The sequence below is a fragment of the Quercus robur genome, chromosome 8 (genome assembly GCF_932294415.1).
Source record: "Quercus robur chromosome 8, dhQueRobu3.1, whole genome shotgun sequence".
Classification (NCBI taxonomy): Eukaryota; Viridiplantae; Streptophyta; class Magnoliopsida; order Fagales; family Fagaceae; genus Quercus; species Quercus robur.
In genome coordinates this window covers 46116605-46260783 of record NC_065541.1, presented here as the reverse complement: position 1 = coordinate 46260783, position 144179 = coordinate 46116605, and the positions used below count along the sequence as shown (strand labels likewise).

At 35.7% G+C, this 144179-nt stretch overlaps 8 protein-coding genes and 2 long non-coding RNA genes across 11 annotated transcripts; 5 read left to right on the top strand and 5 right to left on the bottom strand.

The window, feature by feature from the left end:
• The first annotated feature begins 36545 nt into the window (after window positions 1-36545).
• On the top strand, window positions 36546-43258 carry LOC126696250 (ubiquinone biosynthesis O-methyltransferase, mitochondrial-like). Its single transcript, XM_050393020.1, has 9 exons — window positions 36546-36826; window positions 36975-37064; window positions 38365-38443; window positions 38842-38919; window positions 40033-40081; window positions 40331-40380; window positions 41686-41835; window positions 42775-42855; window positions 42974-43258. Exons 1-9 carry the CDS (start codon window positions 36579-36581, stop codon window positions 43100-43102), a joined length of 954 nt encoding a protein of 317 aa, XP_050248977.1. The 5' UTR covers window positions 36546-36578; the 3' UTR covers window positions 43103-43258.
• Window positions 43259-48857: 5599 nt separating this feature from the next.
• On the bottom strand, window positions 48858-50069 carry LOC126696370 (uncharacterized). The gene has a single exon (XM_050393126.1). The coding sequence runs from the start codon at window positions 50067-50069 to the stop codon at window positions 48858-48860; it is 1212 nt and encodes a 403-aa protein (XP_050249083.1).
• Window positions 50070-61034: 10965 nt separating this feature from the next.
• LOC126696234 (citrate synthase, glyoxysomal) lies at window positions 61035-68401 on the top strand. Its single transcript, XM_050393005.1, has 13 exons — window positions 61035-61351; window positions 61895-62075; window positions 62749-62834; window positions 62924-63028; window positions 64854-64916; window positions 65090-65199; window positions 65467-65586; window positions 65662-65737; window positions 65946-66019; window positions 66162-66282; window positions 67096-67193; window positions 67284-67407; window positions 67997-68401. Exons 1-13 carry the CDS (start codon window positions 61094-61096, stop codon window positions 68126-68128), a joined length of 1548 nt encoding a protein of 515 aa, XP_050248962.1. The 5' UTR covers window positions 61035-61093; the 3' UTR covers window positions 68129-68401.
• Window positions 68402-72307: 3906 nt separating this feature from the next.
• Window positions 72308-78166, top strand: LOC126696224 (V-type proton ATPase subunit D). Its single transcript, XM_050392996.1, has 2 exons — window positions 72308-72527; window positions 77115-78166. The coding sequence occupies exon 2, from the start codon at window positions 77133-77135 to the stop codon at window positions 77916-77918; it is 786 nt and encodes a 261-aa protein (XP_050248953.1). The 5' UTR covers window positions 72308-72527; window positions 77115-77132; the 3' UTR covers window positions 77919-78166.
• A 3555-nt stretch (window positions 78167-81721) lies between these two features.
• Window positions 81722-83314, top strand: LOC126696219 (uncharacterized). Its single transcript, XR_007646077.1, has 2 exons — window positions 81722-82078; window positions 82884-83314. It is a non-coding gene; the product is annotated as an uncharacterized LOC126696219 (long non-coding RNA).
• Window positions 83315-83770: 456 nt separating this feature from the next.
• On the bottom strand, window positions 83771-87464 carry LOC126696220 (uncharacterized). Of its 2 annotated transcripts, none has more exons than XR_007646079.1 (2): window positions 85409-87464; window positions 83771-84356 (listed from the first exon to the last, which is right to left on the bottom strand). It is a non-coding gene; the product is annotated as an uncharacterized LOC126696220 (long non-coding RNA). The 2 variants fall into 2 exon arrangements; XR_007646078.1 differs by having other exon boundaries at window positions 87181-87464.
• A 14201-nt stretch (window positions 87465-101665) lies between these two features.
• On the top strand, window positions 101666-106192 carry LOC126696217 (anthranilate phosphoribosyltransferase, chloroplastic-like). Its single transcript, XM_050392990.1, has 10 exons — window positions 101666-102163; window positions 102257-102400; window positions 102892-103053; window positions 103146-103229; window positions 103702-103890; window positions 104614-104704; window positions 105336-105395; window positions 105514-105632; window positions 105730-105864; window positions 105954-106192. Exons 1-10 carry the CDS (start codon window positions 101963-101965, stop codon window positions 105987-105989), a joined length of 1221 nt encoding a protein of 406 aa, XP_050248947.1. The 5' UTR covers window positions 101666-101962; the 3' UTR covers window positions 105990-106192.
• Window positions 106193-113251: 7059 nt separating this feature from the next.
• LOC126696218 (uncharacterized) lies at window positions 113252-117321 on the bottom strand. Its single transcript, XM_050392991.1, has 8 exons — window positions 117157-117321; window positions 116372-116585; window positions 116128-116265; window positions 115875-115953; window positions 114433-114504; window positions 114214-114289; window positions 113700-113762; window positions 113252-113603 (listed from the first exon to the last, which is right to left on the bottom strand). Exons 2-8 carry the CDS (start codon window positions 116558-116560, stop codon window positions 113510-113512), a joined length of 711 nt encoding a protein of 236 aa, XP_050248948.1. The 5' UTR covers window positions 116561-116585; window positions 117157-117321; the 3' UTR covers window positions 113252-113509.
• A 1509-nt stretch (window positions 117322-118830) lies between these two features.
• LOC126696216 (glutamyl-tRNA(Gln) amidotransferase subunit A, chloroplastic/mitochondrial) lies at window positions 118831-124566 on the bottom strand. Its single transcript, XM_050392989.1, has 10 exons — window positions 123910-124566; window positions 123124-123435; window positions 122508-122687; window positions 122291-122385; window positions 121590-121665; window positions 121325-121402; window positions 120846-120939; window positions 120714-120763; window positions 119705-119818; window positions 118831-119295 (listed from the first exon to the last, which is right to left on the bottom strand). The coding sequence occupies exons 1-10, from the start codon at window positions 124444-124446 to the stop codon at window positions 119203-119205; spliced, it is 1629 nt and encodes a 542-aa protein (XP_050248946.1). The 5' UTR covers window positions 124447-124566; the 3' UTR covers window positions 118831-119202.
• A 2555-nt stretch (window positions 124567-127121) lies between these two features.
• LOC126696211 (F-box protein At1g10780) lies at window positions 127122-131605 on the bottom strand. Its single transcript, XM_050392985.1, has 4 exons — window positions 131390-131605; window positions 128010-128757; window positions 127599-127879; window positions 127122-127506 (listed from the first exon to the last, which is right to left on the bottom strand). Exons 2-4 carry the CDS (start codon window positions 128752-128754, stop codon window positions 127270-127272), a joined length of 1263 nt encoding a protein of 420 aa, XP_050248942.1. The 5' UTR covers window positions 128755-128757; window positions 131390-131605; the 3' UTR covers window positions 127122-127269.
• Window positions 131606-144179: the final 12574 nt, after the last annotated feature.

Here is a 144179-nt window from a genome sequence, read left to right as displayed (position 1 = left end):
TGCCAGCCCTTATAGCGTGACCGACTGCCTGAAAAGCGCTGCTCAGAGGTTGATAACCCAGAACCAGATGGGCCGCACGCAACTGTCCGTCCTCGGCGACGTAAATCTCCGACCTAAGGAGATAGTTCAACGCTGTCACGTTCACAAAGTTTATCCGAGGAGCAACGTGAATTTTGTCTGCAAACAAACCAAGAAAAATGAGGTTAGACCATGAAATTTTCCAATTGCAAAGAAAGCAAGAAAAATAACCCCTCAACACTAAATCCTTTCCCAAAAAGGACCAATCCTAAAAGCGCCGCACCTGGGTTTCCTGCCCGAGTTGGACAATGAATACCGTCGAACCACTCCCTAGAAGCAATGAGGAAGTCATTCTTCACGGTCTTATTGGAAACTGGGAGACAAGAGATCAACCTAACGTCCTCGTTCCGGGATTTAAGATAATACCCATCATCCCCGAGGCGGTGACATTCGTACAGATAAGCCACATCGTGCTAAGTAAGGCCTAGATTCATCCGTTCGTCTAAGACATCTACACAGCCTAGTATCTTGAACATATTCGGGGCACACTGATACGGCGTCAACCTATGGTTGAACAGGTATTCCCTTGTGATCCTACGCATGGGAAGTGTCATCCCTCCCTCTATGAAAGCAATCATGGGGATAACGACTTCTCCCTCAACTCTATCTGTCAATACTCCTTCCAAAGGACAGTACCGCAGCCCAACCCCAGGGGGAATGTGGTATTTAGCCCTAAAGGCCTCCATAACGGCTGGAGTTTTTACTAATTTTTCGAATCTACCCATCTGAACTGAAAGGGGGAAATGAAAGTAGAGACCAAGAAGAAAAGCAAAGTCCGAGGAGGGAATTGAAACGGTGAGAAAAACGAAATGTACTGGTACCTTCACAAAACGCTCAATGGGACGCCTGGAAATCTCTCTTGGACGAAACGCTTCACAAAGACGGCTACGGCGGCGTAACGGACGCAAGTGTTCGTATATCTCTGGGATTCGATGGAGTTCTCTGGAGTCCTTTGAGGTTTGTGAAATGCAGATGAAAGAAGGAACTGAACCCCTCTGACGTCTTATATAGCCGGGAGGAGAGAGAAAAGATCATCCCTGCCTAAAAATACGGGAAGAAACGATGGCCGTTCGATCCATGCCAAGCCGTTGGATGAAGGGAACATAACGCCTCCAGAAGTTAATGGCCGCGCCTCGTAAATTGTAGCGCGTCAAAAGTAACGGTCCGCACGCGCGCCCCACGATCTCCTTATTTCCACCCTCTCGCAAACATCAAAACCCCGCTTTTCTCCTCGGAGGGAGGTAAAAACCGGAGTTTTGAGGGGCTATTGTGGGGCCCGGCCCAAAAACGATGGGCTAATCCAAACGCAGGCCCAGCCGAGGAGCGTCCTGGCCGAAAAGAAGCCTCATATGAAGCGTTACTCAATCCCAATAGCGCCGAGGAAACCTGTCCGAGGAGTAACTCCTCCTCGGACATCATGAAGCCCAGACGGGGAACTTTCCCCAACCATTTCAGCTCATCTTCACAACATATAAAAAGAATTAAATCCAAAATATCTCATGGAAGGCTACCACCACATTAATTGCGCCCCAACCACCCTCTTGGCCACATTAATGAGGAAAAGACACCTGAACAGTACCGCCTTGGCCTCTGCAACTCACGAAGGGACTGATAAGGGCGTCTGATGGGACAGGTGCTCAAGTGGATGCTTAGATGATCAACAGGTGTAAGGTTGAGATGAAAAGAAGGGAACTATATAATGTAGTGGAGTCCCTCAAAGAAAGGGGGGAGAACGGTATTAGAAACTGAAGAAATAGAATCAGAGGAAAAAGATCCATTCTTGTGTTTTTATTTCTTTTTGTATACAATACTGCCCATGTATTAGACTGAATAGGTTCACTGAAACTAAGTTCTTTGACCCATCCTCTACAAATTTTTATTGTGGGTTGCGCTTTGGGCCAAGGCCTGATCAACTGAAGTTGGGCCAGGAAAATCGTGCAACTACAATTATAATTTTTGTTTAGCTACTATCTTTCATATTAAATTGAATTTGTTTTGATAAAAAAAACTATAAAATTAAATAAGTCATATATTATTCAATAATTGAAATATCTATAAATTTTATATTAAAAAATTCAATTTAAATAAACTGTTTATATGTTATCTGTAATATGTTTTTAACTTATTATGAGATAATCTTTGCTTTGTTTAAACTTTAAACTTTTGAAGTTTTATTTCAAAAAGAAAAATTACCCGCAGCTCTACTGTACAATATACTTTAATAATATAAATAAATAAATTATATATATTATTTGACCCATAAGTAATAAAGAAATACATTAATAAAGAATTCAAAAAAAAAATATCATTCTAATCAATCTCTAAATTAAAAGAAAAAAAAATTGATTTTCTTTTCAACTGATATCTTATGTGACTTTTCACTCTTTCCTACACCAAAAATCAACAATATACTATAAAAATAAGAAAAATAACAAGAAATGGAAGAAAACAATATTTGGGTACTCAAGAAAATTATAAAAACTAAAAATATTAAACATATATTTCAAAGTGACATGCAAAACATAGAACTCCTGAGACAATATTTATTAAGCATACCAAATAATTATTTTATTTTGGATTTAACAATAAATTTTCTTTACTCACGTGCCTTAAATAAAGTTATATTAGAAACAGTTAAGAATTTTTATGCGTTATTCTCACAAAATATGGATTTTGAGGGGGAGCTTTTATAAAATTTGTTCAATCTATTTGTAATCTTGTTATTTTTTAATCGTATTAGAAACACTTATGAACTTTCATGTATTTTTTTTTCCCAAAAAAGTAATGAATTTGAATAGAACTTTTATAAAAAATTTATATTATATCTTTGTCTTGTTCTTTTATTTAAGGGGGGCAATTTGTATTTTTAGGGAAGTTAAATTATTAAAATTTTTAATTATGCAACATAAAAGTATAAATTAATAAAATTTTGTGGGCCTGGGGGGCCATGGCTGGGCAAAAAAGTAATCTAAGTTATGAATTCAAATTAGAACCAATAATAACTTATCACCTATGATTTATTGTGAAAATATTGTAGATGTAATACATCTCCTGTGTTTGTACTCTAACACTATTTGCAAAATTTGTTGCATATAATAATGTCTTACTATTGTATAGTTTTTCAAATTAATACTTATTTCTCTGTGTAATGCTTCACTCAACTAGATTGGGCCTTTTTCTTTTTCTTTTTGTTTGTTATGTAACAAATTCAAATGAAATTTGACCATCAATCTGAGAAGCATTCATGGACAAAGAAGAGAAAAAGGTTTTTAGTATTTAGCAAGATTTTTAAATTTTCCTTTGTAAGTGGTGCCTTATCCTTTGATGCATATGGATAGTTTTTTAAGTTGGTTGTTTTGTTTTGTTTTGTTTTTATAAATCTACATCGATACTTAAATCGTCGTCATGGAAATCAATGATCTATGTGACGAGCTCGAGCTCAATGACCTTTTCCTCAATTTCCCTAAGGCTTTTGGATTGACTGCAACCAAATTTTGATGAGATAGGCTAGCACAAGTGTGAATTTGTTTTGTTTTATTATTATTAATTTTTTTTTTTTTTTTTGATAGGATTGTTTTGTTTAGTTGAGATAACATAAGTGTCAATTTATAGTGAGGGAAGTGAATTAAATGAGGTTTATGCACATAGATAGAATATACAATCATACATACATATAAATAAATAAATAAAAATATATATATATATATATATATTTATATATAAATATTTATGTGATTTGGGGGCAATTCTACCGTACCCACCAAAAAAAGGGGGTACGGTTAGGGATGGCAATTTATATCCGACTCATGGATACCCAGCCCGGCCTGACCCAATAAATTATAGGGTCGGGTATGTGTTTAAAAAAAAACCCGAAGCGAGTCCGGGTCAGGTCCAGGTTTTTGCAAAAACCCGACCCGAACCCAGACCCGGATCTGACCCGTTTATATATAAGTTAAAAATACTAAAATACTCCCACATATATATATATATATATATAAGTTTTTAAAAAAAATTAAAAAAAAAAAAAAAAAAAAAAAAAACCCTAATCCCATTTCACACCACACAATCACTCAGCTACCTACTCACTTTCTCCTTTCCCACTCTCACTCATCCCCAACCTCAAACCCTAATTTTACTCCTCCAACCACCAAAATGCCGCTGCTTCGTCACCAGAGCCGGCATTTCCCTTTGAATTGCGCTTTGTTCCACATCCCCTCCATCACTTTCAATCGCGACCGCTCATTTCGCAAACCTATCATAGCCTTAGACCGCTCGATCAAGTTCAGCCTCCTCTAATTCCATTTCTTTCAATTACTTGTTTTTCTTATCTATTTGGTTACCAAGAAAGTGTAGGAAAAAAATAAAATAAAATTTACAATTTCCATTCACTTATGAAAATCAATCAAGCAAATTGGTTTTGGAAGCATCTTTTGCATGTTGCCTGATTTTCTTGTTTTGGCAGTTTAGATTGAAATGTCACAAATTGGTTATGTGATTTTGTATTGTTGTTTAAAGGAATGTTGATTCATTTATGCATTAGAGAGATGGTAATGGTTGAATCAAATTGGTTTTGGAATTTTGATTCAACCAACCCTCACCTAGTCATGGAGGAGCATAGGATTGTTAGATCAGATCTGAGAGAGATGAGATGATCGGAGGATGGGATTGTGTTTTCTATTTGTAATCTGTATTTTTTTTTTTTTTTTTTTGAGTAAAAAAATTGTATTAATAGAGAAGAGCCAAAGAAACAAGCTGATTTGTGTTTCTGTTTATGTTTGGGATTGTGATTTGTATTTTTTTTTTTTTTTTTTTGTTGGATGAGTTAAAAATCTATATTAACAAAGAAGAGCCAAAAAAAAAAAAAAAAAAAAAAAGCTGATTTATGTTTCCATATATGCTAGACAATCCAGTATAAGTATATGCATCATGGGTTCTTAATTATGCCATAGTGTAAGATTTTTCCTCTTTTTTTTTTTTTCCTCTTCATATTTTAAGCTAATTGGGCCTATTTTTGACATCTGGGCCTTAGAAAAAATAGATTGTGATTGGGCCATGATTTGGGCCGAGAATTAGGCCCAAATCTAGCCTAGCTAGACGGGGCCCGCAAGGCTCACGAGGCCCAACAAGGCGAATCTGGAGCTTGGATAACAAATCCGTTTATTAAACGGGCCGGTTTCAAGTCACGGGTTTCAACTTGCGGATCGGGTCCGGGGTATAGTAAAACCCGGCCCAAACTTGACCCGATGCCATTCCTAGGTATGGTACCCACTAGTAGGTAACCTACTTTACCAAATTACATTTTTCTCACATTTAACGATTCTATTCTCACATCATATAGCTCCAACATCATATGTGACAATTCTTTTGTCACATTTTGTGGTTCCTTTACTTTTTTATCATATTTGATGGTTTTATCCTCACATCGTGTAATTCCAACACCACATGTGACAGTTTTTTTGTCACATTCGGTAGCTCCCTTTTTTTTTCACATTTGACAATTTCATCCTCACATTGTGCAGTTCATATATCACATGCGACAGTTCTTTTGTCACATTTGGTGGTTCCCTTACTTTTTTCTCACATTTGACGGTTTCATTCTTACATTGTACAATTCCAACATCACATTCGGTAGCTCCCTTTTTTTTCTCACATTTGATGGTTTCATCCTCACATTGTGCAGTTCATATATCACATGTGACAATTCTTTTGTCACATTTCGTGGTTCCCTTACTTTTTTCTCACATTTGACGGTTTCATTCTTACATTATATAATTCCAACATTACATTCGGTAGCTCCCTTTTTTTTTCTCACATTTGACGGTTTCATCCTCACATTGTGCAATTCATATATCACATGTGACAATTCTTTTGTCACATTTCGTGATTCCTTTACTTTTTTTCTCATATTTGATGGTTCCATCTTCACATCGTGCAATTCCAACATCACATATGACAGTTTTTTTATCACATTTGGTAGCTCTTTTTTTTTTCCTCACATTTGACGGTTTCATCCTCACATTGTGCAGTTCATATATCACATATGACAGTTCTTTTGTCACATTTGATGGTTCCCTTACTTTTTTCTCACATTTGACGGTTTCATTCTTACATTGTGCAGTTTCAATATCACATATGACAATTCTTTGTTAACATTTGGTAGTTCCCTTATTTTTTTTCTCACATTTGACAATTCCATTCTCATATTGTGCAATTTCAACATCACATGTGATAGTTCTTTAGTCACATTCAGTGGTTTTTTTTTTTTTTTTCTCACATTTGACAGTTCCATCCTTATATTATGCAGTACCAACATCACATGTGACTGTTCTTTTGTCACATTTGATGGTTCTCTTATTTTTTTTTCTCACATTTGATGATTACATCTTCACATTGTGTAGTTCCACTATTACATTTGACAGTATTTTTGTCACATTTGGTGGTACCCTTTTTTTTTTCATATTTGATGGTTCCATCTTCACATTGTACAGTACAAACATTACATGTGACTGTTCTTTTATCATATTTGATTGTTCCCTTATTTTTTTCTCACAGTTGATGGTTCTATTGACACATTTAGCAATGCTAACATAACATTTGACAATACTTTTCTCACATTTGACAATACTTTTCTCACATTTGACGATTTCATTCTCAAATTGTGCAATACCTACATCACATGTGACTGTAATCTTATCATATTCGGTGGTTCCTTTATTTTTTTCTCACGTTGTGTAGTTCTACCATTACATTTAACAGTATTTTAGTCACATTTGGTGGTAGCCTTATTTTTTTTCTCACATTTGATGATTCTATCTTCACATTGTACAGTATAACATTACATGTGACTGTTCTTTTATCACATTTGATGGTTCCCTTTTTTTTTTTCTCACATTTAATGGTTCTATTGTCATATTTAGCAATGCTAACATAACATTTGACAGTACTTTTGTCATATTTAGTGGTTCCTTCTTTTTTCTCACATTTGACAATTTCATCCTCAAATTGTGCAATACTAACATCACATGTGATTGTAATCTTGTCATATTCGGTGGTTTCTTTATTTTTTTCTCATATTTGATAATTTCATTATCACATTAAGCAGTACCTATATCACATCTAACTATACTTTTGTCACATTTGGTGGAACTCTCATTTTTTTTTCTCACATTTGATAGTTTCATTGTCACATTGAATAGTATTAACATGCATCTAACCGTACTTTTGTCACATTCGATGGAACCATTATTTTTTTCTTTTTTTCATATTTGACAGTTCCATTATCATATTAAGTAGTACCAACATCACATGTGGTCGTATTTTTGTCACATTCAATGGTTCCTTTATTTTTTTTCTCACATTTGATGATTCCATTTTCACACAAAGTAGTACCAACATTATTTCAAATTGTATTTTTGTTAAATTCGTTGGTACCCTTATTGTTTACTCATATTTGACAATTCCATTCATGCAGTACCAACGTGAAATCTAACTGTACTTTTGTCCCATTTTGTGGCATCATTTTTTTTTTCTTCACACTATATGGTATCAACTAGGGACGGAGGGAGACTTGAATGTTGGGGGCTAATGACCCCCCATATTCTTTTTTTTTTTTTTTTTTTTAATATTATTATATACATAAGTACCAATTTTAGCAATTTTGTTCCATAAAATTACATTCCTTCCTCCTTAACAACACAATAAAAATTCAAATTATGAAGACTTACAAGTTACAACTTGGCACTTAATTTTTCATATAAAAATATTGTTTTAAATAAAATATATATATAGGTTTCAAGATTTTTTAAGTATAAAAATTAAAACTAATTACTACCATAGTTTAGGAAAAAGAAAAAAAATGTATCTGAATGCCTAAATCGTTAACTTTATAAAGTTATTTTTTTTTATTGGTTGTCTGTTTGCGATATTTTTTTAATACAAGCCTGCAAGCAGTGCCACTACTCTGAATGGTGCCACATAAAAGCCCCACAACAACTTTAATTTTCCAATTCTTCACAAATCTAATTTTCAACTACATTGCATGTGTGCATGCAACACATACATTTGTGATCATGAATGATAAAAATTCAGTCTCCCTTTCAATAAAAAAGACAGTTCACTAAATTGCATGCATGCACACAACACATACATATGCGATCATGAATGATTAAAATTTAGTCTCCCTTTCAATAAAATAAAAAATAATAATTAAAAAAAAAAGAGAATTTTTCACTAAATAGCTAAAGATAAACATTCAATCTCCCATTCATTAAAAAAAAATAAAAAAACAAAACAAAACAAAACAATTCACTAAATCATAAACTATTGTCTCAATCATCATTTTAGACAAATCTGTCATTCGAGTGGCCAAAAATAATCATGTAGTGGAATTTTCCAGCATTTTCTATCATTTTGGAACGTTGTTCATTTTCTGTTTAAAGCATTAGATTTTGATGCCAACTTGTATCACAAACGTTTTGACTAGTTCTCCTACAAAAATTAGACACTGTTTATAAAGAAGCAGGTTAAGCAAATACCGTACCAATTTTTTTTCTAGTTTTAATATAAAGTGCATTTTCAATATGGATGATGTGTAAACCTCTATTTTACACTCTTCAATCTCAATGTGCCACGTTAGCTTGTCACAATCTAAGAAATATAAAATGCCAAACACAATCATAGCTGAGCATTTCACAAACCCCATTGTCATTAGATGGTGTTATGGTGTAAATGTGGTGTTTTACACCCATTCCTAAATGAATTTAAACTCTATTCTGTCATCTTTGCTGAGTCTTTATTTGAATAATAACTTCTATTCTTCTTTCTTAACAAGAGCAGAAAATATGGCATCACTAATGAATGGCTTAAAGAAGGAACTCAAAACAGAATTTTTTTTATTGTGAAAAGGCACAAAAAAGGCCAAGCCTATATTGATGAGCAGAGGATGCATCACTGGGGGTAACAAATTGAATGTAAACATCTGGAAGGACCCTAGGGTGCCTTGAATTCCAAATTTTTAAAATTTCAAGTGACGTATCATTATGTGTATTCTTAGATTCGGGAAATAAATTTTTAAGTCAGCAAAATGGACTATGATGAAATGAAAAATATCAGTGAGTACGGGGGAGCAAATTTTTGGTGTATCATGCATGCATCACAAGGGCACATGCTACTTATTGAATATATATTTGATCATATAATTTTAAACATTTTACTACATCTAACATGGTAATATCAGGTTTGATAACTCCAAATTTCATACCTCATTGTAGTGAACCCTCAAACTGGAAATACACAAGTACAACGCAAACAGAAATATGATTATTACAAAGCAAGATAGATTAGGCCAAGAGGGAAAAGGACAAGGAAAGTATTCCAAACACAATATTAAGAAAAAACCCACTTAACTTAAAGCCCTTTACTAGCTCTGCAGCCCTTCCTAGTGCATCAATTCCACATTTTTCTTCTAGTACTGAAACCACAAATGCTAAATCCCAAACAACAGACAAGTAACTAAGGAAAACCACAGCTAGAATGAAAAATTATGGTTGCAGATAGAGTAATATGAACTGGAAAAATCAGCACCAAGGGAATGAGAGTTGCCCGTGTTAGGAAACTATAACCTAACTCGAACAAAGTTATGCAAAATCAGAATGAAGACATATATTTTTCATTCAAGAGATACTTACAAAGTGCTTGCAAACATCACATTTTGGGTGGTAATTCTCCTTGTAGCAAGATTTATGATATGGATAAGTCCCAGACGTACAAACAACCAAGCAAAAGAGATCAGGGAAAAGAAAGATTACAGGTAATTCAAACAGAACTATTAATAAAAGAACCACAGATGCCAAGACTCGAATCAGCAACAAACTAGAGTGATTTGGGGTCTGAGTAGGAATAAAAATTTGCACCTCATTATCAGAAATTGGTGAAGTTGGTGTTCTTTATCAAAAGTGTCTAATTAACTAAAACTATAAATCTATAATTGATGGTGAAATTGGTGTTCTTACTGCCAAGTTGGTTGAAAAAAATAATAATCTCTAAGTCCATAGGTTCATAGTATCGTGTCCCCCCACCCACCCAACCAAATCTAACCTCATCCCAACTTATGGATAAGGTTCCCACGTCTCTCTCAAGTTTCAAGTATGAACATCCCCAAACTCAAAAGTGTAAAGATTAAATTGTCACATATATAAGAACCGAAACTCAAACAAAACTACAACAGCATAAACCCACAAAGTTTAGAGAAATAATATAAACCCATATCAGCGTTAATCCTATGTAAAGAGAGAACCTGAAGATTGTGGGTGGCGCTGCCGAGTTGGATTGGAAGAGAAGAAGCGCCGCCGCTGAGTTGAGGTTGTGGGTGCGCGTGACGAGAGAATCGAAGAGAACGGCTGGAATTAAAATTTGTAACTCTTTTCTTCTCTTGTGGGTAGGGTTTTGTTTAGCAGCTGTCTGGGTTCTTGTGGTTTGATTGGAAGAGAAAAAGCTAGAGAGACAAACCTAGAAGATGATGAGACAGAGCGTAAAGCCGTAACCAGAAGAGAGAAGAGCGTAGATGATGATTGTTTTGTTATTTTCTCTTTATATATATATATATATATATATATCCTGCATAATCGGTAACCAGGAATTTTTTTTTTTTTTTTTTTTTTTTTTTTGGAGAAAGAAGACAAAGATGTTTTATTAAGGCAAGCCAGATAAATCTGCCTGGAAAACTGATACAAGGTCTGGTGGGATGTCACCCATCCAAACGGTCATAACAGGTAGACCTTTTGCCTTGCGAGCCAGGGAGTGGGCCAGCTTATTGCACTGGCGTCGTACCCAGGATACAGAAAAAGTTGTAAAAGAGGAACTGAGGAATAAAATATCATTTATAAGATGACCATGCTGTGCTAAACTTCTACCTCTGTTTTTCAAAGCTTTAAACAGAGGTTCATTGTCGCCTTCCAGAACGATGTCTTCTAGACCGAGTTCCAGTGCAAGCTCCGTCGCTCTCCGTGCTGCAAGTGCTTCGGTCTCGATCACAGTGGCTGGCAAAGGTATTTGTTGCGTCAGTGAGACCAGTGCGTGACCTTCACTATTCCGTATTACAATTCCCAGTCCAGCTGTATTGTCTTCAACGAATGTTGCCGCGTCATAGTTTATCTTGTATCGTTGAGCTTCCGGCGAAGACCAGGTCATCTGATGTTGACCCTGGTGCAGAGATGGATTCGCTGAAGGTGCGAGAGCTTTGAGTTGTCTTTCCCGAGCATGCTCTGTTATTTTGTCTAAGGGCAGAGCTGTTTTGCCGAGGCGAAGATTGTTGCGGCGATTCCATAGGTTCCATATGACAAGAGAGAATAGTTCCGGGTCCTTATTACCTGCAAAAACAAAACCCATAACGTCAGCGAAACTTTTGCTACCCTTGAGTGCTTCATGATTCCATATTGGAGTTTGATTCCATAAGGAACTCAGCACTGGGCAGCCATACAGAGCGTGGACCGTGTCTTCTTGGTGCACTCTGCAGATATCACGCAAACCATCAGAGGTGATTTTACGGCGAGCCAGGTTCACTTTAGTGGGTAAGGAATTTAAGCATGCACGCCAGATCAGGTTTTTAACCTTATTTGGCACCTCCAAACTCCATACTTTACTCCAGAGAGGTTTCATGGCTTCAGCATTCGAGGGTCCCGGCTGTTGGAGTGTGTTTGCTTCGAATAAGAACCTGTACCCCGATTTAACAGAGTATTCTCCGTCCGGATTAAAAGGCCAAATCAGGACATCTTCTTGAATGGAGCGACACAGAGGAATATTCTTAATGGTAGCTGCTTCAAAGTCATAGAAGAGCCGGTCAAGCATATCATCTTTCCACGTTCTGTTCAATGGATCAATCAAGTCACTCACCCAGACAGTACCATCCCCATCCGGTTTTGGTGTTAAAATTCTGGGTTTGTGTTTCACAGGGAGCCAATTATCTCCCCACACCCGTATTGAAGTTCCCGTACCTATTCTCCACACCGCTCCACGCTTTATTACCTCTGATGACGTCGAAAATCGTCACCAATGGGTCACACCGTACTCGCGACTCGAACCGAACCTGCACGACAAGAACAACCGACGGACGTCCTTCAGAGAACACCGGTGTGGTGCCGGCCAAAGGTTCTCCGACGGTCAAGTTAGAATTGTTCTGTTTTTACTTAGAGCGGTAGAGAGGGTCAATTAAAGCGTACCTCGATTTCTGTGGGTATTAGGCCTTTTATAGTGATAAAGGGTTGACTTTTCCTTTTTGGTTTCCATATCTTTTCAATGTGGGACTCTACTCCCAATTCTTCTAAGCGTGGTGAGCAAGGATCCCCATTTCCGGATCTTAGGGTTTTTCTGAACTATGGACGTTTCGGATCATGGGCCCTTTCGATGGGCCTTCAAAGCTAGGACCATCTTTACGTAGGCCCAAGAGACCCAGTCCGTCAGGCCCATTAAGGTAAGCCCGTCAGGCCCAGTATTTTGTCATCTTCAGTTGCCCCCTTCACCCCAATGGTCCGTCACCTTTTGGGTCAAAGGATCAATGGGGTGACGGTCCTTACGTATGGGTATGACGGTCAATTTTATAACGGATTCAGCCAAGATAGGACGACGGTTCCAGATGGATAAACCCGTCATAGTAAGATTCATCAAGTTGACGGTGTCATGACGGGTACAAGTCTGTTGGTACGTACTGACAGGTTGTCAGCATTTATTAAGCATGCCACGTGTCGCTCTCTGACTGGTCGTTGTATAGGATCGAAGCGTCGCTTCGTCTTCCGTGCACCTCCTATATATATAAGGCGCCTCACTCTTTCATTTTTTACTTTTCACTCAGAAAACATTTGTCAGAGCGAAGCCGTCAACCTTGTCAGAGTAACCCGTCGTGGACGACTATCTGTTGATTACACCAACCGTCACCTATCCTCTGATAAGTTCGGTAAGTGCTTCTAATTTACTATAGTCAAGTTACATTTCCGTCCATGCATTGTTGTTAGGCTTTCCGTACCCGTCAACACCTTCAAACCCGTCGGTCTTAGGTTTCATTGTCAATTGTAGGAAATGTCTAGTGCGTCAAGTAACCAGTCGGTGGTTCGTGATGGGACGGAATACGAGGATGTATACCCGTCCGGTCATAAAGACCAAGAGAGCCCCGGCGAAGATAGGAGTCCGTCTGCCTCTTCTTCATCCTCAACAAATGAGGATGTGGAGATTGTCGAAATAGAGGGTTCCGATGACGACGGGGATCAAGCACTGGAGTCCGTTGTAGGCGCTGATGGACTAAGGCAGTTCATCATGTTGCCAGAGTGGACGGTGCATAGGTTCACGTCCGTCATAAGGGAGAAACACTTCAGCACCTTCAGGACCAACTTCCAAATCCCGGACTATGTTTCCATCCGTCTACCATATGTGTCGGAGAAGTGTTACTATGAAGGGGTAGACGGTGTCGGAGTGTACGAGCAGGCATTGAAGGCTGGACTTCGATTCCCGCTTTCTACACTTCATAGGGAACTCTTACAGTATCTGGGGTTGTCCGTCACCCAGATATCCCCTAACGCCTGGAGGGTCTTCATAGCCATGGAGATTCTTTACGGTGCAATGTCAAACGAGGAAAGGAAATTGACGGTCCGTGAATTTCTTCACTGTTACCGTCCAGACGAGATTTCTGGATCAAGGGGGATGTACAGTTTTGCCAGTCGGAGCCCCTTGTTGAAGGTGATCTTTGAGACCCCAGACTCAAATAGAGACTGGAAGAGTCGGTACTTCTTCCTGGAGGGTGACAGATGGATGAACCATCCAGGGGAGACGGAGTACATGCCCGTCGACACAACTTGGGCAATTATAAATCAGACACGTATGCATCCGTCTCAATTTTGTACTGCTTTTCATATCCGTCCAGTTATATGTGTAAATCTTGATCATCATTCTTTGCAGGTAGACGGCGCCCACAAGTCAGCCTCGAGGAGTTTAGCTTCCTTGAAAAGGTTTGCAAGAAAACTACGCCGGAGGAAAGGACTTGGGCTAAGTTGGTGAACCCGAGGACCATTCATTGGTACTGCGACGGTCCTGAGCCCACCCAAAAAGCAATAAGATACGACGAACGAGTTCATAAACGTAAGCCCGTCAACTTTACTTTGTCATTTACCTTGCTTTATTTTGTTTTAATTTCATCCGTCATTATTTGCAGAGATGGATGACGCAAAGAAGAGAGCTTTGATCAAGTCCCAAGCCGTCAGGAAGAGGGAATCCGGCGAGGAGGTTCCTAAGGCGTCAGCTTCAGTTCCTAAAAGGAAACTGACGACAAAATCCGACCGTCCCTTTAAGCAACCAAAGGTCTCTCTTGAACCTGTGGTCGGCTTAATGGCTGAGGGTAACAAGGCCGTCACCCCAGCGAAGCAGGGGAAGGGTAAGGGATTGATGACGGTCCCAGACGGTAAGCAAGAGAGGCCTCCTTCCCTTCTTCGTGATGACTCCAAGTATGCATTGGAGAAGCTGTCGTCCATCATCACGGCAGAAGACTATGAAGACCTGGGAAACCATTCGACGGAGGCCATGGGGGAGACGGGCCTATTCGCCGTCGCTCAGGTTGGTTATGTTTGTCAAATAAGTTTTTATTTTTCTTTCTTCTTGTTACTTACATTATGTGACGGTCTCTTTTCTATTTGCAGTCCTTGGTCATGATGAAGGGACTACTTGACCAGTGTCTCAACCGTGAGAGTACCTTGGAACGGGTGCGGGCGAAGGCGCAGCAGACGGAGGAAGAGCTCGGACAACTTCATAAATGGAGGTCCAAGATGGAGAAGAAGCTGGAGCTTTCTGAGCAGGCGAGGAAGGTGCTGGAGGAGAAGACGGCCACTTCGATGACGGTCATAGAGAATAAAGAGGCTGAGATCAAACAACTCAAAGAAGAGCTCCGTCAGGCTAAAGTGGCAGCCGTCGAGGAGTACCGATGCTCGGAGTCCTGTTTGAGCGAGCTGTCGGACTCCTTCCTCCAAGGCTTCGATGATTCCCTCCGTCAAGTCAAGAAGGCTTATCCAGAGCTGGACTTGACAATGGTCAAACTTGAGGACCAAGCCCAAACTTCTGCCCTCCCCGTCGCCTCCGAAAATACGGAGGACCTTTTTGGCGACGGTGCTGCTCAAGGAGACGGAGAGTCCGCCCCGTCGAAGGATGTCCCAGTTGCTGAAGAAAAGAAAGATTGATGCCTATGTAATTTATTTTGTGAACAATCCGTCCTTCTTTTTTATTCATATTTTAAGACAATCCGTCCTTTTTAATTGTATTAAACATTTGCCTTTGGGGCTTTTGGCTTAAAGTTCACATATGCTTTTTATAATTGTTTGGTACTCTGTTTAAAGCTCCGTCTACCTTCTTGAGGAAGTATTTTTGTGAGAATATTTGTTAATCTGTGATGCTCCGTCCACATTGCAGACTTGTTATCTTGTGTTGATTAAGCATTTACATCGGTGAGGATTTTCCTTTTCCGTCTGTTTTGAGAGGTTTATTATGCGGACCGTCCACTTTGTGGCGTTGTTCATCACTTTTAAATATATCGCGTATTTAATGGACTTGTAGAAAATTTTAACGTAGCTAGTTTCCGTCCACTTTGCGAAAACGTCCATCTATTGTATCCGTTCACCTTGGGACTTTATTTCATGTAGGACAGTCCGTCCATCTCAAGGACTTTATTTCATGTATTTCAACATCTTAGTGATCTGTCCACTTTGTGGACTAATTACATCACCTTAGTGATCCGTCCACTTGGTGGACCTATGTCTCATCACCTTAGTGATCCATCCACTTGGTGGACTTATGTTTCATCACCTTAGTGATCCGTCCACTTTGTGGACTTATGTTTCATCACCTTAGTGATCCGTCCACTTGGTGGACTTATGCTTCATCACCTTAGTGATCCGTCCACTTCGTGGACTTAAGTTTCATCACCTTAGTGATCCGTCCACTTCGTGGACCTATGTCTCATCACCTTAGTGATCCGTCCACTTTGTGGACTTATGTTTCACCACCTTAGTGATCCGTCCACTTTGTGGACTTATGTTTCACCACCTTAGTGATCCGTCCACTTTGTGGACTCATGTCTCATCACCTTAGTGATCCGTCCACTTTGTGGACTCAGGGTGATCGTCCCTGTAGGACGATCCGTCCATCTTGTGGACTTCATATTGTATCCGTCCATCTTGTGGACTTATGCTTATCATCCCTGTAGGATGATCCGTCCACCTTGTGGACTTAGGGGGATCGTCCCTGTAGGATAATCCGTCCATCTTGTGGACTTCTATCGTTTCCGTTAACTTTGTGGACAATTGCAATGACATACATTCAAGTAGAAGATCAAAATTGCATCTGATTATAGAAATGCGTAAAGGAAAAGTGCCTGCCCCCTTGGGCTTAAAAAAGACACGACAATATTGTAGCAAAAATAGTTAAACAGTGCCAAAAAAAAAAAAGTTAATAACGCCAAAAAGTCTTAAAAGAGAAACTGGTTGTCGTGTCGCTATCACTGGTAGTATTTCCTCAAGTGCTCGGCATTCCACGGATGTGGTAGCTTTTCTCCGTCTATTGTCTCCAGGTGGTATGTCCCTTTCCTTTTCCACGACGTAACTCTGTAGGGTCCTTCCCAGTTGGGGCCGAGTTTTCCCTGTGTAGGGTCTCTAGTTGTACCCATGACCCTCCTGAGTACGAGGTCTCCTACTTGGAAGCTTCTTTGTCGGACCCGGGAGTTGAAATGTCTGGACATGCGATCCTGGTATCTAGCGATCCTCTGTTCTGCTGCCGACCTGACCTCATCTATAAGGTCCAGCTGTAGCCTCATGGATTCGTCATTCCTTCCCTCGTCGTGGTTGTGAACCCTGTAGCTTGTGAGCCCAACTTCCGCTGGGATGACTGCCTCGCTCCCGTATGCCAGTCGAAACGGTGTCTCTCCTGTCGGAGTCCTCGCCGTTGTCCTATATGCCCACAGTATGCTTGGCAATTCTTCTGGCCATATGCCCTTTGCCCCCTCGAGCCGAGTCTTGATAATCTTTAGCAGGGATCGGTTTGTGACCTCAACCTGACCGTTAGCCTGAGGATGGGCGGGGGATGAGTAGTGGTTTTTTATTCCTAGCTGTGAGCAGAAATCACGGAAGGGTCCGTTATCGAACTGCCTCCCGTTATCTGAGACAAGGACTCTAGGAATACCAAACCTACATACTATGTTCCGCCAGACAAAACTTCTAATGTTCTTTTCTGTAATGGTGGCCAAGGCTTCCGCTTCTACCCATTTCGTGAAGTAGTCAATGCCCACTACCAAGAACTTTAGCTGCCTTATCGCCGTTGGGAAAGGTCCCATGATGTCCAGTCCCCACTGAGCGAACGGCCATGGAGCCGTTATGGGGGTTAGCTCTTCAGCTGGCTGTCCGATAAAATTGCTGAACCTCTGGCATTTGTCGCATCTTTTAACATAGGACTCAGCATCCTTTTGCATGGTCGGCCAGTAATACCCAGCTCGTAACAGTTTGTGCACCAACGACCGCGATCCAGAATGGTTCCCGCATATTCCTTCGTGTACTTCCCTCATCACGTAGTCTGCCTCTTCAACCCCGAGACATCTTTGGTAAGGACGGGAGAAACCTCTCTTGTAAAGAATGTCTTTTATCAAGACGAACCTTGCCGCTCGGACTTTTAGCTTTCTCGCTGCCTCCTTCTCTTCAGGCAATATCCCGTCCTTTAAGTATGAAGCTATCGGCGTAGTCCAGTTTCTTTCGGAGCGTATCTCCTGCATGTTGTCGGGGTCTATTAGCGGAAAGATTTGAACAAATGGAAGTACATTACCCGGTGTTATCATATGTTCTGCTGAAGCGGCTTTGGCTAGCCGATCAGCGAGCTTATTGTCTCCCCTGGGGATCTGGACGAACGTTGCTTTTAGCCCGTCGACTCTCGCCCTCACTTGATCAAGATATCTCTTCAACCTTTCCCCTTTGCATTCATAATCTCCGTTTACTTGATTGGTGACGACTTGAGAGTCGCAATGCACGGCCACACTTTCAGCTCCGGCGGCTTTAGCTAGGTCGAGTCCTGCTGCTACCGCTTCGTATTCTGCTTCATTGTTGGTAATGGGGAAGTCGAGACGGACCATACATTCAATCTTGTCTCCTTCAGGTGACAGCAATACTATGCCGGCTCCTCCAACCCGCTTATTGGATGATCCGTCGGTGTAGATGTTCCACTGGGGGGGTTCTTCTGCCCCCTTGTCCGCGTCATGCGTAAACTCTGCTATGAAGTCGGCTACAGCTTGTCCTTTAATGGCCACGCGTGGACGGTACTTGATGTCAAACTCACTTAATTCTATTGCCCACAGCGTCAGTCGACCCGCGGCTTCAGGATTACTCAGTGCCCTTCGCAAGGGCTTGTCGGTCATCACGTTCACGGTATGGGCTTGAAAGTAGGGTTTGAGCTTGCGAGCCGCCGTGACCAGCGCAAAAGCGAGTTTCTCCATAGGTTGGTATCTTTCCTCGGCACCGCGGAGCGCCCGGCTGGCGTAGTACATGGGCTTCTGTGCCCTATCGTCCTCTCTGATTAAGGCCGCGCTGACGGCCGCCGTGGAGACAGCCAAATAGAGGAAGAGTTCTTCACCTGGTTGCGAGGGGCTCAGCAGAGGTGGTGAAGATAGATAGGTTTTTAACTCCTCGAAGGCTCGCTGACACTCGTCCGTCCACTCGAAAGACCTTTTCAATGTTCTAAAGAAGGGTAAACACTTGTCCGTCGCTCTCGACACGAATCTATTCAATGCCGCTACCTTGCCGTTAAGGCTCTGCACTTCCTTCACGTTTCTCGGGGGGGCCATCTCCATTATGGCTCGGATCTTGTCCGGGTTAGCTTCAATCCCCCTTTGAGATACCATGAATCCTAGGAATTTGCCCGCCGTTACACCGAATGCGCACTTTTCCGGATTGAGTTTCATGTTGTATGATCGAAGTGTGCCGAATGTTTCCTTGAGATCTTCCAAGTGGTCTTCCTCCTTCCGGCTCTTCACCAGCATGTCGTCGACATAGACTTGGACATTCCTCCCGATTTGCTGTGCGAACATCTTGTTCATTAGTCTCTGGTATGTTGCCCCTGCATTCTTCAGGCCGAATGGCATTACTCTGTAACAGAAGAGTCCTTGACTGGTTACAAACGAAGTCTTCTCCTGATCGTCCTCGTGCATGCGGATCTGGTTATAACCCGAGAAAGCATCCATGAAACTTAGCAACTGGTGTTGAGCCGTCGAGTCGACTAGGATGTCGACCCTTGGAAGGGGATAGCTATCTTTGGGGCATGCTTTGTTAAGATCTGTGAAGTCCACGCACATCCGCCATTTGCCGCTCGTTTTCTTCACCATTACCACATTCGCCAGCCAATCGGGGTAGTAGACCTCCCTAATGAAGCTTGCCTCTTGGAGTTTGCGGACCTCTTCCGCGATTGCTTGGTCTCGTTCCGGGGCGAATACTCTCTTCTTCTGTCGGACGGGTGGAAACGAGGGCAACACATTCAACTTATGTACCATGACCGAGGGATCGATTCCTGGCATATCGTCATGGCTCCAGGCGAACACATCCTTATTGCTTCTCAAGAAAGCTACGAGCTCTTGACGGATTGCGGGTTTGGCAAGCGTTCCGATCCTGGTGGTTCGGTCTGGATTGGAACTGTCGAGAGTTATTTCCTCTAGCTTTTCTGTAGGTTCTGCCGTCGTTCGGTGTTCTTCTATGTTCAAGGCCTGGATCTGGTCTTCCACCTCCATCATAGCTACGTAGCATTCTCGTGCGGCAATTTGACTTCCGCGTAGCTCTCCTACCCCATACTCCGTTGGGAACTTGATCATCAGGTGGTAAGTTGATGTTGCCGCCTTCCACGAGTTGAGCGTGGGTCGTCCAATAATAGCATTGTAGGCTGACGAGCAATCGACCACTAAGAATGTTACGTTCTTGGTGATTTGTTGAGGGTAATCTCCTACTGTCACCGATAACGTGACTGCGCCCAGAGGGAATATCCTACTCCCTCCGAAACCAACGAGCGGGGCATTTGTCGGTATCAGCAGCTCCCTATCAATCCTCATTTGTTGGAATGCCGGATAATACAAGATGTCGGCCGAACTACCGTTGTCGACCAACACTCGGTGGATGTTGTAGTCGCCTGCCCGCAAGGTGACGACGAGGGCATCGTCGTGTGGATGGTGTAGGCGTCTTGCATCCTCTTCCGAGAACCCGATTATAGGGCCTTCCCTTCTTGCCATCTTTGGCACTGTGCCTGCCAATTGGACATTCTGTACCATCCGAAGATATGTTTTGCGAGCCTTTTTTGACGATCCGGCCGCACCTGTTCCTCCAATTATCATCCTTATGTCCCCCAATGGGGGCCTTGGTCGCTCGTTCTCTCGGCGGGGGTGTTGTTCTTGTGGGGGTTGATCCGTTCTCTCCTTACTGACGAACTTCTTCAATTTCCCTTGACGGATAAGGGTTTCGATTTGTTGCTTCAAATCATAGCAGTCGGCCGTGTCGTGACCATGGTCACGGTGGAAGCGGCAATATTTGTCTCTGGACCTTTTGTTGGGATCACTCTTCAGCTTTCCCGGAAACGTCAGGGATCCTTCGTCCTTAATCTGCATTAGGACTTGGTCTATCGGGGCGGTCAACGGAGTGAAACTTGTGAACCTTCCGCCCATTGGTTTTGGGCGTCTCTCCTCCCTTCGATCTCCCATCCGTCCTCTCTTCCGCCCCTGGTCCTGTCGGGGGTCCTCTTGTCTGTCCCTTTTCTTGGGTCTGTCTTCTCGGGCTAACAGTGCGTCTTCAGCGTTCATGTACTTGGTGGCCCTGTAAAGCACCTCTGACATGGTCTTTGGGTCGTTTTTGTATAGGGAGAACAAAAACTTACCCCCCTTCAGCCCGTTCGTGAACGCTGCCACCAATATCTTGTCGTCGGCTTCGTCGATCGAGAGCGCTTCTTTATTGAAGCGTGATATGTAGGCCCGTAGCGTCTCCTCCTCTCTCTGCTTGATATTCATCAAACAAGCTGTTGATTTCTTGTACCGATGCCCTCCGATGAAGTGCGTAGTGAACTGAGCGCTCAGCTCCTTGAAGGTGCCGATGGAGTTTGGTGTTAGCCGGCTGAACCAAATCCTTGCTGCGCCCTTCAGGGTTGTAGGGAATGCCCTACACATAATTGCGTCCGCCACTCCCTGAAGGTGCATCAGGGTCTTGAAGGTCTCTAGGTGATCGAGAGGGTCCTTGATTCCGTCATAACTGTCCATACTCGGCATGCGGAACTTACTCGGCAGGGGGAAGGAATTGACGGACGCCGTAAATGGCGAGTAAGTCCGGTTGACAAGGTCGTCAAGATCGCTGGACACTCGCCCCTTGAGAGCGTTCATCAGTACTTCCATCTGTTCCTTCATCGCCTGCATCTCCGCGATGATGGGTTGTGGAGCTGTATCCGTCACTGAAGGGATGCTAGCGTCCCGTCGCACTTGTTTGCTCGGGGCGTTACTCTCCTGTGGTCCGTCATTATTTCTCCCTTCCTCACTGTTCCCTTCTTGATCTTCTCCTTGGCTATTCACCGCCGCACTCTTTTGATTCAGCTGCTCTATCAGGTCGTGGTTTTGTTTGGTGAGGCGTTCCACGGCCGCGGCTAGCGTCTTGACCTGTCTCTCGAGGGCAGTCGTAGGGGCTTCTTCTTGGACGTCATTTGTGGTTGCCATCGAGCGCGTGAGTACCATGTAACTCCTTTATCTAGGAAATGTTACCGTACCCGGTCGTCTCTTCCCACAGACGGCGCCAACTGATGACGTCGAAAATCGTCACCAATGGGTCACACCGTACTCGCGACTCGAACCGAACCTGCACGACAAGAACAACCGACGGACGTCCTTCAGAGAACACCGGTGTGGTGCCGGCCAAAGGTTCTCCGACGGTCAAGTTAGAATTGTTCTGTTTTTACTTAGAGCGGTAGAGAGGGTCAATTAAAGCGTACCTCGATTTCTGTGGGTATTAGGCCTTTTATAGTGATAAAGGGTTGACTTTTCCTTTTTGGTTTCCATATCTTTTCAATGTGGGACTCTACTCCCAATTCTTCTAAGCGTGGTGAGCAAGGATCCCCATTTCCGGATCTTAGGGTTTTTCTGAACTATGGACGTTTCGGATCATGGGCCCTTTCGATGGGCCTTCAAAGCTGGGACCATCTTTACGTAGGCCCAAGAGACCCAGTCTGTCAGGCCCATTAAGGTAAGCCCGTCAGGCCCAGTATTTTGTCATCTTCAACCTCCCTTCCTTTTAATATGCTTTTCCAAGCATATGAAGCATTACTTGGGGATCTTGCTTCCATCACAGAGGTATTGGGAAAAAACTTGGCTTTGAAAACCTTGTAGAACAATGATTGGGTGTCATGCAGAAGTCTCCACGTTTGTTTTGCCAAGAGTGCATCATTAAACATGGCTAAATCTTTGAAGCCCATGTCTCGTTGTGATTTAGGCTTACATAATTCCGACCATTTCACCCAATGAATCTTTCGATTATCACCTCTTTGACCCCAAAAAAATTTGCGAATTAAGGCATCAATCTCATTGCACAAAGTGAGTGGTAACTTAAAACAAGACATGGTGTAAGTGGGGAGAGCTTGTGTAATAGCTTTAATAAGAATTTCTCTACCCACTTGAGATAAGAGCTTCGACTCCCATCCTTGTAGTTTCTTCCAAATTTGTTGCTTTATGTGGGTGAAGCTCTCAGTCTTGTTTCTACCCACCAGGGATGGGAGACCCAAATACTTCTCATATTGTTGAACTACCGTTACTCCAAGCATATCCTTGATCCTATCTTGGATATCAGTATTGGTGGACTTGCTAAAAAAGAGTGTGGTTTTAGCTCGGTTTATTTGTTGACCAGAGGCACACTCGTATTTAGCAAGAATGTTCAACAAAGTTTGGCATTCATTCTCCGTAGCCCTACAAAAGATTAAGCTATCATCAGCAAAAAGTAAATGGGTAAGTTTAGGACCGTTACGACTAATTGATACTCCTGATACTTCGCGAATATCACCATGTGTTACTGCTTTATTTATCAATCTATGCAACCCCTCTGTGCACATGAGGAAAAGGTATGGGGATAAGGGATCCCCTTGTCTAAGACCCCTTGATGGTGTGATGTGACCGTGGGGTTCCCCATTTATCAACACCGAATATGAAGCCGTAGTGATGCATGCCATCATCAGTTTCACCCATCTCTCTTGGAAACCCATTTTCACCAAGACTTTCTCCATAAAAGACCACTCTACCCAGTCATATGCCTTACTCATATCGAGCTTCAAGGCCATAAATCTTGTCTTCCCTTTATTATAATTTCTTATGTAGTGCAGTGTTTCAAAGGCCACCAGAATGTTATCTGAAATCAAACGATTAGACATAAAAGCACTTTGGTGTTCTGAAATGAGATGAGGCATAATAATTTTCAATCTATTAGCCAGAACTTTTGAGAAAATTCTATAAAGCACATTACTTAAGCTTATTGGCCTAAATTGAGACACATATTCTGGATTCTTAACTTTCGGTATCAAAGTGATAAAAGAGTGGCAAAGTGATTGCGGGAGCACACCACTATTGAGATAGTGCAAAATGGAGTGAGTAACATCAGACCCAATCAAAGACCAATAGTTTTGGTAAAACAGAGGGGGCATACCATCGGGGCCGGGAGATTTAAGGGGAGCCATCTGCTTTATTGCCACCTCCACCTCTTCAATAGTAAACTCCCTGTCAAGCTGAACATTCATGTCGGGGGTAACCACATATGGGATAACGTCAATCACTTTGGTCAGGTCACTTGGCTCAGCGGATGAGAATAGATTCTGGTAGAAATCAAGAATAGTAGTATTCACTTGTTCTTGCCCACCACACCAGTTACCCGTGGCATCCTGTAACTTAGTAATGTAATTCCGTCGGCGACGTTGTGAAGCTTTGCTGTGAAAAAATTTTGTATTACGGTCACCATCTCTAAGCCACATTACTCTTGAGCGCTAGCCCCATATCTTTGCTTCCTTATCCAGCAACTGGTTAACTTCCCTTTCTAACAACTTCATACGGGTTGAGTTTCCAGTCCGAGCTGTCTCATTTTCTGCTTGCTTAAGTTGCTTACGCTTTTTTTCAAGGTCTCTTCTAACACTTCCAAAACATTTTTTACTCCACCGAGTCAGCTCCCTTCCGCACTTATCTATTTTATTGAGAACCCTGGTGTCCCACGGGTCTACTACTCTCTCCCTCCACACGGCCTCAACTGTAGTAGTGCACCCTTCATCCGTAAGCCACATTTGTTCAAATCTAAATGGTTTTTGGAAACTCGAATCCATCCCTTCCGGAGTTATCCACAACGGTTTGTGGTCAGAGGTTGTAACATCTAAATGGTGGATTTTTGTACCCGGGAATCTAGTGAACCAATCTGTGGTGGCTAAACCTCTGTCAAGTCTCTCAAAGACTGTATAATTTGTAAAGTGTTTATGCCAAGTGTACGGGAAACCCACGTATCCCAAATCCATGAAACTACAATCATCAAGAGCATCCCAAAAGAGTTGCATCTGTGAATGTGGCCGGGTTCTTCCCCCTAATTTTTCCGATTGCCGAGTGATCTCATTGAAATCTCCAACACATAACCACGGTGAAGTTCTCCTCATTTTCAAGTTCCTCAGCTTATCCCATGATTCATGTCTTTTTTGGGTGTCTGGTTCACCGTAGAAACCGGTGAATCTCCATTCCTCAGGTGTATTTTTATTAATTATGGTGTCTATATGGTTCTTGGAGAAAGTTTCAATATCCAGGTTGAAATCTTCCTTCCAAAATAGTGCCAGACCACCTACTTTATTTCTTCTTGGAACCTCAAACAGATTCTTGAATTGAATTCTTCTTTGCACTTGTTCTAGCCTAGCTTTATCTGTCCATGTTTCGGCTATAAACACAACAGAGGGATCTTTTGCCCACACCAATTCTGCAAGTTGATCAACTGTCAATGGGTTCCCAAGCCCACGACAGTTCCACACTAGGAGACTCATTGCTTCTGGCAGGGCTGTTGAACAGCCTCTGCCAATATCTGAACATTTTCCTTACCAAGTTGAGAAACCACCATTTTCTTGTTGGGTAACCCAGTATGGTCTGCATGGTTGTTTGCTGGCCTCTTTTGTCCCAGAATGTCAAGTGTGTCTGAGGGTGGTACCCTTCCATTTCTGAGTAAACGTTTCCAGGTTGTAAGGTTGGTTTTGTTTTGTGGAGTTACATTTAGGATGGAAGTATCAGAGAGAGGTTTGGGTGGTGTAAGTGTCGAGGTAGAATTTTTGGAAGGAGTGGCATGGTATTGTGTTGGTATGGTATCATGGGTTAACATGGGATTAGCTTTTTTTGGAGATATTGTCATGTTGGAGGCATCAAAGAGAGGTTTGGGTGGTGTAAGTGTCGTGGTAGAGTTTTTTGAGGGAATAGCATGGTACTGTGTAGTTATGGTATTATGGGTTAACGTGGGGTTAGCATTTTTGTGTGAAGGTACTGTCAGGTTGGAAATATCAGAGAAAGGGATAGGTGATGTTGGTGATGTGGTAGGACATTTGGGATGAGGGGTGGGGTAATGTAAGTCATGGGTATTTTGGAATGACGTAGTATGGATTTTGGTATGAGAGGTGGGGTCATTTGTTTTTGGGATATTATGGGGTGACGTGGGGTGGGTGATATTTTGGGTTGGGATATTATGGGAGTTATTTTCAGGCAGAGGCAAATAATATTTTCTTAGATCGCGGTCTATATCTTCAAGAACAGTCTGGAAATCATTCATGTGAGTAGAGTGCGGCATAAATTCCGGGTTTGATGGAGACAAGTTTGCAGTTGCCTTACCAGCAAGGGAAGTATCTTTTGCCTGCAGATTTGACGCCATTTCCGAGTCTGTACTTTACATCTCGGGCTGTGTTTCCTTTTCAGACCGGTATGACTTCTCAACCACTGGCGCGTGACGGGTGGGTCGCTGGGAATGTTCTCTGGTCTGCTTGGCTGCCTTCGACACGTAAAAGTCCGGGACTGAGAGCACCGATTTGCTCTTTCCATTAAACGGCGAAGCCTTGATCCATGATCCATACCGTTTCTCCGATTCAAGGAAAGTCCCTTCACTTTCGATCCATAGATCGCAGTCTTTATCACTGTGCGTCAAGCATCCGCACCAATAACACAAGTTAGGAAGTCGTTCGTATTTGAAAGTGACCCATTTTTCCCTACTGTCATCAAAGGCTATCACACGTCCCCTAGAATGCACGGACGCGGCTGGGAGGGCGCCGCACCAGAGTCCGACGCGGCGCGACGCGAGACGCGACGTCCGACGCGGTAGACCGCGCGTCGGTGCCGCGTCTGCTTTTTTTTTTTTTTTTTTTTTTTCTCAGATTCGCGCCGACTCGGCTCGATTCGCGCCGATGCGGCTCGATTCGGGCCGAATCGGCTTCAATTCGCGCCGAACCGGCCTGTTTCTGCCGATTTCGGCCTGTTTCGGCCATATCGGTACATATCGGCCGGCGACCGATACGGCCGATACGGCCGAAACAGGCCGAAATCGGCCGAAACAGGCCGAAATCGGCCTTGAAACTCGCCGGAGAGGCCGAATTTCAGACCTCAGGTGCGTTTCTTGCCTTATTCTTTCTTTGTTTTGTGAATCAAGTATATTAATGTGTTTTTTAAGAATATTTTAATAGTAAAAATATATAAAAAATATAAATAAAAATATTTTTAATCATTTTTTATTCGCCGAGTCCCGCCGCACCCGCACCCTATTTTTTCAAAAATTGCCGAGTCCCGCACCCGCACCCGCACCCGCACCCGAGTCTCGAAACGCACCCGTGCTTCATAGCACGTCCCCTGCACAGGGGCTGAGATATGTCCACTAACACCCAGACCCTTATAAAACTCCCCCCGTCCTCTATTGGAGCATTCTGCAAGTGGCACACCTGACCGGCTGTCTCACACAGCCCCTCTGCCACTTTGTTGTTCATGAACCTAACCGGAATCCCATGCACCTGAACCCAAAAATGGGTGAGGTTAAAGGACATATTTTCAACTTCAGAGTCCGCTTCGTACCGTTGCAGAACCATAAGATTTTTATCGTAGCTCCATGGTTCGTTTGCAAGGATATTTTCAACGTCAGTTTTACTCTCAAAAATGAATAGTACAATATGGTTTCCAAGATTTTTCAATCGGAAACCATTTTTGGATCGCCATAAAGGTTGAAAAGTAGCTGCAATGGCGTCCATATTTAAGGCTCTTTTCGTTAAGAATTTGGCTGCGATAATATACTCCGTCGTAGCCAAATCTGATCTCATCTGAAACTTGGGACCTTCCCATTGAGAAAGAGAGAGTCTGTTCCATTTTTTTTGTGAGTTAGTCCATGGAGGTAAAGTACAGTGTTTCCCAAAGACCCAAGAAAAAAACCAACAAACCTTAGTGTAAAATTGTTACTCTAAGGGACAGAGGCACCTCCAAAGAGGGACGACACTTCTACGGTCTAGGAGAAGTTAGAGTTTCTAACTTTCACTAGTAGCCGAGAAACATTTTTATGTGAAAAGACAAACATTGGTAACTAGGAATTTTTTTTTTTTTTTTTTTCTATTTGGCCTTAAATTTTTAACAATTTCGTTAGTGGTGATTTTTACAAAACAATGTAGAAAAATAACATCTCGAGTTTTTAAGACTCGAATTTCATGATCGAACTCTAGTCTTAAATACTCGAATTCTTGAGTTGGCAAACAAAAATTATCCACGTGGAATTCACACAGAACTCGAGTTTATCATACTCGAGTTCCTCCTCTGCACTTCTTCTTCCTCATCTGCTTCTGCAGAGTCTTCCTCCTCTATTTTTCAGTTCTGCTCCTATGTTTTTCAATTCTGCATTCTCCACCTCTGTTTTTCAATTTTGTGTTTTCCACTCCAAATCTCTGTTCAAATCGTTTTGCGTTCTTTGGATCTACGTTTTCCAATTGGGATCGTTCTTCGTTTTCTAGGTCCTTCTTCTTCCTTCAGATCTGGTTCTTTGGTTCTTCATATTGTCTTCATCTTCATCTCATTCTTCAGATACTTCTCGAGTTTGAGAAACTCGAGATCCACGTGGATAAATTACTCCACCTCAGCACTAGAACTCGAGTCTTTGAGGCTCGATTTTGTCACCGAACTCGAGCTTCAAAGACTCGAGATGCTAGTTTCCTACATGGTTTCAAAACCTTGCTAACTAACAATATTCTCTCCCAAACTTATGCTAGCCTGCAAATTACCTCCAGTAACCAGTATGGACTAAAATTAAATGAATGATTAAGATAAAAACAATATTAAATTAATAGTTCAGATTTAAGTGGGTATCGTACCCCCTAAAAAAAATAGGGGGTACGGAATGTCTTGTTAATAGGTGTCCTTAGAGCAATTGTTAAAAAACTATTTTAGGAAAGTTTTGACACTTCTTTTATGGGAAATAAAAAAGACTGTCAAAACATTAATTATTTTTTTTTCTCATAAAAACTTTCCTTAAATGTTTTATTAACAAATACCCTTAGGGCATCTATTAACATTTTTCATATTAATAAAACAGAGAGAGTACAAAAATAGCATAAAACTCACACAAACCAAACCCTAAATACACTAAAAAAAAAAAATACTCTCTCAAGACGACAAAGGTAAGAGAATTTTAATTTACTCTCTAAAAAAAGAAGTGGCTGACTTTTTATTTTTACTTTTTGATGAGTTAGCTATGAAAAATGTGGCGACTTCAACTCTATTGTTCGTGACAACTAAACAAAAAGTCACTAATTTACCCTAGAAGATAGAAAAAAAAAAAAAAAAAAAAAAAAAGGCAGCTGATTGTCCAAAGTTAAAGTTGTCAAAAGAAATTACAGCTAAATTCTATAAAGGTGTTAACAAGTATAACAACAACAAGTTTCTTTCCCAGAAAATGAAACTAAGGTTGGTTCCTTAGTCCTTCTTAGATGATTCTCCCCAAATACTCAATCGTTTTCCTCACCACCAAGTCTTCAGGTGCTATAAGGTTGGTTCCTTAATTTCCAGTGATTCAAGAGAATGCATATCTTTTTTTTTTTTTGGTAAACAAAAATAGGGGTTAACTAAGTTACGTCAGCCTCCGGGCAGAACGCTCGGGTTAAAGCCCATCCTTTTTGGATGCAGCCAATCTTTATGGATGCCCACTAACGGACTCCTGCTGACAGCAGGACCTGAACCTAGGTAGGTTAGACAAAGTGCCCGAGCCTAATCAGCTGAGCCAAGTCTCCATTGGCGAGGATACATATCTTTTGGAGAGCATTGATTATGTTCCTTTTTTGATACTCCTTTACACAGCTGTGTGTAATGGGCACATACCTTTTGCCATGGAGATGATGAGATTAAAGCCGTACATCTTTTGCTAGGAAGCCGAATCTAGAAGGGTTTAGCCCCATTCACCTTACTCTACAATATATGCACCCCATTCACCTTGCTCTACAATATAAGCATACCAAAATGGTGCGTCGGCTTCTACATGTCAATGGGACCTTGCTCATATCAAAGGAAGAGAGGGTATCCCTCCTTTGCATTATGCAGTAGCAGTAGATGATCAACTTGATCTATTGGCTGAATTTCAATCAATCTATCCCCATTCTATTAAAGATGTGATGATTCAAAACAAGATTTTTCTACATATTGCTCTAAAATATGACAACTTGGAGGCTTTTAAACTCTTGGTGAAATGGATTCGACAGAAAAGGTCTAAAAATTCCATATTTTGGGAGAGGAAAATCCTGAACTAGAAGAATGAGGAAAACAACACTGTGTTGCACGTTGCAGTATCCAAGAATCAACCCAAGGCAAGACTCCTCAATTCCTCAATTATTTATGTAGTAAAGAAACATCATAAAGCTTTATGTTGTGACCATCAAGGAATATGATCTTCTTCATTTCGATGGAAATTGAGAGAATTTATTTTACGGTTAAGATTTTATTTTTTTATATCAAACTATGTGTAGACTATTACATTATTTAAAATTTTAAATGACATGATAGTTTGCACACACTTAAATTAATTAGTGATATTTCTCTATTAAAAAAATAGTAATATTTAATTTGAATCATAAAATAGAGGGAATTTACTGCATGATTCGTAATTAAGAACTAAATGTCTAGAACATGTCGAAAATTCACTATCTTTTAATGATTCACTGGCTTTGCGAATGTTAGTAATTGAAAGATCATGCTCTCTTTTTTCTTCTTTCTTCATAATTTTAATTTTCTTTTATTTCAAAAAATAAGCTTATGCATTTGGATTTACAAAGGACGGGGTCAAGGCTCCATTAATTTACATTGATCAAATTATGTAGGCTGTAAGATTGTTATTAAAATCTGGTGTTGATATAAACGCCAAGGATTTAGAGGGTCATACAGCAAGAGAGATCTTGGCAGAACAAACACAAGTAGAGAGCAACAGTGAGATCAGGGACAGGGTTACGCTGGAGCTTTGTCAGCTAATTCATCTCTTCAATCCCCAACTTGCTACTTATAATTATTCACGTTATCTGTGTTCCATAGTCTCATCGAGAATGGAGGATGATATCAAAGGACAAGCGCATGCAATGCACTTCTGGTGGTTACTACACTGCTTGTAACTATGACCCATGAAGGAGTACTCAACTTTCCTGGGGGAATTTGGCATGAAGACTCCAGTTTACATGAAACCCAACCGAAGTTTCAACAAAAGTGCTCCTCTTCCTGAAAAGATTGCAGGGACTCCCATTGGCTTCTTCCTTTTTGGTTGTTCTTGGCTTCAAATTCTGTGACATTTATGTTCTCATACATAACAATTCTTCTTCTCATTCCATTCGATTATCAGGGTCGGCCCTAGGCCTGGGCCACTTAGGCCACCGCCTAGGGCCCCCTACTAAAGGAAGATCCCAAATTTTTGGGTAATATTTGATATATTAAAAAAAAAATTGGAGATACTGGAAAAAAAAATTAGTTTTATAATTTTCCTCTACTTTTAAGAAGTCTCAAAGTATTGAGTAATACTAGAGATAATACAACTTTAAATACATGAGTCTTACAAATAACGTAATGCTATAGTTTTACAAACTATTTTACAATATTTTTACAAACTGATGTTGTGGCCAAATTTTTACCGGTTCTTGTTTGGGCCCACTAATAACATCACTTTTTTATTTATCTATAATCATTCACCACATCATCAATTTGTAAAAGAATTTGTATCTCTAGCATTTTCCCTTACAAATATATGTGTCACTAATCGCAAGAAATAATTCAGATAGGAAAATGCTAGAAATATTATTAATTTTACTTGAAAAATTTACAAATTGATGTGACAATTAATATGATATGTGGACGTTAATAACCTATTAAATGCATTTTTGAATTATTTTTTATGATCAATGATACATTTTTGTAAGCCTCATATTGTAAAATTTATGGTATCTCTAATATCATTCATTCAAATACTTGTTTATTATCTTCTTGAAGTGTCACTAATCGCATTTATTTCTACATTGTTTGAAAGTTTTTTTTTAGTAAAATTTGTTATAGTTTTAGCATTTTTCCCAAAAAAAAAAAAAAAAAAAAAAAAAAAAAAAAAAAAAACATATTACAAAATAAAAGGAATAGATTTTTGTTATAAAAAAAATTATGATATTAAATACTAGTTAAGTATTATTTAAGTGATAACGAAAATGCCCCATTTAAATATATCGCCTTAGACCTCCAAATTTGTTGGGCCACCCTTGTCGATTATGATATACTCTGCATAGCCCTTTTCTTCCTCTCTTTTTGCTAAAGGGAGACGATTTCATACCGTACCGGCCGGTACAACCGAAATATCTCATTCTGGCGACCAAACCGGTACAGGTGACCCTCCCATTTCGTAACGGTTTTTATACCGTACTGTTTCGAGTGATTTCGGCTGTTTCGGTCATTCCAATTGAAATATTGATTTCCGGCCGAAATCATTTAAGAATAGGTATTACCTCTTTAAAACTAATTTTTGCTTGCAAAAACCCATAGATCCATGACACTGAGACAACGACGAAGTTCTGACAAAACCTACCTCTGCATCATGGCCTTGTTCTATTAATTTGCATCTCTCATTCCTAATTTTTTTTTTTTTTTTTTTTTTTTGTCTTCTCCTCTTCTTCGCTCATGAACACCAGAGACCAGACTTCTCGGTTCTAAGCATTTGGCTTCTCAGTGCATTTTCAAAACGTGTGGGATGTGTTTATTCTTTTTGAAAGTAACGTGTGGTTGTGGTAAAACTAAGACATTGAATTCTATTCAGAATTCACGTGAGAGTTACGTGGGATGTTTGACTTTTTACACTTGTTTGAAGTTTTTTTTTTAATTTTTAATTTTTAATATAATGATTAGATAATTTAGATTTATTTGTAATGGATTGGGCCATTGTAGAAGGATAAAGATAATGATGAATTGGGCCTAAATATACTTAAAGACATAGGATTTAAATTCAGCAAAAAAAAAAATATATATATATATATATATATATATAGGATTTTATATGTATAGCGGTAAATCTGAAACAGTACACCAGTATTGACCGGTACTCGAAATATATTCTACCGCTGGCCAAACCAATACAGTCTCCGGTACGATATTGACTTTCTTGATTTTGCTTCATTAACAATCATAGTCCCAAATCCTTTTTGCTTTTGTTTTCCTTTTATTTCTGTTAGCCCTCTTCTCATTTTCTTTCTATTATCTGCAATGATTAAGTCCATGCACTTAAAAAGCTAGCTGCATGGTTCAATGCTGATTCATTCATGGAAGAAGAATTGATGGAAAAATAAGGCAAGCTTGGAGCTGTATCCCGCATGCATCTGAAACACGTGTGTTAATTTTTGGTGCTTTGAATAGTTTAGGGAAGTGATGGTAGTCCTTGCCTAAGTTCTAAGTTGTTTCTTCTCCCATTAAGAAATTGTGTGTGTGTGCGCGCGCGCAAGTGTATATATAATGTAAATTGCAATAAAGTAGTTTGATTCCAATCACATTATTTGATTTTTGAATTTGTGATCCAAATGATTTTGTTTTTATGAACAATTCTAGTGATATAACCAATCTCATACCTAATTTTATGATTTGTTGATTTGTATGATTGTGAATGGTTAACATTTTTTGCCTTGTGTGACCCACCACTTTATGCTACCCACTTACAATCCCACAAGTCAATAAATTATAAAATTGGGAGTAAGAATGGTTGTATCCGTAGGTGAACTATATTTTTCTTGTTCAATGCCACTTGTACCCAACAATCTTCCCCTTTCTCTAGAAAATTTATACCTGTGTTCATTTATTTATTAAGTAATCAAGACTCAAAAAAAAAAAAAAAAAAAAAAAAAAAAAAAAAAAAAAAAACCATACTTCTCACCCCTCATTCATCCAATATTGCCTAATTCTCTTAACGGGATCAAGAAAAAAAAATTCTGCAAGCTTAAATAATTTGATATATATATTATCACAACACCCTTTAACAAATGTGCCAGAATTTTGTTTGTCTTTTAAAAATTAAAAATATTCTACAATGCTATAATATCATTTCTAAGGCTTTTTGAAAATAAACCAAATAGTTGAAAATAAAAGCAAAGGCAAAAGGAAGATGCAAGTATGGAGGCAAAATTCTTAACTTGGGGGCCTAACCTCCAAGACCAAAATAAAATTATATAAAATTCAAATCACATGCACGTATACACATATAAACACACACACATGCACACATACGCACAAGGTTGTACATAATTGTGTATGTGTTTACTATTCACCTAAAAATTTGAGCAAATTTTTCATTTTTTGTAAGAGAGAACTAAACTAAAATTATTGAGAAATTCTCTGTCTAATTTCTTCTTTTTAATTTCTATAATATCATATGTTTTTTTTAGATACTATCTTTCGTATTAGATTGTATAAGTTTTGATATTATATATATATATATATATATAATTGAATAGGTCATATATTGTTCAGTAATTGAAATATCTACAAAATTTATATAAAAAATTGAATTTAAATAAAGTATTTATATGTTATTTGTAATATATTTTTAATTTATTATGAGATAATTTTTGCTTTGCTTAAAATTTTGAAGTTTAATTTCAAAAAAAATAAATTTATTTAGCACTCACAATTCTACAAACTTGTAGAATATACTAAAGGATTAACACACTCTAAAAATTATATATATATATATATATATAATCAATTTTCTTTTCAACTGATATTTTATGTGACTTTGCACTCTTTCCTATCCCATAAATCAATTAAATACTATAAAAGTAAGAAACATAACAAGAAATTGAAGAAAACAAAATTTAAGTACTTAAGAAAATTATAAAAACTAAACACATTAAAAACATAATTCAAAGTGACAAAAAATAGAACTCTTTAGACAATATTTATTTATCATACCAAATAAGTATTTTATTTTGGATTAACAATACATTTTATTTACCCGCATGCCTTAAATAAAATTATATTATAATCACTTAATAATTTTCATGTATTATTTTCACAAAAGTAAGAAATTTGAGTGGGAGATTTATTAAAATTACCATCTATATGGGGTCAGAGAAGTACTAGACCGATGAGTAACTTGCATAGTCCAGGCCCAAAGGGGTAAATAAGCTTCGAGGACTCCGCCCACCTGAGGAGTAAAATAGAATCAAGATAGTTGGTATCCTGTGAAGGCCTAAGGAGAGGAGAAAGGACAATAATGGGGACATGGATGGTGGGAGGAAGTTTCTTGAAGGATATACATCTCACCTCCGCATTCAATGCTCTGCACCAACCTTATCAATTGCATTAATGTAGAAATGACCCCTGAACAATAACTCCACAACTAGCAACCCTTTCTATTGATTTCAGCAGAGTCTTGATGAGACAAATATCCAGGGAAGTGCCCCTTGTCATACAAGTGAAGGGCTGGGATGCCAGGAAAAGGGATATAAAAGGAAAGAAACCCCTCTAGAAGAAAGGGGGTGAACATTGGAGAGGCCATTAGAACAATAAAAAGAATAGTGAATAGTTTGATGTAAACTTGAACCATATTTAAATACAAAGAAACTGATCCTTGGACTTGCCTGAGGTGGACATTACTCTCAATTGTTGTTTCAATCACACCAATCTGTTACTTAGGCTCCATGGCCTTAAGCTTGGGCATAGTTTAGAATTGCACTTGGACTTGATTCTCACTCTCTCTAAAAATTATATTGTTTGGGCTTGATTAAAAGGATAAGGTATCACTAATCTAAGTGAGCTTAGACCTTTATTTTTTGAGTACTTACACCATCTATTTGTAATCTTGTTATTTTTAATTATATTAAAAACACTTCAAAATTTTCATACATTATTTAAAAATAATAATAATAATGAATTTGAATAGAGCTTTTTATGATAAAAAAATTTATATTCAATTTGTTTCTTGTTTTTTTTGGGGGGGGGGGGGGGGGGGGGGCGCATGGCTCCCGTTGGCCCTAATGTAACTCAGTCCCTGAAAGGCTGAAAGGGTGTTGAATGTTGTGGATTTTAATTTGTGTGGGAAGGGGTTGGTTTGATTTGGTTTTGATTTGGGTTCTCTTGGTTTAGTTGTAAAAATAGATAAAAGAGAGAGCTCTTTGGATGATGCATGAATTTAGAATAGAAAAATTATTGTATTCCCATATTTTGGTTGAAGAGTATAGTTATTGCAGGTGAATGGATTTCCATCTGGCTTTATGTTTGTATTCTAACACTATTTGCAAAACCTGTTGCATATAATAATGTCTCACTATTGTATAGTTTTTAAGACATTTATTCCTCTAACTAGGTTGGACCTTTTTTGGTGACAATTAATATGAGGAAAAGGTATTTAGTATTTTGGGAAAATTCTTAGGTACACCCAGAACACAGAAAAATTGTGCTCCTTACTCTCACATTTATAATAAACCCTAATAAACTTCACCATAAATGTGAGATGAGAGAGCACAATTCTCCATGTTCTGGGAGTACCTAAAAATTAATCAGTATTTAGATTATATCTAAGCTTTCTGGGTTTTAAACCTTAGGTGCTTTGGTATTTTATTTTTTCTTTTAAACTTTCCTTTGTAATTTTTTAGCATGATTTGTTGTATATTGTTGGTAGATTTTTTTTTTTTTTTTAAATTTGTTGTGTATTCTTTAATGCAAATAGATTTGATTTATGAACTTTACATAGAGAGATAAGGGATAGTTTTCATAAGATTCTTCAAGCAACTTTCACAATTTTACAAATACCATATTTAGATCTTTATTTTTCTAATTTTTTTGTTATAAATGTTTTTAATGCTGAATAAAAGCCTACCCTTTGTAATAATTTAGGCCCAGCCCAGCCCATGGCCATTCCTACTTGAGTTTTCTTCCCCAAAATTTATTTCTTGTTGTTTGTTTTGGTCATCAAGCTTCAAACATGGCTTCTAAGATCATCAGGCATAGCCATCTCCGAGCCCTATGCTCCTCCATCAACAACCACATTTGCTCTCCTCACTTCTCTAACACTAACCAAGCTCCCCTCAGCTATAGGCTCTTCTCCAATGCCTCTTCTTCTTCTTCTTCTTCTTCTTCCTCACGGAAAGACAAGCCTACTGGAGGATTCCAACGAACTTCCTCTTTGAAAGACCTCGAGCTCGCTAAATTCACCTCCATTGCTGAAACCTGGTCAGCCTTTTTATTTCCTCATTTTTTTTTATCCTTTGTTTGGTTAGTGAGAAAAAAAAAAAAAAAAAAAAAAAAAAAAAAGAAGAGGAAAATGAAAGAAATTTCAACTTGAAATTTTGAATTAACTTAGTTTCGGTGTTATGAATAGGTGGGATTCTGAAGGGCCATTTAAGCCATTGCATGTGATGAATCCTACAAGACTTGCTTTCATTCGCTCCACTCTTTGTCGACATTTCAGGTAAATTTTTCTGCTTTACATCACATTTATTATGTATAGAATTTTTTTTCTCCACCAATTTTCTGTTGGAAATATAAATTATTGGTTTTATATTGGGTTTTTTAGTTCATTGGGTACTCTTAGAGGTAGAGGAAGACTTAAAATCTAGGATGCATGGACACAGAATGGTACAATATGGTGACACGAGCAATTTTTGAAAAATTATAACATTATATGATAGATAGGACACCGTTACTTCATGGGTACGACACTCCAAATGAAGTGTTGGTAATCTAGCTTAAAATAACACTAGTAGAGGTAATATAAAAGGAACATGTTTATTAAGGAGGTTGTAGAAAGTATGATTTTTGATAGAATAGAATGGTGGAGATATATGTGGTCTACCCTGATTGGTCTATTGAGGATTTATTGCCGACACTAAAAGTTTTGGGACTAAGGTTTTGTTGTTGTAGTTCATTGGGTATTCCTTGCCTCTCTATTCTCATATTTAGGTAGGCTTAATGGATTAGGTTCATCAAGTACTTGTCTTGAATTGCTAGTTGTATGATTGCTTATTAAGCAGCAATTTAAATTTGGGTATGCAATGTGGTTACCCTGAAAATTGTTGTTTAAATGGTGACTGATGTGGGAGTTAAATTTATCTTATAAGTAAGGGGCAGAGGGTTTTAAAGATGTAGACAACATGTGTCATTGGGCTTTGGATAATTTACAATTTTAGTTAGAAACCTGGAGATACTGCATTAGTTCAATCGGCTCTTATTGTCTTTCTCTCTTCATCATGTCTTTGTTCTTTTCTGGCCCTTTTTTCACCCCTTCTTTTCGCAAATCTCTCACCTTCTTCTAATTAGACTAGGGTTTCTGAGAGAGGAATTTCGTTAATTCTTTTTTCTGTTTTAATTTTTCTATTATATCTCTATATTTTATTCTTAATTCCTATATTTGGATAATAATATAGTGACCCTTGTTAGGACTATATATGACTAGACTAGATAAAGTAAATGACCCTTATTAGGACATTTATAAAAAACCAGACCATAGAATCTGACGCTGATAGTTGTCATTTTAGCTTCATCTAGTATGTCAATTGCACTTATCCATGAGGATGCACTTTCACTGCAGCCTATAATAAAAGATTGTCCTTTAGCTTTTTATCTAGGGCTTTCATTGGAAATATGCTGTCCTCCACAGCTCTCTCTTTTATTCTTATGCATGTATGTAATGGTACAACAACAATGTCAAATCCACCTACCCCCCCCCCCCCCCCCAACTAATAAATTCTGATTAGTTTTCCTTGTTTCAGTAAGGATCCTAACAGTGCTAGGCCTTTTGAAGGGCTTAAAATAGTTGATGTTGGTTGTGGTGGTGGAATTCTCTCAGAGGTATGAGGCCTATTTAAAATAACCTTCTTCCGAGAGTTCGAGTTGGAATTTTACACTTTACTCCCTATAACAAAGCTTCAAATACCTAGTACTTGAAATTGGCTTGAAGAATCTTTCTTTTCCATGCACTCTATACCTAGGCCATCATGTTGTCCTTCAAATCATATGCCATCATGTTTCCATGCAACCTATATCTGGATGTATTCACCACTGCAATCAGAAAGTAGACACAATTGGAATGCAAATGTAATTGTACTAGTCGATGCATATTATGCTGCATTACATTACTTGCATTTGTATATAGTGACATTAGATTTCTGCTATATATATATATATATATATATTAAAATTAGATGTAGTCCTCATCTCATATTTACTCTCTTCTTTTGCTTGTTCAGCCATTAGCTCGAATGGGAGCTACTGTAACAGGAGTTGATGCTGTGGAGAAAAATATCAAGATTGCGCGCATTCATGCTGTATGGTCATTCTCTGATGTAAAATGTGATATCTTAGATTGGAATTGGATTTGAAAAGTATCAAAGCATTGAATATCAGTGTTTCCTCTCTGGGGATAGCTCTTTAGCATTCTCTTATGTTAGGACTTTTTTCAGATTCGTTTTGGATCTTTTTCCCTTTAAATCTTCCATCCAAATCGCCAAATGTTGGCTGATTTTCATGCCCATAGGTGGACATGAATTTGGAAAGCACCAAATCACTCTCTGATGCATTGGCATTTCATAATTGAGAGAGAGAGAGAGAGAATAGTTCACCTGTTAGAAACTAGTTGCCAGGGGCCTGTGGCAGGTAGTTACAGTAGAGTTAGATATTAAGTATTTAGCTAAATTGTGAATTTTTTAGGAGAGGCTACCTTTTTTCATTTTAGCTTCCAGAGTGGCAAGTTATCAGAGGTTTATTCCAGGACTTTTCTTTTCTGGAATTATTTGTGTATGGTATTTTTTTGACATCGCAATATGCACAAATTCTGAAAATATTTGATAATGTAAACATGGTTTCCAATTTTTGCAACAATCTCTTAATCCACTGTATTGATTTGTACTTATGTGGGCCAAAGATGACTAGTAAAGATTTTTTCAATTTTCTTAACCCTTAATTCCCAACTAATTGAGGTCAGCTTGTCATCCCAGATTCTAAATCTATATTTTCTTGAAGCTTATGGCCTTTTTTTTCTTTTTCTTTTTTTGTATTTTAAATGGTGTATGAAATTTTTTTAGTGGATTGAGAATATCTTGAATGTTTATTCTATAGCGTTCGGAACTATCTTTTGGTGCTACCCTCTCTCTCTCTCTCTCTCTTCGCTTCTTTTTTCTTGTTGTATATTCTTGAATTCTTCTGAGCAGAATATATTATGACAAAGTATTTCTGAATTATTTCCAATAATTTCCTGATTAATTCTTGGATTGCTAATTGCTAACAGAAATGACTTTTGGAGATCTTAACAACTTGGTTAAAATGAATCGTTCATCTATGAGCAAAATCTTAATAAATTGCAATTTCAGTTTTCAAGGATTACATTTCTTTTGTTCTTCTAGATTGTATAGACTTTAACGTGGAAATTTTTTAACACGCAGGATTTGGATCCAGTGACTTCAACTATTGAGTACTGTTGCACAACAGCTGGTATGTGCCAATCTTGTTTACTACCTCTGTAGGATAGGCTTTATGGTAATGTCATTCCCAGGGAGCATTCAAATTGCATTGCTTCTCTGTTGTAAGCTGTTGCATCTTTTACAATGGATGATTACATCCCTTTTCAAGTGGGACTAAGTGGCCATGTGAAAAAGACTAAGTAACATAATTGACATTGTTTTGTTGTGTCATATTATTGCAATCTGGTATAAAGTTTTTCTGAATTTGATTTTTGGACAGAAAAGCTGGTAGAGGAAGACAGGAAGTTTGATGCTGTGATTACTCTAGAAGTATGCTCTCTCTTTCTCTCTCTCATTCTTTCATATATATGTACACATGCTTGTATGTATAAATATTATTATGTAGTTCGTTATTCATACTGATTACAGATACCCTATGTAATTGTCTTACATATTTTATGTTGGATATAAAATCAAGTTCGTTTTACCTAGCACATTCGCTTCTTTTTGAAACATTTAAGTGATATTGCATATTATGTATACTTCTACCATATATTTGCCCTGCTATAGTTATGATAAGGCCAAATGATTGGTTGATATCCATTTATTTCTGGTTTTGCATATAATCTTGGACTTCTTCCCTTCATTTACTAATCATGATGAGCATATAAGAGTATTGAAGTTGAAACTTGAAACTCAAAATTCATGAGTTGCTGGGTTCAAGAGATTTAAAAATACAAAAATGAGATTTTAATATTAGATGGCAAAGTCCTCTCATAAGAAATTTTTTGTTGTTAAGTCTTCTCTCAAGACCTTTTGAAAGACTATTATGCTAGGATTGATGTTATTAAAGGTGATCAAAGAATAAAGCAAAAGAATACTGTAAACAAATAGCAAGAGGATTTAAGATCTATCTCTTTTTTCTTTTTTTTTGGACCACGCAATAGGATTAAAGTCGGAGTCAAAATTTTGAGTTTCTGGGATTCAAGAAATAAGAACGCTAATCTGAAATTTTACCATTGGATGGAAAAGTTTCTGAAAAAAGACTCTTCAAAGACATCCCCCCCCCCCCCCCCCGCCCCCCCTCTCTTGATTGGTAAGTCACTCACACACCTAATGGATCTTGATCCCAAGGCCTCACTCACCATCTCATTATTATGGGGGGAAGAAGTGCTATAGCTCATTGGCAACTCTTCAAAGACTATATATACATTTTGAGATACTCCATGATACTGACCTTAATAGTTGATAGTACTTGATACGCATAGCCTTTTAACATTTGACCTCGAAGTTCAATAAATGTCAAGCTTGTAACATGATTCAATGCTCCTGCATTATCAAATTGGATCCCTTGAGTTTGGAAGTCCTCTGTAAATACAGGACAGTTAAACATAAATTACGCAAGATAAATTTAGATTTCCACTAAAAGATAATATGAGTATCCATCTATGAAGGTATATTTGTGATGGTTGATGGAAAGGTTTAACAAAGGTATAATGGTGTTCCCAAAACTTTGGGTTGTTCTCAGTACACTTTTCTTCATGCTTCTCTAGAGTGTATTCAGACTGTTTTTAAGTTATGTGTTACCTATTTTTGACCATATCCAATTTGTTTGCAATTGGAATTTTACTCAAGGTAATTGAGCACGTAGCAAATCCTGCTGAATTCTGCAAGTCTCTGGCAGCATTAACTGTTCCTGATGGAGCTACTATAATTTCAACAATTAACCGTTCTATGAGATCATATGCAACTGCCATTGTTGCAGCAGAGTACCTCCTCCATTGGGTATAGTTATTTCCATCATTCTACATCTTAATATAGCTTCTTGATTATCTATGTAGCACCTCTTGCACTGCTGGATATGCCTTATTTTGAAACTTGGAGACATGCTTTGAAATTTACTCGTGTCTGGTTGAGATCCACCTTGATCTCTAAATATGTTGATTATCTATTTCAGATGTTGGTGTTATCCTTAAATCATACTACAGGATACATGCCATAGTGGTAAACTGGTTCTTTATACTTTGCAACAAGTTTGTTTTCCTTAAACAGTTGAGGTTCTGTTTTTTACAAGTTGGTTCACGTTGATTTTTTTAAGCGTATTCTAGATGACAAGAACTCGATACATATGAGCGTAGTGTGGATGATTCAATGAAATGAATCTTTTCTTCTAAAGATTTGAATATTTTCACACAAAGCGTTCTCATCTATGGGTCTGCTGAGGTCATCCACTTTTCAGTTTGATCTAGATTAAGTTAAAATTGATCCATACTATTAAGGAATGTTACAATGCCCATGGAATTTAGATTGTTCCATTTTCATTGCCTTCACAGCAAAAATTAATAGAATTTCAATTAGTCAAATCTGGAGGTGAACTCCACTTGCAAACAGAAAAGTAGATAATTTTTAGCTAGAATTGATAGTCCACTATCAGATTATCATGAATTTCATGTAATTGGGTTTTGTCAAAAATAAGGCTAAGAAAACTATGAAGCATGTTTTCCTAATGCTGTAGAAACATTTCACGTAGACTATCTGTAAAAGCTCGAGATGCTCCTTGGGTTACCTTGGAACTGTGGTTACCTTATGAAATTGTTAGTACAGTCGAACTCTTTCAATATACATTGGTTTAATACCTTAATTTAACTGATCAAGTTATTTATATTTAAATTCTGGATTTCGCTCCTATTGGCACACCATTTTGATAAACTTAATATTTTACAGCTTCCTAAAGGTACACATGAATGGTCAAGTTTTCTCACTCCTGAAGAACTAGTCCTGATCCATCAACGTGCCAATATCACTGTGAGTAAAAAATGTTTATGAATTTTGATGTTTCACGAATATCTGCCTCATGTTTTAGCGTTACTAACCTCTGCACATTTTAGTAAAGCTTGTTTGCTGTCTGGTTGGATTTTTGCAGGTCAGGGAAATGGCTGGATTTGTTTACAACACCTTGACTGGAAGATGGTCTCTATCTGATGATATTAGTGTAAATTTCATTGCTTTTGGTACAAAAAAACTGCCAATAGATAAGAATATACCATTATAATTTTCCTAGTTTGTTCTCTTCCTTCTTTTTTGGTTTTTTGTTTTGGTTTTGGTGGGGGGATTGGATGAAATTTTTGTACTTGTTCATACAAATAATGATGGGTAGATCCAACACATTTACGACAAATATTTTTCCCCAAATAGTTTAGGGTTTCAATCTGGTTAAGTTTCAATTGGTCTGGTATTTTGGAGAGATTTTGTTTGAGATGAGAAAAGAAAAATGCTAAAGTTTCTTCAAATTGTTCACAAATTGATATGGCAATGACTGGTTAATGAACATTAATAACCTAACTAGCCGCGACCCCACGCGTTGCGCGTGATAATTATTTTTATGGTGGTTTTATTAAAAAAAATTACAATTTAAACTAATCTAATAATGAGTAATGTATTTCGTAATTATATTTTTATTTATTATAGGAACAATCATAAATGTAATATAGGAACAATCCAAAACACCAAAAAAACATAAACTAAAAAAAATTAATAAAACTTAACAATGATTAATTAAACCAATATTAGGATAAATTTTTGTTTTTGATAATCTATTAAGGTTATTTTCTTTATAGAAATTATAATTTCGGCCGCCCAAAACATATTATCAAATAAACCATTATTAGCAAAATCTAAGAATTAAATTTCTATACATGCATTGTTATAAAATAATAATAATAAAAATAAAATTGCAAAAGTTAAAATTTGTTACCTATCCGATTATTTTTGTTTGGCTAACCTTTGCTTTTCTTTAAATAAATGGCATTATAGAGTACTTCTAATACAACTATTAAGAGTAATTTGTCCACCACAAAGAATTAGAAAATAAACAAAAATTAGTAAAGTCTTATAGTTTAACATCTAAATTGAGCACTATAAAAAATCATGCTATGTAACAAAATAAATACCAAATTATTCAAATCATGCTATGTAATAGAATAATATTATATTTTTATATGCTATATTTAATTCTTTAGAACGCAATAGGATAACATTTAACAATCAAAGAGAATAAAATTTATAAAAATAAAAAAAATAAAAAATAAAAAATAAAAAAAAAACAACAACAACAACAATTTAAAAAACAAAACTAAATCACAATTTAAAAAACAAAACTAAATCGCATTAACCCAAAATAGAGTTTTAAAGAATATAAAAAATTATCAACCTAAAGTAGAGATGCAAGAAAAATAAAAAAATCCACCAAAAAATTTAGAGAGAGAGAGAGGGAACCTTTTTTTTCTTGTGAGTGAAAACTATGCATAAAATAGAAGAAATAGTGACAAATTTATAGTAAGAGAGTGTGAATAAGAAGAAACAAAAATAAAAAAAGATGAAGAGAAAGAGGAAGAATGATATTAATGTAGAGGTAGTGGGGAGACGAAAAGGTAAGGGAGGGAGAAATATTGAAGTAGTGGGGAGATGAAATGGTAAAGAAAAGAGAAAGGTTGGAGAAGTGTAAATATTAAAAAAAATTAATGTTAAAAAAAATTATAAGAAAATTAAAATAAAAAAATAAAATAAAATAAACCTAAAGCTTGAAAGGCTTCAACATTTTTTTTTTTCTTTTTTTTTTTTCTCCTTTAAAATGAAAAGGCTCACACAAAACCTTAAAGTTGAACTAAAAAGACTTTGAGTTGGGCTTGATAGTAAAATTAAATAAATAAGAAGTGGGCTGGATTAATTATACAGATTTATTATAGGGTGATAGTGGAAGTAAAGAAATAAGTAGTGGACTGCATTTATAAGGCTAAAAATTGTAAAAACCATTTTAAAATTGTAGAACAAATTATATTTTAAAAAAGAAAAAGAAAAAAAGAATGACGTGGTAGCTGATGTGGCGCAACGTGAGAGCAGTAGCATTAAACGCTACGCTTCAGCTTTTAGTAATATATAGATTAATGAACATTTGAATTACATTTTTTTTCTTTGTGATTTTTTTTTTTTTTTTGACAAGACTTTTTTGTTATTTGTTGAGTTGTTTGTAAGCCTAAGTTTTGTAATATCTCTAGCATTACTTATTAAAAGAAATGTATATTATAAAAAATTATTAATATAAAAATTTGGGTTTTTTTAATAAATGGAGACGGGCCTTTTTTATGGATAGGTATGATAATTGTATAAAAGTTTTTGTACTAAGGCCTTAGGCCTTGACCTTGGGCCAGCCTCGGTCACTCTGGAATGATTTTCTTGGAAGAGAAATGCTATAGACACAATAATTTTCACAATAAATTTCATAATCGCTGAATTGACAGGTTGCTATTGATTTTTATATGTGCCATTATTTTATCATGAATAATGCTAGAGATAATGCCACTTTTATTACAAGCAATGGCAGCTCTAGCAATTTTCTTCATGATTTTCATTAAGAAATTTAAATTTTAAAAAAATAATAATAAAAATAAAACTTGAACTTAAATATTTATTTAAATAATAAAAATAAAACTTGAATATATTGACATTGCTGAAAAAAAAAATGTAAATACATAAATATAAAATTTTTCATTCTTCAAGTTTTCATATTTTGAAATCATTGTATAATAGTTTTACTATCAATGTTATCAATTACATCTTTTTCAATATACATAACTGATCAATCGTTCATCTACTAATCTCCTATTCAATTATCAACATCTTACTTAAATAAATAACAAAATATATTCCAACCAATTTTTGTACTCTTTAAACCAATCAAGTTTAAATCAATGCAACGCTCCACTGTTTGTTTGTTTGTTTTTTTTTTTTTTTTTTTTTTTGGGAAATCATGGCTAAAAGTTGCACAAGAACCTCTTTGTAAATATACTCTTCTTATTTCATCCTAATCGTTAAGATGAAAATATGAGACATTTTCTCATATCCTAGGATCCAAAAGAAGATTATTCAAATACAAGTGATTTTCTTAACAATTACGTTAATTTTGTTCAATAAAGCATTCAAACATTATTTTAGTGCACATGTGTATGTACAAAATAAAGACTAAAGCAAGTACTAACAGACTAGCTATATGAAAAATGTGTGTTTTTTTTTTTTATATAAAAATAAAAAGCAATTTTAAAATATGCCTTTTGAAAACACAATTTTAAAAATCACAATTAAACTTTGATAAAATTGCAGTTTGGCAATTGAACTATTGACCTAAAATTGCTATTTCAATGCAAATTACTAAAATTAACCTTCAATAGACCAAAATTTTGGAGAGGTTAAATTTTATTTTGAATGAGCTCAAATTTTTGTTTAGGGTGTTCAAAGTTTGTTTCAGAGTGGTCAAGTCTTTTTTTTTTCTTTTCTTTTCTTTTCTGGGGTGTTCAACAACTCATTATTCTTATTATTATTATTATTATTATTATTATTTAGAAGAACTCATATTAATTTTAAATTAATTTTTTAAGGTATTGTGAGTGGCCGCAAAATGGGGTGTCTACAAGTATATAAAATTTTTTTTCACCAACACAAAGCCATCCTTGATTACATAGAGTTTACAAATTGATGTATTACCAATCACCAAAATATATTTTAAACATTCATGTATGTATATATATATATATATATATATTAATAGGCAAAGTTCAAAGAAAATTCAATTAGAATTTGAAATTAGAATCTAATTTTGCGCTTTTCAAAAAAAAAATCTAATTTTACGCCATGTATCTAAATTTACGTGAGGACCATACCAAAATTATCCACTTAAGTTTGTATTATGTGTCTACTTAAGTTTTTTTAATATTTTTGTTATGAAATTTTTTTTAATTTTTGTGCTAAGTGAGTTAATGAGTGCAAAATACTAAGAATCTAATATAATGAACTATTAAAAAAAAAAAAAAAAAAAACCAATCACATATACTTAATAAAAATCACCACATAACAAAGATCATCACAAGTTCTATTTTATTAAAAATTAGAAGAAAAAAAATGATTACAAGTAGTATTAAATTTAAATAAAATTTTTAATATATAACTTGTGTGGACAAGGACCTCTAATCTCATCTAGGTGGATTACTAAGATGATTTCTGAGGATGCCTCTTGGACCTTGGGCACCAGCACTGGACAGCCACGAGACAAGCACCCGTCGATCTGGGGGACGAGCAATAACTATAGAAGGCACATAAAGTTAAAATATCACAGAGAGAAGAAAGTAGACTCGACACGAGTTACGAGGAAGGTGAAAGTAGAAGGGAGTGGAAGCTATCTCTTTCGCATTAAATGCAAGATAACTACTCCTCTGGCCGCATTAATGAGGAAATAACCATGAACAGTGGTGGCACAGCTCAAATTGCAAAGAAGAATCTTACATGTATGTTCTGAATGGGACAGAAGTCCCAAAAATGCAATCTCATCCTACACTTAGATGAAGATAATCTCATCCAAGTGTAGGATGAAGATAATCTTTGTGTAAATATAAAAGGAAAATGAAGGTCCTTATGGAGTGGAAGCTATCTCTTTCGTATTAAATGCAAGACAATTACTCATCTGGCCGCATTAATGAGGAAATAACCATGAACAGTGGTGGCACAGCTCAAATTGCAAAGAAGAAGCTTACATGTATGTTCTGAATGGGACAGAAGTCCCAAAAATGCAATCTCATCCTACACTTGGATGAAAATAATCTCATCCAAGTGTAGGATGAAGATAATCTTTGTGTAAATATAAAAGGAAAATGAAGGTCCTTATGGAGGGGGATCCGGAAAAAGAGAGATTCATAAAAGAGAAAAAGCAAAACCATATATATAAAAGATCTTCCTCGGGTTGGATTGAGAATCCCTTTTTCTTCATAATTGAGTGTTCCTAGTCTTTTACTTGGCATTTATTTTCATTGTGATTAATTTTAGCTTATTAAGTAGTCAATATTCTACGCATTCTCTAACAAATTCATTGTGGTGGGCTCATCGGACTACTGTCTGATCGTTCTTGGGCCGTAGGTCCGTTTGTGCCCTTACATAACTAATTACATTTACTTTTTTTTTTTTTTTAAATGGCTAATTATACTTACCTTATTAGTTTAGAAGATTTTAAAGTAATTAAACCTTTTTTTATATATATAAACAAGTAGTAAAAATTAGAGGAATAATTTTAACATTATCTATTATTATCCCTATCACATTCAGATGTGAATTAGGTTGCGTCACTACTTATTGTTATTGAAAACAAAAATCGTAAAGTGCAAGGCGTGTCAGAGATTACCAAAAAAAACAAAGGGCGTCGGTCAAAGCATTATCCTATACAATGCCTTAATTATATCCCAATACATTGAACATACATTGAAATTTGAGCTTCAGGAAATTGACTAATCGCCGCGTCACGTTGGGCCCCACTTCACAGCTGTCTCTTTCCGGCCCATCCAAATCCAAATCCTAAAAAATTCTAAAATACTTTGTGCCCTTTGGTCCTTTGGGCAGACCTGCACTGCGCCTCATTTTCGGCCAATCTGGACCGTTTGTTGCATTTTATGATTGTCCCACGTTGATCAACAATAGCCCCCATTTTTTTCGCTATAAACATTAGAATTTTCACAAAATTTTTCATAATAATTGAATGGGTAAATTTTTACTGGTTTTTATCTAGATTCATCGTTAATATTATTTTGACATAAATATACTTTTAGTCCCTATATTTTGTATTTTTTTTATTTTGATTCCTACATTTTATTTTTACTATTTTTAGTCTCTAAACCAATTAACATGTAACATTTAAGTCCTTACCATCAGTCAATTAACAAAAAAACTGAGATTTTTTTTTTTTTTGAGAAAGAGCACTAAGGTGCAATATATTAAGAAATACCAGCTAAATCAGCATGGTAAGAAGTCATTACATCACATGGAACATCTTCCATCCAAATTACACAATTTGAAAAATTAACAGCCAATTGAGCCAAATTGTGTGCAACTGTGTTGCCCTCTCTCTTAGTATGAGAGTAGGCCAATTTTGAAAACCCAGCAGATAAATCCAAAGAGTCCTGTAGCAGTAAACCGAATGGTGCTAGGCCAGTATTCTTGAAGCTCAGCGCCTTCATCACCTGAAGAGAGTCTCCCTCAAGAACGGCTTCTTTAATGTTCAACTCTCTTGCAAACACAAGGGCTCTGTTGGCAGCCAAGGCTTCAATTTCCACTGGTTGGAGCTGTTGTGGAATCCGGTCAGCCATGGAAGCCATAACCAGCCCCTTACTGTCACGTATGATTACTCCCAAACCAGAGCTTTTGTCCTCAGCAAAAATTGCACCATCAAAGTTGATTTTAAAAGTTTCCTTATCAGGAGGCTTCCACCGTGCCCTTCTCACAAGTCTGCTGGAAAGAGTTGCAGTTTTCAAGGCTTTGAACTCAACAAATCTGTCATGAGCCCACTGTGAGATTTGAGTAAGTGGACGGTGATTTTGTTGAAGCCGTACCTGATTCCTTTGGTGCCATATGGACCAAGTAGTGAAAGCAAACAACACCGGATTCCTTTGATGATCAAAAACCCAGGCCATGAGCTCACTAAAGCTTGAAAAGCTTTGTTGGCTCCGGAAACTCCATATAGCATTTGCTCCCCAAACTTCATCCAGCATGTTACAAGTCCAAACTGCGTGCAGAGCATCTTCTGCTTCTTCCTTACATCGATCACAGCATTGCTCCGAAATAATTGTTCGTCGGAAAAGATTACATTTCGACGGGAGGGAGTTACGGCAAGCCCTCCAAATTAGATTTTTAACTTTATTTGGGCATTCAAGGGCCCAAATCTTCTTCCATAGCCCTATCTCATGGTCTTGAGTCTCATCCACCTGGAATCCAACTTCGTCTTCTTTCAAGAACCGGTAGCCAGTTTTACAACTATACCTCCCGTCTTGCTCCCACGGCCAATACATAGAATCCTCCGTGTCTTTTCTTGCCAGCGGGATATTCTTGATTTCTTCAGCTTCTTGAGGTGCAAAAATTCCATCTATCATTGTAGCATTCCATGTTCTAGTTTCCTCATTAATTAAGCAATCCACAGTGGCTTCTTCCATTGTATCCACCATTGGGGAAAGAATCTTGGTTGGATGTTTTCAGGGCAGCCACTGGTGTTGCCAAATTTTTATAGACTTTCCATTCCCCACCCTCCAGCAAGCACCATCTAGAATAACATCCCGACCATGTAGTATGCTTTTCCAAGCATAGGACCCGAACCTTGTATCCTTAGCTTCTAAAAGAGATTGATTAGGGAAGAACTTTGCTTTGAAGACTTTGTAGAAGAGGGTTTCCTTGTTGTGCAAAAGCCGCCATGCCTGTTTTGCCAAAAGAGCATCATTAAAATGAGCTAGATCGCGAAAACCCATACCACCTACCATTTTTGATTTAGTCAATTCACTCCATCGGATCCAATGAATTTTCCTCTTATTTCCCCTTTGTCCCCACCAAAACCTCTTAATCATTGCCTCAATGTCATCACAAAAACCCAAAGGTAATTTGAAACATCCCATAGCATAAGTAGGGATAGCTTGGATCACAGATTTAATTAAAACCTCTCTACCCGCTTGAGAAAGCAATTTACCCTCCCATCCTTGGAGTTTCCTCCAAACCCTTTCTTTTATGTAATTGAAGCTAGCCTTTTTTCCTCTACCTACAAAGGAGGGGAGGCCCAAATATTTCTCATAAGATTTCACTTCTTGGACTTGGAAGAGATTCTTTATGCTTGATTTTGCTTCATCCGTGGTGGATTTGCTAAAGAAGATAGCAGTCTTGTCCTTGTTAATTTTTTGCCCCGACAAAGACTCATATTCACCCAAAATCTTCAACACATTATGGCAATCCTCAGAGATTGACCTACAGAAAAGCAAACTATCATCTGCAAAAAACAAATGGGTTAGTTTAGGGCCTCGTTTGCATAAGGAAAAGCCCTTGATATCTCCATTCCTCGCCGAATGTTTTATGAGAGCATGAAGACCTTCTGTACATAAAAGGAAAAGGAAAGGAGATAGTGGGTCTCCTTGCCTAATTCCTCTCTTTGGGTGGATCATCCCGGTTGGTTCCCCATTCACCATAATAGAGTACGACACCGTTTTCACGCAGCTCATCATGAGAGCAGTCCATCTAGCACAAAAACCCATTTTCTCCAAAAGCCTTTCCAAGTACATCCATTCCACCCGATCATAGGCTTTACTCATATCTAGTTTGATAGCCATATACCCGTGTTTCCCTAAATTATGATGCTTCATGTGATGAAGAGTCTCAAAAGCAACCATAATATTATCTGAAATTAGTCTATCCTTAGCAAAGGCAGATTGATGTTCAGTAATTAGGGAAGGTAAAAATTTCTTCAACCTATTAGCTAAAACCTTGGAATAAATCTTATACAAGACATTACAAAGACTAATAGGTCGAAAATCAGACATATGCTCAGGATTATCTATTTTAGGGATAAGAGTAATGAGTGTGTGGTTAATAGGTTCGGGTAGGATACCTGAATTCAACCAAGAGAGAATGGCTGAAATAACATCATGCTTCATCGTCTCCCAAAAGTGTTGATAAAACAATGGAGGCATACCATCAGGACCCGGAGCTTTTAGAGGGGCCATCTGATCCAAGGCTTCCTTCACTTCCACTTCTGTAAATTCCTTCAACAGATCCGCATTCATCTCCTCGGTCACCATACGAGGAATTTTCTCAAGAGAGTCATCGTCAAGAATCGGATTTGAGGAGGAGAAAAGATCTCTGTAGTAACTTACCATCACGTGCCCTATCTCCCCTTGATCAGTCAACCAAACTTCATTCCGGTCTCTTATTCCTCTAATTAAATTCTTCCTAAACCTCTTTGTGGCCTTGCTATGGAAGAAAGCTGTATTACTATCCCCTTTGCTTAACCATAACACCCTAGATCTTTGACACCACATCCTTGATTCTCGGTCTTGCAACAAGTTAATCTCCATTCGTAGCCTCCTAACACGAGTATTATTTCCACTCGCCATAGCTTCGTTCTCGGCCACAACCAATTGTTTCTTCTTCAAATCTAAATCCCTTTTCACGTGCCCAAAATTGTGTTTACTCCACCATGATAATTCTTGTTCACATTTAGCCACTTTTTTCAAAATGGCTAAGCTTGGATTTGAATCCCTTGTACTACTCCACACTTCCTCCACCATCTCACCACAAGATGGCTCCGATAGCCACATTTCTTCAAATCTGAAGCATCTCTTTTTTCTAAGTTCTGGCATCCCTGACAGATTGATCAAAAGGGGAGAATGATCCGATGACATACAACTAAGATGGTGAACCCTAGTTCCTGGAAATTTTTGAAACCAAGAATTTGTAGCCATGCACCGATCCAGCCTTGTTCGCATGGAATGCCCATCAACATAGTGCTTTGCCCAAGTGAATTTAGGCCCCACAAAACCTAAATCCATAAATTGACATTCGTCGATCACATCTCGAAATAGTTGCATTTGATTATGATCTCTAGGAGCCCCACCCCACGTCTCCTCTTGGCGGACTATTTCATTAAAATCGCCCCCGCAAATCCAAGGGATATTCATTCTATTTTTTAAGCTTCTCAATTTGCTCCATGCCTCACTCCTCCTGTGGGTTTCAGGTTCTCCATAAAAACCAGTAAATCGCCATGCACTATCAGAATTCCCATTGATGATCGTATCAATAAAATACCTATGGGAATCAACCACATCAATGTTAATAGAATTTTTCCAAAATAATACTAACCCACCGCCTCTATTCAATCTTGGAGCCACCCACTTCTGGTCGAAATTAATCTTGCTCAAAGTACGATCTAGCCTTGCATCGTCTGCCCATGTTTCGGCTATAAACACGACAGAGGGATCTTTTGCCTGTATCAATCTAACAAGCTCATTTTCTGTACGTGGGTTCCCAAGCCCACGACAGTTCCACAATAATAGACTCATTGTTTCTGGCAGGGCTGATTAACAGCCTCCGCCAATATCTTGTTTTTTGGTTCACCTCCCTGAGAAACCCTTCTTTTTTTGAGTAACTCATTCTGGTTTATTGCATTGCCTGAGCTTCTTTTTCCCCCCACTACTTCTACCATAGCAGCATCAGCTTCCACTCCTATTCTATTAATTCTTTTCCAAGTCCCCTCAGCATGTCCGTGATTGACTAGGTGCTGTGGTCTCTCTGCCAAAGCTGATGGAATCTCTGCCAAAGGTGGTCTAGGAGGCAAAGACAAATTTGCTGAGAGTATAGGAGTACACGGCATGCTTGCTTCAATGTCTCTATGTTGACCCATGTGATTTTCCTTTCCTGTGCAAACTCTAGGGCTGGCAAACCTACTGCTTTTTGAATCATACTTTTTTATTTCTTTATCTATCTCCCCTAAAGCTTCCACAAAAGACTTTCCTGACTCTTTTTTCACTGCTGCCCCAGTCTGCTGTGTTATGACATCTTCCATGACTTTCTCTTCCGTTGACTGCCTTGAATCATGAATATATACCTCCTGGAAAACCGGCTCTATGTTTCCTTCATTGGGGACTTCAAAACTTTCCATTTCAGGCCTTATATTTTCTGGCGTTGTACTTTCTTTTCCCAGCCTAATAATGTCCGGCACTTGCTTGCCTGAGCGAACAACAACCACCGGCGCTGCCGTCGCTCCTTTGTGCTTTTCCGTCGCTGCTTCATGCTTCCCTTCACTACTTCGTGTTTTGCTGTTGAAAATACCAGGCACTTTGATCACATATTTTCGGGATGCTACAAATGGAGCTGCCTTAAGCCATGGACCATATTGTTTTGACTCAGGCAGGAGGCTGCCTTCACTTGCAATCCAGAGCTCACAATCACGATCTTCATGCGTCAAACAGCCACACCAGAAACATAGACTAGGAAGCCTCTCATATCTGAAGTGCACCCACAGCTCCTTTCCACTGTCAAGTGAAATCACACGTCCCCTACTCAAAGGTTGGGTGATATCTAACGTGACCCGAACCCGTATGAAGTTGTCTCCCTCTGTTTCAGCTTCCTCAGTCCTTACATTAACTTTACCAATCGCTTCACACAATTGTTCAGCGATCTTTCTTGTCCGAAACCTGATTGGAAGATCATGGACTTGCACCCAGAAAGTCATTTTATTAAACTCCATGTCACCTACATTCTTATCCTTCTCATACCGTTGCAAAACCATTAAACGTTTATCAAAACTCCAAGGTTCTGCAGCCATGATTTTCTCCATCTCATTCTTGTCATCAAAAGAAAATAACACCACATGATCACTTTCTTTTTTGATTTTGAAACCATTCCTCGATCTCCACAGGGGGGTGAAGGTCTTAGCTATAGCATCTATGTTTAGGGCTCTCTTGGTTAAGAATTTAGCTGCTAAAACAAACTCAGTCTTCGCCTGTCCCTCTTTGATGCGAAAGTTTGAACATTCACAGTCCGAGAGAGTCAGGCTATTCCAAGTTCTTGTAAGTTCTTCCATCCTAATCTAATAACTGTTTCCCAAAATCCCTGAATAAAAGTCCCACAAAGCCTTAAGGTAAACCTGTTACCTTAAGGGACAGAAGCACCTTCAAGAGAAGGGACACCCAATTCTACACTCTAGGAGAGGAAGCACCTTCAAGAGAAGGGACACCCAATTCTACACTCTAGGAGAGGTTGAGAGCCAACCTTTGCTAGCAGAGAGAAACTTTTTTTTGCCAAGCTGAACTTTTCTTCTAAAAAAAAAAAACTGAGATGGTAGACGGAATATCCTATTAACTGACGTGACACTAATGTGATGATTAAAATATTATTAAAAAATATTAATATAGCATTTTTATATCCCACTTCAGTATTTTAATTTTATATAAAATGAATGTCAGACAATTTAAACCAAAAAAGAAAATAAATTAAAAAACAAAACCTTTTTTTTTTTTTTTTTTTTTACTTTCATTATTTTTTCGTAAGAACTGAAGTTGTTCTCCGTGTTCTTCCTAAATCCATGAAATAAACCAATCTCCAGCAAACCCCAAATCCAAATCCAGCAACCAAATCTACTCCATCAAATCCAGAAAAACAAAAAATAAATCCAAGAAACCAAACCATAAATAAATCGAAGAAATAAACCCATAAACCCAGTAACCAATTCAATCTCTAGCAAACCCATAAACCCAGAATTCTTCTTTAGAAACAAACACACAAAAAAAACCCATAAAACAAAACTCCACGTTCTCTCCAAAAAAACAAAAACACAAACAAACCCAGAACAAGAGCAAGGATACCCAAATCTGAACAAACTTAGTCACACAAATCTCAAACAAACCCAGATACCCACTCATGGGCAATGGATTCTCTTCTTGACGCATGCCTCGACCACCACCGGCGATGTTCCCATTTTCCATCCAAACACCATCCTCCACCAAAACCTCCAACAAATCAAACCCATAAACCTAGAAAAATCATCAAACCCACGTAAAAAAACAAACCCAAAAATTTAAAACAAACCAACACCCACATGGAAAAACAAACCCAAGTCAGAGAGATCGTGACCAACACCAACCGATCTGTGACCTACATGCCCCGATCCGACGACAGAGCTCCGCCACTGTCACCAACCCAAGAAACCCTCTTTCGATCTCCAACAAGTCGGTGTCCAGTACATGGGCATAATCACACCCAATTCCAACTCCGCCACTGTCACCACCCCCAAGTCCAGGTTCACTGTCATGTACACCCGTGGAATTCCACTGGGTGAAGCCTCGGTTCCCGGGTTTTACCAAGAGGCCCACAGCGTGAGACAGGTGGAGGCCACCATCGCCGTTGATCGAATCAACTTGCAGAAAGCTGACGCCGCTGATTTGGTTCGTGACGCTTCCTTAAACGACCGCGTTGAGCTCAGGGTCCTCGGTGATGTTAGTGCTAAGATCCATGTCTTGAACTTCGACTCTCCTGGAGTTCAGGTCATTTCTAAATTCAGCTCCCTTTTTGATTCTTTTAAAAAGATTTTTTTTAAACTTAAAAAAAAATTTAACTTTTGCTTTTTAATTTATTTTCTTTTTTGGTTTAAATTTTCTGGCATGGCTTTTTATAAAAAAAATTATAATGCTGATGTGGTATATAAAAATGCCAAATAATTTTTTTAATAATATTTTAATCGTCACATCAGCAAATAGGTATTCTGTCTGCCACGTTAGCTTTTGCCATTAGTTGATTGACGGTAAGGACTTAAATGTCACGCGTTAATTGGTTTAGAGATTAAAAGTGGTAAAAATAAAATATAGGGACCAAAATAAAAAAAAGTGCAAAATATAAGGGCCAAAAGTGTATTTATACCTATTATTTTTTTTATTTGCCGTTAATAATTTGCCAAATCAATCAAAGTGTGAATTTTTTTTTTTTGGTCTATAGACTTTCCATTTTACCCTAATAAAATTGTATGCTTCTCCTTAAAATTTTAAAACAAAACAATTTTACAACACATTTTTCATACCATATTTGGAATAGGAAGGAGTTTAGTGTATCCACCATGTCAAATTTCTCAATTCAAAATTGTATAATTTATTTTTGGATAAACTACGTATTTGATCCCTAATCTTTACACTATTTTTCAATTTGGTCCCTAACTTTTCACATGTATCAATTTGGTCCCTAATATTTTGGTATTATGTCAAAATGGTTCCTACTATTAAGTGATAAATGAAAAATATTGACTTGACTAACGGTCAAAATAAAATATTTGTTTAATGCCACGTAAGACTGCCACCCGAAATGCCACGTCAACATTACTTAAACTTTTTGTTAAAAGAAAAAAAAAAAACCCAGCTTGGTGAGTCGCTCACGTCCAAACACGTGAGGCTTAAATTAGGATCAAAATCCCAACATAGTAGCACGATTCACCGAGAAGCAACAGCTTCATTATCAAAATCCGATGGTGAAGACTGGCGGCAAAACCCGACTTGACGCTAATCTATTGGTGATGCAAAGAACTTTTCAAAAATGATTTTGCATATGAATGACTTTTTATAGCTAAGAACACAGATGAGGTCCAATGGAAAAAATAGAGAACCCCTCTCTTGAGATCCATCTCGATAGCAGGATTTGGGTATGGTTCATTGGTTTGCATTTGCAAAAAAATTTACAACATTTTTCTTGTAATTAATTAATTTGATGAGGACGAAGAGAAAAAAGAGGAAAGAAAAGAAAGTAAATGACTGCATTGTCTTGTCAAGGTCTAAACCTGATTGGTGAGCCCTGAGATGACATTTCTAAATGCGAATACGGTGGGCCATAGTGTGTGGCTTTCACACATACGGCAAGAGATAGTCTAAATTTGGGTGCCAGAGTCTAGATTCATGCCACATGAGAGTTGTTTTTAATTTAGTTTAGTTTAGTCCACGTGGTATGATAGTTGTATAAAAATTATTTTTTAATATTAGCAGTTAGCCACGTTAGTATTTTCTATCCATTACTTAACGATAAAGACTATTTTGACACATTACTAAAAAACTAGGGGCCAAATTGACATATTTAAAAGGTTAATGACCAAATTGAAATAAATGTAAAAGTTAGGGACCAAATTGACATATTTAAAAGGTTAATGATCAAATTGAAATATAATGTAAAAATTAGGGACCAAACATATAATTTACTTTTTATTTTTTCTAAGTGGAAAGGTTAACAAATGTCCTAAAGACATTAATTTAAGAAATATTTTTAGAAACTTTTTATGAGGAAAAAAGTAATTAATTTTTTTTACAATTTTTATAATTCTCGTAAAAGTTGTATTAAAATTTATTTCCTAAAATAATTTATTAGCAAATGCCCTAAGGATACCTATTAATTGGACCCCTCTTTAAGAAAGACGTTTGCATGTATTAAATTTTATTATTTTTTTTTACTGCTTTTTTTTAAGCAATAGGCGGATTTCTAACCCCTTAAAAGTCATAAATTTCAACACATCCCCATATTTGTTAAATAAATTTTGTGATCCCTGTTATAAATTATGGAGCAGCTTTCATAGTGGATATTGGTCAAAATTCACGTTTGATTTTACACTATATTTGGTTAAGGTGAAAAGGGAGTGGGAAAAAAGAAAAAGGATGGACAAAGTTGCTCAAATTATAATGAAAAAGAGACATAAAGTGATATATTAAGAAGAAAAACACAAAATTATCATCTACTTATCTATCATTCCACCTTATTATATAAGTACACTAATAATTTTAATTTGTTAAAAATAATAGTAATTTAGTTTCCACATCTTCATTTTTCCAAATTTACTAAATATATATGGCAAAAAAACATACATATTTTTTTATCCTCCCTCTTTTCTATAATATCAACTAAACTAAACAACTGAATAGAAAATTGATAAACAAAGAGTCTACCTACGAATAAAACTATTTATAAACCCAAATTCATAACATGCTTGGGTGTCAATTTATAATTGGTACACTTAAAATTATTTTTTCATAAATATCAATGGTGTTTCCATATACAGGTAATGATATCAAATTTATTTTTTTATAAATATCAATGATGGTTCCACATGCAAACACTGACAGCTCTACATGCAAGTCAGGGTGGTCTTTTGACCACCCTGACTTGCAAAAAATGGCATATATACACTTGTCAAAAAAAAAAAAAATTATATGTTAAACTAAACTATTGTGATCACCCTAATAAAAATGTTGAATACCCTGACTTGAGAATTACAAAAAGTTGAGTTCAGAAAAAATAATAATAATGCTACATTCATAACATTTTCACAATAATTTTCCAACAAATCCAATGTGGTAAGCTGTTATTAATTCTAATTTGGACTCAATACTGATATTATTTTTTTACCCACTAATAACAGTTTTTTGCATAAAATTTATTATAAAAATATTATGAACATAGCATTATTCCAAAATTAATTCTGCCCCCCAAACATAATCCTCAATCCCTTTTATAAATTAAAAAAAAAACTTAAATAACAATAATAAATATTAGCCCAAATAACAACAAACATAAACCAAACAAAAACAAAATAAGACCAAATAACAACAAATAATCTAATTATTCAACAAAAAGCCTACTATAAAACAAAAAGATAAAAATTGCTAAACATTTAAATTTATAGTTTGTTTAATCTATTCAATAAAAATAATCTCTAATTTCATTTTTACCTAAAAAATAGTACCAAAAAAAATATTGTGGTTTCCAGTTTTTCTTAATGGTGATGACAATTATATTCTTTTTAGTTTTGAAGTCACAACAATTTTACTCTCTTTAGTAACTTGACTCACAATTATAACAAATATTTAAATTATTCTATTATTAAATTTTGTATAATTTAAATTTCTTAATAATCACTCTTAAAAAAAATCCTAAAATCCTAAAGCCGCCGCCGCATGCAAATGATGATATCCAACCTCAAGTTAACAACGAAGCATCTTTTGGATTTGGGTTTCTCTAAGACATTCCATAAATTGCTGCCGATGAGCTACCAATGACGTGGTGTGCCATATCTGGATACCACAAATTGCAGAAAACTTTTCCAAATTGTACACGTAACTCATGAGTCATGACAAAAATAAAATAAAATAAAATAAAATCACGGTGACTTTTTTAAATTTCGCACCTTCATCTTAAAAATAATTATAATAAAAAATAAGCAAGTAGAAAGTTACCAATCATAATGTAGTGGCAATGCTTTAGCATGTTAGTATGTGGGTGAGCCCAAAGTATTGTAGTTGAATTAGTACTTTCGTATGTATATAGTGCTTGAAGGTCTAGGAGAAAAAAAGTTCGAGTTGCGTGGTTAATAGTATATTGTAATTATTTCTAAAAAAAAAAAAAATAGTATGTGAGTGAGGATGTGAAAAATTCAATACCCTTGATAAAACTGTTTATAAAAAAGAAAAAGAGTAAAAGAGATTCAATGGCTGGAAGTGGAAGTTAGGGGTGTGCATGGGTCGGGTTGGGTCGGGATTTTTTGACCCAACCCGCCATGGTGGGTCAAAAAAAATTCAACCCAACCCAACCCATCACATAAGTCCAACCCAACCCACATGGGTCGGGTTGGGTCGGGTTGAACCCATGGGTTTGATAAATTTTTTTATTATTATTATTAAATTGAGTAGAAAAAAAAATATTAATATATTAAAAAAACCTAAAGATTAGTATCAATGTGACTCCTTAAAGGCAAACAACACTAATGACTAAACAACAATAGTAATTTATTAGGATTTGTGTGAATTAATTGGCTTTTATATAGGATAGGAAGAACTGGTTATTTAAAAAAATTTATTAATTATATAATATATATATTAAATTAGTATTAGTAGGAGAAATTGAGGAAATGTTGCTCTACAGTTGGTTTTTTTTTTTAATTATTAAATATATAATATATATTTAATATATATATATATATATATAAAAGTTCCCTACAATTGATTTAAAAAAAATTATTAAATATAAGATATATTTTAAATATATATTAAATATGGGTGGGTCGGGTCGGGTCGGGTCGGGTTTGGCGGGTTTGTAATTTTATGACCCAAACCCAACCCGACCCGCCATAAAAAAATTTTTTGTAACCCAACCCAACCCACCAAGCCTTAAAAACCGACCCAACCCGATGGGTTGGGTTTGGTGGATCGGTGGGTTTTCTGCACACCCCTAGTGGAAGTCCCTAAAAAATGGGACTTTTTTTAATTTTATTTGTAGAGAACCTAAAAAAAGGAACTTGATCCTAATATTTAGAGAGATACTATGTTGTGAACAGTAAGAGCACCACCTTCTCACTAATTAGTATTACTAATTATCTATAATGTTGATTGATTACAAAGCTGTAGTATAATTAATTAATAATAAAAAGAAAAACCTTTCTTACAAAACTCCCACGCGGCTCACATTTTTCTCACCCCAATACTCCATTATACAAAAAGAAAACCCCTGTTTTTTATAATAATAATAATAAAAAAAATCTCTTTCCCTGTTTGTGAATCAAAAACCAAAAAACAAAAAACAAAAATAGCACTAGTAAATATTTAAATATAAATACTACTGCCATATTAAAGTTTTCATTGCTCTTCTTCTTCTTCTTGACTTTGATAACAGAAAGACAAAAAAAATGTCAGGCGTGTCAGAGATATCGTCGGCGGTGGCGCGAGGGCGGTTGGCGGTGCTGACTGCGCACTTAACCACCGCCACCTCCTCCAATGAGCTCATTGAGGTGGCGCCATCTCTCGAGCCAAACTGCCTCTCAGCTCAGGTCTCACCCCCCGGAAACCTTGTAGGCTCCTTGACCGTCGTTGATGGAAGGACCGGCAAGAAGTACCAGGTACCGGTCTCTGAGGATGGCACTGTCAAAGCTACTGATCTTAAGCAGGTATGTCTTATGTTCTTACGTGAATTGTTTTTTGTCTTTTGAAAAGCTCAACTGGGTTTGATTTGCTTTTCTTGAATTTTGTTCTGTTTTGGTTTGTGATAGTTGTTTATGATCTGGGTTGTGGTTGTTGGGGAAATTTTTTCAGAACAGAGAAAAAAGATAGGATTTTGGAATTGGGTTTTGAATTATTGGTTATGTGATCTAGTTTTTATTTATTTATTTTAAAGTTCTGATCCGATTGGCTTTTTGGGTTTCATTTGGACTTGTTTTGATTTGGGAGTGATTGAATTTTAATTTTGACGTGTTTTTGTTGAGAAAATCATAGATATAAATGAGATTTATTGATTAAAGGATTTGATATTAAGTTACAATTCATTACCGATAATTTTTAATGTTTGGCTGCTGGACATGGCATCAATATATGTTTGTTTGATGTGATTATTGGCATTGTACTTTTCTATATTGATGAATTAACTTCAGGTGTACTGATTTTATTGTTTTCGATGAACTTTAAATTTTGCAATTGGTCTTGTGGATATACAGATTACAACTGGGAAAAATGACAAGGGGCTCAAAGTTTATGACCCAGGCTATCTGAATACAGCTCCTGTTCGGTCATCGATTTGTTATATTGATGGTGATGAGGGTATCCTTAGGTATAGGGGCTACCCAATTGAGGAGTTGGCTGAAAATAGCACCTTTGTGGAAGTGGCCTACCTCTTAAGTAAGTTCTCTGTGGAGATTCCTATATTGTACTTGTTTCTAATGACTAACAATCATTTATGTTATAATATGTTCTAATTTACTAGAATAATTTGTTGATAACTTTTTGATAATAAGCCAATTAGTCAATGAGCCCTACTCAAATAGCACTTGCTCATCTCACAAGTGCAGGCGGGGGATGAGGCCATGGGCTCAAGACCCACTTGGTGCATGTGTAATTACCACTAAAGAAAAGAATAATTAGTGGAGAAAATGAGGCTTGATAAAATAAATGAATTGGGATTTTAGAAGTACATACATAAATCTTGTTAAAGGATTGTCTTATTCTTCTCTCTCTCTCTCTCTCTCTCTCACACGCACACTGTATTGCCACTATAAGTATGAACAAGTATTATGCACTTTTATTTTCTGAAGGAAAATACGCCATTATATTGATATGAATGTAATATGCTGGACATGCTAAAATGAAATTATGTTATAGTGATTAATTAAACCTGAGAATTTCTATAAATTTTTTTTATTTAGTATAGAATTGTTTTGATTCCTCAAAAATTATATTTATACTGTTTGTATCTTTAATTATACAATGTTCATCTCTGTGTGTTTACTTGCACTCTTATGTCTACTTTCTTAATTCAATTTCTGTATCTGAAACTCTTTTTTTTTTTGCCCAGTGTATGGGAATTTGCCTTCTGAAAATCAGCTAGCAGACTGGGAATTTGCTATTTCTCAGCATTCAGCCGTACCACAGGGAATTCTGGTATGCTTTACTTTCTTTCTCATTATAAATAAATTAATAGAAAAAAGAGTATGATTCTAAGTTCTGGTTTTGGTAAATTTGTTTTGTAGGATATAATACAGGCGATGCCTCATGATGCTCACCCAATGGGTGTACTTGTCAGTGCAATGAGTGCTCTCTCCATCTTTCATCCTGATGCCAATCCTGCTCTCAGAGTAAGTTCGATAATTTGAGCTTGATGTAGTGAGTTTTGTAGTACTCTTTTGATTAGGTAGAAGAAAATTCTTCTCTTTTTTATTTTTTATTTTTATCAGGTATCAATATTTTACAGGTACAAGTATAATAGCATAGGTTTTATATATGTACTGTTACTTGACATTTCTTCTATCTTGTGAAAAGCTTTCCATACCCAATTTTTCACTAAATTTCAAGGAATATCTCTAATTTAACTTTTGGAAATAAAATTCTGGTATGAATTTCAAGCCACTTGGTGAAGGGTTCCATTGATTGATAAAGAAAAAAAAAAAACTGCTTTCTATCAGTTTATGCTCATTTGGTAATTGTCAAGGATTTTAACTCCACCACTTATTTTATCCTTGCAAGAAATACTTTGCCTTAAGTCTCATCCTACTTTAATAGATTAATGTGTTGTTGGGAAAGTTGGGACAATTTTCTCCAAACTTTTTATAAAGAGTAATGCTAGAGCCACAAACTACTTTACAAACTTTTTACAAACCGCTGAAGGAGCATGGTACATGTCATCTAAAAATAATGAGCTGGACTAAATAGTCAGATTTTAAGTATAAAAATTCATTATAGTTTTTAATTACACCAAAAACTTAAAACAATTTCTGGTGACTGTTCATCTCCTCCCTGAGTTCACTGTAGGCCAGCTTGCATCGTAGAAGCCAAAAAAAAGGCCAAACAGAAGCTCAGCTCGACCTAAAGGAAAATTTCTTGGGAAAGTTACACAACCTCTCAAGGCCAAAACCCATGAACTCTCGTGTGCTCGCTCCGGTCTCTACGGCCACCGTGTTTGGTGCTTTAGCCACTGCCTTTGCGATCCGTTTCTACTTCCTACACCCTAAAAAATGCACTTCCCCCAACCCACAACAGCTTTGTTTCCACCAATAGCTCTTCTCCCGACACCTTCGATCCCTCCAAAGGCAAAAAGTCAGTATTTTTTTAAAACGTTTTCATATACTTATTCATTGTTTTGGGTATTGGCCAACATTTGTAAATCATTAATGGATGTTCTCTTAGTTCCTTTGGAGGCCATCCACCCATTGGCTTAAAAACCAAAAGTGGCTGAGCTGAGATGCAAGTTTGCCGACAGTGAACTTAGGGCAGAGATGAACAGTAATTGGAAATTGGAACTCTTAAATTTGGTGTAATTAAAAATTAAAATAAATTTATAAACTTAAGGTCTGACCATTTAGTCCTGCTAATTTTTTTAGCTGACGGGTACAATGCAACTTCAGCAGTTTGTAAAATAGTTTGTGGCTCTAACATTACTCTTTTGTAAACAAAATTGTTATGGGAAAGCAACTTTCTCTTCATTTCACATTTATTTCCTGCAATTATTCTTTTATAATTGAACAAAGTGTATGTATTTTCCTAGAGTTAGGGTTGATGTAGTTTTTATTTTATGTTTTGCAAATAACCTGATTCATTGATTTACTTCATTGAGAACCAACAAATAATCACCTAGCGTTAGAAGATGCAGCTGTCTAAACATTTTTAACACGTGAAGGTGGCTATTATTGGAATTGTGGAAAAATTGCTCCCATTATCCTTTCTTATTTGGAGAATGTTACAATAGCATTTACTATTAGCCAATGTTCATTGTGTATTTAATTTAATGACAGCCTTAGTTATTATTGGCACCCACCTTTTACATAAATATCAATCTCTTAGTTTCCTTGTTTAAGTGAAGGTATGAAATTCTGATATGCTGAGGTGTTATTGTGTACATCTATGTGTTAATTTGTGATTTATTGCCAGATGCTTTTTGATATTTCTGATTATTTGTTGATCCAGGGCCAAGATCTTTACCAGTCAAAACAAGTGCGAGACAAACAAATAGCACGTGTTCTTGGGAAGGTTTGGTTATTCAATTTACTTTCTTTCTTTTGGCTTTGTGCCTTAACTGAGATGTTGCAAGTTGTATAGCCATCCAGTTAAAGTTTGGTAGTATGCCGGCTGCTATAGGCTTACATTGCACTTATTTGGCATCTTCCCACTAATTTATATGTAAAATCAATATTTACTTGCAGGCACCAACCATCGCAGCAGCAGCTTATTTGAGGTTGGCAGGAAGACCTCCAGTTCTTCCTTCCAACAACCTTTCTTATGCAGAGAATTTCTTATACATGCTAGATTCATTGTATGTATTGCCAGCATATTTTGTTCTTAATGATATTTGGGATACAATGATAAATTTTCTTCTGATGTTATTATTTCCTCTGAGATGCCAGTGCTGATGCACTATTGTCATGTCATCATCTTTCTAAGTAATATGAATATAGTACACTGTTCTTTAGCATGGAATAAACCGACTCTTTTATTTTCAATAGAGTTATTATTTTTTTGGGAAAAAATGGAATTTTTCCTTCTCTAACCTAATTAAGATTTTCTTCCTACAAAATTGCAGAGGCAATAGGACATATAAACCCAATCCTCGACTAGCTAGGGTGCTAGATATCCTCTTCATACTTCATGCAGAACATGAAATGAATTGTTCCACAGCTGCTGCCAGGCATCTAGCATCAAGGTAGGCATCTTAACACCTGACCAAAATAATTTGGCATTAAACTCTTTTGTCACATACCTGGATTTGTCTCTACAGTGGTGTTGATGTATACACTGCTCTTGCTGGAGCCGTTGGAGCACTGTATGGTCCTCTTCATGGTGGAGCTAATGAGGTATGCATTATAGCATGATCTCATTTTTGTAGTCTCTTTCCATGCTTTAATGTGGCTCTGTAATTAACTTCGTCATGGACATCATGGATGAATTTGCTATGTTTAGTGAAATTTCTACATTATAGGTCTTTTAATCAGACCTTTTGTGCTCAAATTATATTTTGTGCCACCATTAAGTAATCTTTCCTCATAACATTGTCTATTGTAGGCTGTGCTTAAGATGCTAAATGAGATTGGAACTGTTGACAACATCCCAGAGTTCATTGAGGGGGTAAAAAATAGGTAATTGTTGTTCTGTCCATTGATTTTTCTTACTAACAGGTGTCAATGACTCTTTTGCATGGAATGTGATATATATTTGTCTACTTTTTTCCCCTTCTTTTTGAAGTTTGAATAATATTCTTATATCACTTCATTTCTCTAGGAAGCGCAAGATGTCAGGTTTTGGGCATCGTGTGTACAAAAACTATGACCCAAGAGCGAAGGTGATAAAGAAACTGGCTGAGGAAGTCTTCTCCATTGTTGGCCGGGATCCTTTGATTGAGGTGTTTTTCTACTCTATGTTATATTTCTTCCTGGAGGGCTGAATGTGTCCTCTATTATTTGTTCATGCATGGATTGCTAGTTCGAGCCGCAGCGCAGTTCCAATATTATAGATGATTAATAAGTTATGAGTGTTGCTACATTGCTCATATCAGAGTCAATTAAAAGTAAATATTTCATTGAATGGAGAATTGAGTTATAAAGATAAAGTAGATTTTTTTTTTTTTGGAAACAGAAAAATGAAATCATTAAACGAGTGGGTTTAGACATCTTCATATAAATGAGGGACCAGTTTTAGCAAAACTTTGCATATTGCATGATTCCTACACAACTCACTCCATTGTATATTTCAGTATACTGCTTTGAAAAGTCTTCCAAAGAAGGGGGGAAAGTATCCCAAAAGGCCATGAGAATTGCAGGCAAAATATACCCTTTTCGTGTTACCCTACATGTAATAGAAAATAAAGGGAAATTTTTGAGGGTATGATAATTTGGTAGAAATTTTCAACTTCCTACAAATGGAACTATTCAAGGAACCCAAAGATAAAAGGTGAACTTACATTACTACATAACTTGTGAAGATATTCATTATCAATATGATGAATATAAACTCTGTAGTTCTTAAGGGTAATGTTTTTTGTTTAAACATGAACTATAAAGATTCAAGTCATGATTGGATTCCGTTCAGTTCCAATTCACTTTTGATGATTTTTCTTATAGTTTGGCATTTGATAGCATGTCACTACCCATGTATCTCATGAGTAAGATGATATGGCTTCATAGTTTTCATTCTTTTATTTTTATGCCATTTGTAGGTTGCTGTTGCTTTGGAGAAGGCTGCTTTATCTGATGAGTACTTTGTTAAGAGAAAGCTATATCCAAATGTTGATTTCTACTCAGGGTTAATATACAGGTATCATTGATTTCACTGCTCTTGAATGATATCTTGAATTTCCCTCGGATAACATAATTAGTATGAAGGTACTAAATTCACATTGATCAGGGCAATGGGATTTCCAACGGAATTCTTCACTGTTTTATTTGCAATCCCACGAATGGCTGGGTACTTAGCACACTGGAGAGAGTCCCTGGATGATCCGGATACAAAGATAATGAGACCGCAACAGGTTAATTCCCCAGTCTTTTTATTTTCCCCTTTAATTTGTTTGTGTTTGTGCGCACGTGCGTGCTTGTGTATAGATATATCAGTCTGGTTCAAGTTACAAATGGTGTATCACCCAATAATTTTCTATTGGATTAATATCTTGAAATTTCACCATTGGATTTACATATTCTCTATGTTATTAACACACATACCAAATTTCGTGCCGAGAGAGAGAGAGAGAGATTTTGATTCTTTTAACAAAATGATGAGTATCTTGCTCTCTGCTCTACAACTTCTGAAGTTATACTATAAATTTCTTTGAATACCACAGGTCGCTCTTTCTACAATCTAGGGAATGAATTATAATTGTCCTTCAGTACATAGGAAAAGAAACCCATGTGTTCCACAGGATGATAAAGTAAACCTATATTAAGATTGAGGTCCTAAAATTATGGTTTTTTTCTTCAAGATTACTTTTGTTTTCATTCTGTGTTTTGGTAATTGAAATGCACATTATAGTGCTCAGTGGTCACACGTTTTTCAGCAATTGATTTAATTTCTTCATGTTATTTTGATGTTTCCTCATATTACTGATCTGGGTGATAATTCAGGTTTATACTGGGGCATGGCTGCGGCATTATATGTCACTCCAAGAACGGATGGTATCCCCAGGGGCAGACCGACTTGGTCAGGTGTCTATTTCAAATGCCACAAAGCGGCGGATGTCAGGATCTGGTGTTTAGGCTTTATCTGGGTTCATGTCGAGCATGACGAATAAGAAATCTCCTTAAAAAAAAAAAAAAAAAAAAAAAAAAAAAAAAAAAAAATCAAGGAGAAATTAGTATATCTTTCTCTGCGACTCTAATCATGTTTATATTTATATGCCTACAAGTTGAAGTGGAATGGTTTGTGGGTTATGGTTTAGGCATGTACTACAGCATAAATAAGAACAATGTGGTGTATTGGCGTCTCTGCATGTATTTTGAGACATTAAATTAATCAATAGCTTCTTTCAACATGCTCTTGCACTAATTTATTTATACTTAGCTGATTCAACCTGTGGTCATTTACTCCCTTTCCAATGGTGACAACTGGACTTCGATTCAACTCAACACTGAATACAATTTCACTCATCATAGTTAATATATAAGCTATCATTTGAGAATCAAATTAAAGAATGTAATTAAAATTTTCAGAACTGTTTGAGATTCTTATATATTGGCAGATGGTTGGTTAAGAGTGGAAGCTTGCTGGAGCTTGACAAGTCTTTGAACTTTGAAGTGTCTTAAGTTGAGAACGAACGCAGCTGTTAAAACATGTTTCCTTCCCCTTGGAAGAAATAATTTTTCTGATACCTGTAGGCTGTTGAAGGTTTATGCAAATAATGTGCCCCATAAAATAACATATATATAAAAAATATATATATATTTTTAAATAATAAAAAATGGGCAGAGGGGAGCGACCTAAGTTGGCATCTTTCACTTGAGCATAATAATTCAATAGTTAAATTAATCCTTGTGGGTTCTAGTTAACTCAATTAGTAAACTCTCTAATAGTTGAATAAGAGATCTAGGGTTTAATTTTTTTTTTTTTTTTTTGAGAATCAGGTAAGCGAAGTTTTATTAATCAATCAAATCCATTTGGTATACATCCTCTAGATCAGTGGGTAGTTCTTCCACCCAAACATCAGTGTCAGCAAATACAACTGCTTTACGTGCAAGGATATGAGCTAACTTATTTCCCTCATTCCTAACACATTGAAAACTAATCCTTGTAAAACTAGAACATAAGCCTTGAATCTCCTTAATCACATGACCGAAAACTATCAGGTTCTCCCCCTTGTCGGTGACTGCTTGAACAACCCGCTTGCTGTCTCCTTCAACAATCACAGAAAACAGACACAACTCTTTTGTAAAAGCAACTAATCTATTACAAGCTAAAGCTTTAGCAACATCCACCGAATGAGGCTCACGTATCTTCTAACTGAGGGCAGCAATTATTTCTCCCTCACTATCACGAACAACAACTCTAATACCTGCCATTCCTAAGTTACCAAAATAGGTTGCATCAAAGTTGGCTTTATACATGCCTTCTAGTGGAGGTAGCCAATGAATCGGAGCTGCTCTCCTCTGAAGTTTAGGTGGCTGCTTATGGATCTCAAAATATTTTGTCACCATGTCCTTAGCTTGCCTACTGACTTCATGAAGGGGCCAAGAAGGCTGCTTTTCTCAAAGCCTATTGCGTCTTTGCCACAAGCTCTAAGCAATTGTAAAGAACCAGGCCACGTGGAAGACTGATCCTTTGCCTACAGATCCATGAAAGTCCGAAATTTGGTTTTATACATCACAGCAAAATTGACTTCAAATTTCCAAACTACCTTGGTCTAATCACATAACTAGAGAGCATGCATAATTGTTTCTTGATGTTCATCACAAAGGGAGCATGTTACATCTAATGGAATGTGTCTCTTATGCAGATTCTCCTTGGTTGGCAAAGAGTCCTTGACAGCTCTCCATATAAAATGGCTAATTTTATTAGGAGCTCGGATATGCCAAATGCTCTTCCAAACCTTTTGATCCTCTGACGAAGTTGAAGCTTGATCAGCCATTAGTGAACCCGAGGCAAGCAAGTGATATACACTACAGACAGAATATTCCCCATCTAAAGTGAACGGCCAAACATAGGCATCATCCTGACCAATTCCACTGACATGGATCCATTTAATCTCTTCAGCCTCCCATTGCATGAAAGTCTGATCAATCAAATCCACATTCCAAGATTGGGCATTGGGCATTAGGAGATCACTAACCCATGAGATAGCAGAATTCAAACTTGGCGACAAGATTTTACTGTTTGCAAGATCAGGTAACCATCGATTCTCCCAAACCTTTATTGATTTTCCATCACCAACATGCCAAATAGCACCCTTCTGTACAACCTCCCTAGCCTGCAATATGCTTTGCCAAGCATAGGAGCATTTTGCAAGTACAGCAGCATAAAAAATGCTCCCATTTGGGAAGAACTTCGTTTTGAACACCCTATAGAGAAGGGTATCCTTTTGGTGAAAAAGCCGCCGCACTTGCTTAGCTAATAAAGCGTTGTTGAAATGCTAAAAGTCCCTAAACCCCATGCCACCCACAGACTTCAAAGAATACAAGGAGCTCCATTTCACCCAATGGGTTTTCTTCTTCTCTTCTTGCCCCCACCAAAACTTCCTAATCATAGCTTCAATATCCTTGCATAAGCTTGTAGGCAGTTTGAACACACTCATGGAATAGGTAGGTATTGATTGTATAATAGCCTTGATCATGATCTCCTTGCCGGCTTGGGAGAGCAACTTCTCCTTCCATCCTTTCATTCGTGCCCAAATTCGTTCCTTGATTAAAGTGAAACAAGCTTTCTTGTTTTTCCCCACAAAGGAGGGCAACCCCAAGTACTTTTCATAGTCAATCTTTGCCTACAACAAAAACTAATTGGTGTCTTGGTCTGATAATAAAGAGTTATCATGAAGAATGAACATCATAGGTTAAAACTCTCTAAAAAAAAATGTTAAATTAACCCAAAATATTTTTTTTCTTTTTCTAATTTAGTCATTTGTTTTTTGCATGCACCTACATCAATTCAACTTCAATACTACATCTCTAATTCAATTAAATATTATTTGTTTATTCATTCCCATCACCCTCCTTCTTTGTTGATTCCATTATGTTAGCCCACTTTCGTATTTACAAAGAAAGGACTCCAAGCTGACGTTTAGTTTAATTAATTTACTCATTCCTTTCGGATTTTTTTTTCTTCAAAATAACACCTATTTTCAAATTATTTCGTTAGTTAGAAATGTTTCCAAACTATTTCGTTAGTTAAAAATGTTTCCAAACTATTGGAAAACTAACAACTCGAGTTTGAAAGAGTCGAGTTCACTAAAGCAAATTGAATATGATAGAGTCGAGTTCCAAGGAACATGAGTCCTTAAGACTCGAGTTCTCTAAAGTAGATCTACAATAAGAACGCAACAACTCAACCTATAAAACGTAGCAATGCCCACAACAAAAACACAGCAATGCAACCCAGAAAACGCAGTAACACACCAACAATGGTTTAGATTCTCTCTCTCTAAACCAAATTTGCAGAAACCCTAGCCTTTGGGTTTTGGGTATTTTCTGAATTTTGATTTGGGTTTTAAGAAAGAAAATCATATTCTCACTCTCTCTCCAAACCAAATTTGCAGAAATCAGAGCCTTTGAGTCTTGGGTATTTTCTAAAATTTTGATTTGGGTCTTAAGAAAGAAAAAAGAAGGAAGAACAGAAAGAACTGGAAGAGAAAAGAGCCACAGGAATTGGAACTCGAGTTCCACATAGAAATTGAGTTTAATAGACTTGAGTTGCTACAGTGAATTCGAGTCTTTCAGACTCGAGATGTTAGTTTCCTAAATAGTTTGAAAACGTTGCTAACTAACGAAATTGTTTGAGAATAAATATTATTTTGAAAAAAAATCTCATCCCTTTCTACCATAACGTTACCATAAGTTCCCATCCCAAACTAAAGGCATAAAATTTACTCAGCCCTTTTCTTTTTTCTTTTCTTAAATAAAAGAAAGGAAGTTTTAGTGACTCAAACAATGCTTATCTTATCTTTTTTTTTTTTTCTTCTTATTGTATAATAAGTTAATTACGAATAAATGAAACTAATTTTTCTAAACAAATTTCAGTAATTTTCTTCTTCTTCTTTTTTTTGATGGGGTTAAAATATATTGCAAAAACAAAAGGGTAAAATACGTAAACTACTTTTAAAATTTGGGCTAATATCAATGAGATTTAAAACTTTTTTTTAAACTAACTAACGTAGTCCTTTAACGGACGTTACTCATTCTCCGACTCACTCTCGTCTCTTATCCCTCGCCCAAACTCAGGATAGTTACACATTTTACCCAAAAAAGAAAAGAAAAAGAAAAGGCAGGTTAATAAACTGAAGAGGAAGGTTCACAAATAGGCCCAACCAAAAAGACAGCAAGAAACGAGTCTTGCAGTGCGAGTGCGTGAAGAAGTTGAGATCAAAATCATCAGCCAACTCAAATCTCAACCGGTGGCGACTCGGACTCTCCGCTCCGCTCCGCTCACACCCTCAACCCATTCACTGCACAGGTCTCTCTCTAAAATGCGCTTCTATGCTTTGATCAAACTCAATTACTTTCTCTTTTGGAATTGGGAAACCCCCCCAAAAAAAAGGGACTGGGCATCACTGCTTTTATTTTCCGTTTATCAATTCCGATATATATTTCCTTTTCATTCCATTGAAAAAAACAAACAAACACAGAAACCTTAACATAGTTTAGCTTATGTAAAATTGCAACTGTACAAGTAGTTCGTTGATGATGATACTTACTTGTGCACATTTAGAAATTATCAATTTATTACACATCACATGTGCATGTATTGCTAAGATCTGTGTATGAACAAAAAATACTTATTTTTGTTTCTTTATGTGTTAATTTAAGATATATTTCTGATTTGATGGAACTCTGTTTTAACTCTTATTGGTGATGATGATGCCTTAGATCCAAATTCTTTCAGTTACTAATTGAATTCTCACAATTGGGATCATTTAAGTTGAGCTTGATTTAGCTTTTTATTTTTTATGTTTTATTTCCTGAAGTTCAATTGAGGAGAAAAATGATCCTCACCTCTGTTTGCTCAAAAATTTTTGTGAAATAGAAAAAAAGTGGAACACTACAGTCAAATGAAAGAAGTTTTGAATTGGATTTCATTTTCTGTAGTTCTGGTGCGGCTCAAACTAGGGGAGCGATTAACTAGTTTAAAACAAAAAAGAAGAAGAAGAAGGAAGAAGTATTTATAAAATTTAAGTTATTAAACTGATGTATATGTAGTTGCCACAGTTTAGTTGAAGGTTTTTTATTTCTTGTTACCCAAATAACGAGAAATCTAGTAGATGGATTAGCTAACATTTTAAAGTACTTTTCTCACTTAATTAGGCTTTTTTGCTTGGAAATATGAGTCCACCCCCAAGATGATAGCTAGCCAAACACACGCATACTTTACATATTTCTCAAATAGAAATTGTAGGATTTAAAATGAAGGGTGTACTAAAGTTGAATTATGGATGAATTACTAACCCAAAATAGTCCAGGTTGGGGTTGTCTAGGGTTCTTGTAGGGGATCGAGAGTTAAGTAAACTTTGTGTAAAAAGCAGTGCAATATGTAGGTGCTGAATGCTATATACAACTTAGAGCAAGGCAACTGGCTTCTACCCTGATTGGCACCTACCCCCTTCCCCAGTCTCCATGTCGTTTGACCTGCCTCCCCCTTCCCTCCCCAAAATTAAAAGAAAGAGAACTTATATCAAACTAGAGGATGCCATCCTCTTCAGATGATGAATTTCTTTGATGCTAGGTTTGTTTAATTGGATCTTTAAAATGCTATCTGCTAAAGCTGTATGTAGATGTACAATGAAATTTCAGTAATAATATTTCATTTCAATTGGAAAATATAGTAAGATATTTCAATTCTGAGGATTGCCAGTAGAACAAAAACTAATGAAATTTGAATCTCTCTATGTATAGTTCCAAATCTTCAAATGTCCTATTACTCTTCCTCCATACATGAACGTTGAACATGAAGGTGCATCATTCCAAACTCTGTTTTAGAAAGTCTTGGGAACTTAGCTGCCAACAATGAAGCAATTCCTTTTTTTTTTTTTTTTGATAAGTAAACAATGAAGCAATTCTTCACTGTCTTCAGCATCACCCATCTCTTCAAAAAGCTAAAAAAAATTAAAAACATAATTCTGATGCTACTGGACAATGCAATAGTTTGATTCAAGTGCAGTGAGTTTACTATCGTAGACACCTTGTACTTTTCTTATCAATAAAATTCTTATTACCTATCAAAAAAAAAAAATGCAATAGCAAATGATCCACATTTTCTTCAGTAGTTTTACACAAAACCACATGTTTGCCAACACCATACCTCTTCTGATAAGATTGTATATTGTAAGAATTTTCCCCTATGATGCAATACACGCAAAACAACAACAACAACAACAACAAAAACCTACCTTTGTAGGATTTTTACCCTCCAAAACTGCCTTCCAACAAAAGTCCGTGTAGGCAGCACCAACACCTCATCATAAGATCTAACATTGAAACACCCATTTTGTATTAAGTCGCCAAAGCACCTTATCCTCCATTACCACTTAGATCAGACTAAATAAAGCAATTGAAAAAAATTTCAAACATTTCCTTCTCCCAATCTTGGGCTGACCTACAAACATAGGTTACCAGGGAACTCTTCCATTATTTGTGTAATCCAAGATTATAGCATCTTTATTAACAACTAACTGAAATAGCCCAAGAAATAAAGTTGCTAGGTCCTTTTCTGCACACCAAGCATCATACCAAAACTTTATAGAGGGTAGAAGTATAATGTTTTTTCCTGTGTCATGGGTTTGACTCACCTCCCCTCTCCCCTATCCAAAAAAAAGAAAAAAGAATTATCAAAGTTACTATGGATAATATTATATTTATATTAAAAAAAAGGATGATAGAAGTATAAGGGTTTGGTATGGTGCTTGGTGTGTGGATAGGGAGACAGGAATCTAATTGCCTTCCAAATTCCAAACCATTTGAGTGCTGAACAGGCTGTGAAGACTATTTCCCCACGAACACTCCATATTTTTCTCCCACCAATTTCCTCCATAAATGATTCTTCTCTTGAGTGAATTATCTTGAGTGTATTCCTCCATAAGTTTAATACTCAATTCATTGTGAGTACATTATCTGAATTCTGTTGTATGGTCTTTAAGTTTTGTAACTTATGGCTTCCGATTTCTTTTAAGTTTATATAGGAAATTTTGTAGTACTCTATGCTGCTGGTATGTGTTGGTTTGGATTTTCTTGTTTTCTCAAGTGGGCAAAAGTATTGTCATTCTAGAAAAAAAGTGTTGTTTTTTTTTGGTAGGTGGGGTCGTGTATCCGTGATTTACTCCGTAGGGGTGGGTCTAAAGGACCCTACCTCGGTGAGGTTCCATGTCATTAAAAAAAAGGTGAGGTTTAAAAAGCTGTACATGAGAAAATATGCTGAAATGAAAAAAAGAAAAAAAGCCAAACCAAACACACAGAGTAGAGTAAGAAGTGGAATTGGATATAGAGATAATGCAGAAGGAACTTTAGAAGGTCCCCCCCACCCAAGTCCATCTCCAAAAAAACCTAATGATTGAAGCTCATTGCCTCTGTACTTCACAGAAACCCCCAATTTACCTAAGTTGAGCTCTTGTCTACCATCAGTCACTTCTTCCTGTTTGGTTGCCGAGAAAGGGCTGGAAAATAGGGAAAGAAAACCAAGTTTTGGATTTTATGGTTAACAATACTTTGATTTTATTAATGTTTGGTGTGTTTTCTATATCCTCCATTGCTTGATGTGGTGCATCTGGAGGGAAAGGAAAGCAGGAGTTTTGAAGACACCGAAAGTTATATGCCTGATCTTAAGTTGTTCTTTTTAAGAACCTTATTGGATTGGCTGTCAGCCAAGAGGAACCCTTCTTTATTTTCTATTGTTGATTTATTAGATTTATGCAATTTTTTTTTGTAATTGATTGCTTACTCTAGTATATTTCCTATATACTTGGGTGACTCTTTTTTTTTTTTTTTTTTTTTTTGGATTTATATAATCTTATTACTTATCAAAATAATGATGAAAAATAGAGATTTATAATTTTTGTACCGTTTTCTTTTCTTGTCTTTTTGAGCAACAAGTCAATTGAGATTTTTCAAAATAGAAAAACTGGAAAATAAATTGAGATACCCATTTTAATCATTTAGATTACTGTCTTTTGTAATTTTGCTCTTAATCTTTAATTTAAGATCATTTCCCTCAATTAGATTAATTATTAGTGGGTTATTGATTTTTATGGATTTGATTGGTTTAAGATAGTTGATGCTTGAGATTGTGTTCTTTAGATCAGTTTGCAGAGTGGATTGTATGTTTATGGAATTTGTTAATTGTGGGTTCTTTGTAATGAGTTTGATATTGGCATCTGATGCTGTGAATTTGTGTTTATATTGGATTCTCAGCCAATCGATGTCTGTGCTAGTGATTGTAATGTACATACTTGTATTGTATGTTCAAGAATCTAAATTTAGTTGATCATCTGTTGTATCTGTGCAGTTTATAATGAAAATATTTTTACTAGGGTCTGTTTTAGCTTAAAATGCTTGCATATTTTCACCATCAACTTATGTACAGCTTTTTAGGGCCTTACTTTTTCTAGGTACAAACCTGTACTTTACACTAATTTTTAAAACAAATAAGCCAATGAAAAATAAGCTCATCCAAACATGCTATGGTGGTTTTGTCAACTGTGTCATGAATAATGTTACTGCTGCTTCATCAAATTATTTTCTCTCTCATTCTTTGGAAACTGGCATCACTCATCTTGCAAATTATGTGATATTGAATTCCTGCTTTGCAAATACATCTGTTGTTGAAATTGGGTTCTGTAACACTTTAGCATAGACATTGATTCTAGTTCTTATTTTTGGCAGCTTCCTTATGAATGAATAGAAATTGAATCTCTTTTGATTAGCATTAATGTTATCACTATAATAAACTGTAAGAGTTGTGAAATTTTATTTTTATTTTCCTTGCATATCTTCTATTCCTTGATGCACTCATCAATTTTATTGTCTTTGAATGTTTATTCTGTTTATATCTTAGGCATAGATATTTGGAAAGATGTCCGGCCAAAGCCAGCGCTTGAATGTAGTTCCCACTGTAACAATGCTTGGGGCCATGAAAGCTCGCCTTGTTGGTGCTACAAGAGGTCATGCTCTTCTCAAGAAGAAGAGTGATGCTTTAACTATGCAGTTCCGACAGATTCTTAAAAAGATTGTCTCCACAAAAGAATCAATGGGAGAGGTCATGAAGACCTCCTCATTTGCACTAACTGAAGCCAAATATGTTGCTGGAGAGAACATCAAGCACATTGTCCTTGAGAATGTCCAAAATGCATCTCTTAAAGTTCGATCAAAGCAAGAAAATATTGCTGGTGTGAGGCTCCCAAAGTTTGAGTACTTTACTGAGGGTGAGACCAAGAATGACCTAACTGGATTGGCTAGAGGTGGACAGCAGGTTCAGATTTGTCGTGCTGCTTATGTGAAGACAATTGAGGTTCTTGTTGAGCTTGCCTCACTGCAGACATCATTCTTAACACTTGATGAGGCAATCAAGACCACTAATCGTAGAGTTAATGCTCTAGAGAATGTTGTGAAGCCAAGGATAGAGAACACCATAACTTACATTAAAGGGGAGTTGGATGAGCTGGAAAGGGAGGATTTCTTCAGGTTAAAGAAGATACAAGGTTATAAGAAGAAGGCAATTGAGAAACAGCGTGCGTCTGCCAAGGGGTTTGCTGAGGATCAGGTTGCAGAGAAGATGTCTTTGCAGAAAGGGATATCAATGAATGCAGCTCACAACATGTTATCTGCAGCTGCCGGGAAGGATGAGGACATCATTTTCTGATTTGGGGATTTGTTTATATGTTCTCTTTAGAGATGCGTTGCTTCATCTGTGCTTCTTGTTTTGCTGTGGAAAATTCAGATTACTATTTAGAATAACAGTGTTGTGTTCTGAATAAAACTTTTAATGTTTTTTTATCCTGTCTAGTGTATTATTTATGAATTGACTTTTTATACTTGAGTTATGCAATATTTGTTGACTGGAGTTGATTAGCTGAAAAAAGCTTAGTGGATCAGTTCTCATTTTTTGCATTCTTGGTGTCATTATTGATTGTACTACCTGGTAATTTTAAATAGGTATGACCTAAATAACATACGGAGGAGCGCTAGGCTCTAGCAATGTCGGAAGACACCAGATTGGTTGGTTTTTTAGTTTATTGGTGTCGCTGTTGATTTTAAAACTTCTGGTCTGAAGTTGTTCTTAAATCTTCCACCAGATCCCAAACCTCAGCACTTCCCAACTCTCATCGAAGCTAGTTTGCCAAGTGTTTTCTGTCTCTCTATGACTCAACTATCTAGTTCGATTGCTCTATTACCCAATTTATAATGAGTTATGGTAGATATACCATAATATTTTACATTTGTATGCAATGTTTAACTATAAAACAATAAATCTAAAGTGACAACAAAAAATCACAACTGCATTTAGTTTCCCAGCTACCTTATACATGAGCAAAAATAAATTAAATAAAAGCTAAAATGTAAATTGCTCGATCTAAGTTTGATTGAAATTCAAGTTAGTTTTCTAACTTTAGTTTTCTAGCTTTAGATACACAAAATTTATTTTGTATGATAATAATATATATATACATACATACATATATATATATATATATATATAGTAGTAAGAATAACAACAGGATGAAATAAGATCAAATCATAGATGTTCTTTCCTCTTTTTTGGGTACGGAAATCCTGTTAGATATGGTCCATAAGGAGTATGGGATGAACCAATTTTATCATTCCTAATTAGGTGACTTGGGTATTGTAACATCCCGCACCTTGCACCTTCAACACTAATGATTAAGAATGTCTATATCATTTCATTAACGATAATCAAGTAGTATTTTAAGTAAATGGAAATTTAGAAATAAAAGAGGACACATAATTTATGTGGAAGGCAAATAAGGGTGCCATTGCATAAAATTTAATGAATAAGGACTTGGTTCCATTAAGCAGTAACTTGGGGACTAATTTGCAATTAAGTAGTAAGCTTCCAAGTCACGACACCTCCTCCTATTCTTCCTGCCAAGTCCTGCTTTTCTCATGCAATAACCTGCCCTAGTTCACTCCACCTCCCTCTTGTCTTTGCCACATCATGCTACCTTATTTCCACCTCCTACTTTGTCATGGAACTATGTTGTTTCAGCCACCAAAATGATTCCTTTGCTGCCTATTTCGACCAGAAATTTGCAGAGAGATAGAGGGAATTCTTATGAGATAAACCTAAAGAAAATGAGCCAAGTTGATATTCAGCCCAGGTCCAAAACTGATTCTAATATTAGTTTTGTGTAAGTAATGCTTCCATGGAATTGTTTGCCATGGCTGTGCATATCTCTTTTTATGTGATTCAATATTTAAGTATCCTTGTTGGAATTCCATGATTTAAGTAGCTTCAACTTCAATTGCTATACACATAATGTAAAATTGGACAGTTCATGCATAAAAATACGTAAACCTATTTTGAATTGGATTGCAGTTTATATTTGATCTTTTGGAAGGGATCCATGTTCACATTCTATCCTTTCCAGCCATGTTGTTTAATCTGTATAGCTATTTTGAGACTTCTTTCAATGGTTTGCAATTCAATCAATAGATCTTTTAATCATATTTCATTGATAGCACATGTAATTGACATATTATGGCATTAGTGATCTTTCTATGCTATTTTGACTTTATATGCATCTCATTTCTAGGCTTGGAACAGAACCTAAAGGTCCTAGTAATGAACATAAAGAACTTGAGAATAATGAATAATATAAAGAGCGATATAATGTAGCCACTCAATAGTTTTTATGTATATGTACACGATATTAGAGAAGTAGAATTTAATTGTGAAGATACATGGTCAAGTAGACTTAATTAAATGATAGTTGCCTTGTAATTTAAAGTTATGATTATCTCTTATCTTCCTCTATAAATACTTTTACATAACAACTAGAGAATAGTTATATAATCTGATTGAACTTGAAAAAAATTGGTGTAGAAAGCATATGGTACCAAGTGATACTATAGAAATGAAAATATATTCAGTATTAAAATATATTTGTAATAATCTTTTACTTGAAATCAATAATACTATAGAAATGAAAATTCTAACAATTATAAACAATTTTCAGTAGTTAAAAATACATTAATATAAGCAAAATAAAACTCAATTAGAATAAGGTTACTTAACTCCAAAAGACATAAAAAAGAACTTCTCCCTAACACATCTTCTAAAATCTTTACACATCACCTAAAACAATTTTACAAATACCATTTACTCAATAATCAAATAATTTAAGAAAAATTTGTAACGAAACCTAGTTAGAAGAGAAACTGCTAAAATATTCATCTTATATATTTCAGAACTATCATTAATTTATCTATATAAATTTTGTCTCCTCACTAACCCTAACAATAATCTCCTGTTTCTTACACCAAACTCACTTAGTGATAATATTTTTGTTTCTTTACTTTTTGCCGCAAGTAGTTCCCTAGGAATAAAACCTATAGAGCACACTATACTTATAGCTATAGTTGTCAATATCGTACGATACACAATACGTATCGTATCATGTGTAAAAAGTTTTGTATTGTATCGGCGTATCGTAAGTGTTCTTGGATCGTACAATACAGTATGCGTATCATATGAATCGTATCATATCGTATTGTAAAATCGTACGTATTGTACGATACATAGACAAATGCTTTAAAATGAGATTTTTTGTTAAAATTTGTATTCTTATTTGAATCTAACAAGTTATTAGACTTGTTTTGAACACAAAATTATTATTAGTTTACTTAGTGTAGCCTACTAAAATAACATATTCATAAGTTTTTTCTCTCCTCTCCTACAATTGGACTACAAAGTACACACTTACCTTTCACTTTAATATTTTTTTAAAAAATTAAATTTTTTTTTTTTTTTTGTTTTTATTGTTATTGTTATAAGTTCAAGAAACTAGAATGCCAAAAAATATTTTATAAAAAATTATTAAAAAAAAAAAAGATAATAAATGTTAATGACGAATGACGATAAAGAAAATTTTAATGGAGAAATAAATTTGCAAAATTATAAACATTATGATAGTGTTGATTTAGATGTGGTTGATTAGACAATTTGATAAATACAATGAAAATAAATTATTATTTTTGGGTAATTTGTAATATATTGCCACTTTTGAATTTAAGTAATTTGAATATGTATGTTATGAACACATACTAATTTAATTTATTTAGTTAGCTTGTTAAATATTATTACATAAATGATGAATAAATTAGTAATTAGTTAAATATATTCAAAATTTATAATATATATATATATATATATTTATAATTTTTTATAAATTTTATTAAGTGTCATTTTGACAACCATGCTTATAGCCATATAGGGTCTATACGTTTTTTTTTTGTTTTTTTGGTGTGTGTGCCGGCATTAGTGCTCCTGAGACGAGGACAAACTAAGCACCAGGACATTTATGAATACAAAAATCAAAGGCATTTATGATACAAAAATCAAAGCACCAGGACATTTATGAATACACCACACCATACTTTTACTTTACTTTTTTTTACAAGGGCCTGTGGAGATCTCATTCCCGTGCAATACCTAGGGTATTGCACGGTGTACAATTACTTTAATCCTAGCCATTCAATTGATCTAATGCTCAAAAATTGGACAGCTCATTTAGACACGTCAGCGATCCGTGTGAGCTCTCATTTTTCTCTTCTCTTTCAATTTCTCCTCTCTCTCTTCTTCACGCTTACCCGTATTCCCATTTAAAAATTTCAGAAACTCTCTCTGACTCTCTCTCTTCCAGTTCCAGCCGAACATGCCTCAGAATCTATCTCTCTCATGCCTCAAAAAAAGCCACCAGTGATGCTCCGGTTACCTCTCCACCAGAGAATGAATGTGAACCAACAGTGTTTCAGCTACCCACCCAAATGTGATTAGATCTGGTAATCAAATTTTTGTATTTTTTTTTCTTTATGTGATTTCTTTGCAAAGACCATCCCTTGTTTCATTTATAGCACTGAAGATTATCTATTTCTTTTATTGCATTTTTTTTATTTATAAATTTGATTAATTTATTGTTGAATGTTTTTGAGATTTTTATAATGGGTATGAAGCCCAGTACCAGTAGAGAGTGTGTGTCAATGGCCAAGGACTGGCTGATGGAGATTTTGTGAGGTTGTGTCCTTTGATGCCGATGTTTGGTTGTTGGGCTTATCGGTTCCTTGTGTTATGTTTTTGTTTCATTTCATGATTTTTAAGGGGGAAAAAAAGTATCTTGTTTCTTGAGATTGTCTTTTTAGTATATAAATTCATCTAGATTTCAGTTGCCCACCCAAAAAAAATGTGATTATAGATCTGGTATTATGATCATTTTTCCCGTCCTTGATTTCTTAGCCAAAGGTCACCAGCTCAAAGAAGCTTCATTGGGATTTTTTTGCTTGATTTCTTTACAAAAAATCAACTTCAGTGGAATTGAACAATTTGGATTGAGTTTAAGATTATAGAAAACAACGTAGGGAAGCTTAGAAACATATGAATTTAACAATTTTGTTTGGTTTTCTAAGATTCACCCATTACCTAATTTGGGTTTAATATAATCCCTTTTGTATTGTGGTTCGGGATTGGCAGTAGTTCCTTATTTTGTTTAATTTTAATTTTTTTTTGGAAATACACAGAAATTGTTTGTGAAAATTAGTGAATAACTGTTAGAAACTTTGAAGCTTAATACTAAGCTATTTTATATGCAAGATGTGCAGTTTTCAAGGAGATTCATCAAGTTGATAAATGTTCCGGGCTACTCTCCAAATGGGCTGATTCCATTAACTTACCGCTTACAGAAGAGATGGGAATTGAGGCAAGGAACAGAGTACAAGAAATCTCTCAAGTTTGCCATGCCATCAAGGAGGGATTAGATTTTTGACCCCTTGGAACGACAGTCAGGGAGGTCTTTGTGTAGTTTAACACAAACCATCCCAATGGAATACCACTGTAGTTAATAACTTTTTTTCAATTGGCTAATTCCAAATGCAATTTTGGTTTTGGGAAATGCAAGAATCAGTTGATGGCTTTATTTTGATGAATATATGTAATGTATACAACTCTGTTTTACGAATAGCAAGTAGTGAAGGAGTTCTGTTACTAGCTTTTAGGCCTTTAAATGTATTTCAAAATTTTTATCCTTCTAAATGGAGTTGTTCTTTTGTGTATGAATTTGCTTGTAGCAAATACTAAAATTGAGAATGACATAAAAACACACATTATATTAATGTCCACACAATCTTGACTTTACTCTTCATTTGAAAGCTAGTATTTTTTACATGATTAGTGGCGTCTGTCATTGTTAAGCACCACATCTTCTATGGTATCTCATGCCAGGTTTCAGCCACATACATGAAAGAGATCTACAAAGCAAATTCTCACCAAACACAAGCTACGCACTACCAAAGAAATCTCACAAATATGAATGTTGCAACTCACAAATATCAAAGAATCAAACCACAACACCTCTCTAATTTTATTAATTGCAGCCCAAAGAGAGAGAGAGCCTGTTTTACAAATTGAATTTGCTTTAACACTGCTTATTCAGGAGTTGTAAAAACTCAAAGCTTTAAAAAAAATAAAAAAATAAAAAAACCTAAATAGAACTTAGTTTTCTCATTGATGAGTAAAAGTGATTACAAGCAACTGAGAATAGATAGAAAATATCTAATCCCTTATATACAAAATCTGGAAAAGAAATAAGCAAAACTAACATACTTCCTTGATTAAGCAGGAAAACTGTTTTAATCTAACCATTAATTACAAGCTAACATGTGGAGTTAATTCATAACAAAAATTAGAACTAATCTATCCAAGTGTTTCACTAAAACAATTACTAAAGATATTGCAAAACGCTTTTGTGTCACTAAATGTCATCAGGTCCTCATTTACACAAAATGACCTCGTTTCTTCTTCAATCTCACACAGTCTTCTTCTGTGTTTTGTGCTTTGGACTTGTATCTTCATTTCAACAATAGTTGATATGCCATAGTCGGTTTCCAAAATTTTTTTGAGTCTTCTTTTGCACGCACACCTCTCCAAGCAAAGAACAAAAGTCGACTAGATCCAATAGAGATACATGTAGCTTTAAACCAATGGCCTTTCATGCTTCCAAATCATATCAGAATTAGCATTCACAACAACTGCCCTCCCAAGCATGGAATGTGATCCATTGAACAGTATCTACAGGAAAAAAAAAAAAAAAAAGTTAAGAAAAAATTAAGATATCTAGGCCAAAAATTTAAGTAATGACACCAATAGTGGAATTTTTTTTCTAAATAACAATAAATATTAAAAAATTTAGTTAATTGTCACGTTTTAAAATAATGTTGAAAACTAGCATCTCGAGTGTCTAAAACTCGAGTTTCAAGATAAAAATCGAGTTTTTAAGTCTCGATTTGTAAGTGGATTACTTTAAAGTGGAAAAAAATTAAGTTGAAAATCGAGTTTTAAAGACTCGATTTCCATAAATTGAATAAAAACGCCGCTATAGGTCTATAAAATGTCACTATAGGACTTAAAAACGCCACTATAGGACTCCATAAATCTGTACTTTAGAAAAAAAAATTTTCCAAGAAAACGCCGCTATAGGGCTTTAAAACGTCACTAAAAGACTTAAAAATGCCACTATAGGTGATTTTTTTTGCATGAAACTCGAGTTTTAAAGACTCGAGATCTATGTGGCATTTTTACACTCACAAGGCGAGTCTTTTGGACTCGAGTTCTAATATGGATCTCAAGTTTTAGAAACTCGAGATACTACTTTCCTTTATTGTTTCAAACGTTGCCTAACTAACTATATACAATTCTTTTGCATTGCTGTTTTGCACATTACCCCCCAATAGTGACACCAAGGAATTGTAAAAGGTAATAAAAACTAAAAAACAGCTTACAATAAATAAAATTAATCCCATTTTATTGTGAAGAGAAATTTCGTGAAGATTTATTATATAGAGTTTGCTACTAACTGCCCTCCCATTTTTTTTTTTTTGATAAGTACTAACTGCCCTCCCATTTTATTGTGTGACATATCTAATTTGTGCCTCAAATTAAAATGCAATAAAAAGAAGAGAAAAGAGAAGTTTAGTATAGATTTGGCAGCCAAAGCAAAATACTATCAAGTCTATAATTGAAATATCAACTGCTCCATAAGAATGTGAATCGGAGATATAAATGAGACTGGAATTAATTTTCCTTATAATAGCAAATGAAATCACATTCTGCAATAACGTTACCTAAATCATCAGTGTGATTCAATTTATCAATAGAGCTCCATGAAACCCTACTTACAACCCAACTCCACCAATGGCCACTATAAGCAGTGCAAAGAAAGAAACAACAATCTAAAATAAAAGGACTGATTATAAGCAAGGAACAAAATTGCACACCTTAATTAGAATGGCATCAACAAAAGGGATAGACACAAGCATATCACCTACAAAATAGTTCATTCTCTTACTCTCGGGCAGGCTAGCAACAATATCATTATTTGTTGGACTGTCCCAGCATCAGCACTTTGAACTTAGGCTACATAATCAACATGGACATTTTCATCAAGAATTATTTCAGATTTTGCGGGTCTATGCACTTGATCATTCCTCTAGCAATGGAATGTGTTCATATGTTGTTTGGCTTGAAAATCTGCCGTTGTGTTTTTTCTGCCTTTTTGGCAAATGATGTACTTCAATTATAAATCAATAAAGATTTTTATTTTTTAACCAAACACACAAACAACACCCCCTACCCCACCCAAAAACAAATAATAAATAATAATAATAATAATAATAATAATAATAATAATAATAATAAACCAAACCTTGCACTAAATCACCCACACTATTACATATGTAAGTGCCCTATAAACTATAATCATAAATTACAAACAGCTCTAGTGAAATGTACCCAAAAAGAGAAATGTAATTGAGACAGAACACTTTTCCACACAAAATATACATGTTGGAAGATATTAATTAATACGTTTCTAAGAAAACTTTTGTTAGCAAAAGGGAAGAAAAGAAAGGAATATTATTTTGGCTGTCAGGTGCAATAACAACCAATGTCCAGCAATAATATAGTTTTGAGTCTTAAGGCACAAGGTAGTAAGTAAAGAAAGAGGAGGTAAAATGTGTGTGTGTGTGTGTGTATATATATATATCCTCAAGTAGATTCCTAATACCAGAGATAATATGTAACTGGACCGAGCAGGGTTCTAAATAAAGCATAATTTGTCAAATGTCCAAGCTATGAACCTGAATGGTTTCTAAATAGCAGGTCAATATACTTTTCAGGATCAATGCAACAACACTATGGTAAGAGCATAACAATCCAGCCATAACAACAGTCATGTCACATAAGCTGTTAAAGAAACTCTGACCAAGAATTAGCTCACGCCCAAAAATAAGAGTGTGAGTAGCAATATAGCTTACAAAACCAATTGTGTTGTGCATAACAAATCAAGAATCATTATTCTAAGCTCACAAACATTGTACCTCATTACCTATCAAGAGCCATAGTTTATATCTTTAAAATGAACTACAAGAAACAAAATATATCATCCACCAGCAAAATACCCATCTGCATAGTCAATCCAAATTTAGAAAAGGAACAGATACCTAAAAAAAATAAGGAAAAAAAAAGGAGAAATTTCATAATGATTTTTAGCATACATCATGAGTTCATGACCAAGCAACACAATTTCTGGACTAATGTCAAAGGCAACACCAGACAACAACTACACGCAGGCACTTAATCAAAATACATCGGCTACACCTAAAAGCCCCAATTTTTCAAACTTAAACAGATCATCAAGCTTTATACTCAAAAAGGAGACCCAGTCACTAAACAAAACTATTCAGTCACTTCTAAAAGGCAAATAAAAAGAGAAACAAAAAGAAAAATAAAAGAGAAAAGACAATAAGGAGAAAGGGAGGAGGACCCGGCGACCACCAGTGGTGGTGGCACCGGCGATAGCACCTTTAGCGGCCGAAAGAGAGAGACAAGAACGTACCGGAACTACCGCCGGTGGTGGAGGTGTGGGACGCGGTGGCTGCTAGCTGTGGCCATGCAGATTCAGCAAGCGTTAGAGAGTTTTTGAATTTTGGGTAGAGAAAGATTTGAAGAAGGAGAGAGTTTTTTGTTTTTTTTTTTGGTAGCTGAAAGGCAAAGAGAAAAGAGCAAGGAAACGGCAGAAGGTGGGTGTCACGCGGATTGATGAGCTGTCCTTATTAGCTGTCAATTTTTTATGCGTTGGATTAAATAAACGGTTGGGATTGAAACTATTGCACGCCGTGCAATACCTATGATCTCAATCCAGGCCGGCGAGTCTATGTCAGACCTCCCTGCATGCCTAGACTACTAGGCTTCTGTATATTATCAAGTCTAGTACTTAGGTCACTATTCTTTAAAGAAAAATTGTGCAAAAACTTCACACCTACGGGAACAAATCTTTAACACAACATAAAAATTTGCAAAAAATACCCACATAAAAATATTATAATTTTATATAAAATATAGATTTGACAAAATATGAGATTTCTTCTATTATTTCAATTGCGTCTCGTAAATCTAACCGTTGAATTTTATGTTCTTTATGTTCTTAACATGCATATCAAATTTTGTTTAAATTGGATATTATTTATTATTCGATCAATAAACTTATTTTTTATATACAATTTTAGATCATAAAAATTTGAAATTTTAACATTTGTTTGATGAGATAGCAATTGATCTTTGATATTCTTGAAATTTTACATGCATGAAAAATATAATAAGAACATGCAATCTAACGGTTAGATTTTCAAAATTCACACTTAATATAGAGATATATGAGGAGTTTAAACTTTGTTCATCTTTTTTTACTTGAACAAACTCAGAAGTCCTCCTTAAAAATATCTATTGTTATACTCTAACTTAATTAGCTTATATATATATATATATATATAGATAGATTTCAACCTAATTTTCTAAAAACTCCCTCAATAATAGAACCAATTTATCACACTTCCGCTACACTACTCTAAAGCTACAATTGTATTGGTCTATACAAATTTATCTCCCATCACCACAATAAGAGCAATTAAACTATGAAGAATTCCTTTTTTTTTTATGCCTATCACTCCACCCAAATTGCACTATAATTTACTTCCATAGTGAATATAAATAAATTCCAATACCTACATGTTCAACTAAACCCAGTAAAACGATAGTTCTTCAATAAGTAATCTCCAATAACTATAAATGGTGAAGGAGCCTCCAAGGTTGTGATAAAAGAAAACCACAATCAAAGTCTATCGTAAATCATTATGCTTTGATATCCCATTGAGTTTTATATTACTTCCACTTAAATATAAGTTCAAAACTATTTCACAACATATGCATAGACTTTTCCTTTCTCAAAATTTGAAAAGAAAAAAAAAAATCCAAAGTAAATGAAGCCATGATGCTTCCGCTACATAAATACAATATCACTGTAAAATCTCTTACTCAATTTCCCATAGTTTAAGAACTAATGGATTATGAAAAATATAAGATAATAATAATAATAATAAGATTCTTCTTCTTCTTCTTCTTTTTTAGATACACATATCTCTGGTCTAAATGCTTCTCTAATTTCCTTTCAATATGAATAAAAGTTCCAATGTCCATTCGTTTAGATCAACCCCAATAACTGATTTTCCATCAATTATTAATTTCAACAAAATTTCAAGGCCTAAGTAGTCACCGAAAATTGCAACAAGGGAAATCCACAATTGTGAGATTCACCATAGACCATTGAATGCTAGCATCCATTTAATTCCATACCTCAAAATTAAGTAGTGCATCCAATGTTCCATTCTTTCATAAGTTCAAAACTCATTTACAATATGTGTATATCTTTTCCTCCTTGAGTTTTGCAAAATAGAAATTCCAAAGTCTCCATAAATAATCTATTGAGCATTGATATAAGGGTTTGTCATAGAACATCCATCTTAATCATAAATTATCTTCACAAATAAGCAACATTTATTCACCTTTAACCTCTAGATGATACTTGGGCTGGAACTCATTGAAGAGATGGGTTCCTTATAATTACATTGCCTATTATGAAAACAAGTCTCTAAGTATACATCGGCTAGAAGGGAATAGTCCATGAAGTACCTCAAACCCCCTTTTCGTTTTTTTTTTTTTTTTTGTTTTTTTCTTTAACTTGCAAATAATATTGTCCCAGCAGACTAGAACTTAGAGTACAATGCAACTTTATATTATTAACCACTTGTCGATATAAAACAAAGGTAACACAATGAACTATAATTCAACTTGTAATAGTCTTTCAAAATAAACTCTCTTGCCATCCCAACTCCTTCAATATCCAATAAAAAATATGGATCACTAGTCCAATTCAATACTACCACGTACTTGTGTTCTATCCACCTCATTTTCTATTGAGCCAATCCATTAACTCTTATCAGTTAAATTCAAAGAATTACATTTCTGGCATCAAAACTTATTTCCCCAGGATATTAAACAATCCTCCAAGTCCATAGAAAGAAATTGAGGACCTCAAACTTCTAAGTAACAGAACATGTCTCAAAAACATTTAGGGACTACCTCACACATAAATTAGGCTATGGTAATCCATGTAGGTCAACCCTAACAAGAACAATGATCCAAAAGAAGGTTGGTCCTTAACATTAGAATCCAAGGAAGTCCATATATTACTGAATTCTTTAAACACCCTCAGAATTTATATAATAACATATAATATAATGTGAACTACAATAACCACAAATTAATTTTCCTTCACACTACGAACTTTCCATTAATTTCCTTCCTCCCTATAAACTAAAATCAAGGAATCATAGCTCTAACATCAAACCTTAACCCCTATATAAAGTTCTGCAATTTCCATTCCTTAAAAGCACTCCAAATTCTGAATAGGGCATATAGTAAACTATCATTCAATAATTAAACCTATGAGAATCTCTTATAGATCAAACTAACCGTAGGTAGGTCGACTATATTAAGCAAAACTATCAAATGAGTTTTCAAAAGATCAGTCATAAAACAAAATGAAGATTTCCTTTGCTTGTTCTTTTCTCACTCTCTTTTCCTTTTTAATAAGAAGAAGAAGTTTTAATAACCAATTTGATCAATTACAAAATTTCAAGAATAAAACACACCCACTTAATACTAGTATAAGAACATAGAAGTATATCAATTAAAATCCTCCCTTTTGTATATATAAGTCACATACACATAACCATATAGACATAAATATCAAATCCTTCAAATATGACCTAACAAATCATCATATGATGGAACCTCACTTACACTTCTCATCAAGCCATCAAAAGAACACTATCTATGACCTAATAACCTTCATAAACAATAACTAGAATTTTAATGCCTAGGGCGCATATTTCATTCTAAATCAAAACCTAGCATAAAGTTTACAAGATCGTAATCTAAGCTCTAATACCATTAAAATTGTCATGCCCCAAACCCAACTATAAAGAGAGGCACATGACAACCGCTGCATGCTTATAAAGTAAGCGTCCTACAAGTGTGCAAGGCCTTCATAGCAACTAAAATTTATCCTAAAAAATACCTCAACAATTTCTTTATGAATAGATTTCTAATAATTTAATAGGAACAAAATCCAAACCTTATGTAAATAATGCCAGTTGGCCAATAAATATAAAACTATTAGAAGACCATCAAATCCCAAAATCACTAAGTTTCTTTTCTTGCTCACAACACAACATCAAAAGCAATTTTAGATGGTTTAGAAAATATTCAGTTATCAAAAGCTATAACTTACAATAGGTTCCAAAAACACATAAGCAGCTTTAGTGACTCAAAATAGTTTAAATACTCAAACATTTCCAAAATCACATATGTAGTTTTAAGGACTCAAAATAGTTCAAATATTCAAACGTAATTCATATTCTTAACAATCTTATGACTATGGTCATGCTATATTCCCGTGATTGGGCATCAGAGTACTAATGAATAACCCTCATTAGCCGGGTATCAGAGTACCAATGAATAACCTTTATTGGTTTGGGTATCAGAATACCAATGAATAACCCCCATTGGTTGGATATCAGAGTACTAATGAATAATCCCATTGGTTTGAGTATCTGAGTATCAATGAATAACCCCATTGGCTGGGTATCAGAATCAATTCATAGTCAGATTGTCCATAATCATATATATGAAATCATAATTTCTAACAAAAATATATCTTATTCAAGCATGTATATAAAAATCATATACTCAGTATTAAAATATATTTGTAATAATCCTTTACTTGAAATCAGTGATACTATAGAAATGAAAATTCCAACAATTATAAACAATTTTCAATAGTTAAAAATATATTAATATAAGCAAAATAAAACTCAATTAGGATGAGGTTACTTATCTTCAAAAGCCATACTAAAAGAAACTTCTCCCTAACACTTCTTTTAAAATCTTTAGACTTCATCCAAAACAATTTTGCAGTTACCATTTACTCAATAATCAAATAATTTAAGAAAAATTTGTAACGATACCTAGTCAGGAGAAAAACTGCTAAAAAGATCCATCTTATATATTTCAGAACTATCTTTAATTTATCTATATAAATTCTGTCTCCTCACTAACCCTAACAATAATCTCCAGTTTTTAACACCAAACTCACATAGTCATAATATTTTTGTTTCTTTAATACACCACACCATATATATATATATATATATATATATATATTTCTTGCCGGCATTAGTTCTCCTGAGATGAGGACAAACTAAGGGTGAGTTTGGTTCAGCTTTTTGAAAAAGTGCATAATGAAAAAGTGGAGTTTTGTAAAAGTGCATAATGAAAAAGTGGAGTTTCAAAAAGCTGAGTGTTTGGTAAAAATTGTTAAAAAGTGCATAATGAAAAATCTGAGTGTTTGGCTAGCACTTATAAAAGTGGCTTTTTGAGGGGTAAATGACCAAAAAGGACAATGTATATATAAGAGAATTTATTTCATACTTTTTTTTTTATGTGAGATTGTTTCATACCTAAATCAATTACTTCATCATACTTAAATCAATTTTTCTCTTTCTAAAAAAATTATTTTTTTCTTACCAATATTAGCTAATAATAACCTACTACTTAAGATTTATTGTGAAAGTATTGTAAAAATATTGTGATAAAAATTGATACTAATTTTAATTTGAACATACTATTAAAATTATTTTTTTCTCTTTCTAAAAAAATTATTTTTTCTCACAAGTGTTAGCTAATAATAACCTACTACTTAATATTTATTGTGAAAATATTGTGATAATATTTCCTTCTTTTTCATTTTTTTTCTCCTCCACTCACTTACCGCATTTTCTTCTTTTTTTTCTTTTTTTTTTCCCTCTTTTTTTCCAGTCTACACACGTACCCCACTCTTGTCCTTTATTTCCTTCTTTCCTTTCTTTTTCTTTATCTCTTCTCCAAGGTTCCAGAACTCTCCAAGTTCCAGAACGTCCCAAAGAGTTCTCCATCTTCCTCTTTTTTTTTTTTTTTTTCTTAGCTCTTCGTCCTTTATTTCCTTCTTTCCTTTCTTTTTCCATATCTCTTCTCCAAGTTCCAAAACTCTCCAAGTTCCAAAACGTCCCAAAGAGTTCTCCATCTTCCTCTTTTTTTTTTTTCTTAGCTCTTCGTCTGCATGATTCTTTCCCTCTATCCCATCAAAACACACAAACTTAAAGGTCACACACACCACACCATTTGATTCTCATCAAACGAAGATAGAGGGGAAATCCAAAAGGGAGGAATGGGTCAGATCGGTGCTTGATCTCTGCCTTCACCGCTGCCTGTCTTCCTCTCCACCGTTGCTTGATCTCTTCCCCACTGCCAACGACATGCGGCTGAAATGGGTCAGCTCGGTTTTTTTTTTTTTGGTTATGATTTCATTCTTGGGTTCCTTTGTAAAATTGTGTAAAATTGGTTTGATTTTGTTGATTTTGTGTTTGGATTATCAAATGTTGAAATGGGTTGTGGTGGTAGATCGGTGATTGTTGGGTGGTGCTCTGTTTGTATTTGGTTGACCGGTGTTGGTCTGTAACAGAGGAGCGGAGAAGAGAAAAGGGCAAAGTTTATTGGTGATGGGTATTTCGGTATTTTCAATATTGCAACGGTAATAATACAAAACGCGCAGAGCGCGTTTTCATTTATGGACCCTCAGGGGTCCATAAGCCATTCCGCGTTTTCCCTCAGTTTTTTCTGAAAATTCAAAACGCAACTTTTTTATAAAAGTTGCGTTTTGAGCTTACCAAACGCAAAACTGGGTTGAGCTTTTTTGAAAAAGCGCTTTTTGGTCTTCAAATGCTGAACCAAACGGGCACTAAGTACTATATGATACAAGAATCAAAGCACCAGGACATTTACAAATACACCGTACCATTCTTTTTCTTTTCTTTTCCTTTTACGGGTCTATAGGTGTCTTTTTTTTCTTGCCGGCATTAGTTCTCCTGAGATGATGACAAACTAAGTACTATATGATAAAAAAATCAAAGCAGCAGGACATTTACAAATATACCACACCTTTCTTTTTTTTCAAAAGCATGTGAGTCTATGTCAGACCTCCAAGCATGCCTAGACTATTAGGCTTCTGTATATCATCAAGTCCAGTACTTTAAAGAATAATTGTGCAGAAACTTCACACCTATGGGAACAAATCTTAACACAACATAAAAATAATGTAAATGTTTTTTTGTACTCACATTTTATTTTATTTTATTTTTTATATTTTTATTTTATCACTTTTAGTTTCTAAATTAATTAACGCGTAACATTTAAGTCATTATCGTTACCCAATTAACCAAAAAAGTTGACGTGACTGATGACACATTAAAATAATAATTAAGAAAAAAGGTAAATTCCAAATAACTACCTGAGATTTGGAGAAATACCAAACACATCCAAGACAATTGAAAAACAACCATTTTAGTCCCAAAGATAAACACCGTTAGCATGCCGTTTGTTCACTCCACCCAAAACAAAAGCTACATAACTTTTTCTCCATTTTCAAGAATGAATGCTCAGATACCCCAAAGTTGCCCAAGCCGTTTGTTCATTACACAAAACAAAATTTGTACAGTTTTTTTTTTTCATTTCCAAGGCAACAAGTTCAGAAAATGTACCTCACACCATCAATTCCCGCCAGGCCAAAATCATCACATTTGAGTCCAACACGTTTTCATCATTCTTGCTCTTCCCAAGAGCAACAAAGGGCTCTTAATATAAACTAGAAGAAAGTAACCCAAGTCAATTGGTTCAATGGTTCTTTTGAGACTTCATCAGAGCTAGAATTTCAACTCTTACTTAAAAAAAAAATTTCGAGCTGAGCAAACAGAAAGAGGGCTTGTGTTCAAGTTTTAATTTGAAGAAAGGTACAAATTAGTTATTGATATCAAAATATAGCTAAACTTCTTGTGAACAGCTTACATACATGATGGACCTGGTGGGTCTTGGACAGCTTTTGCCTTTTTGGTTTCCTTTTCATGTCATGTATTAACTTAGACTGATGGTTATTAGTGTAAGTTTTTGTAAGTAATAGATGGTACAAATGCTGTGAATGTAACTAATGATATATATGACTTTGACAATGCTGTCAATGAATATTTATTATGAACTTAATGGGAATGCAAATGCAAATTTGAACTTACTTGTCTATACTTGTTACTTATTAATTTTGTGAGAACAGATTTTTTTTTTTTTTTTTTTTTTAATGTTTTCATCATAAGAATGTGAAAGTGGATTATCTTACGCATAACATTATTTAACCAATTGACATGGTTGTACAATCATGAATTATCTTATCTATATGTAAGAAGTGTTGTTGTTAAGGAAAATTCCTAGATCAAAGAAATTTCCCACATTAGGAGTGTTGATATATCCGGTAACAAAAATATTTCAAATATTAAAGGCTATGCAAATATCATGGGATTGATTGAAAAATCCTCTTCTCACACAAAGTCCACAGCTAATCAATTGCATAGATTACCACCATCAAGGAAATATAGTACACATGTTTACAACAACTTCATCAAAGGAAAACATATTTCCTTAAATCTCTCATATACATATGTAATCCCATGAAATAGAAGTCTGCTTTATGATTTATATAGAATTACAGACTCTTGTATATATTCAATTGATTCATTCACAAGTGATTTGCTGGACTATTTGCATTTTAATTGAGTTTGTTTGGAATGAAATTGCATTTATTTATTATCAAACAATGAGTCCCATAGCTGGACTAAAATGGACTAAAACTAGAAAGCATTTGCATTTGCAAAATGCATTAAGGCTGGCGGGAACAAATGAGTTTGGAGTACCTAAACATTCATTCTTGAAAATGGAGAAAAAGCTGTGCAACTTTTGTTTTGGGTGGAGTGAACTTTGTTTTGGGTGGAGTGAACAAACGGCATGCTAACGGTGTTCATCTTTAAGGACTAAAATGGTTGTTTTTTAATTGTCTTGGATGTGTTTGGTATTTCCCCAAACCTCAGGGTAGTTATCTAGAATTTGCCCCAAAAAAATCTATTTTGACATTAAAAAATACCACATCAACATTTAAATTAAAATTAAAATTTATTAATTTTAACTAAATAAAAAAAAATTACAAACATAATTAAAAACAAAAAAATCATATGAATGGAGATCTTAGATCCTTGAACAACAACAATAAGATTAGAAACCCATAAACTCATAAACCCCAAAAACTCATAAATTTCACATTCAAATTATCAAATTCCTATTCCAAATTCATCTTGATCATGAACACACAAGAACAACAAACCTAGAATATTCAATCCCAAGAACAAAAGAATAGAAACCCAAAATATTCCAAAATTTGTACACAAATTCTTCCACAAAAATCAATTCTACACAAACACCAACCAAGATCTGAATGGTTTTTTTTTTTTTTTTTAATGTTCTTATCAGGAGCAAATCTGGGTTTGGAGCAGATCCAATGGCACCATTTCTGGGTTTGGAGCAGATCTGGGTTTGGGTTAAAAAACTCTCAATACTTTTCTTTGCCGCTTCTTTCATTTCATTTGAACCAAAACTAAAAATGACTACTTCCATTTCTTCAACAAGCTTATTCTCTCCCTATGCTCTCGCTTGCCCAAAAACTCACAACCCTTAGCCTTGCAAGCCCTCCAATTCCAATTCTAAGAGAAAGCAATTGCTACGAAACCCTAACAAGTTCAAGACCCAATCCAATCACTTCAAGTCCCCATCGGAGCGGATTGTTCTCTCCCCTGGCAGCGAAGCCACCACCTACACTTGCCTCCCTCCCAAGGAAGATTTCTCAGTCCCTTCTCTCAATCTCTCCTCCGTAGTCAAGCTCGCCAACTCCGCCTTGCCAAAAATCCAAACTGAAATTCCTAATTTGATTAGCGAAGATGAATAAGCAAATCTGGGTTTAATATATATTATTGTTCTTGTTTAAGCACTCTTAATCTCAATTCATGTGATTTTCTTAAAAAATTTCTGTTTGTAATTTTTTTTTATTTAGTTAAAATTAATAAATTAATTTTTTTAATTTAAATGCTGATGTGGCATTTTTTAATGCCAAAATATATATATTTTTAATTATTATTTTAATGTGTCGTCAACCACGTCAGCTTTTTCAGTTAGTTGGGTGATGGTAAGGACTTCAATGTCATGCATTAATTGGTTTAGGGACTAAAAGTGGTAAAATGAAAATGTAGGGACCAAAATGGAAAAAAACCAAAATGTAGGGACTAAAAGTGCATTTACACCCATAAAAATTTGCAGTTTCTATCGCAGTTAACGCAATAAAAGTCTTAGCAAAGGTCAGATTTTCGAGATAGGAACAGCTGCTTCGCGTCCAAAATAGCAAAGATATAAATCTAAATCCTTTCTTCTTCGTTTACAGCATAAAATTTATTGGATATTTAGATAGCTTTACTACTGGCCAAAAATACCCACACAAAAATATTATAATTTCATATAAAATATAGATTTGACAAAATATGAGATTTATTAAGCTCTTACTTCAAATGTGTAGTCAATCTTTTTCTACTTGAACAAACTCAGAAGTCCTCCTTAAAAAATATGTATTGTTATACTCTAACTTAATTAACTTATATACATAGTTAGGGTTTCAACCTAATTTTCCAAAAACTCCCTTAATAATATTAATTATAAAAATTAACCCCACAAAAAGATTTACTTAAATACCCCTCTTTTTAAATCTTTTTTTTTTTTTTTTGGGTATTACAATAAGGAAATGAAAATCTAATATAGCTGATGTGTATTGAACCATAAAAAGCAAATTATCAAGCACCACCCAAGAAAAGCAACAAATTTATTCCTCTTTCCTTCAAAAGGTTCTAAGAAAAAAATGGTTACTAGTTGATTAGTATGACCTTCAATATATTAAAAAGCCTCCAGTGATTGCGAGTCTTGATCATTGACATCTGTCGAGGAATTGACAAAAAAAACAAAGATAAAAATGAAATTTAGTTCAGCATTTAAGACGACGGGAAAAAGAGAACAATAGCAATTTCTCTTTGATGAAAATGAATAACACTCTTACCATAAAACAAAGACCAAAATAAAAACATCACATTGAAGTTAATTATCATACATTGTAGCAAACATATTGAGAGTAACATTCCTACAGTCTAGAGAAGGGCAACCATAAAAAAATTTATAACAAACATGATCAAATGCCCAACTCAAATAAATTTAATATATATATATATATATATATATATTAATAGTTTTAAGACCATGAAAACTCAATCTCATTCATAATGAAATCTCAAAATTGAACTACGTTTTTTTTTCTTCCTAATAATGAGATGGGAATAAAAAAAAAAAGGAATAAGAATAATACAAATAGCTCAATTTATACCCTTTGGACCTAGGCTACCAATGTTCACCTCTCATCTGCTTTTAGTTTCGTTTGTAAGCTCTAGAGTCGTTATCTGTCTCTTGCACTCATTTGATTGAGTTCTGGTAGACGAACTTGAGCCATGACCAAAAGAACGGAAAAAACACTCAAGAAACTATCGAGTTGAAGGCCATACTGATCAATTTGTAAACAGAGAACAATTGAAAATTTATAGAAAAAAAAAATGAGAGGTGAGGAGGTTGCAATCTATCAGTGACTATAAGAATTCCATATAATAGCAGCATCTCAAGAGTTTGGGTTAATGGAGAGACACACGATAGATATGGAGATAAAGTAACACCTGATTTTAAAAAGAGACTCAATAAATGGCAATTAGTAAAACAAAAAATAAAAAAGAAAGAAAGAAAATAAATGATGACATGGGCTGATGTGAACTGGAGCATAGCAACAATAAATGCTACGCTTAAGCTTTTTATACAAGTTTAATAATTAATCAACACACACACATAAATGTATAAAAGCAAAGACCTCATATATTCCAAACGATGGGCTGATGTTTTATATTAGCCAAACAACTTAAATCTTTAATATGTCTTCTGCTATTGATGATAATTCTTTATCATCAGATAAAAGACTTTACTAGTTGAGTTATTTAAAACTCACATATGCCTTTATTACTTTAAATGATTTAGATAGATTCAATGGATAACTTTTCAGTTTTCTCTTTTTTGCATAAGAATTAAATTCAATGTAGAATTGCAAGAGTCATATTCAATGGATTGGGTAACATGATTGTTTGTATAATCAAACATAAATAACAACCTCCTTAAGAGCTATCATTCAAGAGCTAAGTTCAATCTAGAATTTTAAGAGTCAAATCCAATGGATTAGGTGATATGATTATTTGTCTCTATGCATTTGTCCAATCAAGCATAAATAGCAACTTCCTTCAAAATAAACTTTGATGGAACGATTTTTAAAGAACAAAGTAAGAGCAAGAGTTTTGATTCGAGATGATAATAGGCTACTCATTGTAGTATTTAGTTGCAAAGGAAGAGCAATTTGGATTCGGAGGAAGCAAAACGTACCAGTAGCAATTGTCTAGGCTATTGATTTTGGAATTGAGATAGTTGTAAGAAAAATCATTTTGGAGGGAGATAATTCATGGTTAGGAGCTATGATATAAGCAACAATTTTAAGAAAAATATTATGCATGGTTATGAAGATAATTTCATACTAAAAAAAATTTATAAAACATTTTAAAATAAATTTATACAGAATGGACATCGGCTAGTTAAATATTAAACTTGGAGTTCAATGATTTGGAATTTGAGAGCTAATAAGGAAAAATGCCCAGATAAATGGGGGAAAGAAATACAAGGGTTAGAATTAGAGAATTATCACTATCGTGCATTTTTGATGTGATGGTCACTCCACTAAGGACACATTTGATAAACTATAATAGTCACTGTAATGTAATAAATATTCCTATGGCATAACTGTTCGATTGTTTGGTTATCTTTTTATTACAATGAATAGTTATTCCTTATGAATAGATATTCTTCAAAATGAGGAATAATTATAATTTGTACCTTATCAAAAGTACTGAATATCTATTCCTTCACCTCATGTAATAACTTTTTAAAAAAATTTCCTAAAATGCCATTAGTTGCCACATCTTTAAAAGGAAAGAAAATAAATTTTCCTTCTTGTTAATTATTAGCTCTATTTTGAACATCCTAAAATAAGTGTATTTTAGGAAATTTGACTTAAAAATGATTTAATTACACCATCTTTTTAGACTTTACTAAATTGTGGATGCATATTCAGGATTCTATTCTTAAATGGTTACCAAACTAATAAATAATAATACTTATTACATTCCAACTTAATGTATTCCTTATAATACTTATTCTTATTCTCATGTAATAATCATTACAGTGTACCAAACGTGCCTTAAGTGCTTACGGAGAAGAGTAGGGTTCAAGTATAGAAAGAAAAAAAGGTTTTTTATTTTTTATTTATTTTTTCGTTTAAAAAGGGAAAGATTAGAAAGAAATTCTATACCATATTATTTTTTTAAAATCAAGGGGTTGTTTGGTACATAATTTTAAACACATGTTTTCAGTTTTTAAACAATATTATATGTATTTTCACACACTTTTCACCTACACATATTTCAAAAAAACTGAAAACTATTATTTAAACATACGTACTAAATGAGCCATAAATAATCCAATATAATATACTCCTATACCTTTTATATTTTAATAGATCTGGTGATTGTGACCCACCTTTACTTAGTAAGAAAAAGGAAAGGCAAAGGTGCCGCATTGCCTAGAGAAAGATTTTTTTTTTTTTTTTTAAGGGAAAGATTAAAAAGAAATTTTATACTTTATACCATATTTAAAAAAAAAAAATCAAATAATCCAATATAATATACTCCTATATTTTACAGAAGCCTCATCACACACGTTTTGCACTTGTAATGATACTCTTTTTTATTTTTTATTTTGAATTTAGTATCGTAATAATGTTTAACAATGAGATAAAGATAGTGTTTTAATTCTTAGAATCTTTGTGAGTTGGTGGCTATTATAAATGGAAAAAACTATTTGAAACAGAAACTCTTGATTTTTTTTTCCAACTCTCATGTAGATGCATTGGAATTCAAATAGGAGAAGTTATCTGTCTAAAAAAAAAAACTATAAAATAACTGTGAGTTATTGTGAGTATTTTTTTTTTATAAAATTTACAAAAGAGGTAAGATAATGTGGAATAATTTTTTTTTTTTTAAAAAAGACATGTGGAATAATGTTTAAAAGTAAGATATAGATACTTTTAGAGCATCTGCAGTGGCCCAAGATAAATGGTATATGTTGAGGAATTTACTATTCAAAGCAAAAAACAAGCCAACATCAAGTCTTGTATATGCCTTGTATCCTTAAAAAAAAAAAAGTAGAATTGTGCTAAGTACCATCACAAACAATTGTAGAAAAGAAGTAATATTTTTTTATTCAATCCTCTCTCCTCCCACTCTCTCTCACGTCTTAATCTCTGTCTCCCTCTCCCTGCTGGCTTTTATTTATATTTTGAAATATATTATTTTATTATGTAAATATATTACTTTAATGTATTGTATTGTAAAATAAAAGTTCGGATATTGAAAATATTGTAAAATGATATAATATAATTAATAAAGTAACTTTTTAAGATGGTAAAATAAAATAGAATAACATTTACTATTGTGGATGACCTTAACAAAAAGTGAAATCGAGATAATATCCTCGTTTTTCGAATATTTCTTTACGTGAACTTTAACGGTGTGTTTTTAAATTTAAAATTGTTTAATTAAAAAAATAGAGATATTTGAGAGAGGTTATGAATTTGTTCAAGGACATCCAATAGTAGCATAGATATGTCATGACGAGTAATTCTTAGGTATTCTTGGAGCATGAAGAATGGTGTTTCTTTCTCTTACATTTATGATGGAATCCGCTCATTAAATTCATGGTGAGTCTATCATAAATGTGAGAAGAAAGAACACCATTTCATTATACTTTGGGACCGCCTAAGAATTTTCCTATCGTGACAGTGAACAACCTTTACACTGTTGACGTCTTTACAGTTTACATGGGAATCTGCTACTGCTACCTCATCCTCATGCTCACAGTCACAGCTCACTCACCAGACCAAACCTTACGTTAACGGTTAACCTTCACAAATGGTAACGCCACTAATGGATTCTCTAATAATTCACCTCTTCTGGAACATAATATAATAGCTGCTATATTAAGCTGTACAGCCCATTCCTTTTTCACTCATACCGCCAAATACATTCACAGACACAGTTTCTGTTTTCAAAGATTAGCTTTTGTTGTGAACTTGGGCTGTAATGGCAGTCTCCTCCTACAAATCTCAAATCTTTTTCCCTTCTTTGAATTCCATTCCCAAGCTTAATGGTCCTCGAAATTGCTTCTTCACACACCCAACTCTTCACACAAATCAACTAATAAGACATACAACCACTCTGGTCTCTGCATTTCCCAGCACTGTTTCTGAGAGTTCAACCCAAAAAATATCATCTTTTAATGAGGTATGGATTTGGGGGTGTTTCATTTTGTGTTTATTTGTCATTTTGGCTTCTGGCTTCTACTGGTTTCTGATTTTTTTTTTTTGGTTGTTGCAGTTGATTGAAACATTGATAAGTCGTGTTGATTTGTCTGAGGCTGAGGCTGAGGCTTCCCTGGATTTTTTACTGAAAGATGCAAATGAGGCACTGATAAGTGCTTTTCTTGTTCTGCTGAGAGCCAAAGGAGAGACATATGAAGAGGTAAGAGTTCTCTTCTTTGGGGCTCTGTTGGACTGAGTTTTATCAATTGGCATTTTAAAATTATAGTATGCTGTACGACCCCTTGGAATTGATAGATAGGCTAGTAGAATTAATTGTCTATAAAAGTGAAATTTCATGAAATAATGATAATCAAGACATGCATTCTAGCTGCTTCTTAACACCAAAAAAATTATCTTAATAGATTTTTACTTGATAAATTCTGATTCCACCCCACCCAAGTTTTTTGCCTGAATGCCTTTTAAGGACTCAAGTCAATTCAAATTTTTGTCTATAAAAGTATGCTTAATGTTGAAACAAATGGAGGATAATGAGGGATTCAAGTGATAACCCAATGGTAGTTGGCATTCTTTGTAGTGTATCATGTCTGTGGTTTGAACCCCACCTCCTCCCTCCCACTATCTACCTATCTCAAAAAATGGAGGATAGTGAAAGTGAATATTTTTATGGGGTTTTAATGATTTTTCAAACAGATTGTGGGGTTGGCAAGGGCCATGCTCAAGCATAGTGTGAAGATAGAAGGGTTGGTTGATGCAGTCGACATCGTTGGAACTGGTGGTGATGGAGCAAACACGGTGAACATTTCCACTGGGGCTTCAATACTCGCTGCAGCTTGTGGTGCAAAAGTTGCGAAGGTTGGCACCCCTCTGCATTTACTTTTGATGCTTTGATCTTTATTGAGATATAAAGGAATGAAATGGTGATTGGTTAATTGGTTTGTGTTCAGCAAGGAAATAGGTCAAGTTCTTCCGCATGTGGAAGTGCTGATGTATTAGAGGCATTGGGAGTAGTTAATGACTTGGATCCGGAGGTTAGTGTAATTAATTTTATTTTTCAAAGTTGAATTGATGCTCGAATGATATTATGGCTAGTGAGTGACTATGCCTCAGAGCAGCTTCATTTGTGGTGAGAAGCACATTCTGACCACTAGGAGATTATAAATTGGCGGCACTAGACTTTATAGACAATTTATGAAATAAATATCAGGCTTGAAGTTATAGTGATAATTTTGCAATCAGAGGAGAATGCTATCTCTAATTGAAGCCCTATTCTTTATATATTATTTCCTTAAGAACGCAATACATCTATCAGAGAAAAAAAAAACTTATATGCTGGGGTTTATTATGTCAACATCTTCTCTTATATATATATAAAAAAAAAAAAAAAAAAAAAAAGAAAAAGACTTATATAATATGAAAAGAGTGCCAATATTGTGAACAAATGATTTTTGCCTATAATAATTCAATTCCTCATAATTTTTTTTTTTTTTTTTTTTAACTCAGGGGGTGAAGAGGTGTGTGAATGAGGGAGGAATTGGGTTTATGATGTCTCCAAGATATCACCCAGCAATGAAGATTGTCAGCCCTGTTAGAAAAAAGCTAAAAGTAAAAACTGTATTCAACATATTGGGTCCAATGTTGAATCCAGCAAGAGTGCCTTTTGCTGTTGTTGGTGTATACAAGGAAGACTTGGTAAGTATTTGCATCAAGAATAGCTGAAATATTAGTATTATCATCTACTCTCCTAAAACTATATTTCTTGATTATTTAATTTCATTTAACTTCCCCCCACCAAAAAATAAAAATCATTTTTTTTTTCATCAAGTTCCTGTAGCAATAAACTCAAGGTGGTAGCATGGCTGTTTGTATACACGGTCAATGATTCAAGCTTCACTGCTTTCACTGTATGATTCTCAGTTTTTTCTATGTTTATGAAACAGATTGCATTTTTCTTTAACAAGTTTCAAAATAATTTCAATGCACCTGAGATCACTTAAATGCCAACTTTGTGAACAACAGGAAGGCCTATGAGCACTTTTTTTATTTTACTTTTCTCATAGCAACAGGTTGTTGCTAAGGTCCATAGGATATTTGTCATTTTTTCTTTAACCACACCTGAAGTTTAAAATATTTGAAACTAATTACATAATGAAAGTGATAGAATATTACATTATTTCAAATGTAGTCACTCTTTTTCCAAGATGGTTTCAGTAGACATGAGGTTATGATTTAATAGATTCTTAATCAATAGAGTAATTGCTGGTAAGATTCGAAGGATTTTTATTTTGATTGGGCCTTGCCTGAATTGTTCATTAATGTATTATGTATAATTGACTGAAAACTCTTAAGTGTTTTGTACTTGCATATATGTGGTCGTGAGTTTTTCTCTCATTTTATGTTCTATTTGTTGTATAGGTCTTAAAAATGGCCAAAGCACTGCAGCTCTTTGGCATGGAAAGAGCATTAGTTGTTCACTCAGAGGGTTTAGATGAAATGAGTCCCCTAGGTAAGATACTCATTAAAATGAAAATAAAAAGGCTAAAGTACGCTTATTACAATTGTAGAATTTGAAATTTATCTCTCTCTATTTTTAAATTATGAGATAAACTATGATGAGGCAGCCTTCCGTCAAGATTGATCGGGCATAAACCATTTTTACATGCCTTGGTCATTTTTCTTATTGATCCAAACCATTTACATAGATTTACAAATAAAAAAACTGTATGTCTTTACATTTTGCATTAGTTATTAGTGCCAAATTATTATTATTACTATTATTTGTATTTGAATAGCATATAACATTGCTTATCTATGTCAAAAAAGAACATATTTTTTCAGTAAAAAAAAAAAAAAAAAGCATTAGGTTTATTTTTTATTCTTTTTATTTTTTGATAATGTAGGGAACCTTTCTAAAGAGGAGCCCTTTGCATAATTTATGTTGTCAATTTATGTCCTATCACATTTTGTCCTCAGTCTATTGCATAATTTAAAATTTTCTAGAACCCTATCAATACATGTACAAATGAAGATGCCCTATCAATCTTGATGAGGTGTGCCCTTTTATACCTTTTATAGTTTATCTGTTTAAGTATATTATTAAATCTCATCTTAGTCACAGATCAATGATTTGAATACAGGACCTGGATTAATCCTTGATGTCACTCCAAAAAACATTGAGAGATTCTCATTTGATCCAGGTGAGAATCTTCCTCCTAAATTTTTTTTTTCTTTTCATCTTTGATTAGTTTCTACGTAGTAATGGTTATGAACAATTTCTTTATACTCACTGATAAAGACATAATGTTTATTTGATAGTGGAGTTTGGCATTCCCCGCTGCACTTTAGATAGCTTGAGAGGTGGAGATCCAGAGTATAATGCAGAGGTTCTAAAGCGTGTGTTATCAGGACAAAAAGGGTCCGTTGCTGATGCACTTGTAAGCACTTTGGCAGTTTGGCTATCATTAAAATGTTAATGTCATAGGTTATTACTTATGATTGAGAAATCTAATGATCATCAAAATGTTTGAACAGATAATGAATGCAGCAGCAGCTTTGTTGGTTAGTGGCCATGTGAACACCTTGGGTGAAGGGGTAATTTTGGCTCGTGAAACACATGAATCAGGAAAAGCTCGGGAGACGCTTAATTTGTGGATAAATATCTCCAATGTAGGTTAAATAAAAAACTTCTAAAATTAATATAGCTTCAAATTGTGATTGACTTGTACACTTTGATCTCGTTTGTTTGGTGATTGCAGAAATCAAAAAACGAAGCAGCCCTTAAGCATGCCTGAGTCTCTAATATCAGTTAGTGACTTCTGAAGATTGACAGCCAAAAAATTGCACGGGAAATGTAAAAGTATTCAGACTTGAAGGTTTCAATGTAAATTATGTAATGGATGTTTTTTGTTCTCTTGTTGGAATGGATACTTTGAACAATGAAAAATTTCGCCTGCTTAAATTTTGAATAAAGCCTTGTTTAAAGCCAAATCTTGTAATCAATAGAGCTTTATGCTTCATGCCGATGCTTTTCAAGGATTTTTTTGCTCTTTGGGCAATTTTTGCTAACAATTTCTTTATGTGTCCCAATAGCAAACATATTAGTTAAGTAACATCTCAAGTCTCAAAAACTCAAGTTCCAAGAGGTGGCAAAGTTGATGTGAAAAGAAAAAAAAAAAAAAATCCACTTGGAACTCTAAGACTTAAGTTCCTTAAAGAAAACCATGAGAAAAAAATCTGACCCTAGCCTAAATCGATCATTTCTTCTTCTTTATGAACCTCTCTTCTGCTTTTTAGATCAAGCCCAAATTGGGCCTCCAAGGCCGAAGCTCACTCATTGAGCTTGAGCACAAACACTAGGCCGAAGCTTTCTCTCTTCTCTCTCGCTTTGTCTCATTCCCGATCTCTCTTGGTCAAAACCCCTTATCAAAACCCATGAACTTTCCCCTCTTTATATCTGATTCGGTACCCTATGGAACTCTAGGCGGCATGCAGGTAGTGGATTTATGAGGCGGAGGCTATGAGGTTCGTGGATCGAGGATGAGGTGGTGGCACTTGAATTTGTTTTTTGTTGGTTTTGCAGGTGAGATGTGGATGGGTTCGTGTTTATGTGAAAATTTGAGAACCTAAAGGTGTATTTTTGGTGAATTGTGTTCTATGCATGTTGTGTTCTATCAATTTTGTTCATTGAAAGTGAAAGCTCGATAATCTAAATTACTAGAGCTTGTTTAGACCTCCAATTTTAATTACGGCTTGATTAATGTTAAGCTCAACACATTTAATGCAAAATATACATGATGAGCAAATTAATTAATCAAAGCATTAAACAATAGTATGGATGAACAAATAGATGCAGTGCTAAAAGGTAAAGGGCAGTAGGGAAAAGAGACTTAAATCCAATATAACACAATGATGTGTTATCGAAGAGGAAACCAAAGAACTCGGCATAAAAACCTTTCCACATTCTTCCAAACCGAAATGATCCACTAGTGAATAAGTTGGAGAACAAATAGATGCAGTGCTAAAAGGTAAAGGGCAGTAGGGAAGAGAAACTCAAATCCAAGATAACACAATGATGTGTTATCGAAGAGGAAAACCAAAGAACTCGGCATAAACACCTCTCTGTAGTCTTCCAAGCCGAAATGATCCACTAGTGAATAAGTTGGAGAACAAGGATACCAAAAAGATTTTCCAAATCTAATCTACCTAAAATACTTGAGCCCTCCAAGCTCCAGCTACCAACGGACTTCTCAAAATCTTGTCTTCACTAGTTTCCCAAATCCCGCAATATTGCCCGATTGCACTGCCAAGCCTTATCAGCTTATTTTGGCAAAGACCAAATACTTTCCAAACTCCAAAACACTCTCTACACTTTGAATGGGTATGGGTTGTGATTGCGTATAAATCTCCTCTTAAGGTATGACTGTGGGAGAGGGGAAAGAGAAGAGACTACAAAGGAATTCTCATTTAAGGATAAATAGCTCTCTCTAAAATGGTGGATGTTGTAGAAACCTTTTTAGGGTTTTCTATAACCTCTTTTTAATTTTGTGAGTAACGAATGTATATATAGTATGGGTGAAGGGTAGGAAAGTCACACTTAAAATCCAGCTAGTCAAAGTATCTCACGGGTTGGCCAAGTTGTGAGATTACTCGCGAGATACACTGACTTTTCAGCTATTGACATGTGCTCCTCATGTGACCTTCAACTGTCTTGATCAAATTTTCACCACTTAAGACTAAACTCATTACAATTAAATCTCACAAAATACAAGGAAATAAATTAATGAAATTATAACACTTTTTGTCATGGAATATAGTCAACATAAATGTTATGTAAAAACTATAACTTTACAGAAAGGACTCAAGTCTATAGTTCCACGGAGTTCCATGTGGATTTTAAGCCACATCAGCTTTACCACCTTTTAGAACTCAAGTCTCTAAAATTCGAGATGCTACTTAACTAATATGTTTGTTTTTTTGCCACGTAACAAAATTATTAGCAAAAATTGCCCAAAGCGCAAAAAAATCTGTTTTTCAATATTAGGGTATGTTTATGCCAAAGTTGTTACACAAGATGTAATATACCTACGACAATAAATAAGTGCAGTATTTAATTTTGAAGTAGTTAAACCAAAGAGATGGAATTGCAGGAAAATGATTGGTTGAGGAACTATCAATGTGTATGCTCTCTCTCTTTCTCATACAAATATAGAAATGGGATTGGTGTTCAGCTCAAGCAGAAAGAGCAAAGAAGAGCTACAGATGTTGTTGAACAAGGCCAAGCAGGTTATATTCTCCACACCCTTCTTCAGGTGTTTCTTCTCTTTTTTTTTTCTTTTTTTTTTTAACCTCTATCCATCAAAGTATGCAGGCTTCTGTTCAACTAGTATGCAAAGGTAAAAAATTTAGATTATGAGACTATGAGAAGTTGTCAAATTGATGTACTCATTTTGAAAAGTTCCCTTTTGAAAATATATTTAATATGATTTTGTGAAGTTCACTCTCTACCAGCAAAGTGAGATAACAGATGCCAAATTTAAGGCGAATGAAAAAAATCCTAAAGTTTAATTCTTTTCCAATTACCATCTTCTGCTCACTTCAATCCTACCTACATGATTATTTCTAGCATCCAAGTTGAACAATACTTTTCACTTCTCTATTTTTCATAACAATGAGAAACTCAATGACTAGTCACTATACCATATTCTTGAGGAAATTTATGTTTTTTTTTTTTTTTTTTTTTTTTTTGGTTTCCCACAGTGTTTCCTCGAGGAAATTTATGTTTCATCAAAGAAGTGATAGACCCGGTTAATCCAAAGCCTCCATCAAGCTCATTTCCAAAGTTCTATGATCCGAAACAGTACTACCACTATCATCAAAAGGAAGGACACTCCACTGATAAATGCTCCGGAATAGTACTACCACTATAATCAAAAGGAAGGACAGTCCACTGAAAAATGCTATGCTTGGAAGAATGGTATCTGATCTTGATGAATTTGCTATTTGATATTCTACGAGCCAAGGCATTTCTTTAAGAGAACACTTATGGTGCATTTGTTTTGGCTTTAAATCATTTCAAGAAATCATTTTACACCTCACCGTGTGTTTGGTTGCGCATGGAAAATTGAATTTTCGGAAAAGCATTTCATTTGACCGTAAAATAAAGGCTTTGACTCGGAAATTGTTTTACGTTTCTATTTTCACTTCAAACCATTTCCGAACTCAGACGCGTAAAGAGAGAGAGAGAGAGAGAGAGAGAGAGAGAGAGAGAGAGAGAGAGAGAGAGAGAGAGAGTAGAGAGCTTTCGACTTTGCGCAACCAAACACGCCGGCGAGATCGCGCCCCAACCCCAGACGCGCTGGCTAGATCGCGTTGTCGACTTCGCCTTGCCGAGATTGTCCCGCCAAGATCGTGCCACATGAAGCCTGCCGCCACTTGATCGATCTCGTCCTCCTCTAGGTCAAATCATCTCCTCCTTTGGGTCGATCTCGTCGTCCGCCACTTGTCGATCTATCTCCTCCTCTAGGTCGATCTCGTCGCCGATCTGCTTTCTCTCTTTGATCTATGATTTTTTTTTTTTTTGTTGTGGTGGTGTGGGTGGTGGCATTTTGGTGGTTTCTGTGTTGTGTGGTGGTGGGTTTTGTGTGGATAGTGGTGGATTTTCTGTGGGTGCTGATGTGTGGGTTGTAGTGGATTTTGTGATATAAAATATGTGTTTGGATAGCACTGAAACGTGTGTTGCGTTTTGTGAGTTGCATTTTCTCTTTTTTTTTTTTTGTCAGCTGCAGCAGGAGATAGCGGCTACTGTTCATGAACAGTAGCCGCATTTTCTTGCTTTTTCGTCCCTTTATCACATCAGTGGGTCCTATGCACTGTTCACGGGACCCATAAATATCACTTTTCAAAAACTTTTTTATTAAAAATGGGTCCCACGATACTATTCACACATTTAAAAATTATTTTGCTACAGTATTTTCAGTTTCAGCAAAAATAAGTTCAATCCAAACAGATCCAAAATTTGCTTGGAAGTTGAGAAAATGGCTAAGAAAATATGAAAAATTTGTAAGAAAATAGCATTTTCAGAATGTTACCAAACACTGAAAATTGTTTTCTAATATAATTTTTAAAATGCAACCAAACACTAGAAAATATTTTCCTTTACCAAAAATATTTTCACCTGAAAATATTTTACACCCGAAAAATATTTTACACTGAAACAAACGCAGCCTTAGACTTTGTTTGGTTGGGGGATGAATAAGTGGGGAATAGAAAAAATTTAGTTTTCCATCATATGTGTTTGGTTGGGAGGATAGGAAAGTGGAAGAATGAAAAACTCATTTGTTTAGTTGAGAAGAAAAATGAAAGCTTGGAAAAGGTAGTTTGTTTTAATTTACTCTTATGTTCCTATTATGTAGTATATAAGAAATAATTAGACACATTATAAAAGTGAAACAACACAATTATTACTTTATATTACCTTCTTTCTCTGTCAATTTATTTTTATATTATAAAAAATGTGATTATTTCTTTTAGAAGCAAAATGTGATTAATTAAATTGGTTAAAATAAAATATTAAAAAAGCAAATAAAAAATCCCAAATGAATTGTGGCGCAACTTTATAATGGAGGCGAAATTGATCTTTGCTTTTAAGCCCTTTTTTTTTCCTCCCTAAATCGGGGAGATTCATTTTTGGTGGACTTGGGGAGAAAACACTTAGGTCCCCCCAAAATCCCTCCCATTTTCCCTTCCCAACCAAACAACCTAAAACTATTTTCCTCTCTCCCTTTTCCACCCTCCCCTGAATCACCCCAACCAAACACGTTGTAAATCAACAAAAACAGACTATCTAGATGACCATTTTTACATTAGATCATGGACATGACTGAGATTTCTACCTAAGCTTGCGTTTGTATTTCACACACAGGGTGAATGAGTTGAGCTTAGCCATTTGTGATTGCTCGTAAGGAAATCGAACAATGATCAATTATGCTTGCGGCTTTAATTCAAGAAGACATCCTCAAAAAGCTTCATAAAGTAACCTAATTTACTCATGCTTGAAAATCTCTCGTACATGAATTCAAAATCTACAATATCAATAAATCAATGAAAATGAAATAACGGAGGATGTATGAACTATTGATAGAAAAAGTTGATGATCAAAGCAATGGCACAAGGTGATCGTCAAGCGCATTGCATAAAATCAAACAAATGAATGTAGAGACCAAATACTTTTTGAAGAAAACATTACATGTGCCACAATGTTAAATCACAACAATAATGTTTTTATGACTAATTTCATATGGATCGACCAACTTCCTTATGTATATAAAGAAGGTTTTTAGCTGGCTCAAGAAGCTTCAATTTCACACAATGCACATAGGTTTAGAATCGTTTAGATTGAGATGTCATTAATGTCAAGGTCCAACATAAGGGTCTGTTTGGTTGGAGGGATGGAAAAGTGATAGGATAGAAAAGAATTTAATTTCCCTCATTTTTGTTAGTTGAGAGTGAAAAAGTGAATGGATGAAAAAGTAAATTTGCATAAATTTACTCATATACCCTTATTAAAAAATGATGCCTAATTAAAACAAAAAAGTAAAAAAAAAAAATCCAAAAAAAAAAAAAAGCAATCACCCAATTATGTCCTCATTAAATAAAACAAGAAAGTAATACATTTATTTAGCCAAAAAAAAAAATTGTGTATGTGCAAATGAAAAAAAAAAAAACCAGAGCAACTAGATGAAACAAATGGGAAAAGAAAAAAAAATTAAGGCTACTGATGTGGACAAAGCCCATGTGCAAGGGAACATGGGCATTTTCGTCCATTAAGCAATCCCATTTTCTTCCTTCAGTTTTCTCTCAATTTTGGAAAAAAGAAAACTTTTTTGTGAGCCCGAGAAGAAAAGACCTGGGCCCTACAGTTTATTTTCCTTTCTCCTCACCCAACCATACACATTCCAAAAAAATTTTCCTTCCATTTTTTTCTCCAAAGTTTTCCATCCATCCTATTTCACCTCCTAACAATCACAACCTAAGTGTTCAAGCTCAGTCCATAACCACTAAGTCCAAGGTAAAGGGAAAGTTAGGGAAACAGTAAAAGAAGAGGATAATTGAAAGATCTAGAAAAAGGCATTTGGAACACTTACAAGAGCTCCAACGATTTAGCTGCTGCTTATTTTGAATATCAATTACCAAAGTAAAGGGAAAGTTAAGAAACAGTAGGAGAAAAGGAGAATCGAAAGATATAAAAAAAAGTATTGAGGAAACTCTTCCATTCTCCTTTCTCTCATCTACCCATACTGTGCGATTTGTGATAGAGCTGGTAAAAATACCTAAATTTCTACAGGAAGTCTTCATTTGTTATACCCCTATTAGATTGTTAAATGTGTGTTGTGTGGACATGTGCGGAGTCACACATTGGGTGTTCACTAGTTAGATTGTGAGTTTATAAGTAATTACAAGGAATCCCAATTGCAACTTGACTAGTATAAAGGAAAAATTAAGGGACCATACCATCTTCCCTCTCTGTTTGAAGGATAGAGGGTAGGAGATGATAAATGGAGATGAGCCCTGATTCTGTTACAAAAAAAAGGACCCGTCCAGATTATGGGCTGCCGAATATAGGGGCTTGATTACATGGGAGAGAGCATAACTTCAACCCACTAACAGTGGAGTTTTTTTACCTTAGTGGAAGAGATGATCCAGCTGGGCTAGAGTAGATCTGTATTGGGTTAGAACATTACCGGCTTTACCTTCAAATATGATGCGGTCACAGTAGTTTTCCATTCAATTAAATCCAATGATCCTTGGTTAGGAGAAGCTACAAAATCTTGCTTGCTGTTTCTGGATCAAAGACCGAACACATTTTGCCTCTCTCCCATTGTCAATAAGGATTCCCATTTAATTGAACCTGCAACCACTTCCAAATAGAAAATGAAGAGTGAACTCTATTGCACACAACAGCTGATGGTACAAACTCTTGACACTTGCCAATAATTATATGATATAGAGCTACTACATTTGCCAAAAAGAAAGCACATCAAATTACAAAAATCAAGATCACAAATCTTAATTTTGTTACCACTTTGTATTAAAAGAAGTATTACAACAAAATATTCCTTCTTGGGATGTAATAAAGGGTAAGAAGAACAAGTACAAGCAAGGAAAAGCATGATATTGCCTGGCTAGAGAAGATTGAATCCCAGATTGTTTAGAAACAGAGCTACACAGGAGTAATAATGTTGCAAAGCTTGAGCAAGGATACCATCCAAGATAGCTGTCTCCATAGCAATGCCAAGACTCACAAGGCATGCTTCTAAAATCTTCTCCCTGTGGGCTTCAAAGGTTTAGAAGTTGAAGCAGAATCTTTTCCTTTAAATTGAGCTGGTCTCATCATGGAAGAGCTACAACTGTAGGGACAAGAAGCAGTAGAATAAGAGCTGGAAATGCATCAATATTTAGCTTCTTATACACATTATTAGAATAATGCCAACCGAGACTCTTACCCACTGTTCCTCTGGGTCTGGGAGGCCATTCTCTTCATAGCTGCACGATTTTTCATCTCATTACTGTTCAAAAGGAAAAGAAGAAAGAAAGAGTAAATACCCTGAGAAAAACTTGTTTCAAAAATAGGAAATCTTGAGGGCAAATCAACAAGCCCTAATAAGAACCCAAAATTTTTTAACATGAAACTTTGAAGGAAATAATCAGGACCTACCAAAATCATCAAATGATTTTTTTGGCACTTATCAAAGGTATGCCCCTCACCAGTAAAGGTGTGTACTTTACCAGTCACTTATCAAATAAAAAAGTCCCAGATGCCTCAAAACCTACGTTTCTAGTCCAGAGCAAGGGTGTAATTACTTTCCTTCTGCCCAGTACTCTTTTCTTAGATGTATGTACTTTTTTGATAAGAAAATATTACACAATTAATTTGCACACTGTAGGTTATGAGTTCATTGTTTTTTTCAATCTTCTGTAGATACAAAATTTCAAGAGGAACTTTCCCTATAAGATTACCTGTTAAGATAATCTACTTTTGACTTCTTCATCAAGTTGCTCTTCACATTTGAAACATTGTAGCCAGGTCCACTGCCTACAGAGAATTGTCAAAAGTAAATTAACTATCATCCTCTTCAGCATTTAAGTTTCAGCATGGGGCTTTAACTTGCCCAAGTTGATATAAATAGATTGCTGAACTCCTTGAACAACATCAGCACAGCGAAATAAAAAGGCTACCTCCAAAAAAGCCTCTTTTATTTTTAGAAGGTGGAACTTTGGTGCAAATCTGAACTTGCCGACTTTGTTTTCCTACAAAAGTTGAAAACCTTATAAGAATTTCTTATGTGCACAAAATAATAGCCAGGAACTTAACTAGTAAACAATGCACAAAAATTCACAGAATTAAATTTTCATAGGATTTAAATATTACAAAGCAACATGGACAGAAAGAAGGTAGAACCTCGAAAATGCTTGTAATTGAAAATAAGTGTGAACGAAGATTCTCAAGGACTCAATATTTTGCTTACCTTCTAATATTTCTATCTCAATCTTCTGCAGTAAGTTGTAGCGTAGAACTTCCATGTGATCTCACTAAATTTTCCTTGTTGCCTCAAGTGATCTAGGTGCAAGAAGTGATTAAAAAGGACACATTCATTTGACATTTCCTATCATTTATCCCCCTAAAAGATATCATTTGTGGTTTTACTCAGGATCATTGACCTACATCCCTGCACCTCATAGGGAGACATACTAAGTATTTTGGTAATCTTAAGCATAGCGAAAGAATAAGATTCCAAGATATCAAGTTTATATAGAATCCTATCTTTTCTTTTCTTTCTTATTAGTAAGTTACATAAGCACCTAGTGGATTTGAAACCCACGACCTTACCCTCCCCCATTCTTGTAAAAGAAGTGTCAATTGAGTTGGAGCTCATTGACTATAGAAAATCCTAAAATGGAGTTCAATCATTACCATGAAATGATTTTCATCATTAATAAAATTTTATTACTTATTTGAAAAAAAAAAAAAAAAAAATCCTAAAATGGAGTTCCCAGTAAAATAAGTCTGCCAGCGAAATAACTTAAATAACCATTAATTGAAGGTACATAGGATTGTTACCGATATCCAAACCTGAGAAACACTAAACTAAAACTTGTCCCAAAATATTTCAGGATTTAATTAAAAATATACAATTGCAAACTGGAATCTTTTTCAAAATACATTGGGATGGCCTGAGTTACTACTGCCCCTACATCCAATGGAACCTCAAAAAGTGGTGCCAGTCGGCAGCGGAGGAGGTTCGGGGTGGTGGCTGGGGGTTCAATAAACCAAGGAACACTTTTTGTCTCTCTAGGCTGACCAACTGGCTCAATGTTTGGTAAAATATGACACAGGAAAGGATTGATAGATGATGGAATGGAAACAAAACTCAGTTTGTATATGAAAACGAAGACAAATGCAACATAGGTCACAACTAAATCACTTATCCAAAAAAAAGGGTCACAACTAAATCAACATGGACACAGCAATAATAGGGAGATAATATAAAATTACAACTGTGACACAACCTTTTAAGAAACACATCATATGTACTGAAGCGTGCAATGTAAAACATAAAATGTGATCACAGGAAATAACAGAAGTAAACATTAGAATCCTTGATATCGAGAGAACATACGTGCATCAATTTTCTCGTATCGTTGCTTAAATCGAGCAGCTGCTTCCTTCTCCTGCTCAGCAATGTATTCCAATTTTGCCTGCAAGTAAGTCACCCAAATTTAATAGTACATTTTTTTATAACACAACAAATAGTTTGCAAAATTTGCATTCGCTACAAAAAGGACCGACCTACCTTCCTACAAAAGAAAACTGCATCTAACAATAGGAACTACAAAAAAGATCAACCGAAGGAGTGAAATATAGAAAATCACCTCATACAATTGTATCCATTTAAAGGTCTTCTTACTTTTTACCATCCTCCTGACTACTTCCTCTGTCTTGTCTTTACCAAACTGCTTTTCGTAAAATTTCTTCCACAAATTGTCAGTCACTTGACTTAGATCTCTTCCCTACAAGCGAATTAATTAAAAGAACACATTTTTAACATTCCCACTTAAGTACAGCAGAAAAAAATAGTAATAACTAATGACAAAGATTAAATGCAGCACTTCCTACTTGTGAAGACTTCTCGACGTGCATCAATTGGTCAAGCGTACAATGTGGCAAAATCTGATCAAGAAGATATAGATCCGTTTCGCCAACATCTCCAAGGTACCTTAAATTATCTATCGTGGTATTAACGCAAAGATCAACTAGTGATGGAGGTGTTTTCCTTCCATTCACTACAATCTCTCTATGAGGCATATCTTTGATCTCTTCTTGTTCCTCACTACAAGCGAGTACAAAGGGCAATTCGATCAATTTTCATAGTTTATCTTCAAAGAAGTTAACCCAAATAAAACAAAATTAACTCAAATTCACAATCAAACAACTGAATTCAACTTGATATAGAGCTTTCTTAAAACAAAAGTTGGAGCTTGAAATCTTATATATAATCCTTCTCTTTCTTTTCTAATAAATGAATAATTCAATTAACAATTGCAGAACAAAAAGTTGAGCTTTTTTCTTCTGATTTTTCTCAGCAGCTCAATCAGAAAACTTCTGATAAAGTTTCTAACTTTCACTGATTCTCAAGCAAAATATAAGCTCCTAACTCCCCAAGGCAATTTCTCAAAAAAAAAAAAAAAACTTCAAAATTTTACACAAAGCAAATTAAGAGCAAAAAAAAAGTGGGAGAGAAGGAAAGAGAATCAGATCGGAGATAGTAAAATTCAAAATAAAAATATGTGGGATTCCTCGATTGAAAAATATATATTAATTAAATTAAAAAAGAAAAAAGAAAAAGAATTAGATTTAGATCTAAACGAAAGCGAACTGCATCAGGGATTTTGGGAACTGACCAGGTAATCGAAGTCGGAGAAGAGAATCGCCGAGAAGAAGAGTCCGTCTGATTATAATCTGACTTTTTTTTTTTTTTTTTTAACTAAAAAAAGAAAAACAGAATTTTGCTAACGTGCGCCGGATGCAGGAGGACGATGATATTTTTGAGGTAAAGGTTTCGTAATTATATATATTAAGGCGTGGGAGTGGGAGTGTAAAAAAAAGGAAGTGGGACCCATTACGTGTTAGTTTACCTGACCCAAAAAAGACAAAAAGAAAAAAAAAAAAGTGGAAAAAGAATATGGTTCACGCTAACGTACGCGGAAGGTAGTCCTGGTGGCGGGTTTTGTAACTAATTTATTGTTTTGTTTTGTTGTTGTTATTATTATTATTATTATTTTAATTTAAACAAGTGTTCAAGGGTGAAGGGTTTGTAAGCGTTTTTTTTTTTTTTTTTTAATCATGAATTTATTAACAATTTCATTAGTGAGCAGATTTTGCAAATTATTTTTCCCAAAGTAGCATCTTCGGTCTCAGAGATTCAAATTCAATGAAGGAACTCAAATCTTTAAAATTCGAGTTTTAGGTTGTGGCAAGAGGTGGATATAAAAATTCATGTGGAACTCGAGTCTTAGTTCTTGCAATAGACAAATACAAGATTATTGGATCTTTCTGCCTTGTTCTTTGTTTGGTTTGCTTTCTTCTTCTTTAGATTTGTTTTTTCCATTTTATAGACTCGTATTTCACGTGAATTATTTATCCACATCAACTTAGAACTCAAGTTGAGTTCCTTCAGTAAACTGGAGTCTCAAAACTCGAGATTTGTAAATTGTAAGTTGTAACTAAGTTGTAAATTGAAACTACCAAAAGTCAACTCCATATTTGCCTTTTGCCAAGTAGTACAATATACTCTTCTCTTCTACTGTATGTTCGTTAGTTGTCACACATTGTTTGTTTAAAGAGAGATGGATGTTGGTTTTAACAAGTGATTAAAGTTATCCTTACAGTTCCATAAAAGGATTCAAAAAACAATTGTGGGTTTGGGACTTAAATTTATAAAACTTTCATCTATTTCTCAATTATTATTTTGTAACTGTTAATGATAATGATTTCTGAAATACTGCATTTTTTACATCGAAATTAGGATTTGAGATGAAAAAGAAATATAGCTAAGCTAAATCAAGCATCGAGGTGTTTTAACTTAATTAACCACATTTGTTATTGAGCTAGAGCTGACTTTGAGCTTAAGAGCAACGAAATTGCTATTGAGCTTGAGCTGGATTCGAACTTAAGAGGTACAAAGTTTTTAGGCTTGATAATTGACTAACTCTGTTGAGTTGATTTAAGTAGACTTGACATTTTTGCTTAAAATTGTATCTTATCTTCTATTAGCTATCCAAACATGTTCTAAAATTGGCTAATTAATCATTTACATTCCATTAAAATGTAATTTTTGCCAAAATTTTCTTTAAATTGCACACATTAATTAGGGAAGGCATTCTTAAACATATCTGAGTCAAGTTTATGTATGTTCAAACTTAATTTGTTAAGCAAATTGTTTCAAATTTGAGTTTTTTTTTTTTTTTTGGTAGAAAAATTTGAGCTCATTTAGTTAATAAGCTTGGACAAACATTTTAACAAATAGAACACAACTGTTCACAAGCAACTTGATTCGTGTTAGAACCCTAAATCCAAACAAGATAACACACCTAGCACGTTTGATATCATTTGTAGTGAAGCTGGTGTACAAAATTCAATCTGACTTAATTTACATATAACGCTGTAATTTCAAACAGTGAACATTTTCAAGGTTCATGGTAACATGGATAAGGGGCTGATCTATTTTTGCTTCTTTTTTTTATTCATCATCAAAGAAGATTTGGCAAAATCATGATTTTTGTCTAATTCTTTGACTACCACTACTAAAATACTTCATCAGAAGTTTATCTAGGCATTACTGGCTCTGAATACTGTCATGTGCAAATTGATGATGACTCAAAATTCTCCAATCAATGGATGCAATGGCATTACAAATTGTCTTTATCCTCATCAAAGATCATTGGTAGCTACCATGCAGTGTCATCTTCTATAAGTGGAGGGACAAATCTGCAATTTTGAAGAGTCTGCTCAAAGATATGACCAACTTTGAGCAACTTTTCCTGCAAACATTATTGAATAGAATCTTGATATCAGCCATTTAAAATTTACCTAACGTGAAGATGCAATTGGATGCCTTTAGAATACGCATTTTCACAAGTAGTTGGAATTATTGAGTGGGATCATTTTGATCCATCAGGAGCATGCTGATGCCAAAGTATATCCAACTTTATAGAAAGTATTTCTTAATGGTTCTATATTATCTCATTCTTATTTTTATTTTTATTTTTTTAATTAAAAAAAAAATTGTATAGTTAAACTTTACTCCTCTCTTACGTCTCCTCAAAATTAAATTACCAAAAAACTTTAGCAGGTTGTTACCCATCTCTCTTCCAAAAAGGACATGAACAGGGTTGGACTATCCTGCAATTCTAATATCAAAATATCTATTGCAACACAAGTTTTCAGTACCTCATCAAATGCTGCACCAATCATCTGAAGACCAACTGGAAGGCCTGCCGTTCCCCCTTCAACAAATCCACAAGGCAAAACCAATGCAGGTAGCCCTGCCAAGTTAACATTGACCTATATTGACAAAAAAAAAAAAAAAAATCACTATCTGAGAACAAAAAATAAATGTAGAAAAGAGATTATACGTGGAGTTTGGTTGTGGTCCTTGTAGGTGCCAAAAATTGGGTAATAGAAGCTCAATCAGACACAATAACGGCTTTGAAAAAAACCTGTGACTAGTTCTTGTCACTAATAATTCAACATGATAATTCAAACATATACAACCTATTTAACTCAAGAGCCATATGCAAATCAAAACACGGAGGCAAACTAGAAGAAATTGAAATATAACCGTGCTTCAAGTCCCAGAGCCTATTTCTAGAAGCAGAAGGCTATAGGATATTCAAGATCACACATTATGTATGTCATTCAATTCCTTGCGCACTAAGAACAGCAAATTGTTCACGCAACAAAACATAAAGGTTTGAGATAAGTGGTGAAAATTGCCAAGGTAGAGCCGCTGGCTCCTACCATTTTGCATAGAGATTTCAAATCTCACGAGGTAAGAGGATGAGCATACATCTCAACCATCAAATATTAGCATCAGTTACATTAATCTTGTAGTTCCTTCCCACTCCACTTAGGGTCAGAGCTCTGACCTGACACTGTTTCTCCTTTTAACCACTGTTGAATGACTTTAGAAACAAATTTTTTTATCACAACCTCATCCTAGGTCACTATTGGCAATTAAATCCTGACAAAAATTCCAATTTCTGTTATTACAAATCTAGTTTAGGTCATTTTCATGTTTCACTTTCGTGAAATGCATTACTCAAGAAATAAATCAAGATATATTCTCCCTCTCTATCTATCGAAGGAGAATGAACAGGCAAAAATGAAGAACAAGCAAAAAAAATTATTGAAAAAAAAAAAAAAAAACCAGCACACAAAGCAGTGTTAAAATGCTCACAGTCATGATGTCGCCTGCATACATTGCCAATGGATCATCTATTTTCTCACCTGTAAACATGACAAGCAATTGGGTTATCCACTGAAAGAAACACACTATTAACAACCAAAATAAAAGATGGAAGCAGCATACCTATCTTATAAGCAGCAGATGGAGCAGCAGGTGAAATTAGGATATCATTTTCATCAAGTGCTGTCTTGAAACTTTTCCGTATTATGGTCCTCACCTAAAACACTATTACAATCATAAATTTCTTCTTGGACACCATAAAGCTTTAAGGGGATCATGTCAAAAACATATCAGCCTTAAAAAGAATTGACAAAGATTTATAATATTGATTATCCATTTTATATGATTAGAAATTCCAGAATCATTGCTGTAACAATAAGATTATAGTCATTAGAAACACAAAGATAGCAAGATTGACATCAGATAAGCCTATGATTACCCTGGTACAATGGGTCAGATTTCCTATTTTCTTCAATATATGAAATTGGAACACATGAGAAGTTCTAATATAGGGTGACTCCTGACCATCAAATTATCTTAACCAGGTTAAGAGACAAATCACACCTCATAAATGAAAACACATAGCACAATAATTGTAGTACCTGCTGGGCATGCTTGTAATATGCATCATAATAACCAGCAGAAAGGCCATATGTTCCCATAAGAATTCTCATTTTGACCTGCAAACATGTAGACACTGTTTTCTTCAAAACCGCTGACCCAGTAAAAGTCTAATATAGAGTTTCTTTAAAAGCTAACTAACTGATGAAGTCCAGTATTAGGTGCCTATTTATGAGATCTTCACAACCCAAGCAAAATTATAGCATAAAAAGAGTTTCTGACTAGCCACCTAAAAAGTTCATGTACCTCAGGACCAAATCCTTTAGCTCGAGAATCCCCATAAAGAGAGTTTAGCTCGTCAGCGACAGCTTGGTTCCCATACCTGGATATTGATATAGATAACAAAGATGAGAATTCACTTGCTTATCTACAATTCTCTTTTCTTTTTCTTTTTTGATAGGTACTTGCTTATCTACAATTCTAATGTACTACATGTAGAGAGGATTAGCAATTGATATTTGAGAATGCCTTTCCTCCATTTTCAAAGGAGATGCTATATTGCCAAAGGGCCTCATATTTATTGAGTTTTCTATATTTATACGTAGTCTTGAAATTATAAAGCTTTGCTAACTTTTTGTCACATTGTGGAATGTCTTTCCTGTATCTCAAATGTTTTGTACAGCGCCCAATAAATTATTGGGGGTTCTTTTAATGGATTTTCATTTCTGTAAGTGGTATTATTAACAGTACCTGGGCAATCGGTCTTTTCAGAACAATTGCCCTGCTAAAAAAAAAAATCTTGTTATAGGTCCCCTTTCTCTCTCTACGCATATATTTATATATTTGCACGCATGTGTGTGTGTGTGTGAGTCAATTTAGAATTATCTGATTCTCAAGTATTTAAAGTGTTCTTTTACTTTGTATGTGCAAGAAGATTTTATCTGAATACTTTTCATAAATCATAGATACAAACATCAATGTACAATAGAAATCTCTCAGCATATTACCTGACACCATCATAACGAGATAAGTTGGAGGATGATTCAGATGATGCAAGAATATAATAGGCAGGCAACCCAAGGGAGAAAGATGGTAATGAGATCTGCAATTTAATATTTACAGAAGGTTGTAAAGACGTGAAAAGGATATGCATACAATTATGGAGTGAACTAGAGGAGTTAGAGCAGACAGAGGTTGTAAGGAATATAAATAACAAAAGTAGACCTCTGTTACAGAGCATCCTAGTTCTTCTAGATGTGAAGCAGCACCACGAATTGCAGAAATTACTCCAGTATCAACACCTTCATCAAGAGTTTCACGTATCACACCAACCCTCAGTCCCTTCAATGGTTTAGATTCCAACAAATTTATGGAAGCAAATTGAGATGCAAAGTCTGGAACTTCCTGAGAAAACATTTTACAAAATTAAAATAGAACTCCAAATGCAATAACATTACATCATTTACACGACACCCAACAAAATGCATGTCACACAATAATCTAATATTGAAGTCTTCAACATCAGTACATTCAGATCAAAAGGTCTTCTTTTAAAACCAAAACATTCACACACAATACATACTCAGAAGATTAGCTTCTTGCTTACGCCATACATGGTAAATCTTCAAATGGAACTAACCAAACTACTGTTAGGTGTACTAAATAAGACAAATTACATAAATTCAATCCCTTACTACACATAGAACTCAATTAATTCTCTTCATGAGCGACTGGTTTGGAAAATATCAGGGGGTACAAATTAAGATCATAATTGGATCCCTTGCAAGTAAGCAGAAGACCATAAGAGTACATAAAAAACAATGGTATAAGAGTCCCTTACTCGCTTACTACTCGTGGCATCAAGTCTATCATGGCCAGAAATCGCATGAAGAAGAATCCCAGTATCAGCAACTGATGAACCAAAGCAGCCAATAACATCAAGCGATGACGCATACGCCATCAGTCCATATCTTGAGACACGTCCATACGTTGGCTTCAATCCAACAACGCCGCAAAATGATGCTGGCTGCCTTACACTTCCACCAGTATCGCTTCCCAGTGACACAACACACTGCCTAGCAGAAACAGCAGCCGCAGAGCCTCCTGATGATCCACCTGGCACCCGAGACACATCCCATGGATTTGCAGTCACCTAACGAATGAACATATGCACCACCTGAGTAAACCAACCCCAGTTACCAATTGGGCAACACATCCCAAACTACTTGAAATTTTAGTTCAATCAGGCCAGCTATTAAAAAAATATATAAAAACATTATAATAATAAACAATATCTAAAAATAGTTTTTTTCAAAGAAAAAAAAATTACCATGTTTTGAATGGCCTTATTTTTCTTAAACAGAAAACGGCGTTTTGAATGTTGATGTTGTCAAAAGACAACATTTTTGAAAGCATATTTGATAACAAATTTACATTGCTTTCTGTTTTATAAACTTAAAAACATACAATAAAAAAAAATAAAGAAACTGTTTTATTATTTATTGAATATACACATTCCACATTGTATTGTGTACTCTATTTCATTATTAAAACAAGAACCAAAAGCAGTCCCACTAAATATGAACTCAATTAAATAAAACCCAGAAAAAAAATTAGAAGTAAAAACCTGAAAAGCAGAGGCTTCAGTGGTGCTACCCATGCCAAACTCATCCAAATTGGTCTTCCCAACCACAATGCCTCCCAACTCCTTTATCTTCCTCACCGCCGTCGCATCGTACGCCGGCCGATACCCTTCGAGCACGCGGGACCCACCGGTGGAGGGCATATCGGCCGTACATATGTTGTCCTTGACTCCGACCACCACTCCGGCGAGCGGGCCCACCTCCTCGCCACTGGCGATCCTCTGGTCCAAGAGGGCGGCCTGCCGCAAAACGACGTCGGAGTCAGAGACGTGGAGGAAGGACTTGAGGTGGGTCTCCGTGAGCCGGAGGCGGGAGAGGTGGGACTCGGCGAGTTGGACGGCGGTGACTTGGCGGGTGAGGAGGGAGTGGCGGATGGAGAGGATTTGGGAGTGTGGGGGTTGGGTTGGTGGTGACGTGGAAGGTGGGGATTGGGCGGTGAGAGTGCAGAGAGTGACGGGGCGTGAGGTTAAGTAGAGAGGGAAGCGGGAGAGGGTGCGTGGGGGTTGGAGTGTGGCCAGCATTTTGCTCTGTTACTGAGAGCAGAGCAGAGCAGAGAGGGGAGCAAATGTAATGCAAATGGATGATGATAAGGGAGGGTTGGAGACAAATAAAATGGGAAATTGAATACAATTTTGAAATTACTATCCTTTTTTTTTTTTTTTCTTCTTTAGATTTGGGGAAGCTTTACCAATTAAGACTACCCAATTCTAAAAGTTTATATAAGTACAAATTTTTGTGTACGGGCTGAAGTTTATGTCTCCAAAAAAGAACTTTACACACATATTCAAGAATATATTTTGATTTAGTTTCAACAATAAAAATGAGATCTTTTCGTACAAGTAACCAATAGAAATCCCAAAATCTTTCATTGGAATGAATTTGTGATTAAGATCTCCGATTTCTAAATAGTGAGACCAAGTCTTTCTTGAGTGGCGAAATTTTTATGCATTTGGCATTATTTTTATAATAATTAAATTAGTTGTCTAGCTTACAAAACTAATCAGCAAAAGTAGCATGTCATGTCGAGAGTCTAAAACTCAAGTTCCAAGATAGAACTCGAGTTTCTAAGTCTCAAGTTGCAAGTGGTGGCATTTGATGTGGAAAAAAATCCACGTGGAATTCAAGTTTTTAAGACTCAATTTCCACCATTTTATTTCCCACTATTTATTCTTCTTTTTCTTCTTCTTCTTCTCCACCCAGCGACTGTTCTTCTCCAACCAAATCGTCCACCCAACATCTGGTCTTCTTCGAAGCTCTAGATCGTCTTCCTCTATTCTTCTTCGTATCTGGTTCTTCTGCTTCTGGTTTTATGGAACTCGAGTTCAACGTGGATAAATTGTTCTACCTCAGCAATCCGAACTCGAGTCTTTGGGGCTTGAGTTTGTCATTGAACTCGAGCTTCACGGACTCGAGATGCTAGTTTCCTAAATAATTTCAAACCTGTACTTACTAACAGAAGTCACAAGTGTATGACAAAGCCAACATAGAGTGGTTAAAATGACACTTTTCAAACAACTAGTTGCAACATAAAACCAAACCCAAATTAAGTATCAATTAATTTTACGAATCACCCCATTCCACCTTGACCTAAATTATTCTTTATTTTGGTGTATTTTATTCATTTTGGTTCATTTCACTAAATTCTATATGGTGTGTGATCAAAACATCAGAAGAAAAAAAAAAATCCTTTTAGAATATGAAAATTAAATTTGATTATGCGGTTTGATATTTATTGTCATGAAATTTTAGAACATTTTTAGATCTTTTTATATATATATATTTATATAATGAGGCGGGTTACACATATTTTTGACCATAAATTTTTAATAGATTTAACAGTTAAAAATACACTATTGGTCAAGTCAGCATAGATGATTAATTACTTGTCAAATCTAAGAATCTATTTAATATTATCGTTTTTGTTCCTCTCTACTAAGTACTAACTACAACTATCAAAATGGTGAGAGAGAGGGTTTTCTCCAAAAAAAAAAAAAAAAAAATTTGAGAGAGAGAGAGAGATAGAGAGATTCCCAACCAATGAGATAATATTATAATAAGCCTTTATCTTTCAATTCCCAACCAAAATGAGAGGCATTCTTTTTCAGTTAGAATTCAGAAATAAAGTCCTCCACGACTCATTACAAGAGAATGGATTGACATTACCAACAAGGCCCATCCACAGAAAACAAGAAAATCTCTCCCTAATGAAATTAATGACAAAGCATAATTGAAGGCAGAAGCTTTACCCTATCAACAAATTCATCTATAAACCAACTAACCAACAAGGCCAATCCATGGAAAATAGAAAATCTCTTTCTGGCAGTTAACACTAGGATTGAGACAGCCTAATTGAGGACAGATTTTTGAGGTTAGCTAACCCAAAGAATTTTTCTTAATTTATACGTAAGTCATCGATTCAACAATGTGTAAAAAAAGAGGGTTGACATCATTCACATGAGGCTGCCAAAAAAAGAGAAATAGACATTAGAGGAGCACTCGATCAAATAGAAGAAAGCATGTACGATTGGAGTATTCCACTAGGCTCTCTTTCTCACCTTTTCCCTACCTTCACCATAAAGTCATAAACCTCCTCAAAAGAAATCTCCTCTTTGTGGTGTTAGTGACAAGGGATGGGGTGACTCTTGAATTTTAGATATGGATTAATGATTTTTATATGTGGTGTTGTTCATGAGGAAGGATGAATTCATTCTCTTCATGAGTGGATTAGAAGTTAGATTATTACATGAGTTTCAATTAGTTCAACTAGTCAAATTTATTGTCATTAAATAAGAAATTTAAAATTTAATCTCCGTCCACACCAAGTTGAAACTCTCTCAAAAAAAAAAATGTTGAAGCTAGGTCCAAATCCAATTCTACTTCAATACTTCTACAAATGTCTTTGTCTCCAAAGCATGATGACTTTTGCTTCAAATTTACCAAATGGATGAGGCTAAATGTCATGCATTAAAGAATCTCAAAATGAAACAAGTTAATACTCATGGGTAGCTTTTGCATCAATATCATCTAAATAGTCTAATTGATTATGCATATGTTTGTTAGGGGTCAGGTTAGTTACTAATTCAATTTACCATAGAGAACTTTGATTAAAAACTTTATTACTAAGAATTAAAAACAGCATGTGTTTTTCCAAGTCAGAAGACAAAAGACAGTAAAGCCATAAACCAAAACCAGGAAGTTAAGAAACAATGCATATTCTGAATCAATTTGTTAAAAAGGATAATCAAAGTTTCAATCAGTTCAGTAGTCAACCTGAAATCAGAGTATAAAATTGGAGTCATTTAAATTAAATGCAAAACCAGGAGAGGAAGTGCCCCCTCTAATCTTTATTCTATTCGAACTATGTCGTCATTCATGCGGCTAAACCTGTAAACCTCATCAAAAAAATCATCTGCACTGCTATGACTGCTCTTCATCTGCAGAATCTTTATTACCATCCTCTTCAAATTCTTCCCGTACCTTAAAAAGGACTCAAGAGTACTCATTTTCTGTTCAGCATTTAGTGGTGATCTCACTGCAACCACCACATCCTCTAGACATGGAATTACAAATCCTGAATCCACCTGCAAAAGGAAAGACTCCCAATTAAATTTATTTAATTTCAAAAACTCATCCGACATAGGAGAAATATAACCATATAATATTATATACTCACATGTTTTAGGCTGTTCTTCTGGCAAAGAGCAGCAAACATGGCTCCATGGATATCGAACTTTTGCAGTTTGGGGTGATTATTAAAAAATTCAACAAAATCAATCTCTGGAAAGGGTTGAAGTGCCTCATAATCTCCAGTGAACTCGACCTTCATGTACAGATGCTTCACCTCACTTGCCCATTTAAGCATATTGCTTATTGCATCCCAACACCACTGGACTCCCCTGATGGACAAGAACTCAAGAGCCTCAAGTTTCCCAAAATCAACCATGTACACTCTCCCTAAAGAATTTACCAGAACAAAAAAAAATAAAAGATTCAGTTACAATTCAGTTGAAAAACACTGAATGTTTACTTCTAAGCTAAAAGAGACTGGAATGATCTGGATCAGAAACTTCTATTAAATGGTTACCTGCATTATTGGCAATTGAAAGATTCTTCAAGCAGTTCGACTCACAAACCCTAATCCAACTACAACCTTGCACCTCAAGGATTTCGATTTTAGGGGATGTCAGGGAAAGCGAGCAATTACCCAAGCCATAAAAATCAAGCTTGCACTGCTGCAAATGTGGCAAGTCAATCGAAACCGATATAACTCCTTCACAACCAAGCAGCAACAAGTTGGTCAGATTAGGACATGCTCGAAGTGCAGCTGATAAAGCTGGATCCTCCATTCTGGCCCCTACAATTTCAAGGTTCCAAAGTTTTTGGAAGGCATCCCACCTGGGGGGATGGGTCATTAACACACCCCAAAGTTTTAGTGATTCCAAATTCTTTGCAGCATTAATGCAATCCAATTTCGAGGGGCCCTCATTACAAGTCTGATTTTCAACAAGGTTATCCATTCGAAGCTCAAGATGCCGGAGGGAGGAACCTGCATGGGAAAGCCATAAAGCAAGGCCAGCACCAGAAAATGGGGTATACACAACAAGCTCCTCTAGTTGAACAATTGATGATATCATCTTCCACACAATATTGTCAGGATGCTCCTGGCCAGTATGATTGTCAAAAGAGCTCCGTGGGAAGTAAAGGCTACGAATATAAGGCATTGAGTCTTTCCACCGCTTAGATACACAATTGCAAACAGCCACATCCCTGGCATTGTTATTATATGACAAGATGTAGTTGACAATGGCATCAGGTAGAGAGTCCATCATTCTCTGAGAACAGAAATCAAATGGGTAATGGTCAATTACCAAAATTGTTGAATAGATTCAAGAGAAGAGGTTCAATATAGACATTAGCAAAAACAAACAGATTGTAATCAATTTGAAGTTCCAGAAAGCAACAAAGATTAAGATCATATGTTAATATGACATCGCGTGGCACTGGTCAGATCTAATATAAGTATCTAAGTTCAAAATTGAAGGCAATGTTTAATTGTGCTCTTCATTTTGGGAATACTCAGATAACATCAAAGGAAACAAAAATTTAACTCTGGACATGTCAATATTGGCAATCCAATAAAACTAAAATTTCACTGAGCTGGAGCCTCACACTATTACATGCAATTGTTAAAATGGAAATTTCATCTTGTCAAAGGCAGAATTTCATACAAATTAAGACTCTAAACCACTTCTATCCCTTTTCCCCCTTAATCTTCTTGGTAATCAAACGGATCAATAACTTAATACAAAATGTGACAAAGGAAAAACATAATTCACAAATCTTTTATAATTCAAAGACATTTCGAGAAACCACATCTACCTAAGTATTGTTAGCAAACCACATCTACCTAATTCAAAGACATTTCTATGTCATCAAAATGGTTATATTTGGTCCATCATTCCTCATTGCTTATTGTGGTGTCTTTGGAGGGAGAGAAATAGTAGATATTTTGAAGATATTGAGAGATCTATTCCAGACCTCAAGCTACTCTTTTTTAGAACTTCAAGAGATTGGTTCTTTGCTTTGCAAAAACATTCATTCCCTTCTTTTATTGATTTCCTAGACTCTTGCAATTTTTGTATTTGATTTCTTATCCCTTGTTCACTCCCTGTGTACTAGGGTGTTCCTTTTTTTATCAATATAACTTATTACTTATCAAAAAAAAAAAGAATGATATAGGGAAATCAGATAAGACTTTTACAAAGATATATAGCTACCATAAACAAACAGTAAATAAATCAGACAAACCCAAACGGGAAAATGAGCATTTTCATATATGGGAAATTGATTTTCTTTGGATATTTATTAGAATTCCATATGGTAACCGTGCATTTCAGTAACAACCAGAAGGACTTCACAGCCCATTTTACAGATTAAGTATAATGCTCCACAATCAAATTCACATGTTACATATAAAACACAGAAACAGCAACCACAAAAAAAAAAAAAAAAAAAAAAAACCTAAGGGTTTTGAAAACTAAAAGATAGAAAAGAGGGATAACAATGCTTACAGTTACAAATTTGAATGTGGGCTTTCAGGAACGACCTTAAAATAAAAAAATAAAAACAAAGAGAGAGAGAGAGAGACGTTGTTATAGATCTGAGCTTGGGTCTCACTGTTTACTACAAAACCAAGCCTCCTCTCCACTTTCCCAAGATTGTATATGTACGTATATGGAGTTCAATAATGATGATTGTGTTTAGAGATAATCAAAACTTACCCATTACCCAGTATCATATGGTTCTAGTTTTTAGAACCGCTTTATCATTTTAAAATAGGATTCTTTGGTCCAGAAATAAGCTCTCAACATGGAGGCCATAAAGTCAAACCAGCATGATGGTTTCCATGGATAAATGGCTCCAACTCAATGATAGTGGGTCAATAAAAATCAGTTAGTGCTCTCAGCTAATGGTCACCAATTGATCCATAGCGCAATACTAATGTATTTGCAATTCAAGTCAATGCAGGTTTTCAATCCTATGCCACTTAAGCACCAAAAGTGAATGGTGTTTCCTGATCAACACCAAAAAGAGCACACAAAAATTGCTCAGCATGATAGGACAAGAAGAATGGAAAAAATTTGACCCCAGCACGGAACTTTAATCATTGCCAAAGATATATCACTCACTAAACAAATCTTTCACTAAATTTAACTAAAAAAATTAGCTAAATATAACAGCATGACAACAAGATATGGGCTATTAAATTAGTTGTCTTGTTCATTGGTGTTCAAATCATTGAGAGCAGATTTGATGAGTTGAGTTAGTATGATGATCTTTTTGCTTTAATGATAACAAAAAGCTGTTGACATCACAAATGCATCTCATCTGACCAGCAGATCATCAAGTAAAAGCTTTTGTTCCTACTGATAATAGTACTAATGCATTCTCAAACATAACCAAATTTGTTTCTCCTAGGCCAAGCATAGAATTTCACATTTCAATGAGTTGCACCAGCTGAATTTGTACTGATATAGGTACTAACTATATTCTTAAATTAATCCCACAAACTAAACTCCTCAATTAACAAATGAAGGTCCACCCAGTTGATATTCCATCACAATTAATGTAATCTAACCAAAACCCACTAAAAAATTAGCCAAAAAACACTCACAGACACAGACACAGACACAAACACAAATAAACAAACCCAGATGAGGTGAGGTACCAAATCTGAAATGGACCTTACTGGGTTGCACAGACACAATTAGCAGAATATCTTTTGTAACCATAGATGATACACTTTTTGTGATATATGTAATCCAATATAAATCAACGGAATAAAAAAAATATAAACATCAAAGATTTGAAAAAACAATATCCGTAAATCTGATAGCAATTCACTGATTGAATTATAAGGAAAGATAAAACAAATAAAAAACCCGAAGATCTAAATTTCCTTACCAGATCTGACTTTGTTGAGAGAAAGAGAGAGAGAAATGAGGTGGGAGAGACGGAGAGCACGAAGTTTTTATTTTTTTGGTGACCCTTTTGAAACGGAGGTGGGTGGCTGAAACTCGCGGTGTTGGAGCAGTCACCTTTTGGAGTTTAAGACACAGTCAGGCAGAATATAATAGAGAGAGAGAAAGGGAGAGTGATTCTGAAATTTGATTTGAGAGAGAGATAGAGAGTGATTCTGAAATTTGATTTCGGAAATAAAGTGGAGGAGGGAAACGGGCAATTGAAATTTTCAAGGGTATAATGGTATTTTGTTTACATGTATGAGTTGTGTACTATTTTAATTTGTTATAACATCTCTAGCACACTTTTTAAAATTTTATACTGTTCGGAAAGTGAACAATTTTTTTTTTTTATCTTTTAACTACCTAGTTTTTTAAATATATTTTTCAATTGAATCTCTATCTTTTTTATCTATCCAATTTAAATATTATTTATTCATTTTTTTTTAATATTTCTTTGTTTATTTTTTCAATCTTCCTTCATTTATTTATAATGATTAATGACTATATTTTTTCAAATATCCAACAACCATATTTTTAAAATCTCCCAATAGTAATATTTTTAAATTTTTCCTAATGATATTTGTAAGGGCAGTGTTTTGAATCCAAAGCTTAAAAGGTAAACGGATTAAGGCCCAAAAAGCCCAATACAATAAATTTGTAAAAAGTGGGCTTAAAAACTAGGCTTCAATGGATTGAGCAACATGCATGGTGAATTAAAGATGATAAGGAAGGAAAGAAAGACAAACTCTATTAAAAAAACCTTTCCTTAGCGAATCCGAGGAGAGATGTTCCTTCAATGTACTTCTCTTAGACTTGGATATAGTTTTAGTTCTTGTTGTTAACATGTTTTCTCTCTAGATTTTTCGATTCCTCTCTCCCTGGAGGATCTCTTACATTATATAATTCCTTTTAAATGATCTTGACCCTTCATTTGTTAATCATGTAAGTCACTACTCGAGTGCTTGTCCTATCAGATACCTTCCCAGACCTTCTGTGAGATGCGACAACCAAAGCAGTACTGTTTGGGGGTCTTCTCAACATAAATGCAGCCAAGAGGTTTGGTAGGATGCATTAAATGTGGTGGAAGCTACCATCCCTTTAGTCACGTCAAAGCTAACCCCCTCTGTGAAGCTCTTCCTTTACAGTTTGGTCCCCTCCTGTAATGTGCCATTGATGTGACCATGGCCTGCCTCTCCGGTCTTACCGTCTGAGTTTATGGACTCCTTGGAACTATATTGACCTTCTCAGCTTTGGGTATGACACGTAGCATGATTTTTTTTTTTTTTAAAATTTCTGTATCCCACAATATTTTTTTAACAAATCTCGTAAAGCACTTGTGGTAACGATATAGTAAGTTGTAGGTCATCCAATTTTAACTAGAAATTGTTCTAAAAAAAAAAATTAACTAAAAATACTACATTCATAATATTTTGCACAATACTTTCACAGTAAATCTTATATGATAAGTTGTTGCTGTTTTTAATTTGAACTCACTAGTCACCACTGAAATTATTTTTTTACTCACCAATAATAGCCAATAACAACCTACCACTTAAAATTTATTGTGAAAATATTGTTGTAGCGTTTCTTAATTTTAATTTCTTATTCTTTATTTTATTTTTCCCTTATTTTTTTTTATCCATACAATTTTTTCTTTTCTTTTTTTCCCCCATCTTTTTTTCCTCCACACACGTACTTTTATTCTTTTCTTTTGTCATTCTTTCCTCTTTTTTCCCTACCACTTCCTCCAAACTCCAAAACATACCAGAGCTCGCTTTCTTTTTTCTTTTTTTTTCTTCCTTTTTCTTTTTTCTCTTACCACTTCGTCCAAACTAGAGCTCTCTCTTTCTTTCTTTCTCTCTCTCACAAATAGAGATCACCAGTGGATAACTTGTCCCCTCCACGACCACTCGTCCTCCTCCCCACAGCGGCTTAGATGGGTTAAATTTGCTTTGTTTTGTTTTGTTTTTCATTTTTTGTTATGATTTGATTAATTTTAAGATTGTTATTTGAGTTTGTATTTTGATTGTGATTGAGTTTAGAGATGTTTGAGAGAAAAAAAAAATCCAGAATGGTTGAGTTGTAGCCCATTGTAATTGTTGAGTAAAATTGAATATTTTAATGGGTGTGTTGAATTTTATATTCCCATTAATTCTTTTGCTAATGAACAACAAGTCATCAGACTAAGAGAGCCATTGTTCATTAGCAAACAGTTTTTTGCTAATGAACAGTGAATTAGAGAGCAAGTTTTTGTGGGTTTACTCTCAAATTTTGTGTTTAGAGAGCTTGTTGGAGATGCTCTGAACAGTTGTATTTACTTTTTACCTACTTACTTTTTCAAATACACATTTCAACAAACTCTCTCTCATTTCTCTATCTCATTTAAATATTATTTTTTCACTCTTTCTTTAATTTTCATTTATTCTTTTTTTAATATTTCTTTATGCATTCCCAACTATTATATTTTTCTAATTCCCAATAACTGTATTTTTAAATCCCCCAATGGTAACTTTTAAAAAATTTTCAACAATCATACTTTCCAATGGTTTTTTTTTAATGATCATATTTTTCATGCTTGCATTATTTTTCATTTATCAAATCTATATTAGTCTTGAGATTTGTCAAATTTATGTAATTTGGAATGAATTTATGCATTAAATTTTTCACAACTTTTTTTTTAGATTATTATTATTATTGTTATTTAATAATTAAATATCTTATAATTAATTAATTAATTATCTCCTTCTATTTTTTCTCAAAAAAAAGAAGAAATTGTGGGGGCCATTTTCCCACTCCACTTTTTTACGTGTGCCCCACATCGAAGAAATCTCCTTCCCCCCCTGTCTTATAAGCGTGAGTTGAAGAGAAAGGAGTACCATCAGTTATATTTCTTCAATGTGGGGCGCACGTAAAAAAGTGGAGTGGGAGTACAAGAGTTTCCCACTCCATAACAAAAACGGCCCCTATAGAAACCTATCTAATATTAAATACCATATCATACGATTACATACCCAAAAAAAAAAAAAATCAAGGGATTAACTCAATTTTATTTCAACCTACTCATTTTAAAGACCACACATTTTCACACCCAATTGATTACTCAACTTCAACCGTTTTTTTTTTATCAAAAAAATATATAAAAATTGAGACACGTTATTCTATTTACGTCACAGTTACACATTTGTCACATCAGAGAAAATATAAGAGAGAGAGAGAGAGAGAGGGAGAAAGAACGCAGCACAGAGAGAGAGAGGGAGAAGGCCGGTGGAGATCAAGTGTCGCCAGAAGGACAAAGCCGGTGGAGATCGGCGTTCACCAAGCTACAGCGCCTGGTCTGCCTCCCCATTGTAGCTATTCCTCCTCCCCACCGCCAGACTGGGTCAGATTGGCTTGACTTGTTTTTTTTTTTTTTTATTCAACTTTGTCGTTATAATAAGAAATAGATTTTGTTTTGTGTTTTTGATTTTGTGAGACGTTTGAGTCTACGAGGGAGAAAGAATTGTTTTTTATTGAGTTGTTTGATTTTTTAAAGGAGAAAAATTTATTTGGAGTTGCTATAGTGCTCTCCAAGTCAAGAGAGCTACTGTAGCAACTCCAAAAAAAATTTGGAAAAATTTTAAATGTGTGAATAATGTTGTGAGACTCATTTTTAATGAGATTTGTGGGTCTCGTGAACAGTGCATGTGACCCATTGGAAAAGACAAAAACACGCTTCTCCCAAAAAAAAAAAAATGCAGATGCAGACAAAGATGCAAAGAAGCTCTATCCAAACGGGTATTTAATTAGTCTTACCAAAATGTGCTGTTGATGTGGAAAGTGTCTCATAACGGAAAATTATTTGGTGCTACAGAGCATGCTAATATGGTGTTTCTCTTTTTCACATTCATGATAAATTTCATCATTAATTTAATTAGTGCAACTTACAATGAATATAAGATAAAAGAGAATCTAATATAATTAGTCTCCCATAAGGTACTTTCTCATTGAGCTTTGATTTGAAATCGAGTAGGGTTGTAAATGAGCTTAGCTGTTTATAAATATTTTGAGCTTCTCTCACAAAAAAGTTTGTTTATATTCGTCTATTTAAAAAACAAGCCTTAGTTTAAGCTTAATTATTAAACGAGCCAAACTTAAACTTAATAATATATTCAAGAACAAGCTCATGAACCTAAAAGCCTTAACTATATATAATATTATATTTTATATGTATATTTGTCTAAATATATATATATATATATATATATATTTATATACATTTGAAATTAGATAGTATAAGTTTGTTAATAGGTTTATATGATATTAAATTATTATTTGTAGTTTATTGATGTTATAAACAATATATTCACAGTAAAAATCCATAGAATTGTGAAGACGTAAAACATTTTAGTCATGAATTTATAATAATATATATGAAAATGATAAGTTAATCAAGTAGCTCATGAACAAATTTGAGCTTGCTCGACAAGAAAAAGAGTCAAACTTAAACATAAAATTTTGTTTGGTAATGAGTTCAAGCTTGGCTCATGTTTGAAAAAAGAAAAAAGAACAAGCATAAACTTTTAATATTCGGCTCGGCTTAGTGCATTTATAGTCTTAGAACCAAGTCACATATAGAAATATGGGTTAATGATGTGTCAATTCAAATTTTTTTTTTTTTTTTGAGAATAAGGTAGGTCAATTTTATTAAGGCAAATCAGACTGGAAAACATCATCCAAATCCTGTGGTAGTTCTTCTAACCACACATCAGTATCAGCAATTAAACTGCTCTTCTTGCCAGGGAGTGGGCTAAATTGTTACCCCCCTACTAACATGACAAAAGCTACAAGCTTGCAAACAAAGACTTGCTTTTTTAATATCTTCTATGATGTGACCCCACTGAGTCCTACTCTGTTTTTGACTGTTGATGGCTTCAATAACCTTCAATGAGTCACCCTCCACTACCACTAGTGTGAGACTTATCTCCTGAGCCAAAATGATAGCATGTCGGGCAGCCAAAGCTTCAACCGAATCTACAGAGCTGGGGAGCGGAATATTCTGGCTAAGAGTTGCAATGATCATTCCTTCCACATCCCTCACCACCACTCCTAGACCTGCTCTTCCGGAACTCTCGAAGAAGGCATTGTCGAAATTTAACTTGTAAAAACCTTCACTTGGCGGCGTCCATGGCTGTTTTGTACGAGTCACATGAGGCCGATTTGGGCAATCCTTGACATCCCAATATTCCTGTAATAGCTCACGAGCTCGCTGCACCGTCTCCCCTACTCCCCAAACATCTTGCTTCTCCCTCAGTTTATTACATCTAATCCAAATGCTCCAGGCAACCATTGAAAAAAGAGCAGCTGTGGCTGGGCTTGCATCGGTCAAAACTGCTGAAACAAGATCGCCAAAACTTCTAAAAATCTTTGGTTGGAGTGGACAAAATGATGAATCTAAAAGCCAAATGCATTTTACCCAGTCACAAAGCCAAAGACAATGAATAGTATCTTTGGTGTATTCTTCACAGAGGTTGCAAATGTTCTCAGGGAGAATGTGTCGTGTAAATAGATTAAGCTTGGTGGGTAAGGACTCATTTGAAGCTCTCCATATAAAGTGCTTAACTTTATTTGGAACTTGCAAATTCCATATCCTGTTCCAAAAGGACTTGCAACCCCCTGTAGCAGACGAGCTGGGTAGAGCAAATCTGGTATCAACGGCCAACAACTGATAAGCACTTTTAACTGAGTAGCTTCCATCCGTGGTGTGTGGCCAAATAAGCAAGTCCTCCATCGGATAATGGCTGACCGGAATTCCTTGAATACTCTCGGCTTCCCACGGTAAGAAATTCTATTCAATGAGCTCCTTGTTCCAAACTCTTGTGTCAGGGATGAAGAGATCCTTTACTGTGATCAGTGAAGGGTCAAGTTGAGGAGATACAATCTGGCCTCCCTCTGAAGACTCCAGCCAACGGTGCTTCCATATGTTGATCCCTAAACCATCTTCTATTCTCCACCGTGCTCCCTTGCAAATGACCTCCCTAGCATGTAAAATACTTTTCCAAGCAAAGGAGCTTCGCGGGTTGAAATCAACATCCAAGATGCTCCCCACTAAAAAATATTTTGCTTTTAAAAACTTTATACAGTAACATATCCTTCTCATGGTAAAGTCTCCAAACCTGTTTGCCAAGGAGTGCATCATTAAATTGTTGAAGATCTCGAAACCCCATACCCCCAAGAGACTTTGGGGAGCATAAGGTACTCCACTTCACCCACTGCATTCTTCTTGTATTATCTTGATTACCCCACCAAAATTTAGGGATCATCGTCTCAATATCCTTGATTAAACCAATTGGTAACCGAAACACACTCATCGAATAAGTGGGAATAGATTGAATAACCGCTTTTATCATGACTTCCTTTCCTGCTTGAGAGAGTAACTTTTCCTTCCACCCTTGCATTTTTGCCCAAATTCGTTCCTTGATCTGAATGAAGCAAGTTTTTTTTTTGTCTCCCCACAAATGATGGCAAGCCCAAATATTTTTCATAATGCTTGATAGCCGGCATCCCTAGCAAGACCTTGATTTCTTGTTGAACCTCCTCCGGTGTGTTTCTACTAAAGAAGAAGGTTGTTTTGTCCTTATTCACCAATTGGCCAGATGCACCCTCATACCAACGAAGTAGTTGCTGGATTTTTTGACATTGTTTTTTGTTGGCCCTGCAAAATAGAAGGCAATCGTCTGCAAAATAGAGATGAGTAATCTTTGGCCCTTGGTGACATAGAGATAAACCCCTTATCTCCCCATTGTCTACTGCTTTGTTAAGACAATTCAATTTTATAATTTTTAAATTTGAGGGATGAATTAACAATTATGCTTCATAAGCATAATTTCAGAGAAAAATAATGTTTTTTTAATGGGGACTATTAGTGTATTTTAGCCTAATGTAACTGATGATACGAAGGGACTGGTTTGGATTTGGCTTTAAAACATAGGCTATAAAACCTAGGAGAAAAAAAAAGAAAAAAAAAAAAGAAGGGAATTTGGAAACAATTTGAAATTACTACTCAATTCTAAAAATTTATAAACAACACCATAAATTTCGTAGTGTGTAACTTGGTTTAAGCCCTGTCGACCCAATACAAAGTAAACAATAAAGGCTTGGCTTATATTTAAAACCAATTTCTCTAACCTTAGGCGGCGCTTAAACCCTAGGTTAGTAGAATAAGTGCCTACTCCCTGAGTGAGGCTGTGGTTCTTTTTCTCTGGTTTTGTGACCATAACGGCATAGGGATTTTCTCTGGGAAGTCAGGTATGGACAATCTTTTTGCTTTGTGGGAGACTTTCTCATTGACGGAGTCTGAAGGAAGTAAGTATAATGTTGACGATGGGGGTTTTGAAGGGAAGTTCTTGTTGGTGGCGCGGTTTTTTACGGTGAGGGCACTGAATATAGAGGCAATCGCAAGAACTTTCAAACTACTGTGGCATACTAAGAGGGGATTTGAAGTACGTGATATGGGTGACAACCGAGTGTTATTTATTTTCTCTGAGAAGTCTGATGTTGACAGAGTCCTAGCTGGTGAACCATGGTCTTTTGATAGGTATTTGGTCGCGCTGAAGAGGATAGGGAGACAAACGAAGATGAAAGGTTTGGTTTTTGACAGTGCACACTTCTGGTTACAGGTTCATGACCTTCCTATCAGTAGTTTGAAGTTGAGGGTGGCACAGGACATAGCATCAGTTGCAGGGGAAGTCATAAACACAAGAGCAGAGGATGAGGATTATAAGGGAAGCCACTTTTTGCGAGTAAGGGTGAAGATTGATATTACAAAGCCACTATGTAGAGGTAGAAAGATAGGATTAAGTTCCGATGAGGAAAGCTGGGTAAGTTTCAAATACGAGCGCTTGCCTAACGTTTGTTATTGGTGCGGGCGTCTTACCCACCATGATAGGGACTGCTCGGTATGGTTGAAAAGGAAGGGTGCGTTGAGGGAGATTGACAAAAAATTTGGTCCTTGGTTGCGAGCAAACAACCCGAACTTGGCCAAGAAAACAGTGATTCGTGTTGCAGGTTATGAAGAGGAGGTAAATGAGGATAATGGGGTTGTTCCAAGTCCAGAATGGGGTAATGATGGAGATAAGGATGAGTTGAATATTTTTCAAAACAAGGATGGTAGTGACCAGCTCCACAGTAATGAAGTTGTGGGGCGGGTAGCTAATTGTGATGGTCTACATGCTCAGGTTGCAGCACCAGTGGCTGTGGAAGTTGATAGCAATCTTAAGGTGAGTAGTTCGAATACAAATATGGAACTAGGATAGCAAAGTGGTTCCACTAGTTAGGATTTTCAAGCTCAGTTGGACGATATAGATGCGGAGTTAGAACGTTTTGATGGTAGGGAGAATAATGGGGAGGTTGCTAGGAACAGTGGGGTTAGTGGTGTGGGAGTCTGAATGGGTGAGACAGCAAGGGTGGTGAAGGATGTGCCTCTACAACCTGTACGGGGTAGTGCCTCTTCCACACAAATATTGGAGTTATGTTCTTTGAAGCGCACTAGGGAGGATTCGAGCAAGGAAAGGGATCTTGTGAGAGTTAGTAGAAAGAAACAAGCAATTGTTCACAAAAATCAAACGGTGGAGGCTGATGTTCAGCCCCGCCGACAGCCATGAAAATCTTAGCTTGGAACTGCAGGGGGCTTGGGAACCGACGTGCAGTTCAAGAGCTTGCCGATATTGTGCAAGCACAAGATCCCATGATTGTGTTTTTATCTGAAACATGGTCATCTAAGGAGCGTATGAGATGGGTAAGAGATCAGATTTTCTTTGATGGTTGTTTTATGGTACCTACGGATGATAGGGGTGGTGGTTTAGCTCTTTTGTGGAAAGCAGGGATTGATGTATGGGTGGATAGTTTTTCGAACTATCACATAGATTCTATTGTGCATGGTGGTTCGGAAAATGCGTGGAGATTGATTGGGTTTTATGGAGAGCCTAATACAGGTTGTAGGATGGAGGGTTGGAATATGTTACGTATACTTAGTTCTAAACCGAAGCTTCCATGGTGTTGTTTGGGAGATTTTAATGAGTTGCTTGAAGTGTAAGAGAAGAAATGTGGGGTACCTTGGGCTCACTACTTGATGCAAAATTTTCGTGATGCATTGGACCATTGTGGGTTTGCTGATTTGGGGTTCTTGGGACCAGATTTCACTTGGCATGGTAGGCAAAGAGGAGAGTGGATATGGGAAAGATTGGACAGGGGTGTTGCAAATTATGAGTGGTTGACTCGGTTTCCTACAGGTAGGGTGAAGCATCTGAATTGTTTTACATCAAATCATAGGCCAATTCTTCTATCCTTGGATGCTGCAAATGAGTTCCAAAAGTGGCGCAGGAAGCCCTTCCAGTTTGAAGCAATGTGGATTTCAGATCCTGAGTGCAAAGAAGTGGTAAAAAGGGCTTGGGATTGTGCTCCTAATGGTACTCCCATGTTCGTTGCTGCCACAAAAATTAAGAGATGTAAGAAACGTTTGAAGTCTTGGAATAGGGTCCACTTTGGTAATGTGAAACAGCAGATAAAGCAAGCAAAGGACCAGTTGTGGCAAGCTGAAGAAGTTTCGGCCAGAACTAGGGAGCATGAGGATGTGGTGTAGCTTAAGAAAGAATTGAATACTTTATATGATAAAGAGGAGAAGATGTGGCATCAACGGTCCAGGGTTCAGTGGTTGCAACATGGTGATCAAAATACAAAGTTCTTTCATGGGACTGCTACACAAAGGAAGAGGAAGAATTTCATTAAGGGTTTGTGTGATGGGAATGGTGATTGGTAGGAGGATGAGGAAGTTTTTTCGGCTCTCCTTACTGATTTTTATACTCATCTCTTCACTTCTTCAAATCCACGTGATTTTGACAGGGTTTTGGATGGGGTTGAAGCTGTGGTAACTGAGTCTATGAGCGCAGATCTTATGAGACCTTTTACCAGTGAGGAGGTGGGAGTGGCAATCAAGGAAATGGCTCCGCTCAAAGCTCCTGGTCCAGATGGTATGCCACCCTTGTTTTATCAAACTTATTGGACTGATATAGGTATGGATGTTATTCAGGCTGTTTTATCTTGTCTAAATTCGAGGTCCATCCTCAGGTCTATAAACCATACCTTTATCACTCTGATTCCTAAAGTTCACAATCCGGAAAGAGTTTTGGATTTTAGACCCATAAGTTTGTGCAATGTGATTTATAAGATCATCAGTAAGGTGATTGCCAATCGCCTCAAGCCTTTGCTTAATTCCATTATTTCTGAGACCCAGAGTGCCTTCATTACTGATAGATTGATTACTGATAATATTTTAATTGCTTTTGAATCTTTGCATCATATGAAGAATAGTTGTATAGGGAAGAAAGGTTTTATGGCTATGTAGTTAGATATGAGCAAGGCTTATGATCGGGTAGAATGACTGTTTCTTGAAAAAATTCTTCTCAAGATGGGATTTCCGCCTGCTTGGGTGGCTTTGATTATGGAATGCATAACCACTGTATCATACTCTATTCTTGTGAATGGTGAGCCTAAGGGTTTGATTGTCCCTTCTAGAGGTCTAAGACAGGGTGATCCTCTTTCTCCTTATTTGTTCCTCTTTTTGTACTGAAGGTTTGAATTCACTCTTAAGGAATGCTGCATCAAAAGGAGACATACAAGGTTTCTCACTTTGTAGAAGTGGGCCTAAACTAACTCATCTATTCTTTGCAGATGATTGCTTAATTTTTTGCAGGTCTACTTTAGAAGAATGCAATAAAGTTCAAGAGCTATTGGCCTACTATGAGGTAGCTTCGGGACAGGTGATCAATAAGGAGAAAACTACTCTTTGCTTTAGTAGAAACACAGATGAGGCAATTCAGGAAGCTCTAAAAGTGGCCCTTAATGTTCCTGCTATTAGACATTATGAGAAATATTTGGGCTTACCTTCTTTTGTTGGAAGGAATAGGACGGCATGTTTCACTCAAATCAAAGAAAGGATATGGGGTCGTATGCAAGGATGGAAGGAAAAGTTGTCTCAAGCAGGGAGGGAGGTTATGATTAAGGCAGTGGTTCAATCTATTCCAATTTACTCAATGAGTGTGTTCAAGCTTTCGACGGGTCTCTGTAAAGATATTGAAGCCATGATTCATAAGTTTTGGTGGGGAAGTGGTGATGCGAAGAAAATTCAGTGGGTTAAGTGGAGCTTTTTATGCTCTTCAAAATCAATTGGAGGTATGGGGTTTCAGGATTTCCAAAAGTTTAATAATGCGCTGTTGGCTAAACAAGTGTGGCGCTTTCTTCATCATCGAGACTCCCTTCTTTTTAAAGTGTTTAGTGCTAAATATTTTCCGCATGGGAATATTCTTGAGGCTTCAGTTCATCCTAAATGTTCTTATGCTTGGCGGAGTATTTTACAAGCTCGTGGGGTTATTGAAAAAGGGGCAATATGGAGGGTCGGCAATGGCCAATTAATTGATGTGTGGCATCACAGGTGGCTGCCTGATTTGAACCATAGTAAGATCATTTCTCCAAGAGCTAGTTCCTCAGTTCATCGGGTCTGTGACTTATTCCTCCCTGACACAAGAACTTGGGACCCGGGTCGCCTAGCGAGTTGTTTTCTTCCGTGGGAGGCAGATATGGTGCGTAGGATTTAGGTTTGCGAGGATGGGGCTGAAGATACTTTGATTTGGCCTCTAACCAATGATGGTGAGTATAGTGTTAGGAGTGCTTACCGGATGTTGGTTTCTGCTGAAGCTTCTCTTATGCCGAGCTCATCATCTTCAGACAATAATGGTTTGGTTTGGAAGAAGATTTGGAAGATTCGAACACCGAATAAGATACGACATTTCATTTGGCGCACTGCAAAGGACTCTTTACCAACAAAACAAAACTTACTGGCTCGGCACCTCCCAATTAGTCCGGTGTGTGCTGGTTGTGGTGACCACACGGAAACAACCTTACATTGCTTATGGTTGTGCGATCAATCTCGCTCGGTCTAGACGTCAATCCCAGAGTTCCGCTCGCTGGTTCAAAAGAAGTGTCGGACTTTCTTTGAGCTATTAGGGGAGCTTTTCAGTGGTGGCTCAAGTTTCCGGATTGCTTTCTTTGCCACGGTGGCTTGGTGTTTATGGCAACGTCGAAATCGATTGCGGGAACGTCAACCTGTTTGGCCGCTGCATGAGCTGGGTGATAGGGCCAAGGCGTTGGTGATGGAATATGAGGATGTGAATTGGCAGGAGCAGAGTGTGTCTATTCCGCGTCCTAGAGTGCGTTGGTCTCCACCACCTACAGAATGGTACAAAGCAAACTTTGATGCTGCTTTTTCCAAAGAATCGGGGTCAGCTGCGACTGGTGTTGTATTTAGAGATCAGGCTGGGCAAGTCATTGCTGCTCTATGTCAGAATCTGGGCCAGGTTCAATCGGTGGATATGGCTGAAGCTTTGGCAGCTCGGAGGGCAGTGATTTTTGCAAGGGAGCTGAGTTTGTTTAATATTATAGTTGAAGGTGATTGTCTTCATGTTATTCAGGCTTTGCAGCGTATAGATCCTTGTAATATGTTGTTTGGGCATATCATTGATGAGACTAAGAGGATGGGTCAGATGTTGAGAGGTTGTAGGTTTCAGCATGTTAGGCAGGAAGGGAATAGTTTAGCGCATAGTCTAGCTAAAAAGCAGTTTTAACTGCAGACACGGAGGTTTGGGTAGAGGCTCTACCTGAGGAGGTGGCTGATGTCTTTCAGTCTGATTGCTCCTGAGTTT

Coding starts and splice junctions, on each gene's coding strand:
- LOC126696217 (XM_050392990.1), top strand. CDS start 101,963: ATGGCAGTCTCCTCCTACAAATCTCAAATCTTTTTCCCTTCTTTGAAT. Junction 102,401..102,891: donor AAGGAGAGACATATGAAGAG/GTAAGAGTTCTC, acceptor TTTTTCAAACAG/ATTGTGGGGTTGGCAAGGGC. Junction 105,865..105,953: donor TGTGGATAAATATCTCCAAT/GTAGGTTAAATA, acceptor TGGTGATTGCAG/AAATCAAAAAACGAAGCAGC.
- LOC126696224 (XM_050392996.1), top strand. CDS start 77,133: ATGTCCGGCCAAAGCCAGCGCTTGAATGTAGTTCCCACTGTAACAATG.
- LOC126696216 (XM_050392989.1), bottom strand. CDS start 124,446: ATGCTGGCCACACTCCAACCCCCACGCACCCTCTCCCGCTTCCCTCTC. Junction 121,666..122,290: donor TCTCGTTATGATGGTGTCAG/GTAATATGCTGA, acceptor ATCAATATCCAG/GTATGGGAACCAAGCTGTCG. Junction 120,764..120,845: donor ATCTGCTGCTTATAAGATAG/GTATGCTGCTTC, acceptor TCATGTTTACAG/GTGAGAAAATAGATGATCCA.
- LOC126696218 (XM_050392991.1), bottom strand. CDS start 116,560: ATGCCTCATAGAGAGATTGTAGTGAATGGAAGGAAAACACCTCCATCA. Junction 116,266..116,371: donor ACGTCGAGAAGTCTTCACAA/GTAGGAAGTGCT, acceptor ATTCGCTTGTAG/GGAAGAGATCTAAGTCAAGT. Junction 115,954..116,127: donor AATGGATACAATTGTATGAG/GTGATTTTCTAT, acceptor ACTTACTTGCAG/GCAAAATTGGAATACATTGC.
- LOC126696234 (XM_050393005.1), top strand. CDS start 61,094: ATGTCAGGCGTGTCAGAGATATCGTCGGCGGTGGCGCGAGGGCGGTTG. Junction 65,200..65,466: donor TTATACATGCTAGATTCATT/GTATGTATTGCC, acceptor ACAAAATTGCAG/AGGCAATAGGACATATAAAC. Junction 67,194..67,283: donor TACTCAGGGTTAATATACAG/GTATCATTGATT, acceptor CACATTGATCAG/GGCAATGGGATTTCCAACGG.
- LOC126696370 (XM_050393126.1), bottom strand. CDS start 50,069: ATGGAAGAAGCCACTGTGGATTGCTTAATTAATGAGGAAACTAGAACA.
- LOC126696250 (XM_050393020.1), top strand. CDS start 36,579: ATGGCTTCTAAGATCATCAGGCATAGCCATCTCCGAGCCCTATGCTCC. Junction 38,444..38,841: donor GTGGTGGAATTCTCTCAGAG/GTATGAGGCCTA, acceptor TTGCTTGTTCAG/CCATTAGCTCGAATGGGAGC. Junction 38,920..40,032: donor AGATTGCGCGCATTCATGCT/GTATGGTCATTC, acceptor TTTAACACGCAG/GATTTGGATCCAGTGACTTC.
- LOC126696211 (XM_050392985.1), bottom strand. CDS start 128,754: ATGATGGACTCTCTACCTGATGCCATTGTCAACTACATCTTGTCATAT. Junction 127,880..128,009: donor TTCAATTGCCAATAATGCAG/GTAACCATTTAA, acceptor TAAATTCTTTAG/GGAGAGTGTACATGGTTGAT. Junction 127,507..127,598: donor AGAAGAACAGCCTAAAACAT/GTGAGTATATAA, acceptor TTCCTTTTGCAG/GTGGATTCAGGATTTGTAAT.